Source organism: Schistocerca nitens, chromosome 2, assembly GCF_023898315.1.
Source record: "Schistocerca nitens isolate TAMUIC-IGC-003100 chromosome 2, iqSchNite1.1, whole genome shotgun sequence".
In the NCBI taxonomy this organism is placed as follows: domain Eukaryota; kingdom Metazoa; phylum Arthropoda; class Insecta; order Orthoptera; family Acrididae; genus Schistocerca; species Schistocerca nitens.
This window is the reverse complement of record NC_064615.1, coordinates 417,375,020-417,519,198: the sequence shown is the minus strand read 5'-3', so window position 1 is coordinate 417,519,198 and position 144,179 is coordinate 417,375,020. Positions and strand designations below refer to the sequence as shown.

General features: G+C 40.3%; 1 protein-coding gene across 1 annotated transcript; it reads right to left on the bottom strand.

Moving 5' to 3' along the window:
* Positions 1–37,722: 37,722 nt before the first annotated feature.
* Positions 37,723–110,071, bottom strand: LOC126236291 (uncharacterized). Its single transcript, XM_049945479.1, has 3 exons — positions 103,981–110,071; positions 87,237–87,409; positions 37,723–38,788 (listed from the first exon to the last, which is right to left on the bottom strand). Exons 1-3 carry the CDS (start codon positions 109,388–109,390, stop codon positions 37,976–37,978), a joined length of 6,396 nt encoding a protein of 2,131 aa, XP_049801436.1. The 5' UTR covers positions 109,391–110,071; the 3' UTR covers positions 37,723–37,975.
* Between the last annotated feature and the right edge of the window lie 34,108 nt (positions 110,072–144,179).

Genomic DNA, 144,179 nt, shown 5'->3' with positions numbered 1-144,179 from the left:
TTCACTTGGATGTCATCCACTGATTTTGAATTTCAAATAGTACCTGAAATTTGTGGAACATTGGTGGAAGTCCTGAAGGTTTGTGTAATGGTAACTAAAAGAAAAACATAAATATGCATATTTTCAAATTTTTATTAAGTTGGTATGATTCCACATAAATCATAAAAATTACTTCCTTAAAATGTCTTTATTTTCTGGTTTGCTTGTGAATGTGACGGGAAAATGATCATGGCAGCAATTCTCTACAGTGCACCTATTTTGTGCTGTTTTTTTACTGCTTGCTTCACATGTTCAACTAACAGATCTCAGCCTGATACAGCAATATGTAATAACTCAAGAGTCTTCTGCATTGACCACTCCACTTTCTTTTTCAGAAAAACTCACTACAACAAGTGAAAAAACAACACAGCTCAACTCTGTATACCACACACAATGTGACATATAAAAATGCAATAGTGTCTTGCAGCGGTAAACCAGTGACATGCAATAGCCGCCTGAAAAATTATGGACTGACATTTTTACAGATAATTGTTTGCGTATTTCAAGACATGTTTTGAAACAGTGTCCATAAGCAGAAACCAGATTATATTTTAAAAATGTTTCAAGCTCATTGCATACACAGCTTCAGAACTCATCCCTGTCTACCTCACTTTCATTAATGAGGGATGTAATGGAAAATGAAAACATTTATTTACAAAATCATTACACCCATTTTTATTAAAGTACAAATCTAAAATTTTGCATGTGTAAAGCAAAAGATCTGTGTTTTAATGGAAAAATATAATAAAATATGCAGGATTAATATTTTGCCACGAATTTGAATTTTCAATTTTTTATTGTCTTTTTTGTAAAAAGCCGTAACTCAAATCCTAATCATGCAATTAATCTGAAAATTTTATTGTAGTGTCATGAGAAGGTTATAAGACCATTAAACTAGAGATATTAATTTATGATACAAATTGTGTCATCAACAGAGTTTTTAATTTTGCACATCCAAAATGAACTTTTTTTCTACATGCTATCATCTGAAAATCAGAATGTAATTGCAGGATCTTATATTCTTTATTTCCAGGGAGACAGCAACATGTTGCAAACAGTTCCCGAAAATATCATAGCATTAGTGTATGTACTTTTTGAGAAAAGGCTTCTAATAACATAAAAGAATGTAAAACAGAGAAAATGAGGTTCAAAGATTTTCTTCACATACTTCTACTTGTAATAAACTTACCTCAATTTTAAAATCCTCCATACTGACACTCCTCATCCTCCAGGTTTCTCTTCTCTCCTCTCCTCTTTGATCTGTCTCGCTTGTATTTGCAAGTTAGACACAGATCTGTTAACTTTCTTGACCCTGCTCTCATCGATGGTGTAAAATGCTACTATACTAACTCTCTTCAGCACTTCAATTCAGCCATTATTTCCATTATTGTAACATAAAACTGCATCACATACACCTATTTTGAGTACTTCAAGTCAACAGAATGTCCTTTTTGAGCATCCAAACCAAATTAAATTATTGAGACTTTCATTTGCATTTTGAGTCTTTACATGAAGACACTTCCTCAATAAATCAGGGTTTGCAAGAAACCTGAATGTGGGCTTAATTGCATTCGTAACAGGTTCTGGTAATAAGTGTTTATGTAGATTTCTGTTGTTGAACTTACACCAATCATCTTTTGGACACATATTATGCATTGGTGTTTGGTCACGGGATAGTTGTTGAAAAAAATTGGGAACACAGCATGCCTCATTGCCTTTAAATTATGAGTGTTTTTCCTGAGAGCCGGCTGGGGTGGCCGAGCGGTTCTAGGCGCTACAGTCTGGAACCGCGCGACCACTACGGTCGCAGGTTCGAATCCTGCCTCCGACATGGATGTGTGTGTTTTATTTTTTTTTTTTTCCCCTGATAGCTCTCCCATAAAATAACTAAAGAAAATCAAATCCTTTCAGAGTAAGTCTTCCTTTTCCTCCTAGTGGTTTTCCATCCTCAAGTAATTCACCTTTATTCTCTTTCAGCAAGCAATGAAGCCTATCACCAAGCCTCTTTTGGATGTGGCCAACACATTCCAACTTTTCTATTGTTGTATTGTATGGATTTTTATCTGCTACATCTTTGACTGAAGAGGAGTCCCCATCACCAAGGTATTTAGTATATTTAACACCATGCTGCTCCTCAGATCTGGAGAACATCCTCACAACTGCAGCAGCCACTTGAGCCTTGCCACAGTTTCTCACTGTCTTCATTGTTGGAAATTTTCCTTGTTGCACATTGGTGGCATTATTTAGACATAATTTTTACATATCTACCTTTACCTAGTCAATACCAACAACAGATGCAACTCCATACAAAGGTATGAGACTCCTTTACATCCCATCCCCATCTACAGACACACACAGGTCAATAACATTTGTAAGAGATCCACTGCCCCAATTCCTCCACTGCTTTATTCATAGAAACTTTGGCAGTATCGTTTACAGCATCAGTCATTTCTTTATTTATTTTTTTAAACCATGCACAAATGGAGTCATGTTCAGAAAACCACACAAAAAATTACCTACTTCTCTGCCATGTCCAAAGCATCTCAGAGCATATGCTAACCTAAACTTTCTTTTGTAGGTACCAGTGTCAGTTTTTTTGGAGGAGGAAAATGAAACTAAATAGCCACACGAATTGCAAATTAATTTAAAGTCAAAAGCTATTCACACTCTTCTTTCTTCAACAACAATCATGCATTCCGTATTTTTACAGCTAACACATGAACATGAAGACTTTATAGCCTGGCAAAGAAGCTCTAAATAATAAGTCTTAATCCAGTGGAATCCTTATCAACATCATTCATGCAACTGCACAATTCTCTTGTCCCAAGTTTTGATGCTGAAGCTGAGAGCGTATGATCTTCATGTCGAGCTGCTTCCTCTTTTTTGTTGGTACGCCAATTTCCATGAAACCTCCATTTCCTAAACACAGTTTTTCCACAACCCAATGTGATAAATGTTGCCTTCCACGTAAAGGTTTGAGAATTCAGCCTGTTGTTGTTGTTGTAGTCTTCAGTCCTGAGACTGGTTTGATGCAGCTCTCCGTGCTATTCTATCCTGTGCAAGCTTCTTCATCTCCCAGTACCTACTGCAACTTACATCCTTCTGAATCTGCTTAGTATATTCATCTCTAGGTCTCCCTCTACGATTTTTACCCTCCACGCTGCCCTCCAATACTAAATTGGTGATCCCTTGATGCCTCAGATCATGTCCTACAAACCGATCCCTTCTTCTGGTCAAGTTGTGCCACAAACTTCTCTTCTCCCCAATCCTATGCAATACTTCCTCATTAGTTATGTGATCTACCCATCTAATCTCCAGCATTCTTCTGTAGCACCACATTTCGAAAGCTTCTATTCTCTTCTTTTCCAAACTATTTATCGTCCATGTTTCACTTCCATATATGGCCACACTCCATACAAATACTTTCAGAAATGACTTCCTGACACTTAAATCTATACTCGATGTTAACAAATTTCTCTTGTTCAGAAACGCTTTCCTTGCCATTGCCAGTCTACATTTTATATCCTCTCTACTTCGACCATCATCAGTTATTTTGCTCCCCAAATAGCAAAACTCCTTTACTACTTTAAGTGTCTCATTTCCTAATCTAATTCCCTCAGCATCACTCGACTTAATTCGACTACATTCCATTATCCTCATTTTGCTTTTGTTGATATTCATCTTATATCCTCCTATCAAAACACTATCCATTCCGTTCAACTGCTCTTCCAAGTCCTTTGCTGTCTCTGACAGAATTACAATGTCATCGGCGAACCTTAAAGTTTTTATATCTCCTCCATGGATTTTAATACCTACTCTGAATTTTTCTTTTGTTTCCTTTACTGCTTGCTCAATATACAGATTGAATAATATCTGGGAGAGGCTACAACCCTGTCTCACACCCTTCCCAACCACTGCCTCCCTTTCGTGCCCCTCGACTCTTATAACTGCCATCTGGTTTCTGTACAAATTGTAAATAGCCTTTCGCTCCCTGTATTTTACCCCTGCCATTGTCAAAAGCTTTCTCTAAGTCGACAAATGCTAAAAACATAAATTTGCCCTTCCTTAATCTAGCTTCTAAGATAAGTCGTAGGGTCAGTATTGCTTCACGTGTTCCAACATTTCTACGGAAACCACACTGATCTTCCCCAAGGTCGGCTTCTACTAGTTTTTCGATTCGTCTGTAAAGAATTTGCGTTAGTATTTTGCAGCTGTGACTTATTAAACTGATAGTTCGGTAATTTTCACGTCTGTCAACACCTGCTTTCTTTGGGATTGGAATTATTATATTCTTCTTGAAGTCTGATGGTATTTCGTCTGTTTCATACATCTTGCTCACCAGATGGTAGAGTTTTGTCAGGACTGGCTCTCCCAAGGCCGTCAGTAGTTCCAATGGAATGTTGTCTTACTCCGGTGGCCTTGTTTCGACTCAGGTCTTTCAGTGCTCTGTCAAACTCTTCATGCAGTATCGTATCTCCCATTTCATCTTCATCTACATCCTCTTCCATTTCCACAATATTGTCCTCAAGTACATCGCCCTTGTATAGACCCTCTATATACTCCTTCAATCTTTCTGCTTTCCCTTCTTTACTTAGAACTGGGTTTACATCTGAGTTCTTGATGTTCATACAAGTGGTTCTCTTATCTCCAAAGGTCTCTTTAATTTTCCTCTAGGCAGTATCTATCTTACCCCTAGTGAGATAAGCCTCTACATCCTGTCACTTGTTCTCTAGCCATCCCTGCTTAGCCATTTTGCACTTCCTGTCGATCTCATTTTTGAGACGTTTGTATTCCTTTTTGCCTGCTTCATTTACTGCATTTTTATATTTTCTCCTTTCGTCAATTAAATTCAATATTTCTTATGTTACCCAAGGATTTCTACTAGCCCTCGTCTTTTTACCTACTTGATCCTCTGCTGCCTTCACTACTTCATCCCTCAAAGCTACCCATTCTTCTTCTGCTGTATTTCTTTCCCCCATTCCTGTCAATTGTTCCCTTATGCTCTCCCTGAAACTCTGTGCAACCTCTGGTTTAGTCAGTTTATCCAGGTCCCATCTCCTTAGATTCCCACCTTTTTGCAGTTTCTTCAGTTTTAATCTACACGTCATAACCAACAGATTGTGGTCAGAGTCCACATCTGCCCCTGGAAATGTCTTACAATTTAAAACATGGTTCCTAATTCTCTGTCTTACCATTATATAATCTATCTGAAACCTGTCAGTATCTCCAGGCTCCTTCCATGTATACAACCTTCTTTTATGATTCTTGAACCAAGTGTTAGCTATGATTAAGTTGTGCTCTGTGCAAAATTCTACCAGGTGGCTTCCTCTTTCATTTCTCACCCCCAATCCATATTCACCTACTATGTTTCCTTCTCTCCCTTTTCCTACACTCGAATTCCAGTCACCCATGACTATTCAATTTTCGTCACCCTTCACTATCTGAATAATTTCTTTTATTTCATCATACATTTCTTCAATTTCTTCGTCATCTGCAGAGCTAGTTGGCATATAAATTGTACTACTGCAGTAGGTGTGGGCTTCGTATCTATCTTGGCCACAATAATGTGTTCACTATGCTGTTTGTAGTAGCTTACCCGCATTCCTATTTTCCTATTCATTACTAAACCTACTCCTGCATTACCCCTATTTGATTTTGTGTTTATAACCCTGTAGTCACCTGACCAAAAGTCTTCTTCCTCCTGCCACCGAACTTCACTAATTCCCACTATATCTAACTTTAACCTATCCATTTCCCTTTTTAAATTTTCTAACCTACCTGCCCGATTAAGGGATCTGACATTCCACGCTCCGATCCGTAGAACGCCAGTTTTCTTTCTCCTGATAACGACATACTCTTGAGTAGTCCCCACCCGGAGATCCGAATGGGGGACTATTTTACCTCCGGAATATTTTACCCAAGAGGACGCCATCATCATTTAATCATACAGTAAAGCTGCATGCCCTCGGGAAAAATTACGGCCGTAGTTTCCCCTTGCTTTCAGCCGTTCGCAGTACCAGCACAGCAAAGCCGTTTTGGTTATTGTTACAAGGCCAGATCAGTCAATCATCCAGACTGTTGCCCTTGCAACTACTGAAAAGGCTGCTGCCCCTCTTCAGGAACCACACATTTGTCTGGCCTCTCAACAGATACCCTTCCGTTGTGGTTGCACCTACGGTACAGCTATCTGTATCGCTGAGGCACGCAAGCCTCCCCACCAACAGCAAGGTCCATGGTTCATGGGGGGAGGGAATTCAGCCTATCACCTACTAATGTGTGTTAGTATTGCCAAAATGCAAATAAACCAAATGCAAGAAAGTTTTCAGGCAAAGATTTAGATGTCAGGCAGAGAGATAGATGTCATCAAAAGATATCGAAAGAAAATAGCCTTCACACTGACAAAAATTCCACTGAAGCAAGCAGTTTCCCAAATGTTGGAGAAGGTGGGAGTGGCTGCCAGTGCAGAGTTAATCAGTTTAACAATTTGTGACAAAGCAAGCTGAGATCTCTCTAGTTTTGCCATCTGCCTTCTAAAACTCATTTTTTGACTAATACCATTAACATACATGAGAATAATCTGCATTTTTATAAGAGAGAAAGTTTGGCCCTCAGTCTTAAGAAATGTAGCACCAGATCTAATTCTGTGCTTAGTTTTGTGTATGTAATCAATTTCCTAATTTATTTTGACTATTCCTTGTTAATATCTTCTGTTATATGGTACAATCAATAATAGTTTCATTATTTAAATTCTGTTGTTGACTTATAAACAAATATAAATTGTGTACTAACTATAAACATTTGGAAGAACAACCACTAGGATTCTTAAGGTATTTATTTGGTTCTATCCGAAAATATATTAGCAAACCAGCACTTATTTAATCCCAAAATAATTACTAGATTCAGCAAAAGCATTGTTGGTATAACTATATCTGCTAATTTCATTACTTATACAAATAATTCAGCCTGACCTTTGTGGTAGACGAAACTGTTAAAGAAGGAATTTTTCCAAATATTCATTTAATTGAATGAGTTATTATTTAATTGTAATTTCTGTAAATTAAACATCAAACAATGTACAGTTTCAGTACCTATTATTGTGAGGATATACAAAGGCCCCATTTTTGGTCCTGAGACAGTCAGTCCATGGCCGATTTTCAGAGAAGAAACTTGTATTGGATCAACAACAATGCATCAACTTAATTGTGGAATAAGTGTAACACAAATAGGCTGTCCATTAAAATAATGACAGTGTTTGTTCAATAGTCTCACATATACCGTATTATTCTGCAAGAACAGGGGAGTTAGGTTTTTACTGCTAATAGATGTTCAACAGTAAACTATTGTGACATTTGCCTGCAGACTATTAATGAGGCTTATCAAAAGTTAACCAATAGTTAACTGGCCATATAACAGTGTAATATTGTGGAGTTGTGAACAGTGAAAGTAATGAACTGGGAAAAGCATCTGTGCAACAGTCGGCTACATCATTTACAGTAGCCAGTGTTGAACTTCCACCCCCCCCCCCCCCATTTTTCAAACAATATAAAAACGCAGTACATCGCCACCAACGACTATCAATGAAGAAATAAAGCAGGCGAATGTCACATATGGTGCCTTTTCGGGTGAGGACTATTGTATTTGGGCAGAATAAACTAGGACTCGCAAACTTTGAACAGTGAATTCTAGAACAGTTTACAATACTGTGATTTTAATGAAGGAACTGCAACAGCCAGTCAGCGGATGGGTTTAATGGCCACAATATGACAGCAGCCAATCAGCGAGTGGGTTTCACGGAAGAAGCCACTGAGTACAGGAGTAGCCAAGCAGCACGCAGGTGAACGCTGCCGACCGGGATAAACAACATGCATCAGCGAGAAAATTACAACTTGCAGCAGCAGTGCAGACAACAAATCGATATGACAACCATAGCAGCAGCAGCAGCAGCAGGAGATGAGTGAATAAAAATAAGGTAATTCATAGAAAAAGCCTTTTTATATTAAGTGATACATAATGAGTGCCCTTAACAAACAAGACAGAGTGATAGGGGAAGAATGGACAACCAGGGAGTGGTGTGATTGATCACAAAGCTGTAGAGGTTAAGTTCATAAATGAACAGACTTAAAGGGGACCGATTTGGTAGAATATAGTGGTATTAAATCAGACATGAATGTAACTTTGAATGATGGGAGCGAAAGTCCTACTGTAGATGAAATGATATAAGTGTCAACTACATTGTGTGGTGATTGAGCGAAATGGACGAAAACAGTACTGAAGTGGATGAAATTGTTAAGGCTAAGGGGGAGGAACCTATAGTGAAAGTGAATAATGGCAACAGTTTATGGCAGATGGAAAATTGGAAGTGATGTTAAGGCAAATTATGAGTTTGTTTGAGTAGCATGAGTATGAAAGAAGACATAAGTAGGGTGGAAAGTACTATGAAAGAAGACATTGGTAGGGTGGAGAATAGTATAAAAGAAGACATGACTAGCTGAAAGGATGAACTGAAGAAAGAAATTAAAAAACAAATTAGGGTAGTCAGCTCTAATCTTACAGAATTAAATAAGAAGGTTGAGGCGGTAGTTAAAGATTGTGATGAATAGATAAAGAAGGTAGTACATAATACTAATGGGAAATTAACATTAATGAGTAGTAAATGTGTTGAAGAGAGAAAGAAGCTTTGTGATGACTATGGTAGGAGGGTGGAGGCTTCCGAGAAACAGAGTAAAGATGAAGTCAAAGCAGCCAGGAAATTTTGTGCTGAAAATCGGGTTATACTTGAGAACCAAACTGATCAGATTAAAAATGAAATAGAAATGGCGGTAGAAACCAAGTGTGCAGTAGTGGTAGAGAAAAAACTGGTAAAAGTAAATAAAAATGTAGATTCAAAATTGGCTGAAATGTAGAAAAGATGGAAGAGGTACAAAATCTAAAGCCTAAAGTATGTAGTGTCCCAAACAGTCCTAATTGTCATTTGTAAGAAATTACATAATTTTGGACCATATGGGGAAGTGCATCCACTGGATTTCATTAGGGAATCTAATGATTTGCCTGAAACATGGAATGACAAAGAGAAAATGTCATTTGTGGGAGGTTTTCTGAAAGGGGATGCTTATGGATGGGCAGCTCAGGTAGCTGATAGTTGTGGTTCATGGCATAGCTTTAAGAAGGCATTTTTAGATGAATATTGGTCCAAAGAGAAGCAGCAGAGAATTTTGAGTGAATTTTGGGGAGGAGAGAGATCTGACTCTAGGAAGGATACTGTGAAAGGTTTCTGTCAGCTTTGGATAAACAAAATGAAATATTTGGACAATGAGGTAGGTAGTGAATCAATTATTATGGGTTCAGTAATTAAGTTGCCTCAGAAAGTTAGAGAATTGCTTGTACCTGCCCCTAGGAGTAATAGTAGCAATTTTTTTGAATTATGTTGATAAAGTGGAAAGGGTGAAGCCCTCAATGGAAGATTGTAGGAGGAATTTTGATGATAATAATCAACCATGGACAGAATTTCAGGTAAATTGGATGAACAGGACTAATTAAAGTAGAAATTCAAGGAATGGTTGGGTGAAGGATAGCCAGAATGGGCACAGAAATGGTAGGAGAAATTCAAGTAACAGAATTGGAGGAGATGATTTTAGTTCTAGATCAAACCATTTAAATTAGATAATGCTCCAGTTTTGGCTTGCAGTAGAGCAAGTAGTGATGAAGAGCCACATGTATATAAAAGTGCTGTAATCACAGGTAAGGGTAATGTAAATAATAGTAGTAAGACAAGTGTAAATTCTAATTTTAGTGAAATGTTGAATGATGGTGCATGTAGCAATGTTTATCCTGTATAAAGAATGGAGGAAGTGACTATAATAGAATTAAGTGATGAGACAGTGTGTGTTGCTGTTGCTCAGGTAGTCCAAAGTGGCAAAGTCCAAAGTGGATGGTAAATTTTTAGGAGAACATAAGGAATTCAGGTGTTTTGCTTTGTGTTCTAATACTGGCAACAAGGATTGACTAATTAGCCAAGTATTTTGAGGACAATGAAAGTGACATTGGGTCTGATTCTGACAGCAGTTGTAAGGATGATACCAGTGGCAAATCCAGTAGTGACAACAATGAGATATTTGAATTTATAATTGATAATGATGGCAATGTGTTACAGAAAGAAAGAATAAAGGAGGATAATATTATGCCTAATGAAGAATTGTAGTTTGAGAGTGGTAATGAGGAAGAGGACCATGCTATCTGTCATTTGACTGTGTCTGGTAATTATTTTGGTTAGCAGGATGATAAGTTTTTCCAGGGAAAGGATTAATGAGGATTTGTTGTATGAAGAAGATCACATGGTAAGTAAAAAGGAAGTGTGGCACCCTGTAATAACAGCAAGTGTACAAGGTACACATGTTAAGTGTTTACTGGACCGTGGTAGTGGTTTGAATGGCATTTCACAAGTGTTTTTTGAATCAATTCAGAACACAAAGAGTGTAGTAGTGATGCATGTTTTTGGAATAGAAATTATTGGTGCTACTGGTAAGTTATCAAAGAGTGTGAAATGAGAGGTACTATTTGCCTGTTAAATTGGCACTAAATCTGAACCAAATCTGAATTTGTAAAGAAGGAAATTTCATTTTTTGGTCACAGGATTAATGAGGAAGGTATATAGCCTGATAGAAAGCTTGCTGCTGTTGTGGATTTCCCACCCCCAAAGAACAAGAAGAATGTTAAAGCTATGTTTGGAGTGCTATTTCTTGGTGATTCAAAATCTCACCATTGATGTAATATTTGGGACTAATTTCTTGTGCAAATAGTGTGTAAATATTGATTCTGCTAGTGCTAAGTTTAGTTTTAAGTACAAAGGAAGTAGGTATGAAATATCATTTTTGGAAGATATGGACAAGTGTGAGCAAACAGAGTTAGATTTGCCATTAGGAGTTTTGACCACTGTGCAAGTGACTGAGGAAGAAGAGGAGGAGAGAGTAAAGTTGGAAATAATAAACAGAGTTGAGGTTATTGACAGTATTAGAAATAATCAAAGGGAGGAATTCTCCCGAGCAACTGTAAGGCATTTTCAGACAGGCCAGGTTTGGTAAAAGATTTTGGGTGCAAATTAAAGCTTAAGGATCGTGAACGGTTTTTCAAGAAGCCTTAATCAGTTTTTTAAAAAGGAAGCTGTGGGGAAAGAAATTCAAAAGATGGTCTCATGGGGGATAATTGAAAGGTCGGCCAGCAGGTATAATAACCCACTTTCAAATAAGCTGCAACTGGCGTAGCTGCCAGTGACGCTCTACTGAGCGGCACGAACCCGCGCAAGCCGCTTAACGCTTTCGGGCGCTAAGTGGCAAGAGTTTCGGCTCAACTCCCTGCAACCTCGGTTGCAAACCTCCCCAGCGGGACTCTCCCGTTCTTTGGTAGGGTAAACTCAGTGTCAGGGGCCCGTTCACGTCGGATAACCCCGCGCACTGTAGGCCGCTCTCTTCATCCCACGCTCTCTTGCGCCGCGCATTGCACTCCGCGCAGATAGGACGTAGGGATACCCCTCTTCTGTAGGAACACGATACACAGTGCTTTCGCTAAAAAGCAAATTTTGTCTTCTCATGAAAAGAGCAAATTGTCATGCATCCATCCCTCCCTATCCAAATAAAAACTCCTGTAACAGCAAAGATGTCCGATCTTTCCTGTGCTTCCCCACCACTTACCCGCAGCAAAGCTGCAGCACAAGAGGCGGAAATGCCGGCTACTCCCGCCATCATTTCCGTCCCACTGTCCACCTTCCAAGAGCAGGTAGCCTTGAAGGACAAACAGATCGCGGAACAGCAGGAGCTGATCGCAGAGCTGATGGGCAGTGAAAACACACAAACAGAAACACCCACACCACACACACAGGCACCTGCTGAACAACAGAAGGACATGCCCCCTATTTCACCTCTGGCGGCCCAGGCACCGACGGAACCGGAGCCAGAGCCGACAGAGGACACAACAAACACAGATGAAGACGGGCCGTGGCAGCAGGTCGGCCCAAGGCGCAAACAGCAGCCAAATACGCAAACAAGTGAGCCCACAAACTCACGAGGCAACGGCCGAGCGCTGCTGCCAACACCATCTACATCGAGAACAAACAACAATAACACAGGGACCAACACAAACAACCCTGCGACTGCAGCAACCACAAATATACAAGCAGCTACGCAGAACACTAACAACACCGGGACCGGCTTCCCACCGGTCATCATTCACAATTACGGAGACCTAAGTATCCTAAACAAGGAATTTAACAATCAGCACGCCCCCACAACATACTACTCTAAGCTCACCGGGGAACACGCCGCACTGTACGTGGCGAACAAGGCAGACTACACGAATCTACTGGACTTTCTCAAAGAAAGGAAGGTAGAACACTTCACATACAGGACAGTCCTGGAAAAGACACAGCAGTACGTGATAAAGGGGATAGACTCACGAACCCCAACCGAAACGGTACACAATGAACTCTCTGCTCTCGGGTGGGAGTGCATTCGGGTAAACCGAATGTCAGAGTTCGGCACAGCGAGACCGTCTCACAACTACATGGCGGAGTTGGCCGACACGGCCAAATCCCGCGACCTGCTGAAGATAAAGCTATTTCTTCACATGGTCGTCAATGTGGAGGTGTACAACACGCCGTGCACCCCCCAACAATGCCACAACTGCCAGCGCTATGCACACGCGGGTATCAGATGCGGTCTCGCACCCCGTTGCCGCATTTGCGCTGGCGGTCACACAACCCAACGCTGCAAACTCCCCCATACAGCACCTCGCAAGTGCGCCAACTGTGGTGCTGCCCATCCGGCAAACTACAGAGGGTGCATTGCTTACAAAGCAGCTCTGAGGCGCAAAATTGCGAAACATGCGAAACCTACCGCCATCACAGTCCCAAAACCGCCCCCGCGCCCAGTAAGAAGTGGAATATCCTTCGCTGGAGTGGTCGCTGGCAGCCCCAGCAGCGCGGGACGGTCAGAGGAGCCCCAGAGCTCAGAACACGCTCAGCAAATACCCCCAGCAACAGACACACAACAGACAAGCACAACACCTGACACCACACCCGCACCGGGCACACCACACAAAACAAGCAACAACACCACCCTACCCCCTGAGATCGCGAACTGCAGCCCACCACAGGCTACAGAAAACGCACCTACACAGGGACAACCCCAGCGCCAGAGGAGGAGGAGAAGGAGAAACAGCCACAGCACGAGGAACACGACCGCACCACAACAAGAACATAGGCAACAGAACACCAACACCCACGAATACATCCCGGACACCAACTCAACAACCCACATAACACACCCACTCACCACAGAAAGTACACAGGCGCCTACAACTGCCACACGAACAACCGACTCGCAGGCCAGCCCTCACCAAACGCCAACACTGGAACAAGCGGCCGTTAATACGACCAATAACTCGCAGGCCGACACGACCAACATCACTACAACATTCCAGAGAATAATGGAAACATTATTCCCCGGACGCACGACCACCGAAATAGTCACGAAGATTATGGGGTGTGTCTCACAACTCTTCATGATGTTCATGTCGGGTACACTCAACTGGACTAGCTTCCAAGCCACTATCACACCGCTTTTTACACTACTACATGGCTAATACACCACACCAGCCCAGAAACGCAGACTTGAACACTATCACACAGATCCTGTTTTGGAATGCCAACGGGATCGCAAGCAAAAAAGCCGAGATGGCCGCGTTCATGGAGCGAAAGGGTATCCGAATCGCTCTTGTGAACGAAACACTGCTTACGCCTCGCAAACAACTAAACTTCCCAGGTTATTGCGTCTATCGTACCGACCGAGCGGATGGCAGGAGGGGAGGCGGCACGGCAATCATCATACACAGAGACATCGACCACACGAACATCGAGCTCCCAGCACTTGAAAGACTAGAGGCTACGGCCGTCAGGGTCAAGTTCAACGGAGCCAACACCACACTGGTATCGCTATACAATCCTCCTAAAAACATAGTAACACGCGATATCAGCACAGTACTCAACATAGCACCGCGGGTAATAGCCGCTGGAGACCTCAACGCAAAACACCCTGATTGGAACTCACGAATACGAACCTCCAACGGCAAGAAACTGTATGAACACGCACTAGGCCGAAACTACATTATACTTGGACCGGACGTTCCCACGTTCGTGCCTACACAGGCCCGACATAGGCCAGACGTGTTAGACATAGCCCTCATAAAGGGCATCACATGCACACTCAACCTAACGGTTGAAAACGATCTGGACTCAGACCACATGCCTCTAATACTGCACATGGAAGAGACACTGCAGGACATCGTACCACGCAGGATGCTTAACTACAAGCGTGCGAATTGGAAACTGTTCAAGGAAACGCTTGATAGTCGCATTCCTGACACCCACGAAATTAACAACACACAGCAAATCGATGAGGCTGTGGAGGGCTCTCACAACTGCCGTCCAAGACGCAATGACTGGCGCCATTCCATTTACAACACCAAGACAACACTTGACGGCCCTGCCCCAGGAAATCCTGGGCCTTATCTCAATGAGGAACCGCCTCAGGAGATACTGGCAGCATACCAGGCGCCCGTTCTATAAACTGCACGTCAACAGACTCCAGGGCATAATACGGAATAAAATTCAAACATTCAGAAACGAACAATGGGGACAGAAACTCGCTGGGCTGGATACCACACGTCCTGGCATGTGGCAGCTGGCCAGACACTTCACCAGGGAGAAACATTACATTCCCACGTTACAAGGACCAGACGGCCCAGCCTACTCCGCGACGGAGAAGGCAGAGCTTATGGCCACAACACTTGCAGCGTCTTTCATGCCGAATCTGGTTCCTTCAGACCCAGCATTCACACTTGAAACGGACCAGGAGGTTACACGACTTGTAGCCCAGCCCTCGCACAACGAAATAAGACGTACTAGCACAAATGAAGTCACATGGGCTATCAAGCACACCAACGCTAGAAAAGCCCCTGGGCCTGATGGCATTCAAAACCGTGTCCTCCAGGAGTTCACGGATAAAGCCGTAGAATACCTCGCACACATAACAAATGCCATCCTGACACACCAACACTTCCCTGACTTTTGGAAGGCGGCCAAGGTCCTGATGTTCAGGAAGCCAGGGAAAGACCACTCCCTCCCACAAAATTACCGACCCATCAGTCTGCTGTGCTCGCTCAGCAAGATTGTTGAGAAGGTAATACTAAAATGTATCACTAGGCATTGCATCGCCAACGACACCATAAGACCGGAGCAATTCGGCTTTAGGAATCACCACTCGTCAACACAACAACTCCTCCGCGTAGTCGAACATATAACACACGGCTACAACATGAACAAAGCCACAGGGGCCGTGTTCCTAGACATCGAAAAGGCTTTCGATCGTCTCTGGCACAACGGACCCATACGCAAACTAAGCGAAGCTGGTTTCCCGGACGGACTCGTACGTCTCATACACTCATATCTCACGAACAGATGTTTCAACACTAACGTGCAGGATAAACAATCAACACAACACGGTATCCAAGCTGGAGTACCCCAAGGAAGCATCCTAGGGCCCATCTTGTTTAACCTGTACATTAATGACTTCCCAGCGACACGAAACACGACGTTAGCCGTCTACGCGGATGACACAGCCATCCTCGCGCAAGACTGGAAACCGTCGAACATCAACTCACGAATACAGACAGCACTCAGAACAGCTGAGCCTTGGCTGGAGCGATGGCGTATTAAAGTAAACGTCGACAAGTGCGAAGCAGTTCTGTTCACACGCAGACCGAAACTACTGCGCAAACACCAACACTGTAGACCGATAACACTACATACACGCCCAATACGTTTCCGAGAGAAAGTCAGATACCTTGGTGTCTGGCTGGACCGGAAACTTACATGGGGGGACCACATCGAATACGTTGCCAACCGAGCGCACGCGAGGCTCAAACACCTCTACCCAATGCTCAACAGGGAAAGCACACTGAATAGGAGGGTGTCGAGGTCCTTATACACGACACTGATTAGACCTCTGATGACGTACGCAGCTCCCGTCTGGGGATATGCAGCTCCCACACGACTGCGCCGCCTGCAGATCATACAGAACAAGGTTCTACGAATCATTAGCAATGCTCCACGCTACACACGCACCGTGGATCTTCACCATGAATACCGCCTTGATACCCTCAAGGAAGTATTCAAAAAACACGCCACACGACTATACAGGAACTCGAGACACTCGAACAACCCTTTCATCCTCACTCTGGGAAACTACGATCACAACCACAGGTGGAAACACAAGCGGCCAAAGACACTGCTAGCTAGGGCATAACCACCTATGGTAAACTAACATACGCAAACAGCGACAAACGTCGGTAAGCCCCTGCATATCAGCAACACTGACTGGCAACCACCAGCTGCTATTAGAGCCGACCAACAGGCCACAGCGGGGACACCGACGAGCTCGCCCACAGACGCACGAACAATCTGCCAACACTCCCTCACATTGTGCCTCCGGCATATGACCATCGGACACAAGACCGATAACAAAACTAACTGTTGCAGGTTGCAGGACGCTGAACGAGGACTCTGTACCAGCACCCAGCGCCAGCCGCCGAGCAGCACAAACGCACAACATCAAGGTATCGACATGCATGATACCCACTACTAACAAAGCCTATCCTTGTACAACCTATCGCAGGCAGCAAGACAACCGCTACTGCTCTTGCCGCCCGACCTAACTTTCGCAGAGGTTTTTTTCCCTTGGCTCTTGCCTTGGCACTTTTTTTCCTCTGCCCTTCAAACCGCTACCCTTCGTCAGATTTCGACCAATCTATCTCGAGATGAGCGCGTATTAATGGTTAATCCTAACCAGACGTACGCAAACATCGCAGCACCCACATCCTGCGACACCTCACTTTAGTGAATACTAACCCTTATGCAGAGATGGCAGTAGACCTTTTGTGTTGGCCATCATGCTGGTGTGGGCGTGGAGGGGCTCCACCTCTATTAAAAAAAAAAAAAACTTGCGGTGGTAAAGAAGAAGAACGGTGGTATCAGGTTAGTTCTGGATGCCAGGAAGTTAAATGAAATTGTAGTAGGGGAGAGTGAAATACCAGCTAACATAGATAAAATTTTGCAAAAGTTCCATGGATGTAAATTTCCGACTTCTTTTGATATGACTTGTGGCTATTGGAGTATCAGTTTGGCCAAGGAATCTAGGCCATGTACAGCATTTTTACATGAAGATAAGTGTTACCAATACCGTGTGATGCCATTTGGTCTGAACATTGTCTCTGTGTGTGTTTATCAGCACTATTGACATGGTGCTAGGTGAGATATTAATTAATGAAATCACAGTCTATGTAGATGATATCCTAGTAGCGAGCGCAGAATGGTTCAAGCTCTGTATGAGTCTGAATGATGTACTTAGAGCTATGTATAGAGGAGGTATGAAACTAAAATTAACTAAATCTGAATTTGTAAAGAAGGAAATTTCATTTTTGGGTCACAGGCTTAATGAAGAAGGTATATAGCCTGATAGAAAGCTTGCTGCTGTTGTGGATTTTCCACCCCCAAAGAACAAGATGAATGTTAAAGCTATGTTTGGCTTGTTCTGCTTCTAGTGAAAGTTCGTATCAGATCAGTCATTTAACCGTCCTTGCCTTGGTAATTTGTTGAAAAAGAATGTGGTGTGAAATTGGACAGCAGAGTGATTTAACCGTCCTTGCCTTGGTAATTTGTTGAAAAAGAATGTGGTGTGAAATTGGACAGCAGAGTGTGAAGAGGCATTTCAGAGTTTGAAAAAAGGATTAGTAAATAGTAAGATGTTAGGACATCCAAATTTTTCACTATCTTTCTGTATGAGTACTGATGCAAATTTTTATGGTTTGGGGGTAGAAATTTTCCAATTAGTACCTACTGAGATGGGGGTTACACACAAAGCTATTGATTTTGCTAGTAGAACATTACAGCCACATGAAAAGAACTATTACATTTCAGAATTAGAGGCTTTGGAATTTATTTTTGGATTTCAAAAGTTTTGAGTATTACTTGCTTGGACGTAAAATCATAGTGTATACAGATCATAAGGCTTTGAGTTACCTTCAGAAGTGCAGGCTGAAACACACCAGGTTAACTAGGTGGGATTTTTATTTACAATAATTTGATTTGGAGGTAAGGTATGTAAAAGGGGAAGACAATATTGTAGCTGATGCATTATCTAGGATGCCTGCAGGGAAGAAGGATACTGACAGTAGTGAGAACTGTGAAGAACAAGTAAGGTTGTTTTATTTGTAGGGAGTGAAGGATGAAAAGCTTATTAGGAAAATTTTCAAGCAAATGAGAAGGGAGCAGAATGAGGATCCAAATTTAAGGTTGGTTAAGCAGTCCTAGAATTAAGACATGCCAAAAATAAAGGGTTGTTGTTCAGGAGGAAAAATTTGAATGATCAGGACTGGAAGGGTTGTTGTTCAGGAGGAAAAATTTGAATGATCAGGACTGGAAGTTATGCTTTCCTGACCAACAAGTTGATAAATTTATTGACTACTTGTATGAGAGTTATGGACATTATGGGACCAGTAAAACAGTACCTAAGATACAGGAGACAGTAATATTTAACAACTTGTGGAGAAGGGTTAAGCAGAGACTTCAAAGGTGTGATAAATGTCAGAGACTAAAGACAACTGGTGTGTCATCAAGAGGCTTAATGCATTCTGTTCTCCCTAGGGAACCTAAAGAGCTTAGAGCAGTTAACCTTCTAGGAACATTGCCTGCACCTACAGAAGATTGTAAATATATTTTAGTTGTTTTGGACACATTCTCAAAATATGTAAAACTGTATCCAATTAGGAAGGCAAATACTAATACTATAATTGAGAAGTTGACATCCGATTACTTTTGCAATGTAGGAATACCAAAATCACTTCTGTCTGACAGTGATCCACAATTTGTTTCTGAGAGGTTTGAACACTGTATGGCGATACATTAGAAAAAACACACAAAGATTTCTACCCATTTTCCACAAGGTAACATGAGTGAGGAGATTAATAGACTGTGCAGGCCTTATTGTAGTAAGGAACACACTGCTAGGGCGGGTCATATTCGACATTTTGAAAATATTATCAACAATTTGTGGGATGAATCGACAGGATATGCACCATGTGAGCTTATGTTCAATAAGAGACCCAACAAAATCATCAGAGAAGGAGTGGATTTCCCTCAGGTAAGTGAAATAGCACAGGACAAAAAGATCAGATTGGCTAAAGAGATGATGAAGCAGAAAGCAGCAGGAAGGAAGAGAAGGCATGACAAAGGAGTAAATCCAACTAGTGTCAGAATAGGTGATTTTGTCCTTGTCAAAACCAAAGAAAAATCTAGCAAAGTAAATGATGAGATAAAGAAGTTTTTGCATGTGTACCATGGTCCTTTCAGAGTGGTACGCATTGCCCATGACAACTCTTATGAATTGTCTTACACAAAGACTAACAGGATTTTTGGGTTAAAGAATATTATTTACGTGAAACCCAACGTATCACCAATTAGATGTTTGAATATTAATCCACTACAGTTTAAAACGTTTTGAGCTTGGGCAGTATTGATTTTGTTAGGAGAATGGAGTGTGCATTGAACCAGAAGTATGACCTACAAGCAAGTAGGGGGTTCAACATTCTGTGGTGATAATGCTTACACAGCTGTCTCATTTTTTCTGTTTCCTGAGAAAGTCAAACTCTTCTCCTATCCTATCTGTAGTTTATAAGTGAATCAGAAACATTCTATCTTCGACTTTCATGTGATTTTGTACAGCTGGATACTTAAGTATAGAAATAATTTAGAAAAGGTTTCTCCAGTGCTATCTACATATGTATATTATACTGTGTTAGTGATAAATAATAGAATCATAAGGGGATGGAAGAAAAGGCAATATAAAAAGATAAGCAGTGGTATTTGGTAAAAATCTGTGAGATACTGTGTTTATTCTGGTTTTATGAAAGAAGATGAAAATGAATTTGTGTAATGGTTTCTGTCAAACGAAGAGGTAAGGTAAACAGAAAATGAAAGGTGTCAGCCTATGAGGAGGAGAAGGTGCTGATTATCTGAAAACTATAACATCTGAAGTAATCAGCTCATGGGTACAGTAGCAGAGGCAATATGCAGTAAAAACCATCTTGAGGTCTTAATTGTGGTATAATGGAAGTGTTTGTTTTCAGTGCAATCAGTATATGGAGATGACTATCTACATAAAGAAGTGTCATGGCACTGCCTCTTCTAACATTAACGAAATAAAACTTTAAGCATAGTTGCCTGGAGTAATGTGTATGGAAAGAGTAAGCAAGATTTGTATGTATATCACCCTTCAGGCTAGAATCTCAAGCAAATTGATGGAATACAGTGAAACAATAGTTTTTCTAAATGATAATTTTGTCTGATCAGTAACTAGCTAAGTTTGCCTTAGCATAAGGATCTGTTACTGTGTATTTCACATGTCGCAAGTCACAGGCAGAAGGAGCCCACTGGCCAATCTAAGTGTTATGCGTATGTGACGTGAAGCAGCACTTTAGCAAAACAGAGGCGTACAGCCTAGTACAAATAGGTGCATTTTCTAACGAGATTCATTCAAGTGTGGCAGCTCTCCTGGACGGTGGGGCATGTCACACCACCAGCTACTTGCAGTAGCAGATGGGGCACCAGCATTCCAGTCCACGGTGGGTTGTTGGTTCAACCCCCCTGAGGGCAACGCAGGGTCCGTAGCCAGTCAGCCAGCGGTGGGCCACTCCACACCTTGCTACCATGAGCAGTCATCCTGGCTTCCAACTCACAACAGAGGCATCCCGAGGCAAGGGCCACATATTAGGATGTTTGATCACGGGTGCTTGTCGTCGCCGCGATCTGAGCCACGCCGGTGAGAAGAAGCAGTAGCTGGCCAACTGCGGCTCACACTCAGCAGCGCTGAGTCGGCAGGAATTCACACCGCAGAGCCAATTCCTGGCATCCTGACAATGATGCAACTCCGCTGGCGTACCAGGCCCGCTCAACACAGCATCGCATTACATGGGCCGCTTGAGTGCTTCCTAAGCATTGCGGAGCCCTGTGATGCAGACCAAGAGGAACGAGGGCACTGTAGTTGGAAACAATAAATCACTTGGAAAGTTCTCGCTGAGTTTTAATACGTCACCTCCTGGCATCAGCCACTACAATATCTAACACCATACTGGTCCTCAAATCTGGAGAACATCCTCACAACTGTAGCAGCCTCCATGCCCCTACTAGAGCCACGATAATTTTAGAGCATGCATTTCTTGCCACAGTTTCTCACTGTCTTCATTGTTGGACATTTTCCTTGTTGCACACTGGTGGCAGCATTTAGAAATAATTTCTAAATCTAAAACTTTACCTGAGTCAATACCAATAACAGATGCAACTCGATACAAAGTTGCGTGACCCCTTTTCATCCAGGTCCCATCTACAGATACACACAGGTCAGTAACATTTCTAGGAAATTCCCTGACATAAATATCCACCCCAGGATCTATTTCTTTTTGGTTCATTTCCACCAACTCCTCCACTGTTTTGTTCATAGAAACTTTGGCAGTATCATATACAGCATCAGAAATTTTTTTATTTATTTTTTCAAACCATGCACACAAAAAATCACCTACTTCTCTGCCATGTCCAAGGCATCTCAGAGCATATGCTAACCAAAAATTGCTTTTGTAGGTACCAGTGTCAGTTTTTTTGGAGGAGGTAAATGAAAATTCATAGCCACACAAATTGCAAATTAATTTAAAATCAAAAGCTATTCTCAGTCTTCTTTCTTCAACAACAATCATGCACTCCGTATTTTTACAGCTAACACATGAACATGAAGACTTTATAGCCTGGCAGAGAGGCTCTAAATAATAAGTTTTAATCCTGTGGAATCCATATCAACGTCATTCATGCAACTGCATAATTCTCTTGTCCCAAGTTTCGATGCTGAAGCTGAAAGCTTATGATCTATTCAAGCTGCTTCCTTTTTTGTTGGTACACCAATTTCCATGAAACCTCCATTTCCTAAACACAGTTTTTTCACAACCCATTATGATCAATGTTGCCTTCCATGTAAAGGTTTGAGAATTCAGCCTATCACCTACTAATATGTGTTAGTATTGTCAAAATGTAAATAAACCAAATGCAAGAAAGTTTTCAGGCAAAGATTTAGATGTCAGCCAGAAATATAAATGGCAGCCAAAGATATCGAAAGAAAATAGCCTTCACATTGACAAAAATTCCACTGAAGCAAGCAGTTGCCCATCAGTTAATCAGTTTAAAAATTTGTGACAAAGCAAGCCGGAATCTCTCCACTTCTCTAGTTTCGCCATCTGCCTCCTAAAACTCATTTTTTTTTTTTCATTTTTGACTAATACCATTAACATACATGAGAATAATCTGCATTTTTATAAGAGAGAAAGTTTGGCCCTCAGTCTTAAGAAATATATCACCAGATCCATTTTTGTGCTTAGTATTGTGTATGTAATCAATTTCCTAATTTATTTTGACAATGCCTAGTTAATATCTTCTGTTGTAGGGTGCAATCAGTAATAGTTTCATTATTTAAATTCTGTTGTTGACTTATAAACAAATATAAATTGTGTACTAATTATAAACATTTGGAAGAAGAACCACTAGGATTCTTAAAATATTTATTTGGCTCTATCCGAAAATATATTAGCAAACCAGCACTTATTTAATTCCAAAATAATTACCAGATTCATCAAAAGCATTTTTGGTGTAACTACACTCCTGGAAATGGAAAAAAGAACACATTGACACCGGTGTGTCAGACCCACCATACTTGCTCCGGACACTGCGAGAGGGCTGTACAAGCAATGATCACACGCACGGCACAGCGTACACACCAGGATCCGCGGTGTTGGCCGTCGAATGGCGCTAGCTGCGCAGCATTTGTGCACCGCCGCCGTCAGTGTCAGCCAGTTTGCCGTGGCATACGGAGCTCCATCGCAGTCTTTAACACTGGTAGCATGCCGCGACAGCGTGGACGTGAACTGTATGTGCAGTTGACGGACTTTGAGCGAGGGCGTATAGTGGGCATGCGGGAGGCCGGGTGGACGTACCGCCGAATTGCTCAACACGTGGGGCGTGAGGTCTCCACAGTACATCGATGTTGTCGCCAGTGGTCGGCGGAAGGTGCACGTGCCCGTCGACCTGGGACCGGACCGCAGCGACACACGGATGCACGCCAAGACCGTAGGATCCTACGCAGTGCCGTAGGGGACCGCACCGCCACTTCCCAGCAAATTAGGGACACTGTTGCTCCTGGGGTATCGGCGAGGACCATTCGCAACCGTCTCCATGAAGCTGGGCTACGGTCCCGCACACCGTTAGGCCGTCTTCCGCTCACGCCCCAACATCGTGCAGCCCGCCTCCAGTGGTGTCGCGACAGGCGTGAATGGAGGGACGAATGGAGACGTGTCGTCTTCAGCGATGAGAGTCGCTTCTGCCTTGGTGCCAATGATGGTCGTATGCGTGTTTGGCGCTGTGCAGGTGAGCGCCACAATCAGGACTGCATACGACCGAGGCACACAGGGCCAACACCCGGCATCATGGTGTGGGGAGCGATCTCCTACACTGGCCGTACACCACTAGTGATCGTCGAGGGGACACTGAATAGTGCACGGTACATCCAAACCGTCATCGAACCCATCGTTCTACCATTCCTAGACCGGCAAGGGAACTTGCTGTTCCAACAGGACAATGCACGTCCGCATGTATCCCGTGCCACCCAACGTGCTCTAGAAGGTGTAAGTCAACTACCCTGGCCAGCAAGATCTCCGGATCTGTCCCCCATTGAGCATGTTTGGGACTGGATGAAGCGTCGTCTCACGTGGTCTGCACGTCCAGCACGAACGCTGGTCCAACTGAGGCGCCAGGTGGAAACGGCATGGAAAGCCGTTCCACAGGACTACATCCAGCATCTCTACGATCGTCTCCATGGGAGAATAGCAGCCTGCATCGCTGCGAAAGGTGGATATACACTGTACTAGTGCCGACATTGTGCATGCTCTGTTGCCTGTGTCTATGTGCCTGTGGTTCTGTCAGTGTGATCATGTGATGTATCTGACCCCAGGAATGTGTCAATAAAGTTTCCCCTTCCTGGGACAATGAATTCACGGTGTTCTTATTTCAATTTCCAGGAGTGTATATCTGTTAACTTCATTACTTATAGAAATAATTCGGCCTGACCTTTTTGGTAGAAGAAACTGTTAAAGAAGGAATTTTTCCATACATTCAGTTAATTGAATGAGTTATTTTTTAATTGTAATTTCTGTAAATTAAACATCAAACAATGTACAATTTCAGTACCTATAATTGTGAGGATATATAAAGGATCCATTTTTGGTCCCAAGACAGTCAGTCCATGGCTGATTTTCAGACGAGAAACCTGTATTGGTTAGATCAACAACAATGCATCAATTTAACTGTGAAGTAAGTGTAACACAAATAGGCCGTGCATTAAAATAATGACAGAGTCTGTTCAATAGTCTCACATATACCGTATTATTCTGCAAGAACTGTGTGGTTAGGTTTTTACTGCTCATAGATGTTCAGCAGTAAAATATTGTGACATTTGCCTGCAAACTATTAATGAGGCTTATCAAAAGTTAACCAATAGTTAACTGGCCATATAACTGTGTAACATTGTGGGGTTGTGAACAGTGAAAGTGATGAACTGTGAAAAGTAACTGTGCAACAGTCGGCTACATCATTTACAGTAGTCAAGTGTCGAATTTCCACCTCCCATTTTTCAAACAATATAAAAACGCAGTACATCGACACCCAACAACTATCAACGAAGAAATATAGTAGGCGAGTGTCACAAATTTGAAGTCCTTTCTAAAGCTGCTATCATGATAAATTTAACACACAACATGGATTAAACTGTGAAGATCAAGAAAATAATATTTTTGAAAAATCGATTTTTTGGACTAAAATCCATTACATTCCCTCTTAATGTAGAACAATAATAGAACAATAACAGTCTTTTAACATCAACAACTTACACTTTTCCAAAAACGTAAACATTTAACCATGAGCAGAGAACATTCTAGGGGATACTGAACTAAACACTGAACAAAAAGAAAAGAAAAAATATAAAATAATTTCAAATCAGCATGAATCAGATTTACATACGCGTGTTGAGATATCACATGAATGCGAATCCAGCTAGTTTCGTGTTTATACAGGGTGGTCCACCGATAGTGACTGGGCCAAAAATCTCACGAAATAAGCATCAAACGAAAAAACTACAAAGAACGAAACTCATCTAGCTTGAAGGGGAAAACCAGATGGCGCTGTGGTGGGCCTGCTAGATGGTGCTGCCATAGGTCACATGGATATCAACTGCGTTTTTTAAAATAGAAACCCCTATTTTTTATTACATATTCGTGTAGTATGTAAAGAAATATGAATGTTTTAGTTGGACCACTTTTTTCGCTTTCTGATATATGGCATGTAATAGTCACAAATGTATAAGTATGTGGTAACACGTGACATTCCGCCAGTGCGGACGGTATCTGCTTCGTGACACATTACCCGTATTAAAATGGACCGTTTACCAATCGCGGAAAAGGTCGATATCGTGTTGATGTATGGCTATTGTGATCAAAATGCCCAACGGGCGTGTGCTATGTATGCTGCTCGATATCCTGGACGACATCATCCAAGTGTCTGGACCGTTCGCCAGATAGTTACGTTATTTAAGGAAGCAGGAAGTGTTCAGTCACATGTGAAATGTCAACCACAACCTGCAACAAATGTTGATGCCCAAGTAGGTGTTTTAGCTGCTGTCGCAGCTACTCCGCACATCAGTAGCAGACAAATTGCATGAGAATCAGGTATCTCAAAAACGTCGGTGTTGAGAATCTACATCAACATCGATTGCACCCATACCATATTTCCATGCACCAGGAACTGCATGGTAACGACTTTGAACATCATGTACAGTTCTGCCAACTGGCACAAAGAAATTATGGGATGGTGACAGATTTTTTGCACACGTTCTATTTAGCGACAAAGCGTCATTCACCAACAGCGGTAACGTAAACCGGCATAATATGCACTATTGGGCAATGGAAAATCCACGATGGCTGCGACAAGTGGAACATTAGCGACCTTGGCAAGTTAATGTATGGTGCGGCATTATGGGAGGAAGGATAATCGGTCCCCATTTTATCGATGACAATCTAAATGGTGCAATGTATGCTGATTTCCTATGTAATGTTCTACCGATGTTACTACAAGATGCTTCACTGCATGACAGAATGGCGATGTACTTCCAACATGATGGATGTTCGGCACATAGCTCGCGTGCGGTTGAAGCGGTATTGAATAGCATATTTCATGACTGGTGGATTGGTCATTGAAGAACCATACCATGGCCCGCACGTTCACTGGATCTGATGTCCCCGGATTTCTTTCTGTGGGGAAAGTTGAAGGATATTTGCTATTGTGATCCACCGACAACACCTGACAACATGCGTCAGCGCATTGGCAGTGCATTTGCAAACATTACGGAAGGTGAACTACTCGCTGTTGAGAGAAATGTCATTACACATATTGCCAAATGCATTGAGGATGAAGGACATCATTTTGAGCATTTACTGCATTAATGTGGTATTTACAGGTAATCACGCTGTCACAGTATGCGTTCTCAGAAATGATAAGTTCACAAAGGTACATGTATCACATTGGAACAACCAAAATAGAATGTTCAAACGTACCTATGTTCTGTATTTTAATTTAAAAAACCTACCTGTTACCAACTGTTCATCTAAAATTGTGAGCCATATGTCTGTGACTATTACAGTGCCATCTATCACAAAGCGAAAAAAGTGGTCCAACTAAAACATTCATATTTTTTTACGTACTACATGAATATGTAATAAGAAATGGAGGTTCCTATTTAAAAAACGCAGTTGATATCCGTTTGACCTATGGCAGCACCATTTAGCAGGTTAACCATAGCGTCATCTGATTTCCCCCTTCGAGCTAGACAAGTTTTGTTCTTTGTAGTTTTTTAGTTTGATGCTTATTTCGTGAGATATTTGTCCCGGTCGCGGTCAATGGACCACCCTGTAAACAGTAACATGCTCTATCAATTTTAGTTTATATGAGATGCATAATGCATTTTATGTTGATTTCAGATTACATGTTGAAAACGCATATTTGCTAAAGCTGGCTGTGAAAACACCTTGTAAACACATAATAAATATACTGAAAACAATATTGTTATCTCACCTTTCTTCTACAAATGAAATGCGACAAAAAATTTAATTACTGGAGCATATTAACTTTTAGAAAACCATTATTTATCAATACACTTGTTACACATCAAACAATGTTGCAACACCAAGTTTCTATTCCCTTTGACCACTCATTCATGCCAAGACTGGCCGTAATTTATGGTATGACACCGACACATTCAAGACAACTTTCAGTTTAACTCATATACAGCCAACGTAAACATACATGATGCAAGGATTGTGGCAGGTGCATTTGCAATTCTCAGCATGAATAATTCTAATTTGTCATCGCAAAACAAAAGGAAAGAAAACACATAAAAGAAGTTGGTGGGCTGTAAGACCTCAAATATTTTGAAATCAATATGTTTTAAATAAGGTATAAAATCATATGAAAATATGTCCATAAAAGTATTTCTTACTGGTGAAGTTTCATAAACTCAAAAATTCTGCTATTCCTGAGATGGCAATTTGAAAAATCCTACCTGGACGTACAAGTGACATACAGCTAACCACGGATTTTGAAACGAGAACCAAAACTACATTGGTGACAATGTGTGGTCACCTTATTGATACTGGCTAAAAAGCCCTTTGATGACTGGTTGAAATAACAATAAGAAACAGAGTTGTAGCAAGTAGTATGCTTAGAAATAGGTATTTTAAAATTTGTGGTTCATAAAGATCAATAAAATTAAATCACAATGCTAAGTTAAAAACACAGAATTCCTTCAGATTTTACGAAATTTCCTGAGAAATTTCGGATTTTTCCAGGTAAAATATAATTCCCTGAGAATTCCAGGTTTCCCAGAAGAATCACCACCCTGTTATTTCATTCACCTTTTCAGTGTTACAAGGATTAAATTGGGGCAATTCTCCTGGGATTTGCTTTGTAAAGGAACATTTGAAAATGGAGTTAAGCATTTCAGCTTTTGCTTTGCTACCCTCAATTTCAGTTCCTGTGTCATTAGCTAGGTACTGGACACAACTTTCATGCCATTAAAAGCTTTTACATAGGACCAGAATTTCTTTGGATTCTGTTAAAGACCACTTGACAAATCTATTCTGCAGTAATCTCTGTTTCTTTAGAAGTTCCTTTACAGTGAATGGATACCATGGAGGTTCCCTCATATTATCAATTATTCTACTGGGTACATATCTGTCCAGTGCATGGTCAACTATTCTTTTAAACTTGAGCCAGAACTCCTCTACATGCTCCTGCCCTGTGCTGAAAGTTTCGCATTTCTGACTGAGACATGACAATACTGATATTTTATCTCGTTTACTGAACTTACCAGAGGAGGAAGCCATGTGTTAAAGTGCTATGTCCAATGTGCAGTCTGATAAGTAGAACCATCTTCCAGCAGTAAGGCTGACATGAAGTCCGCCATGCCTTTGTGGTCGATTTGAGTGACCACAGTTTGTTTTCTGTCACCTGCAACTATTCAGTCTCCCACTGATGCATGATGCATCTGTCAGAAAATGGGACGATGGCATACAACAGGATGGAACATTGATAGACAGCACAATCCCAACATGCTTCCTTGGCAGGTTCGTCGGCCATGTCGTTGCCCTGTATCCCGATGTGGCCAGGTACCCAACAAAAGATCACCTGCTTGCCAGTGTTGGAGCTGCTGTAAAGAGTCATGGATGAGCTGGTCTACTGGGTACATTTGGCGAAGTGCTTGCAGTGCACTAAGTGAGTCAGAGCAGACTAGAAACCTGGAATGGTGATGTCTCTGACCCAGAACCATCAGAATGTTGTATAATTCTGCATCATAATTTGTAAATTTTTCCAGAAGACACACTTTAAAAATCCTATCAGGGAACACAGCAGAACAACCGAGGACATTCACGAGATACATCGATATAAACAACAATAAAACTGTGGTACATACTTAAAACGGACAAAAACAAAGTTGTAAAATATAATCTTCAGTACAAATTTTCCTGTACTGTGTAAAGCTTAAAATAACTTAAGGCCTCCGTGGACACCAAGGTGGCAATGTGTTCCATCCCTGCCTGTGTATTTTGATGCCTGATACATCTAGATCCTTGAGACAGTCTGTAGCACACCTCAAATGGCTTGGTCGCATGGGGCCAATTCCTGAACAGCCATTCAAAGGTGGGTTGGACCACGGCACTAAATGCCAATGACCGAGGTGACGCTGAGATTTTCAGTGCATGTTGAGCCAAAAGGATATATTGCCAAATCCAGAGTGGTGGTTCACCAGCCTCTGTACACAGACTCAGAACTGGGCTAGTCCAAAAGGCTCCAGTCGATATCTGACTGCCCTAATGGTGGGCAGCATCTAACGTCCTGAGGTAGGAAGTACAAGCTGATCCGTAGACCACGCTGCCATAATCTAAATGTGATTTAACAAATCCCTTGTAAAACTGAAAGAGGCAGGACCTGTCAGCTCCCCATGTTTTTTCGCTAAGGTATTTCAAAATATTCAATGACTTGAAGCCCTTTGTTCATAGGTCTTGCAGGTGTGGGAGCCAAGTTAGTTTTAAGTCAAATAGTAAACCTAAAAAGTGGACAGTTTCTTGAAAATGTAAAATACTGTCCCCCACTGTGAGCACCGGTTGGTTAAAACTTTGATGAGCACAGTTAAAACTGACACATGTAGTCTTCTCTGGTGAGAACCGAAAACCAGTTGCCCTAGCCCAGGTCTCCAGTCTCCTAATGGTTAGCTGTAGTTGCCTCATCGTCATAGTAAGATCAGAGGAAGAGCAGAAGGCTGCAGAGTCATCCACAAACAAACAGCATTTGACAGGGCTTCCGACTGTGTAGAAAATGCCATTGATAGCAGTGGCAAACAATGTTACACTGAGGACACTGCCTTGGAGGTCCCCCATGCTATTGAACACAGAACTCAGACAAGGCATCGCCATGCAATATCGAAAATGCCAGTCTGCAAGAAAAAATTGGATAATAAGTGACAGGCATCCAAGTAGTCCCCATTCATGAAATTAGCAAAGGATGTTGTATCTCCAAGTAGTGTCATGCTTTTCTGAGGTCAAAAAACAAACAAACCAAATGAAAGCATCAGAAAGATTCCTGTATCACCATCACCAATTGAATTAAGTTGTCAAGGGTGGAATGTTAGTGCCTGAAACCGCACTGGGAGCAGCTCAGGTGACCTCGGGATCTGAGCAGCCAGACGACACGGTGGTTGACCAGGCGTTCAAGAGTCTTACCCACACAACTGGTAAGGGTTACACTCTGGTAACTGTTAGGGGCGCTACGGTCCTCGCCTAGATTCCAGAATGGAATAAATATTGCCTCCTTCCAAGTCGTGGGGTACTGTCAATCGAACCAGGTGCGATTGAAACAGCAGAGGAGCTGTCTTTCTGCTTCAGATCACAGATGACGATGCACGGCATAATGGTTCCCCTCAGGTCCTGGAACAGTGTCTCTGGCTGCAGACAAAACTGATTACAGTTCCCACATGGAGAACCTAAGGTTGTACACTTCCTCATTATGCGAGAATAAACTAAGCTTCCTCATCTCTGTCAGTCCTACGGAACACCTGAAAAGCAGGGACTTGTCTAGATGACATAGTGACAATAAAAAAGTGTTCAACTAAAACCTAAGCCATGTCTTCTGGCATCTCCACCAAGACCCCATTACTTGACAAGGCCATAAGGGGACATGTACTGCTCTTGCCTGATATCAGTTTTATGAAATTCCCAACTTGTGGAAGAGGACCGATTAACGGAAGTTGCGAATTCCTCCCAGGAAGCTCTCTTCCATTCTTTTACCACTCACCTCGCATATGCTCTTGCAGATCTGAAGGCACAAAGGTTTTCTTTAATCGGACAGTGTCTGAAGTTCCGCACAGCTGTTTGTCTGGCCACGATTGCCAATCGACAGTTGTCATTCCACCAAGGTACAGGCCATCATCTGAGGTGATTACTACACTGAGGGATAGACTCTGCGGCAGCCCATTGAATATCACAAGTGATATGGGCCACTGTCTTCTGTGCACAATCCTTCTGTTCAAAAATAGCCTGTTGGCTGTACTGCAACCAATTTGCCCTTTGTATCATCCATCTGCATAGTCTCCTGTCAGCCACAGTCCTAGTCGGCAGACAGATCCACATTGCGAAGTGGTCACTGGAATGTAAATCTGTAGCCACTTCCCACTGAACTGAGTCTGCAATAGCTGGTGAATGAAAACAAGGGTCAATGGCTGAAAAAGACCCTGTTGCTGTGGAAAAGTGTGTCATTTGACCCACGTTCAGAAGGCAGACGGACGAGTTGATCAATCGTCTGACCCCTGGAGCAAGTGGTGGCCAAGGCCCATAGCACATCATTTGCATTGAAAGTCCCCAACAAGGAGGAATGGGTGTGGGAGTTCCCAAAAGAGTTCTGCCAGTGTATCTGCATCCAAAGCATCATTAGGTGGAATACAAAAAGAACACACTGTCATATTAAAGGGTGTGAAAAATTTCATGGCAATTGCCTGTATGGTCATGGTAAGAGGGACAGGAGAGGAGTGGCACCTGTCACCAAAGAAAACAGCCACACCATCTTTAACCCTGTCTCCAGTAATATTGTTCTTCCAGTATGGGTAGTAACCCAATAATGCAGTTGTGTCGGTGACTTTAAGATGCGTTCTTGTAAGCAGATGCAGTACGGTTTCTCCTAGACCAGATGCTGTAATTCTTCAAAATGTGAGAAATATCCATTTAAATTCCACTGCAACACAGAAGTCCCTGTGGAAGCCATTATTTAGCGAAGGTTATTCTTGTTTTTGAAGGTTATTCTTGTTTTTTCCCTCAGAGATGGTGATTTACTGGGTAGGTCAGGGGGACATTAGCCGGTTCCTGGCTCTCCGGTTCCTCCAATTGGAAGTCCATATCCTCAAGAGCACAGTCCCCATCAGAGAGGGAGAGAGCTCGCCAATTTGAAGGTTTCACTACCACATTCTTGGACTTGGAACTACTTTTCAAAGGACGTTTTTCTTTACTTATGGGAGGAGGTGGTTCCTTGTGATGCAAAGATGGCTTATTTGGCTTCTCATGGCAGGTAGTGGTATGTGGCTTAGGTGGTAAGCCTTACCGGTGGCTTCCGAATGATTTCTGTTTCAAGTGGAATGTTTCCCCCACAGGTACACAGACAAGTTTGCTCATTTGCTCATACTTGAATCTGTGGTCTAAGTTTGTGTGGAGGCATCACACTTAGCGAATGGCTGATGTAAAAGAAGTAGCAAAAACCAGAGGTTGCATAACTTTGAAAGCTTTTTTAGCTTCCCCACAGGGTATGTGTCTCTTGACTTTCAACTCCTGAATTTTCCTTTCCTCGTTGTAAACCTCACACTTTCTGCTCCACACTGGGTGATCCCCAGAGCACTTTACACATTTCGAAATAAATGTACAAGTGCCTGATTCGTGAGTTGAGCCTTCACAATTGCCACATGTAGCCCTCCCAGTACATCCCATAGTGGTATGGGCAAATTGTAGCATCACATTGGGTTAGGAACAAACAGGCGAACCTTAAGACGGATATGAATATGGTCAGGTTAACTCCCGAGTACTAAACGTTAGAATAAATGTTACCGATTTTTCCAATTTTCCATTGCTTCTCTTCACATAGTTCTGCACTTACATGATGCCCATTTTTCCATTCTTCACGTAACTCCGCAGGCTCCACCTCCATTATATCATATCAGGTAACCACACCCTTACTAAAGTTAAGGATGTTAATGCAACTCGGCCTCGACTGGGTTGTCACCTAAGGCCTTACATCACAGAAGCTTAGATATTTGGTTTGAATTAGCAGTTTCAACTAGAAGTGTTCTACTATGAAGTTTTTTGACACTTTTGAGAGACCCAGCAATACAGTCCAGTGCCTTGTGAATACAGAAACACGAGGCCTTCTCAAAGGTTCCCCCCGTCTACTTGATTACAATGAAAGTATTATGGCACACTACTGCCATGTTACTATGGTTCTGAGACCTTTTCGGGAGGACTGACCAACAAAGCTCTCTTTGATGAGTGGGTGTAGATACTACCTGATAGTACTCCCATCCCATCATTAGTAGTAGTTTGAGGAAACCATTCCATAGGGATCCCACAAAAAGCTAGGCAAACATCTGTCAACCCAGGCAGAGCCCTGCATGGCTGAGCAAGCCTTATACAACTGGGGGATGGCAGGTGTCCCAGAGGTTGCCTGCTGGACTGTTTTACCTCAACAGCCATTTACCTCATCAGCACGTAGGACACCTTGAGGTTGAGGTTTTTTTTTTTAATAGGAGTGTGTACCTTCCTGACAGTCCAGGCAGTGAAGACAAGACTCCAGTTCCCTGAAACACACAACATTCCATTGCTGTACCTCATAGGGGTCACTGTAGCATGCCCAGAGTATACAGTGAGAGAGGGCCAGCGGCGCTTACCAGTTCCCAGCTCAGCAACCCCAGGTCCGCCAATCCTGTACTCAGCAAACGAATGCTGAACCTCTGAGGGATATTGGCATTTGATCCAAAATATTTCCATCACGAGTGAGTTTCCTTCACAGGATATCTTCATCACATCCACCACTAACAAACCTGTAATTTTTCCAGTTAATTGTTGCTTGATTAGTCTCTCCACCAATGACTGCAATGAACTTATGTACAAGTAAACTGAGGTTTCCTCTAAAATTTTTGAGATGAGTCTGTCGGGCGATGGAAGGATCCAATACCGAGTCTTGCCCAAGTAATTTCACATGCAGCTTCTATTTCTTTCAGGGGATTTGAGTTTCTTGTCTACTGTGACACACCACCTCTATTTCCCATCTGCCTATCCTTTCGACATACACTTCAATTTTTCCCAAAAATCTCAGTGCTATCAATTTTAGGTTTCAATAAGCTTTCTGTATGTAGTATCATGTGAGCTTCACTGCTTTTCATGAGTTCTTAAAACTATGGCACTTTGTGGCGGATGCTTCGGCAGTGTACCTTTAGGATCTTAATACTGTCACCTGTGAGAGGCATTTCTTTTGATCTGACACTGATACTTCTGGGTTTCCAACAGCTATCGGTATCTAGACTGGATGGAGTTGTCTAATATAAAAAAAACCTTGTGTTCACCCCCACACACATTCAGCTACCTGAGTAGCAGCCTCTAACGTGTAGTGCACAATGACCTATTTAGAGGACCCTACAGCTCTCAACCTTATGGCACAAGTCCCAGGAAGTGGCAGCCTAGCTTGTCAGAGAACCTTCGAAGTGTCTGGTTCAGTCCTCCTAACTCGACTCACAACCAAAGGGTCATGATCAGTTCTGGGGACAATGCTGCAAATTGTGACTTTGTTGAAACTCAATACGCAAGACTGGTCTTCTCAACCTTCTCTACGAGTTGCTGTAATGACCCAAGAATGACTTCGGAGTCCAGATGACAGTCACCATTTCTTCCAACATGCCACCACTGTCTGCAGTTGGTTACATGTCCCTCAATGGCTGCTGGAGTAGCCTCTTCAACTTGTTGAATATGGCCCCCAGTCATACAGAGTGCACCTGGTGTCCCTTCCTGTCCCTCGCTGCCATTTTGCTACAGGGTACAATCACTTGCTGTATATTTGAACTGCTGACGATTAATAGAGCCCTACTATTTTGCGTTTGCCGCCTCCTGTCACTGGACAAAACAGGTTTCCCCAAAATGGGTGAAGTGAGACCCACTGGCTGTTTCAGTTTCAGTGAAAGACAGCACTTCAGACTTGTTGGTTGCGGGGATCGGTACAACACCCTGAGTCTTCCCTGATCCCCGTCCACCCTGTACAGGGCCTCAGGCCTCTGTCTACCATTGACTAGTCACTTGCAGTCAACGAGACAAGTAAAGTCAGATCCTGTACTTTCTGCAGAGGAGACAGGATCCACAGGAAAAGATAGTACCTGAGGTACCTCTGGTACAGGTATCACAGCTACATGACTCTTGGGAGCCCTTTCAACACACCGATTCGCAACAGCTGCCTATCATTTGACAGTTGTCAGGGCGAATTCCAGCGACTTACGAGCGTCAATCAATTCATCCTACATTCGAGAGAGGGCATCAGTACTGTTGGTTGCAGTAACATAGTTAAGGAACTATCAATTCCAGTGGTGTGTCATGGGTTTCATTCATTCAATATTTTATTCCAACCATCTCGTTTCAGGTAAAGTAAGTTTTGTATTTGGACCCAATAAAGAAACATGTACTGCCTAATATCAATATGATTTCTTCTTTCAAAAAACTAAGAAACTGAAAAATATTAGCATGTGGAAAGGTAGAACCACCATTGTCCCAAAGTGAAACCATAGTTTGTAACTTGGGACAAGTATGACAGAAGTCTTTATTGGTGATTGGGACTAGTATGCCAAGTCTTTCTTGGTGAGTAATGATGCAATTATTGGAGCTAGCCTAATCTGCTGTTCGTTCAACATTACCTACAATTGCTGCCTGTGATGGGGTAAATTTTCAAATTTCTTATACACAATATATGGTATAAAAAAATAAAAACAATCTTCAGGTACAACCCTTTCACCTAAAGTTTTATTTTGGTGGTTATTCTCTTGTTCACGTTTTATTGCTGCACTATTTTTCTGCAGTGGTGGGCTAAAGCCAAAATTCTTTGTATAAGTTCTTACCAGTCAAAATTAGACTTAATTTTACTGAAAACTAAAATAACGAAAAAATTCTGGAATTAAAAAAAAATCCAAAGTATTTTCCAGAGAAAAAAACTCCCTGGAATGCTATATTTAATAATTTTATCAAAAGTATTGGGCATAGACAGTCAAACATTGACAGATGTTTGTATATGGGACATTTGGAAGACAAGAGAGAGCATCTTCTACTTCTATTATATGCAGGTGATAAAATTCCTGAAAGTTACTCTGACGAGAACAACAAGATTAAAAGAGCTTTGGAAACACAATTTTTTATTCAAGATTTGAAAGAACTTAAATTCTATCTTGGCACCGATTTTAAAAGGTCAAATGATGAAATGATTGTGTCTCATCTTCTATACTGAAGATATCAAACGCAGAGAAAACCAGAGCTGAATAATGATCAAGATTCCTTAGGTAAATCTAAACCAGTTTGCCAATTGATACATTGTTTGGGATCTGCTATGCTTACAATAAGATCAGAGCTGAAGTGTTGCAGCAAATTACTTCAGCAGATATGAAAACAATCCAATGGAATGCTGTTGGAAGGGACTTTAAAAATGAATGCTATGATACATTAAAAGGAACACTGGATTTTGGTTTGCACTACGAAAAAGGAAGTGCAGAGAGGATTCCCTGCTACACAGAAGTAGATTTTGGCAGTGGAGAAGACAGGAAAACTGTAAGTACATGGAAATACTGTTTGTTAGACAACAAAGCATGAAAGCTGTTTTCCTTATCTTCAAACGAAGCTGAATGTGTAGCCCTGGCCAAGAGCAGCAGCTGATCTTATGTGATTAATTCAACTGTTCACTGGCATGGGTCACAAGGTCAACAACAGAGAACTGGTTCTTGAAGACAATCCTTATATCCATTTGCTGAGTATCAAAGAATGAGCACTTTGATAATAAATACAGTTTTGTCTCAGACGATGTGAGCAAGAGAATTGCTGGTGTTTGTTACACAAATGCGAAGGAACAACTGGCTGACTTGTTAACTATGTTATTACAATTTGAGAAATTAACAAATCATTTAAATGTTATCAAAGTGGGTTGAGAGTTATTTGAATTGAGGAGAGTTGAGGGTTGCAGGTTCACATATCTCAATTTCTATTTAGTATATTCCTCTCCTTTTCTGTTGAAATTCTGAGATACATCTTTTTATTCCGTTTGTTGATAAGTGGTTGTAACATGATTCAGTTTCTTGTTGCTTATTCGGAAGTAGCTAAATGTAATCAGGTGTTCATGAATTAAATTGTTATTACTACAAGTTACTTATAATTTTGTGTGCCCAAGGATTGCCCACAGTTCTCTAAATTTATCAAGTATTAATGCTGAATGATTTATAGCTACTGCAGTTGATTAGCTCAGTGAGTGGTGAGCACAGCTGGTGTTCATTTGAACAATTCCTGTCGGTTAAGGGTGATCTCCCTGGTATCTTCATCTCTGGTGAAGTAGAAAAACCATATATTTTGTAATATGTCTTGTACATTTCGACAGTCTGGCAAAGCCATTTGGTGTGTTAGGTAAAACTAATTTCTCAATTTGATTTTTTCATGGCACAACATATAAATTCTGAAATACTTAAACAAGAAGCACTGATTCATATGGAAATATGTTATCAGAGCATGACAAGCTACATTCTGGAAAATAACAGGAAGTTCAAAAAATAAAAAAAATCAGGGGTGTATTTGAATTAATCAAATGTGAAATTTTTTTTTACTAAAATTTACATACATACAACTGTGCAGTGATAAAAAAATAAAATACAAAATGAGACATGCTTCTGAATTCTTCATATATGAAAATTTACAGTTTTCTCTTTATACAAAAAATTACATACAATAGTGCAGTGAAGATAGACTGATTAAAAATTTCTTCCTGCCACAAACTCATATTATCGTGCTAAATGAAGTCCACATGTATCGCTCACATGAATTACAATTACTGTCAGGACCATACAATGAAAGTTACAGAGTGTTATAATAAATGCTAACTATGATTAACTTCATCATTAGCATCTGCATAAATGTTTAGATATATGACTTGACCAGTGGAGGTTGTTTGTGTACCACTTTCTGTTACTACTGGCATGTTCTGGAAGGCGTCGTTAGTTCTCACACGCATTTCACCACTGCTGGACGTGCTATCTGATGCAAGTTCTACATCCTTTTCTCCGTCCAATTCATCATCTGAGAAATGAAAATGGTTTTCTAGTAATACTTGTAGCCTGCTCTTCCACTTATCTGCTACCTCGGTGGTCAATGCTTGTATTTGGTTTGTCTTTACATGCTTATAAGTTTCACTTGCGTCAACTGTAAAGTGCTTTATTGAATTAAAGACTGCAGCTGGTAAAAATTTCTTGAAAAGTTCTTCTTGCACCATATTCTCCAAATCTTCCAAAACAAATGATGAAAACTCTGATGAACCAGCAACTTGGTATGTGCACAATATTTCATACAAAGACATTTCCATTATTCTCCTTACATCTGAATCGAGAACACTTGCATTATTACTGTCGTGTGAAGTTTCAGAATCTTTTCTTCTGCAGGGAAGTATATTATCTTGCTTCTTCAATGTAGAAGCGTATGTTTTGTTGCTATGTGCATCAACTGTATTTTCAGTTTTTGGCACAGTGGACTGCGTGGAAAATAAATCTTTATGTTTTTCAGATTTGCTGCCAATTGCATTTTTCAAAATGTCATCTGTAGAACAGACATCGTCTGAAACATTTTCTTTGATCTGTGATGACTGTTCCACCATATTTCCAGACTCTACCTGTCTGTGTTTACCTAGTTCTTTCATCTGAAACACAAAATGTTGTACACATATAAACTGATTGAGCACTTGTCACAGATAACGACAAGAACATTTTGAGAAAATTAAAATTATAAAACAACTCACAAAAGACAGATCCATTAAATCATCTAAGCAATTAACAGAGACTAATATTGAAAAATCAATGACAAAATTAAGAATAAAATTAAGATGCTATATGTCAGACAAACAAAATTTGAAAAATTCTCTCTAGATCTGAACTACGAGGTATACGACGGATATTGCTGCATGCTGCATAATAAAACCACCTCATCCTCATCCTCATCCTCATCCTCATCCTCATCCTCCTCCTCCTCCTCCTCCTCCTTCTCCAAATAAATATATGTATGTAGCACTGAGATGATTACAGATATCCACATTGAAGTGAGATGGTACTCTTGTAAGGCTGGTGCCACAACTCTTGATGAAAAGTCAAGAGAACATCTGATGAGACATTTTGCATGGCACACAAGTAAAGGAAGCCTTTAAGACACACAAGTGACTGATATGCCAAAATGAGAATGCTGTGCACAGTTCTAACTGATTTTGGTGGTAGTGTCTGTTGTAGCATAAGGTTTTCCATATGGCTATAACTAGCCTTCCTGATGTTAATCAAGCACAGAAAAAAAATATTTAAATTAACATACATGACAAAAATAAAAATTTGTGTGTTGCAGAACATTAATATATATTTGTTTTGCAGCAAACAGAAATTTGTCTTGAAGACCATAATATTACCTTGAGTAATAATCTAACAAAACTGAGTCTGACATTGTTACAATATGCCCATACAACATAAATGTGACACATGGCATCTACATTCACAATGAAAATAGCTCTGATAAAATAGAAGTTAGTTTCAAACTATGTAAGATGCATTAAAGAATAAGACGATGATACAAAGAGCCTGATAATTTACTGTTAGATAGTTAGGACCAACCTGTTGAAAGAACTAAGTTTTCCTACTCTGTGTTAGATTGATCTGAGAGCTCAAATGTAAAAAAAAATGATTGGCATTTCGATACTATAACAAAGACGTGTGAATGTTTCAGAAAGAAATTTGACAATGCACATAGGAAAAGAATATTTTCGTATTTTGGAGAAAGAAATTTTAACATTAATAAATGCTCCCAAACCAAAAAATCCAAATCTAACACAAAGCCAATTGGGAAAAAGTAACTAAGAAAATTAACTGGCGGTGTGTTGTTATACTAATACTGGACACCATGGTGTAAGTGAGTCCATAATGGTTGGAAATAAAAGGGAAACATCATTCTTGAAAAAGAATGTAGGAAAGTCATCGAAAAGGAAGAAAGTTTTGTTGTTGGGCAGTTCTCATGCCAGAGGTGTAGGCCAACTTCTGCAGGAGGAATTAGGACCAGAATACCAAGTCACAAATTTTTTCAAACCAAGTGCTAGTCTGGATCAGGTGACAGAGGATTTAGGTTCACTCTGTAAAGATTTTACCAGGGAAGACACCGTGGTTGTTGTGGGAGGGCCAGGGAACAGTATCGACAGAGATCCTGGGTACAGTATAGAGTGTGACCTGGTAAAGATTGCGTCGGCATCGAGACACACCAATGTTGAATTTATATCTGTCCTGAGACGCCATGACCGGTCTCATTTGAACTCTTCTGTTGGGAGAGTTAATTTGGATTTGGAACGGCTGCTTGGGTCGGCTGCGGGGGTCATATTGGTGTGGTTCCTGTTGATTCTCTCAGTAGGTGGGACTATACCAGGCACGGCCTACATCTCAACAGGAAAGGGAAGGGCAAACTGGCAGGGGTAATAGCAGGAAATTTAAGGGGGGGAGGCACTGCCATGAATGGTAAAATACCAGTGGTTACAGGTGTTGGAGCAGCACCTTTTTTAGGATAGGTAAGACAGTAAGATGTCAAGTTCTACGAGAGGTCAGGATTGAAACAAATCATCAGTTTAGGAAAGAAATTAAACAGCACAATTCTAGCACATTGGATCACCAATCACAGCTGTCAATTATAAATTTTCACCAATCACCAGAAATTTTATCTCCACCAAGTTGTATCTCAGTCCTAGGTAATTGCATTGATGAATTAAAGTCACCCAACCCAGTTGACATAATTTGCCTCTCTGAACACCATGTGACTACTGGTATAGGAACTAGACCTAAGCACTATGAGAAACTCGGAGAGGGGAGTACTGTAAATGTTAGAATAAGGAAAGGTTCTCATAAAAGTATAATTAAAAATAATGTAAGTATATTTCATCAAAATATTGGGAGTTTAAAGAATTAAATAGATGAGCTTCTGGTTTGTTTAGAAGATTTAGAAGCTGAGGATGAAATAGATATACTATGCCTGTCTGAGCATCACATTGTTACTGATATGGATAAGGTAAATGTAAGTGGGATATAAGCTCTCTGCACACGTAATTAGAGAAAATATGGAGAAAGGAGGAGTTGCTACATATCTCAAAAGTTATCATTGTGCAAAAAGTATAGAAACAAAAAAGTTTTGTGTAGAGAAACATATAGAAGCATGTGCCTGTGAGCTTAAATTAAATAAAGTCACATTTATAATTGTAACTGTATATAGGTCCCCATCGGGAAATTTTCATCTATTTCTGAAAAATTTGGAGTCTTTGTTGTGCTATCTGTCAGATAGGGGGAAGCAAATTATTATTTGTGGGGACTTCAATGTAGATTCTCTGAAAGAGGGTAATAGGAAAAATGACCTTGAAGTATTACTTGGTTCTTTCAATTTGACACCCGTTATTGATTTTCCTACTCGGGTGGTAAAGGATAGCAGCTCACTAATAGATAAGTTCTTTATAGACCAAGATAAGTTTAACCAGATAAATGCTCAGCCTGTTGAGAATGGTCTTTCTGATCATGGTGCAGAGCCAGTTACAATATATGACATAGCTCCATTCAGCAGTACTAAACAGTCCTCCAAAGTAGTACGTTCAGTCAACGATTTAACAATTGCAAATTTCAGGGAAAGCCTACAGCAGTTAGACTGGGATGAGGTGTACCGTGAACCTGACGCCAACTTAAAATATAATTTATTTCATGACACTTTTGTAAATGCATTTGAAAACTGCTTCCCCAAGAAAATAGTTAAATATACTCTTAAGAAACCATGTAACAAACAATGGCTTACTAAGGGTATAAAAATATCTTGTAACCGGAAAAGGGAAATGTATCTGACAGCAAGAAAGAGTAGTGACCACGAAACTATCAAACATTATAAAAACTACTCTGCTATATTAAGAAAAGTTATTAAAAAATCCAGAAGTATGCGTATCATGTCTGAAATCAGCAACTCTGATAGTAAAATTAAAACAATTTGGAATATTATTAAAAGAGAAACAGGTCAACCAAGAGCACAGGAAGACAGTATTACCATCAAATTGAATGAAAACTTTATGAACAAAAAGTCAGAAGTTGAAAATATTGTTAATAATCATTTTCTAAATGTTAAGGATATAGTAGGATCCAGGTGTTCATTAGAAGATACTAGGCTGTTAATGGAAGAGGTTATACCTATGCAATTTGATACAATTGAAATCTCACCCACCGCTCCCTCTGAAATTAGGAAAATAATAAACTTGCTTAAAAGCAAAAAATCACATGGAATTGATGGCATTTCCAGCAAACTACTAAAAACTTGTTCTCAACAGATAAGGAAGATTCCCAGCCACCTGTGTAATAGCTCTCTGGAACATGGCATTTTACCTGATAGACTGAAATATGCTATTGTTATACCTTTGCATAAAAAAGGGGATAGATCTGATGTCAACAATTACCGTCCAATCTCCCTTCTAACAGCTTTATCCAAAATTTTTGAGAAAGTAATGTATTCAAGAGCAGCTTCACATGTTGTTGTTGTTGTTGTTGTTGTTGTTGTTGTGGTCTTCAGTCCTGAGACTGGTTTGATGCAGCTCTCCATGCTAATCTATCCTGTGCAAGCTTCTTCATCTCCCAGTACCTACTGCAACCTACATCCTTCTGAATCTGCTTAGCGTATTCATCTCTTGGTCTCCCTCTACGATTTTTACCCTCCACGCTGCCCTCCAATGCTAAATTTGTGATCCCTTGATGCCTCAGGACATGTCCTACCAACCGATCCCTTCTTCTAGTCAACTTGTGCCACAAACTTCTCTTCTCCCCAATCCTATTCAATACCTCCTCATTAGTTACGTGATCTACCCACCTAATCCTCAACATTCTTCTGTAGTACCACATTTCGAAAGCTTCTATTCTCTTCTTGTCCAAACTATTTATTGTCCATGTTTCACTTCCATACATGGCTACACTCCATACAAACACTTTCAGAAACGACTTCATGACACTTAAATCTATACTCGATGTTAACAAATTTCTCTTCTTCAGAAATGCTTTCCTTGCCATTGCCAGTCTACATTTTATATCCTCTCTACTTCGACCATCATCAGTTATTTTGCTCTCCAAATAGCAAAACTCCTTTACTACTTTAAGTGTCTCATTTCCTAATCTAATTCCCTCAGCATCACCCGACTTAATTCGACTACATTCCATTATCCTCGTTTTGCTTTTGTTGATGTTCATCTTATATCCTCCTTTCGAGACACTGTCCATTCCGTTCAACTGCTCTTCCAAGTCCTTTGCTGTCTCTGACAGAATTACGTCATCGGCAAACCTCAACGTTCTTATTTCTTCTCCATGGATTTTAATACCTACTCCAAACTTTTCTTTTGTTTCCTTTACTGCTTGCTCAGTATACAGATTGAATAACATCGGGGAGAGGCTACAACCCTGTCTCACTCCCTTCCCAACCACTGCTTCCCTTTCATGCCCCTCGACTCTTATAACTGCCATCTGGTTTCGGTACAAATTGTAAATAGCCTTTCGCTCCCTGTATTTTACCCCTGCCACCTTTAGAATTTGAAAGAGAGTATGCCAGTCAACATTGTCAAAAGCTTTCTCTAGATCTACAAAGGCTAGAAATGTAGGTTTGCCTTTCCTTAATCTTTTTTCTAAGATAAATCGTAAGCTCAGTATTGCATCATGTGTTCCAACATTTCTACGGAATCCAAACTGATCTTCCCCGAGGTCGGCTTCTACCAGTTTTTCCATTCGTCTGTAAATAATTCGCGTTAGTATTTTGCAGCTGTGACTTATTAAACTGATAGTTCGGTAATTTTCACATCTGTCAACACCTGCTTTCTTTGGGATTGGAATTATTATATTCTTCTTGAAGTCTGAGGGTATTTCGCCTGTCTCGTACATCTTGCTCACCAGATGGTAGAGTTTTGTCAGGACTGGCTCTCCGAAGGCCGTCAGTAGTCCTAATGGAATGTTGTCTACTCCCGGGGCCTTGTTTCGACTCAGGTCTTTCAGTGCTCTGTCAAACTCTTCACGCAGTATCGATCTCCCATTTCATCTTCATCTACATCCTCTTCCATTTCCATAATATTGTCCTCAAGTACATTGCCCTTGTATAGACCCTCTATATACTCCTTCCACCTTTCTATTTTCCCCTCTTTGCTTAGAACTGGGTTTCCATCTGAGCTCTTGATATTCATACAAGTGGCTCTCTTTTCTCCAAAGGTCTCTTTAATTTTCCTGTAGGCAGTATCTATCTTACCCCTAATGAGATAAGCCTCTACATCCTTACATTTGTCCTCTAGCCATCCCTGCTTAGCCATTTTGCACTTCCTGTCTATCTCATTTTTGAGACGTTTGTATTCCTTTTTGCCTGCTTCATTTACTGCATTTTTATATTTTCTCCTTTCATCAATTAAATTCAATATTTCTTCTGATACCCAAGGATTTCCACTAGCCCTCGTCTTTTTACCTACTTGATCCTCTGCTGCCTTCACTACTTCATCCCTCAGAGCTACCCATTCGTCTGAAAATGCCATATATGCTTTCACCAATCAAATTTTGAATGATCTGAATAACCGAACACCACCCATTGGGATTTTTTGTGATCTCTCAAAGGCTTTCTGCTAGACAAGCTCAAGTATTGTGGCATGAGTGGGACAGTGCACAAATGGTTTAATTCGTACCTAACTGGAAGAGTGCAGAAAGTTGAAAGAAGCAGTTCTCATAATATGCAAAGATCAACACATTCCTCAAACTGGGGAACTAACAAGAATGGGGTTCCACATGGGTCTGTCTTGGTTCCTTTGTTGTTCTTAATATATATTAATGACTTGCCATTCTATATTCATGAAGAGGCAAAGTTACTTCTCTTTGCTGATGATACAAGTATAGTAATCATACCTGACAAACAAGAATTAACTGATGAAATTGTCAATAATGTCTTTCAGAAAATTACTAAGTGGTTCCTTGCAAACGGACTCTCACTGAATTTTGATAAGACACAGTACATACAGTTCCGTACAGTAAATGGTATGACGCCATTAATAAATATAGACCTTAATCAGAAGCATATAGCTAAGGTAGAATATTCAAAATTTTTAGGTGTGTCCATTGATGAGAGATTAAATTGGAAGAAACACATTGATGATCTGCTGATACTTTTGAGTTCAGCTACTTATGCAATAAGGGTCATTGCAAATTTTGGTAATAAACATCTTAGTAAATTAGCTTACTACGCCTATTTTCACTCCCATATGCAATATGGGATCATATTTTGGGGCAATTCATCACTGAGGAATAAAGTATTTAGTGCACCAAAGCGTGTAATCAGAATAATAGCTGGAGTCCACCCAAGATCATCCTGCAGACATTTATTTAAGGCTCTAGGGATATTCGCAGTAGCTTCTCAGTATATATACTCTCTTATGAAATTTGTTATTAACAACCAAACCCAATTCAAAAGTAATAGCAGTGTGCATAACTACAATACTAGGAGAAAGGATGATCTTCACTATTCAAGATTAAATCTAACTTTGGCACCGAAAGGGGTGAATTATACTGCCACTAAAGTCTTTGGTCACTTACCAAATAGTATCAAAAGTCTGACAGATAACCAACAAGTATTTAAGAAGAAATTAAAAGAATTTCTGAATGACAACTCCTTCTACTCCATAGAGGAATTTTTAGATATAAATGAAGAAAAAAAAAGAAAAAAAATTGTAAAAAAATTAAAAAAACAAAAAAATAAAAAAGTTGTTATATTAACTTAATTATGTTGTTAAATTAACTTAATTATGTCATGTATTGGAAAATTTGACTCGTTCCACATCATTACGAAATATCGTATTCATGATCCATGGAACTAGTATTAATCTAATCTTAATCTAATTCCAGTCCAAAACAAAAAGGCAAAAGTAAAAGAGAATAACACACACACAGACACGCACGCACGCACGCACGCACACACACACACACACACACACACAGGGTAAACCCTACACTATGCAGACAAGTAGCCAGGTCTTATTGCCAAATATTCTTCAAACAAGTCTAGTGTTCATAGTCCTTGATTTTTGCTTTAAGCTCATATTTTATCAATGCCAACAGGACAAAGATTATATACATGGAATGACAGCTCGTTACAGTGAGGATATTCTCTTATTAATGTTGGTTATAAAACTCATTAACCTCATCAAAAGGAAAACAAATCACTTGATAAGACTAAAATTACAAGAAAGTAAAGGGCAATCAGTACTTACCTACTGGAGAGGAAATTCCAAGTACTACTGGAGATAATCTTACAGAAAGATGTAACCACCATTTGATAATGTCATCTTTGTGTGGTCCACAGTCCAAAAACTGGTTTGATGCAGCTCTCCATGCTTCTCTATCCTGTGCAAGCCTCTTCATCTCCGAGTAACTATTGCTACCTACATCCTTCTGAATCTGCTTAGCGTATTCAACTCTTGGTCTTCCCTATGACTTTTACCTTCCACACTTACCTCAAGTACTAAATTGGTGATCCCTTGACACCTCAGAACGTGTCCTACAAACTGATCCCTTCTTCTAGTCAAGTTGTGCCACAAATTCCTCTTGTCCCCAATTCTATTCAGTACCTCCTCATTAGCTACGTTATCTGCCCAATCTAATCTTCAGCATTCTTCTGTAGCACCACATTTTGAAAGCTTCTATCTCTTCTTGTCTAAACTGTTTATCATCCATGTTTCACTCCCATACATGGCTACACTCCATACAAATACTTTCAGGATAGACTTCCTCACACTTATATCTATACTCAATGTTAACAAATTTCTCTTCTTCAGAAGTGCTTTCCTTGCCATAGCCAGTCTCCATTTCACATCCTCTCTACTTCAACCATCATCAGTTATTTTGCTCCCAAATAGTAAAACTCATTTACTACTAGTGTCTCATTTCCTAATCTAACACCCTCAGTATCACCTTATTTAATTCGACTACATTCCATCATCCTCGTTTTGCTTTTGTTCACGTTCATCTTACATCCTCCTTTCAAGACACTGTCCATTCCGGACAAAATTACAATGTCGTCGGCAAACCTCAAAGTTTTTATTTCTTTTATTTTCATCCGACAATATGATAAGCTTTTTTACATGATTTACATTTAAGCCTTAGACCATTTTCCCCAAGTGTTACAAAAGGAGTAAGTGAATACACTATAGAACTACAAATAGCAAGAAGAACAGGGCAAAAATACAATTTATGTATAGATTACATTATTTGTTTTCTTAATTAAATGTCGAAAAATGTCTGGTTTGCAATATGTAATCTATGGTATGTCAGGGAACCAAGTAGTGGAACTATTTATTTAACAAGCTGGTTACATCACCTTTGTAAAAGGTACAAGATGCTGTTGTGTTTGTATTATATGGCATGGAGAACCAACTTCACTGTGTGCATGTACAGATCGCAACATACACCATCATAATTTAAAACACATGGAAATTCAACCACCTGAGATTGCCAAACATTTGGTACATGGTCCATTTTAAAATTAAATAGCTATAAACATTGACACATGGTTCATAATATTAAATAAATGGTTATAAACATCTTGAAAGGTTACAACCCCATTAACACAAAAACTTTAAAAATTCTTATAAAGAAACCAAGCATTCAATGAGACAATAGAGAAAGAAGGGCAGGGAGGGGGGGGGGGGCAAAACAACATTCTTATTATATTTTATGTGGTACTGTATGACACAAGTTATACAGGGAAACAGCACAAGAGTCTTTCTATGGATGCTAAATAATGCCCATAAACGAATTGTATAAAACAATAAAGGAGACAAAGTGGGTGTGGGGGAGGGGGAGGGGGAGGAGGAAGAGGAAGAGGGAGGGGAGGGTAGATGGAAATCCACAAGAGATACAGGAAGGATATAGCAGGTTGAAGGGAAGTTGAAGCAGTGGGTGGAGAAGAAGGGAATTAGGTTATACGTAAGACTATTAAATGACATTCTTACATTTTCTAATAAACATATGAATAATCACTATCAAATAATCACTATCATGATACCAATCATTACTGTAAATTATTGTAATGTTGTAAGAACATCATATGCACCCATATCCACATCATATATTATGGATCACATATATCACATATCCCCTTGTCTAAGGTGGTTGTAATCCTTAACACTGTATATAACTATTCATTTTAATAACAGAGATGTATCACATATTAAATGATCTCAAAAAGTTGATCTTCTATGTCTCTTATATTACGATGCTTTACACCATGCTGTGAAGTTGGTTCTCCACACCATATAATGTAAACACTGGCATCTTGAACATACTGCAAACATAATGTAACCAGCTTGTTAAATAAGCAGTTTCAGGACCTGGTTCTCTGACATGCCACGGATTACGTGGTGCAGACTGTGATGTCTCTGTCCCAAAATGTTGGTCACTTCTTAGACATAGGGATATGAAGTGTAAGCCTGTGATTTGGTCATCTATTTTATAATACAGCCTTATAATATTAATAAGTCATGCAGGTAGCCAGCAATTAACATATCACAAAAATTTTCTCACTTTTACTTACAAAATGTCAGGTTCATATAACCAAAGACAAATATTTTAATGATCCATCACAAACAACTGCACAACCTACAACAGCTGAAAGAATGCCTCCTCTCCTTCCTGTAAATCCTAGACATCATTTACAATATAATCCTACACATGGGTTTCTATCCTTCTCTTCCTAAAACCTAAGAAACCTGCCTCTGATACCTTCTCCTAACATCCCATCAGCCTTACCTCTGTGTTCTGCACATCCTGATACGAAGTATCCATAAACACCTACTAAAATACTTACCTATGCCTATCCTTCAATGTGGCTTCCATCCCACTTTTTCTTCGAATGACCAACTCCTGCACCTTACTAATGTCCTATCCCATCAAATCCAACAACCACAAATCCACCATTTTTGTCTCCCTAGATATTGAGAAAGTTTATGAGGGTGTATGGCATTCCGGACTCCTCTTTAAGCTCCAGCCATATGCACTTCCCATAAATTATGTCCACCTCATCGCATCCTTTCTCTCTAAACATCCGTCTTACATCACAATCAACAACACCAGCTCCCGTATCTTCCATACCACTGCAGGTGTGCCCCTAGGTTCTGTCTTCTTGCCTCTCCTGTATGTCCTCTACACTGCCAATGTGCCAAAGACCCCTCCTCCTGCATAGATCCTCCAGTATGCTAATGACACCGCTTTCCTCGCCCTCTACTCTACCCTCCAAAAATCCCAATGATCCCTCCCAGTGACACCTCAAAATCAACCCTACCAAAACCCAGGCAATAATTATAGGCCAAACCACCCACAGCTTCTGCACTCACGATTTAACGTTTACAACCATCCTATCCAGTTAACGAACACACTAACATACTTCAGATTAACACTTGATAATTAATGTGGAAGCCCCCATCCACTAACCTTTCAACAGAAAGCCCACAATAGACTAAAATTACTAAAATTATTAATCAACCGAACAGGGGACTGCACCTTCCCAAAATCCTCCATACGTATAAAGCCCCGATTGTACCCATCCATCTTGAACACTTTCGAATATCCTACGTTACCCGTAAACTCAACATTATCCACCCTCTAGTTTCCCCCCTGCTCACTGACCCTGGTAATCTGCCACACCTGTACCACCACATTCCCCCCAACATTACATCTCAGGTCAAACAATAAGTAACAATCCCTCCTCTTTGATACCTGCTATGCCTTCCACATCAAACATTCCCTTTCAAACAGCTTATGCATTGAAGCAAAAGTATCTGCTCCAACAATGAATGCCTCGACACCTACACCAACGATCTCTCCCCAAATATCAAGCAGATCTTGTCCACTAATAAATCTCTCTGGCAGCCTTCTCCTTTTACCCTCTAACAAATACAATGTCTACATCCAAAAATAATCAGAAATACCTCCACTGTCATGCAGCACCAAGCCTCAATGCCTCAATATAATACTCTGCCAGGGCTAAGACTTTCTCAAGCTGTGACCTCAAATGAAATTGTCTCTCATTTATATAATTCCCCTACAAACCGATGTCACTTTAAGTTGTGATCCTGACTTCAATGACATCCTGTCAAACCATATGCTATTACTACAGGATTATACCCCTCCCCTCCCGCTCCAGACTCCTACTCTGGCATTATTCCCATTTTAAAACCTGCCTATGCAACCACTCACTGACATCATCTCCAGCTCGATCACTGGCAAATCCTACCTCAAAGACAGAGCTACATGTGAAACCTTGCATGATGTTTATCAACTAACACCACACAGATTTTTATATAAAAAATGATCACCACTTAACTGGTTGGGTGCATGAATGCACACAGAAAAACAGTCTGCCTTGGGGACACATCCACCCCATTACCGAGTACCGATCTATACGTTTACACGCAATTCAGACGCTACCATCCTGTATTAGCTTTCCTGCATTCCAGAGATGAGTATGTGATCTCCAAAATGCCTTCGCATCCTGCCGCAGTTGTCATTTTTCCATTTAATGCAAGAATATTATAAATACAATATAAATGATAAGTAGATTATCTTTTTTAATATAACATTGGAAACAAATGGAATTCAATAGTATTTCAAGTTACAGCTCTGAACAGAACATGAACGGCATTTCATCAGTCACATATATTTGCAAATTTTCCTCTCTTCTGAGTGATTTTCCAAGCTCTCCATTAACACTCCATTAATACTCGTCTGCTTCTAGAGAGTAAATGGAGAGCTTGGAACCAATCCATTTTGACAAGAGTAAATGGAGGACTGGGAAAACTCAGAGGAGAGGAAAATTCACATGCAACTGTGACTGATACAATGGCCTCATTCAGTCACATCGTACATAGGATGGTTTGTATCTGAATGCTTCCGGTAAGAGGCTACGTGCACAGCTGATGGCCAGAAGCATCCAGTCTGACCAAAGCACTAACTACCCTAATCTTGTGATTTCCATTGTGTTCCATTTGCATTCTTAGGGTAAATTTGTTCAAAAACTGAGGAAGGAAGTGGAGTTGAAACAGCTATTAGGAAAACAAAGTACTGTAGCATGGGAAAAGCCCTGGATAATACAGATTGTATGGAATAATCTTTTAGGGCAGTTCCACACATAGACACAAGGAATTCATTGTACAGAATGCGTTGTAAGTATAATGTTTGGTGCTACCACTCAAATTTAGTTTTCACAGAGGAAATGTATCTTACTTGTAAACTTATGCACTCAACGCCAGAGCAAGTTGTCGCAAATATGATCCACGGAACTAAAACTAACATCAGAAATCTCAATAAAAATTATGAATTCATTGTATTCCTACAGGAAAATGAAAACGGAGTTGGAATGTCAGCAGAGATGCTGTCAACATCAAATAGAAATCACTGAAGTGTACAGATTCACCTTTATAGATACAAGTAATATTGTACTACTATAGAACCAGTAGGAAGAAAGGGTAGTGTGTTTGTATATAAAAACTTAGTAAGTCTCAGGACCTTCACAATAATGAAATTGGGTTGAACAGCTCTTCTAATGTTGTGACACAATACTGAGTAAGGAAACACACAGGCTAGCATTGCTGACTGTTTACAGGTTACAGAAGGAAATAACTTCAGTTACATAAACCAGCTAATATGGTTATGCAGACTCAACTGATAATAACTGCTTGCAGACACTTCCATACCAATTTTCTATCAGCCAGGACTGACTAGGGATGTCTCGAGTTGTTTATGTGCAGTTTTGGATTGTTTTCCTTGGTAAAATTCCTTACAAAGCTGAAAGGACATGGTGCAACACCTGCTGCCAATTTGTCTGTAGACCAAACAACCATCAGTAATTTACATGTAAAACCAATATTCAATAGTTCATTTTATTATGATGTTCAAATGTTAACAATGACATTTACTGACAATAACTAAAAACACAGTACTTAGAATGACACTAGAGAAACAACAATGGGAAAAAAGATATACAGCAAACAGCGTACAAAGAAAATTTAACCCTTTCATAAATAAATTACTGCAGCACTTTTAGTCTTGTTTTTCCCTATAGCAAACAATAGCACTACTGAACTGAAGCATTCATATGGGACGGATAATTCCTGAGATTAGAGTACTTTGTGCTAGGAAGAGAGCTCTCTATGTAATTCAAAACACAAGCTGTAATCAAAAGACGAAACTCCATTGTCACCAGTATCATATAATCCTTCACTGTGTTACTAAAAAATCAAAATATATGTAACAACACAAAAAAATAAAAACCACTAAGAATAAGGCCAGAACAATTTGAAATACCACTATATAAGGAAAGATCAAAAGTTTCCACTGAAATGCCATTCAGGCCAGAATCGGTATGCCAATCAGTCAAAATCACCATGAGCAATGAGCCAATCATCCCGCCGATGCACCGGCTGAGGATACACATTTGGTAAAACACCATGTACTGCTGCATGAAGTGGTCTGTAGCTGCCAACTGCACATCTTCATCACATGTAAACTGTCGACCATTCAAGGCCTTTGCCAAGGGACCAAAGGTGTGATAATCGCTTGGGGAGAAATCAGGACAGTAGAGCAGGTGCTCGGGTGCCTGAGTGCCTCTCCTTAGAGTTGACTAACTTCTGTGTCACATTTGATACATGCGTTATTATAAAGCAGCATCAACCCTTGTTGCATTGCGTTCCACAATGATGGTTTTCAACAGACGTACTGCCCCATACACATTCTTCATTCTCCAGTGGATGTCTACCGGTTTTTGTCCTTCAGCAGTCAAGAAAAGAATAACAGCACATCGGTCCTGAGGTAATAACACTGCCTTAGTTCACATTTCCACATTCACCGCACACATATCAGAAAGACATGAATGCCACACTAATCCCTTGCCTACATGTCAGCACTTAAATACCTTCATTGGAGTCACACTATGTTGCAGCAATGCCTCAAGAGGGAACTTTTTGACCTCCAAAAATTGTTCATCAAATCCAATGAATACTTCCTGACAGTGGCAGCAAAAATTACATCCACTGATAAAACCCAAATAGACATATTTGTATAGACTTTGTGTGCACCACTGACATTCAAGTCACTATGAAGTAATTAATCAGCTAGCTATGGTGATGTTTCTAGCACAATATTGATATCTTATGCTGGATTGATACAACAAGCAGTAAAGTTTTCATGAGTATGACTCAAGGCATATTTCTGGGCAGATTCAAAATTGCTGTAGTAGCTCCCATCTACAATACTGGGCATAAGCAAATCACATCTAATTACAGACTCATTTCACTTTTTCCAGTCATTTCAAAAGCTTTTGGAAAAATGATAGATGACAGAACACTGATGTGTTTACCTGTGCAGAATGTGTTTTACTGCCTCTCTCCTTTAATACTAAATTCTTCATAGGAAAACTGATACAGAACTACTATTGGTGTATTCTACGGCATTTCCAAAGCCTCTGTGTGAATCACAAAATTCTACTTAGAAAACTAAACTAAAGTGTTCCGATATTGAACGTTTGAACGTATTGACAGAATGCATCATAGGCATGAAATTCAGAATTGGGGGGGGGGGGGGGGGGGGGCATATGACAGGTCTCACAAGGGTAATGTGTGAAGTAAATAACCTCACATCCACAAATTTTGCAGAGGTCTCTTTTATTAACTTGGGATTTCTATACTATTCCCTTAACTGTACATTCACAATACAACACACACAATTAATCTTGCATGTTTTCCACAGTTCAGCATGGAGTTAGTTACACTGGTTCACAGGTGTTCAACAAGCTCTCACCTAACATAAAACAAGAAGCTGAGAACCCCAACCAATTGCAAAGAAACATATCTCAGTAACAACTTCTCCTACCATATATATGAACATCTAGATTCAAGGATTGCACATTCCTGTTAATTACAAGGCAAGTAGAAATAATAAAAGAAACTGCATAACAATTAGTCATGTATTGCAAACAAAACTCTGTATTTAAAAATGTAGGTAACTATTTTCTTTGATAAATTCCACTGTAATCAAGTGAATATTATGCTACCAAACAGGAGATGAACAGCAGCATTTTATCATAACTAAAGAAGCAGCAGCTATTTCAAGGAAGCTGCATTATTTATAATTTATTAGGTAACATGTAGCTGCCATATGCACAAATAGCATTAACCTTCACCAAGGCACACACCCTACCTCAGTGTGAGCAGACGTATGACGGTTATTTACTGTATCGCCATTTTTTCATCTTCTTTGCTGGATTATTACCTAAATTAATATTTTCATTTTAAAAACACACTGACATATAAAATAATGTGCCTTAAAGTTGAACAGAATGGATAGTGTCTTGAAGGGAGTATATAAGATGAACATGAACAAAAGCAAAACAAGGATAATGGAATGTAGTCAAATTAAGTCGGGTGATGCTGAGGGAATTAGATTAGGAAATGAGACACTTAAAGTAGTAAAGGAGTTTTGCTATTTGGGGAGCAAAATTAACTGATGATGGTTGAAGTAGAGAGGATATAAAATGAAGACTGGCAATGGCAAGGAAAGCATTTCTGAAGAAGAGAAATTTGTTAACATCGAGTATAGATTTAAGTGTCAGGAAGTCGTTTCTGAAAGTATTTGTATGGAAGTGAAACATGGACGATAAATAGTTGGGACAAGAAAAGAATAGAAGCTTTCGAAATGTGGTACTACAGAACAATGCTGAAGATTAGATGGGTAGATCACGTAACTAATGAGGAAGTATTGAATAGGATTGGGGAGAAGAGAAGTTTGTGGCACAACTTGACTAGAAGAAGGGATCGGTTGGTAGGACATGTTCTGAGGCATCAAGGGATCACCAATTTAGTACTGGAGGGCAGCGTGGAGGGTAAAAAGTAAAAATCGTAGAGGGAGACCAAGAGATGAATACAATAAGCAGATTCAGAAGGATGTAGGTTGCAGTAGGTACTGGAAGATGAAGAAGCTTGCACAGGATAGAGTAGCATGGAGAGCTGCATCACACCAGTCAACAGGACTGAAGACCACAATAAACAAAAGAAAAAAAGAAAACTTGAACAAGAGAATACAATTTACTGTAACTTTAGCAAAATGCACAAAAACTGTGGTATTTCATTGTATAAGTTTATAAATACTATAAAATTTCCTACCACAATAAAGTCTACAAATTAGGTAGATTAGAGCAAAACAGGTAGATAAGGAAGACAAAATTTAAAAATTACAAACAAAAGAAAAAAATAAAACTTTTAACGAAATTATGTTTTCATCTGTGTCATTCACATTATTACGACAATTATCACAAGCAGGAACTGAGTGTTTTTGACAAACACTGTTGTTACAAGAGTTATACCTTAGTCGAGTTACAATTTTTTTTTTCCTTTTCTTTTTTTTTTTTTCCCCTTCTCCTCCTCTTCCTGAAACACAAATGTAGCAAAAGGGTTGTTTGGAGTCACTTCAGGCTGATTTGTTCTACTTTCTTCTTCACAGTAGGCACCAAGAAAAATGCTCATGTCTTTAGGGAGTGATAGGATTTTTGCTCGTTCTCTTAAATTTTCATCCATTAGTTCCACGGGCAGGTTAGAAAAATATTTCTGCCTCACTAAGGATTCCAAGGGCTTGTTCATGTGGTAAATTCACATGGAGTTTATTCTGGCAATATCCAGATATCTGAAGATAATTGTCATTAGCCATCTTTTAGTTATTCTAAGAGTTGAAATCCTTGAATACATAAGGTTAACTGTGTCCACAACCCCTTTAGTGGTATTGTAATCCATAATTTGAATTAGCTTACCAGTTTCATCATCCAGTTCGTATCGGTCATGTAAAGTTGGTAAAACCAGAACAACCTTTTGCTTTTTAGTAGCAAAAAAGACCAAAGTTGAGATTTCATTGCAACCATATAAATGACTGCTGGGAGCAAGTTTTTTTTTTATTTTCTGTCATGAATTCAGCTGGGATTTCAGCCTCATTCTTTCTCAAAGTTCCCAAGGCAGTCATTCCGACATAACAGATTTTCAGCCAATGGACAACTACTGAACCAATTCTCTGTGGTTATGTTTCAATTAGTTTTTATGAGTGGTTCAGTCAGATTTTTGACAATGTCTAATGGTCTGTTGGAAGTGAGGTACGGCCAGGCTTTTGTATCCCACAGTAAATCATCATATTAGATGTGTAAAAAGTTTGTGAATCACACTTAGCATAAACTTTGAGGCCATATTTGGCCGTCTTTTTGGCCATGTATTGGATAAAATTGCAGTGACCACGGAATGCCACAAACATTTCATTAATCGTCACATGTTCCCCAACACTGTTGGCTTTTCGACAATTGGCAAGAAATGTGGAACGAAAATTTCAAATCAGAGCTAACTTATCAGTTACAGAACGCTCTTTGCATGTTGTAACGTCGTCAAATTGTAGAGACCTCAACAACTGAAATCTATGATTGCTAAAATTAGCGCAAAAAATCACGAGTCCTGTTCCGTCGCTCATGAAATACTTGGAAAAATCAGCCCAGTTTCCACGTTTCATAGCAATCAAAAATAAAGCCCCGAACTGGACTTTTATTTCTGCCCTTGAGGTGGGCTTGTAGTCTCTTTCTTGAACTGTATTGTTGGAAGACTCACTTCTTTCATTTTCTGTTTGTGCAATGAAAATATTTGTCCATCTAACAATCTCATTGTAATTTCTAAGGAAATTATTTGATAAAAACATTATAGTTTTGTTTTACAGTTCCTACCCTGTTCTCCGGGGCCAGCAACTGTTTTTACAATATTTTTGGACTTGGTCTTCACTTTTGGTAAAATGGGCTTGTTAGCCCAAAATGTTTCATTGTCTTTTCCCAATAGATGCAGATCTGAAATCTATATCATCTCGATTATCGATTTCCTCTTCCTGGTGGTATCCACCTTGTTGTCTTTCACACTCCAGTTCTTGGAGAATTCTGAGTATATCCTCTGGCTTGTGAAAGTGTTGCCTAATAAATAAGAGAGGATTCTCTAAGAATTGGAAATAAATAAATATTGTAATAAAATAAAAGCTTGGAGAAGGTTCCTCATTGATAATGATAAGAAACTGTATAGGTAAACATCCATGAAACATTAATTATGCCAAATAAAGCTATATACTTTCAAGTTATTTACAAATGATACTTACATTTTGCTCCAATGGAGAGTGAAAAAAAGAAAACTTATATGGGTGCACAAAGGTAATCTACTGACAGCCAGCATTTGTCATGTAGACAATGACTGAGGAGGGAGACTTGTTCGAACATGCACATTGTTCTCTCTCTCTCTGGCACCATGTGGTGTAAACTAGAGAATACTCTCCCTTCTGGCCAACTCAGACCAGCCAAATGAAATTTTCAGGAGGTTTTCTTTAAAAAAAGATGGTAAACTACTGTCTGCGCACCCTGATAAAGGTTAAGCAGTGTAGTTCACTGTTAATACATCATATAGATTAAGTATCTAAGATTTTCATGGGTTTTGTTAACCACTTGGTTCTCTTTCTTGACATACCCCATACATAACATGATGAATGAATGAAAATTACTGAATGAGTGACTGCGATGGCTTTGTAATTGGTCCATGATTAGCTGCAATGCTAGAGGTGGCCAATGACACAAAATTGACAAGGCAAATTTTCCTACAGCAGAATTCCTCATCCATGAACAGCTAAGATTATATGTGCAGCCTTAGTCAAAGTTTATGTAGCATATTTAATATGTATGGCCACTTTGATGATAGGGTTCCAGAACACGGATGCATCTGACAAGACTTTATTTTCCTAAGACGTAATTTTACGTTTGTTTCTGATATGTGTTTGGCAATCACCAATTTTTCTAAATCAATATTTTTATGTACTGTTCATGATGTTGTAAGATGATCAAGAATATTTTACACAAGGGTCATCACGAAAAACTGTTTTCATTCTGCAATTTATGCTGGGACAGAACTCATCTGAAAACAAGGTATTCCCGTTCTGGATATCACTGATTTTGCACATGTGACCATTGTAGCTCAACATAGTAATAGCTCATATGGGAAATGTGTATCACAATATACTAAAATTGCTGATTTTCTGAAAAGAAATGAATTCTAATGCTTTGGCACCTATTCACTGGCGTACATCTACATCTACATTTATACTCCGCAAGCCACCGAACGGTGTGTGGCAGAGGCCACTTTACGCGCCAGTGTCATTACCTCCCTTTCCTGTTCCAGTCGCGTATGGTTCGCGGGAAGAACGACTGCCGGAAAGCCTCCGTGCGCACTCGAATCTCTCTAATTTTACATTCGTGATCTCCTCGGGAGGTACAAGTAGGGGGAAGCAATATATTCGATACCTCATCCAGAAACGCACCCTCTCAAAACCTGGACAGCAAGCTACACCGCGATGCAGAGCGCCTCTCTAGCAGAGACTGCCACTTGAGTTTGCTAAACATCTCCATAACGCTATCATGCTTACCAAATAACCCTGTGACTAAATGCGCCGCTCTTCTTTGGATCTTCTCTATTTCCTCTGTCAACCCGACCTGGCACGGATCCCACACTGATGAGCAATACTCAAGTATAGGTCGAACAAGTGTTTTGTAAGCCACCTCCTTAGTTGATGGACTACATTTTCTAAGGACTCTCCCAATGAATCTCAACCTGGCACCCGCCTTACCAACAATTAATTTTATATTATCATTCCACTTCAAATCGTTCCGCACGCATACTCCCAGATATTTTACAGAAGTAACTGCTACCAGTGTTTGTTCCACTATCATATAATCATACAATAAAGGATACTTCTATCTATGTATTCGCAATACATTACATTTGTCTATGTTAAGGGTCAGTTGCCACACCCTGCACCAAGTGCCTATCCGCTGCAGATCTTCCTGCATTTCGCTACAATTTTCTAATGCTGCAACTTCTCTGTATACTACAGCATCATCCGCAAAAAACCACATGGAACTTCCGACACTATCTACTAGGTCATTTATATATATTGTGAAAAGCAATGGTCCCATAACATTCCTCTGTGGCACGCCAGAGGTTACTTTAACGTCTGTAGACGTCTCTCCATTGAGAACAACATGCTGTGTTCTGTTTGCTAAAACCTCTTCAATCCAGCCACACAGCTGGTCTGATATTCCGTAGACTATTACTTTGTTTATCAGGCGACAGTGCGGAACTGTATCGAACGCCTTCCGGAAGTCAAGGAAAACAGCATCTACCTGGGAGCCTGTATCTAATATTTTCTGGGTTTCATGACCAAATAAAGCGAGTTGGGTCTCACACAATCACTGTTTCCGGAATCCATGTTGATTCCTACAGAGTAGATTCTGGGTTTCCAGAAACAACATGATACGCGAGCAAAAAACATGTTCTAAAATTCTGCAACAGATCGATGTCAGAGATATAGGTCTATTGTTTTGCGTATCTGCTCGACGACCCTTCTTGAAGACTGGGACTACCTGTGCTCTTTTCCAATCATTTGGAAGCTTCCATTCCTCTAGAGACTTGCAGTACATGGCTGTTAGAAGGGGGCAAGTTCTTCTGCGTACTCTGTGTAGAATCGAACTGGTATCCTGTCAGGTCCAGTGGACTTTCCTCTGTTGAGTGATTTCAGTTGCTTTTCTATTCCTTGGACACTTATTTCGATGTCAGCCATTTTTTCGTTTGTGCGAGGATTTAGAGAAGGAACTGCAGTGCAGTCTTCCTCTGTGAAACAGCTTTGGAAAAAGGTGTTTAGTATTTCAGCTTTACGCGTGTCATCCTCTGTTTCAATGCCATCATCATCCCGGAGTGTCTGGATATGCCGTTTCGAGCCACTTACTGATTTACGTAAGACCAGAACTTCCTAGGATTTTCTGTCAAGTTGGTACATAGAATCTTACTTTCAAATTCACTGAACGCTTCACGCATAGCCCTCCTTACGCTAACTTTGACATCGTTTAGCTTCTGTTTGTCTGAGAGGTTTTGGCTGCGTTTAAACATGCAGTGAAGCTCTCTTTGCTTTCGCAGTAGTTTCCTAACTTTGTTGTTGAACCACGGTGGGTTTTTCCCGTCCCTCACAGTTTTACTCGGCACGTACCTGTCTAAAACGCATTTTACGATTGCCTTGAACTTTTTCCATAAACACTCAACATTGTCAGTGTCGGAGCAGAAATTTTTGTTTTGATCTGTTAGGTAGTCTGAAATCTGCCACCTACTACTCTTGCTAAACAGATAAACCTCCCTCCCTTTTTTTATATTCCTATTTACTTCTATATTCAGGTATGCTGCAATGGCCTTATGATCACTGATTCCCTGTTCTGCACTTTCAGAGTCGAAAAGTTCAGGTCTGTTTGTTATCAGTAGGTCCAAGATGTTATCTCCACGAGTCGGTTCTCTGTTTAATTGCTCGAGGTAATTTTCGGATAGTGCACTCAGTATAATGTCACTCGATGCTCTGTCCCTACCACCCGTCCTAAACATCTGAGTGTCCCAGTCTATATCTAGTAAATTGAAATCTCCACCTAAGACTATAGCATGCTGAGGAAATTTATCTGAAATGTATTCCAGATTTTCTCTCAGTTGTTCTGCCACTAATGCTGCTGAGTCGGGAGGTTGGTAAAAGGAGCCAATTATTAACCTAGCTCGGTTGTTGAGTGGAACCTCCACCCATAATAATTCACAGGTACTATCCACTTCTACTTCACTACAGGATAAACTACTACTAACAGCGACAAACACCCCACCACCGGTTGCATGCAATCTATCCTTTCTAAACACCGTCTGTGCCTTTGTAAAAATTTCGGCAGAATTTATCTCTGGCTTCAGCCAGCTTTCCGTACCTATAACAATTTCAGCTTCAGTGCTTTCTATCAGCGCTTGAAGTTCCGGTACTTTACCAACGCAGCTTCGACAGTTTACAATTACAGTACCGATTGCTGCTTGGTCCCCGCATGTCCTGACTTTGTGCCACACCCTTTGAGGCTGTTGCCCTTTCTGTACTTGCCCAAGGCCATCTAACCTAAAAAACCGCCCAGTCCACGCCACACAACCCCTGCTACACGTATAGCCGCCTGCTGTGTGTAGTGGACTCCTGACCTATGCAGCGGAACCCGAAACACCACCACCCTATGGCGCAAGTAGAAGAATCTGCAGCCCACACGGTCGTAGAACCGTCTCAGCCTCTGATTCAGACCCTCCTCTCGGCTCTGTACCAAAGGTCCGCAGTCAGTCCTGTCGACGATGCTGCAGATGGTGAGCTCTGCTTTTATCACGCTAGCAAGACTGGCAGTCTTCACCAAATCAGATGGCCGCCGGAAGCCAGAGAGGATTTCCTCTGATCTATAGCAACACACATCATTGGTGCCAACATGAGCGACCACCTGCAGATGGGTGTACCCTGTACTCCTCATGGCATCCAGAAGAGCCTTTTCGACATCTGGAATGACTCCCCCCCGGTGTGCACACGGAGTGCACATTGGTTTTTTTCCCCTCTCTTGCTGCCATATCCCTAAGGGGCCCCATTACGCGCCTGACGTTGGAGCTCCCAACTACCAGTAAGCCCACCCTCTGCAACCGCCCGGATCTTGCAGACTGAGGGGCAACCTCTGGAACAGGACAAGCAGCCATGTCCGGCCGAAGACCAGTATCAGCCAGAGACAGAGCCTGAAACTGGTTCGTCAGACAAACCGGAGAGGCCTTCCGTTCAGCCCTCCGGAATGTCTTTCGCCCCCTGCCACACCTCGAGACGACCTCCCACTCTACCACGGGTGAGGGGTCAGCCTCAATGTGGGCAGTATTCCGGGCAGCCACAGCCGTAGTCCGATCGGGGGATGCATGGGACGAGCTGGCCGTCCCTGACAAACCCCATCCGGACTCCCACAGTGATGCCCATTGGCAACAGCCTCAAGCTGTGTGACCGATGCCAACACCGCCTGAAGCTGGAAGTGAAGGGATGCCAACTCAGCCCGCATCCGAACACAGCAGTCGCAGTCCCTATCAATGCTAAATACTGTTGTGCAAAGAACGTCTGAACTAATCGACAGAGAGCACAGACAATTCTACACAAAATTTAAACGGTTATAAAAATACAAGATTGCCTAGCAAATGCAGTAATGCTGCTACTTGCGCACTGCTGACACACTGCTCAGTGGCGGAAGGAGACTACACGATTTTACACTATTCAGGTACGAAAACGTGATGCTACAACTCTCAAATACTATAATACGCACGAAATTTATGAATTAAACAATGCAAGTACCCAAAAACACGCAAAGAAATTAAGAATGAAACTACGTAACAAATAAGTGAGCTAAGAGTATACGACTTGCTGCTGCTGGCAGCTGCTTATCCAACGGCGGCAGGGAGCACACTTTGATTTTTATTATTCATGAAACTTCCTGGCATGTTTCAATACAATTGTATTGTTAGTCTCCTGAGCATGATAGACATTTCCAGTTACAGCAAGGTGCTGCAAATCTTGACCACTTCAATCATTCCTGAATTTTCTTTGATTCCAGACAGCAGACATCCTACATGGTGACATGCGGTCATTAACCTACCGTATTTACTCGAATCTAAGCCGCACTCGAATCTAAGCCGCACCTGAAAAATGAGACTCGAAATAAAGGGAAAAAAAAAAATTCCTGAATCTAAGCCGCGCCTGAAATTTGAGACTCAAAATTCAAGGGGAGAGAAAAGTTTTAGGCCGCACCTCCAAATCGAAACAAAGTTGGTCGATTGTAATATGAGACACAATTTAGGTCGAATGAAAGACGATACAGCTACAGTAGTTTGGTTCGAGTCGTAAGCTTAGCAATTAAGCTTTACCAGGTAGCTATTGCTATGTGTCAGGCGCTCAGTCCGTACTTATACGGGTACCCTTCCTTTTTCACGTGCTTCGTCTGGTTTGAATCGATTGCTTATTTTGCTTTGATCTGATAAGTGCCGGTTTCTTTGTTATAGGTGTTTACATCACTCTAAGCTGAAAATGCATTACTGTACTGTGTTATGCATTGTTTGTCGCATTTTGATAGTGCGTGTTTACGGCCTGTCGCCGCTCGCGGCATGACTTGCTTTTGTGCTACCGCCGCTTTAAAAAAAAGAGGAATCGTTTCATTGGCGAAACAATGGCAAGAGACTGCTATTTGTTGTTACTTACACTGCTGCTTTATTTGATAATGATCAACAAGAACCAAATAATAGACTGCGTATGATAGAACATGTTCTGAACGCGAGTTTAGCGAATATTTTTCTCCGTTTGAAAATCTTTGCGGCCGCTTCTTTAGTACATCAAATTCTGCACAGAAATTAGTCATCTTACATTTAAAATCTAGTCAGTTGCCGTGCTTCATTTCTGACTATCACTATTCGGCATAAGAATAATATGAATATAAACATGACACGATACGTATATTCTTCCGCGTTTGCTGTTGTCTCACTCTAGTTTCGTAGTTTATCAGGCAGACAGGATTTAAATGAGATAGCAGCAAACATGAAAGAATAGATGGCAAAATGATTATATTTGTATTATTCCTATGGTGAAGAGAACTGCATGTGATTCACATTTCATCAGGTTCCTATTAGCAACCATCTCTTCTCACAGGTAGGAAAAAACTAGGAACGTAGAGTTGGCCATATTGACAAACATCCCTAACAGTCTTGCCGGTCGGATTTTCGTAGTACATTGAAGTTCTGCTACATTCGAAGATGAACAATACGGAATTTGTATTTACTTCGTTGGATAATGTATGAAAATGCAGTGGTCGAAACTCGGGGCGGAGAAAAAAAAAGCTCGTCTTCTACCTTTTTTTAAAAATTTGTTTACTGATGCAGAGGTTTTGGCGCAAGTATTTATTTTTGTGCCCACAAAGCATGCTTGTGTAGCGCTACATATATTCGACGGCAGAAGTTAGTTGTGGCGGCACCTACCAACATTTTTCAGAACTTCCGCTTGCTTTGCACTCGATTCTAAGCCGCAGGCGGTTTTTTGGATTACAAAAACCGGAAAAAAGTGCGGCTTAGATTCGAGTAAATACGGTACATAATCAATACCCTCAATTTTCCCTGGAACACTTTCTTTCAAATGGTAGACTGCAGAACGCAAATATAAACCACAATGGATTTCTTTCTTCCCATATCATGTGATAGTGATCTTGCGATACAGGCAACCTTGGTTCAGTAAACTAAGGAGCCTAGTGTTAGAGGATGCAACCATAACCATATACAAAAACATATGATGTTTAGACAGCTCATTATCTGTTAACAAGTGCTGAAATCTCTAGTAAGTGGTATATTCTGGATACCATCCACAGTTGTTTACACTAAGCTACTAATTTTGAGTTGCTAAGACTCCCAGTGCTAGATGGAGTTATAACAAATTTAAAGTTGACTTATTATGTGTCACACTTTCTGGATTTCAATATTACTTTGGAGCCACAAATGTAATCCCATTATTAATCACATAAACGAAAGTTACAATAAGCAATTGTTAGAAGGAATTATGTTGACAATTATGTGAATACAAAATGGATGTAAACACAATAAATAATAATGGGAGGAAGTGATAGTTTATGTAACCTATAAATAAAAAGACATATTCCTTTGCACGAGCAAGGTTCTGGTTATGTGTGCAACATTTGTGCACCAAAATCTAAGAGTAATATGCTGGCTTCAATGGATAAGACCAAAAAGTGATAATATTTCAATAATTTAAAAAAATGAAATGATTTTTAACGTTCAGATTTCATTTTTATTCTTCAGTAGACAAACAGAACTACCTTTTTAAGTATAATGTGAATTATAAAGTGATGAATATAATTCTGCATAAAAGGTTTGTGACACTCTTCAGTGTTTCAAAAAAAAAAAAAGTTACTTTCTACTGCAACAGAACAGAGGTCTATATGGTATTGTGAGTATGAAAGGGATGATGATGATGATGATGATGATGATGACAGCAATGAAGAATGAGGAAACATCAAATCATTTCACTTAGATCAGAGAGTAAGCACACAAATACACATGCAGAAACTACGTGCATTTGAAACTATCAGGAATCACGTAAATATGTTACCAAAATTCACCAGTCATTATTTTCTCCACAAGAAGATGTATACAAAATTATTGAATTCTGTATGTAACATTTATTAACTACATCCAAAATAATGAAAAGTGAAAGGCACAATTCCTACACCACAGTACATATAGATTATATTAGACTGGATCTTTACTTGTCCAGATAAACATGTAGTACTCAATTGGTACATTCTGCTATAGTCAGTGCAAAACAAAATGTAATATTTTATGATTTAATTTTCCATTAATTACACTACTTTTACATTAAATGCGCATCAAGTTATAACGCAAAGAGCATATATTGTACAAGTGGAAAGAGAATACGTTATAAAAGCAGAAAGAGTATATACCGTACAGAACGATCCATATTTGTATTACAGTAACATCTACATGACTGATAATTAAGGTACTTATGGGCTAGTAACATTTATATAATACATCACTAAAGTACAGAAACAAATATTTTGTGTACTTCCTAAAGGAGCTCGTGCAGGCTATAGAAGCAGTGGTGAGTCAAATATGCATTAGCATCTGACTTGAACTTTTGTCAGGTCATTTACTGATTTAATTTCTGGGGGAATTTTATTAAAAATAATTTTCCCATGATGGAAGTTCCTTTTTTATTTAAGCTGGTGCTCACTGGCTCTGTGTGAAAGTTTCCTCTTTCCTTGTGTTATAGGAGCATACATTTTCACTTTTTTGGAAGAGTATTTCCCATTGCATTTTTTTTTTTCTCACAAAAACAACTAACTCGTACACACAGATACGTGGAAGTGGGAGGACTTCCAGCTTTTTTAAATAGTGGTCTACAGGTTCTGTTCCATTTCACACTTTCCATTATTCTTATAATCATTTTTGTAGCCTAAAGAACTTTTGCGTGAGAGAAGAGTTACCCCAGAAAGTAATTCCATATTACAGTTGTATTTTAAGACAATCTTTGTTGCAGCATCCTTCTAATATCCTCACTAAAACAATATGCAGTGTTTAATTTCTTATACACTTTTTCAGTGTGTGTCCCCCATTTCAGGTAATTCTGGTGCCATAAATCTAAGAACTTTATGTTGCTACTCTCTGAAGCTCCTTACCAGATATCTGAATCCAAACAATTTGCTCACCTTTTTTACATTATGGAAATTCAGTGCCACTGTCTTACTTGCATTTATTAAAAATTATCTCCATTGTAGACTTATAAAGCATTTCTCTTTCTTTCCCAATATTATCATCAGAAAACTGAATAGTGTTTCTACAGAATTTGTTAAGGTCATTCACGTATGACAGAAACAGAAGAAGTTCCAGAACTGAGACTTGTGGCACTCCATATATAATGGCTTCATACTTTGAATAATGTTGAGATAATATGTTGAAACTTTGGTGTTGCACTTGAACTACTTGCTTTTGTCTGATTCGGTATTATTATATCCAGTTGTTGGATGTTTCTGATCCCCATGTTGTCAAGCTATGGCAATAGTTTAGTGTGACCTATGACGTAAAAGCCTTAGAGAGATCTAAGCATATTCCAATAAGACATTTTTATCATGATCCAGCTTTTGAAATACTTCATTATATGTTCAAAAATTGCTGTATCAGTCGATCAGCCCTTCCTGAAATCTTGTTGCGCTATAAATAATGTTTTGTGCTCTTCTAGGGACTCTGCCGCCCTTCTTTGAAAAAGTTTTTCTATGAACTTTGTAAAGATAATGGACCTGTAGGCACCCATTTGGTCCTTTTTACCTTTTTTGAGTAGTGGTTTGTGCTTGGTACTTTTTACGCACAACAGGAAAATTCCAATTTGAAAGGAACTGTTACAAAGGTGAGCTAATGGTTCAGCATTGAGACCTCCACATTTTATAATAAGACTGTCTGGGATACTTCTATTCCAGAAGAGTGGTTCATTTTTAAAGTTATGTTAACTGCCATGACTTTTCTCTGGGTTTCTGGAAAGAGAAAGAGTGAAGAAGGATGATACAAGGCAGTTTTTAGTGCAAGATTTGATTTCAGTGGCCAGCTGCTCATTTATATTGTTAAAATAAGTATTGAACACATTTGCTATTTCTTCAGGATCAGAATTTCTTTTCTGTTATGGTTCAATTTATACTGGAATTTTGGGGAGAACTATTACCACTTTGCTGTTTCACTATATTCCATACAGATTTCACTTTGTTATTGGAATTATTCATATAGCAGTCATTTGCCATCACTTTGGTTTCTTTTAACACTTTTTTAAGTATCAGTTTATATTTTTTGAAATACGCACTAAATTCATTAGATACTACAGAAGATTTCAGCACATGATTTGCTACACCTGTTGTCAACCAGCAGTTTTATCTATCAAACCAGTAAGATTTGATCCTCTGTTTTTTAATTGGAAAAGATGTATCTTAATTACTTAGCAAGTCTGATGTTCAATATATCATTTTGCACAATAAACTGGAATGAAGCGGAATGAGTCATTTTACATCTACATCACATATTCATTTGTAAATATGGTTACACTCTGAACATTTCTAAGGTCCCCCCTTTCCTCTTACAGAAGAAAAGAAGGAATACAGATGTGAGTTAGTAACACCTATCCATCACCTTTTACATATTTCAAGTGTTAAGGAGAAGCTTCTGGAAATCAAATGGGAATTCCTGGAAGAAAGGCGACATACTTTTCGAGAAACACTATTGAGAAAATGTAGAGAACTGGCATTTGAAGCTGACTGCCAAAACGATCCTACTACCGCCAACACACAATGCGCATAAAGACACAAAGATAAGATATGAGAAATTTGGATTCACACGGAGGTGTACAGACATTTGTTTTTCCCTTGCTCTATTTGCAAGTGGACCAGGAGAGGAAATGACAAGTAGTGGTATAGGATACCCTCTGCCAACACGGAGAATTGATGTAGATAAAGATGTAAATAGAAATTCTTCTGTGGAATAGAAGGAGCTGTCAAGGAAAAACTCTCTCACTTCGTTATCAAATTTTAGTGAATGATCAAAAATTTTTGTTGGACCATGTGCCCCACTTTTTGTGCTAAAGACAACCTTGATGTGGAGTAATGAATTGTCATTTTTTCTTCTGGTCTTGTAGCTGTGTACATCATTATTTCTTTTGAAGTGTAGTGGAGTATTTGAAACAAACTTTACAAGGGAATAAACATACTGTGCAGTAGTCAGAATGACCAATTCCTTAAATAGATATTAACAAGATGATTGTGGCTGAGTACCACATATTATTCTCACAGTGCATTTCTGAGCAAGGAAGACTTTCTTTCTTCAGGGTGAGTTGCTCCAGAACAGTATTACATGTGACATTATTGAATGAATATATGCAAAATTTCTCAAATTACTGATTTATGTCTCCCAAAGATCTGCAATGATTCTACGTGCAAATGTGGCCAAAATAATTTGTTTACAGTGGTTCCAAAATGTGCTTTTTCCAGTTTAAATTTTCTGAGACATTAACACCTAGGAATTTTGAAGTTTCCACCCCATTTATAGTTTCCTCACCATGTGTTACATTTATCATTGGTTTAATGATCCTACATGTCCAGAACCGAATGTGTTCAGTCTTTTTAAAGTCGAAGATGAGAACATTTTCAGAAAACCAGTCAATGATACTTTTAAGAACTACGTTTGCCATTTCTTGTTTCTGTATGTATGCTCGGATCTATTACAGGCTAGTATTACCTGCAAAAAGAACTCATTCTGATTTTTGTACATTAGACAGAAAATCACTCACATGTGTGAGGAACAACAGTATACCTAGGATTAAACCTTGTGAAACCCCTATACACGATTTCTCTCCAATCAGAATTACGTCCCTGAACTATACTGGTTAAATTACGAATCACAACTTTCTGTTCTCTTTTGGTCTATTACAAGCTAGTATTACCTGCAAAACAAACTCATTCTGATTTTTGTATATTAGACAGAAAATCACTCAGAATTATGTCCCTGAACTATACTGGTTAAATTGCGAATTACAACTTTCTGTACTCTTTTGGTTACACATGGTTAGATATGAGCTTTAACCACTGGTTGGCTATACCATCAATCCCATAAAACTGAAATTTATTTAGGAGAATACTGTGATTTATGCAGTCAAATTCCTTACATAGACCACAGAAAATATCCATCGGCGCTATTTTATTATTCAAAGCTTGTAAAATCTGGTGAGTGAACATTAAAAGGCATTTTCAGTACAGCAATCCATCCATAACCCAAACTGTGACTTTCTGGGGATATTATTGTCGCTAAGGTGAGATACTACTCTAGGATACATCACCTTCTCAAAAACTTTGGAAAATGATGTCAGCAGTGAAACAGGTCAGTAGTTAATGACATCTCTCTTATCACGTATCTTAAAGAGGGGTTTAATAACAGCTTATTTCAGTCTCTCCGGAAAATGCTGTGTTGTTGACGCATTGAATATTTCAGATATGATGAGGTATAGTACACGGGAACAAATATTTAGTACACTGTCAAAACCACATGAGCTTTCATTTTTGAGAGAATGCATAATTTTCTTAATTTTGAAAGGAGACATTAGTGATACATTCATATGATTGAATTCCATGAGAGTTACTTACTCAAAATACTACTGTGATTTTTCTCTTGAGCTGTTTATGCCTAGGCTTTCTAATATATTTAAGAAATGACTATTAAATACATTTGCTATCTGTGGCTCAAAATGTACATCTAAGAATTTTGAAGTTTCCACTCTATTTATTATTTCCTCACTGTATGTCACACTTACTATATTAAAAGAATTTGAAATGACAAACACAGATATGTTGAACTTTTCATCTGTGCTTTCACATCTGTACACACAAATCCACGTTTCTTTCCTTAATGCATTCCTAAGGTGTGCTGTATTTTGATGCCTGAAAGTTCTTCCTATTTTCATTGTTTCTGTTTCTATAGTCAGTATTGAAGATATTTCAAGAAGTCATTCTTAGTGGTCACTGAAAGCTGTGTTGATATTTCTAGCTGTCGATTCATGACTTTCCTTGTTTATCAATACCATATCAATAGTGGTGAGGAACACACTTGTTACTTTGGTGGGGGAATTTACAATACGGAAGCGAGTTGCATGTTCCAAATATGACTATAAGATAATTTCTATCTTTTGAAACATGCATGTATATGCTGAACTTTTCATCTGTGCTTTCACATCTGTACACACCAATCCATGTTTCCTTCCTTAATAAATTCCTAAGGTGCTACTAGATTCCTAAGGTGCTCAATGTTCTGATGGCTGATTCAAAGCCACCTTCTTTTCCCAATTTTTCCAAAGATTTTAAGCAGCAATAGTTGATATTGTCTTTCATAAATATACAAATTTCTTCAGGAGCAGACATTTTTCTACAGAAATGAGGTGTCACAACACAACCTGTATATTTGTAAAGTTGCTAACATCTCATCAGTCAGCAATGCTCTCTAAGGACACTTTGACGAAGCAATATACACTGAAGACTTCCACTTGGCATTTTTGATTCATTACTCATCTTTATTTGTGCCTTTCTTTTCATTTTTGTCAGAAGAGCACTTCACGGCTGTACTATGGTGCTGCTGTCTGACAGATTTCTAGGTTTAATATTTAGATTAATGTTTAGAACAGAACAAAAACAGCTTAAGTCTTAAACTTACATTATACCCTTGTTTGTCTGTCTGTATGATGATAATGAGTTTTATTTTCTCATACCATGGTGAGACGCAACTTTCCTTCTCATAATATTGTCGCAGAAGAAGCTGAGTAGCACCGTGGTGTAAAGTCATGTTGTATGTTAACCAAGGACCTAGAAACAACGAAGAGGCTCCGTCCCCACCGCAGCCGCAGTGGTCCACAACCCTACGACGACTACCGCAGTCCACTTCAGCCATCTGCCACCGCACACCGAACCCAGGATTATTGTGCGGTTCGGCCCCTGGTGGACCTCCCCAGGGAACGTCTCACACCAGACGAGTGTAACCCCTACGTTTGCGTGGTAGAGTAATGGTGGTGTACGCGTACGTGGATAACTTGTATGCTCAGCAATCGCCAACATAGTGTAGCTGAGGCAGAATAAGAGGAACCAGCCCGCATTCACAGAGGCAGATGGAAAACCGCCTAAAAACCATCCACAGACTGACCGGCTCACTGGACCTCGACACAAGTGCGCCGGACGGATTCGTGCCGGGGACCAGGCGCGGAGTGGTCTCCAGCTGTATATATACTGTATGTGTTCTGGCCGGAGGCAGTTCGCTCCGCGCTCTTGCATGTGCAAGTGCTGAATAAACCTTCGTTAAGTGAAGTTAGTGTTCGTCATTCATCTAATTATACCTTCTTCTACGTAACATTATTCTGGTGGAGGCACTGGGTATTGGAACTTGTGATAGCGCACATTATCGACGACACAGTGGCTCCCATCAGGCCACGACAGAGCTGCCGTTTACTTGGCGAGAAACCTGAGTTCCATATTCAACAGATCGCAATCTACCGGAGACAGAAGAAGAAGAGGAAGTTATGATGACAGCAACTGTGTGCCACCACATGAGACATCCTTCCGGGTTCCTTGGTGATGATCGCCAAGATCCAAACAAGTGCCTGAAGGTATATGAGCATATAGCAAAATGAAACAATTGGGATGGCACCGTGTGTTTGGCTAACATATTTTACTACTTGGAGGGCACTGCCAAGCAATGGTATGAGAACAACGAGGAGAAGTTCACAATCTGGGAAGTATTCTAGGCGGAACTGCACAAGTATTTCAGCGACACACAACGACAGAAGAGCAAGGCTAAAGATAAATTAAAGTGCAGGGCACAGCGTCAAGGAGAAACTACAGCATCCTATATTCAAGACGTCTTGGTGCTGTGTAAAATAGTGGATCCTAGAATGAAGGAGGAAGATACGATTGCACATCTCATGAAGGGTGTTGCTGAGGACATGTACCAAGCCCTACTCCTTAAAGAGGTTTCGACAACAGAAAACTTCATAAAATTGTGTCAGTATATCGAGACAATGCATCAAAAAATAATTACACGCAAGAAGTTTGAACGGCTTCCAAATGTCGTATCAATGTATGTGATGGAGGAAGCAACTGATTTCACAAGTGTTCTTCGTCAGATATTGAGAGAAGAAGTTCAGAAGGCTCTTGGACTGCACGGCGAGCAAAAAACCAAGACGCTTCAAGAGGCCATAAGGGAGTAAGTGGAACAGACATTAAACCCAATTTCTCGTCTTTCATTTCCCTTTAAAACGGTGAAAAAATCGAGACCGAGGTGGCGTTACATTCCTACAATGCCACATGAGGGACCTGTTTGTGCACCAAGGAAGACTGACATCTGGAGGCCCCAGGATAACCAACCAGTATGTTTCCACAGCAGACGACCAGGAGATGAGGTGCACTATTGTCGAGAAAGGCGGCGGATATTTGATGATGCCCGTGTCAGAAGACAGCAGACCGATCTTAGCCGACGCCAACTCCGGGATGACGAAGATGGGTGCAGGATGACGTAGGCCACCATCGCCGCAAGCTAGCCGCTGGAGAGGACACTCCCAAACATGCCGATCTACATCTGCATCTAAATGGATACTCTGCAAATCACATTTAAGTGCCTGGCAGAGGGTTCATTGAACCACCTTCACAATTCTCTACTATTCCAATCTCATATACAGCGTGGAAAGAATGAACACCTATATCCTTCTGTACAAGCTCTGATTTCCCTTATTTTATCATGGTGATTGTTCCACCCTATATAGGTCAGTGTCAACAAAATATTTTCGCATTCGGAGGAGAAAGTTGGTGATTGGAATTTCGTGATAAGATTCAGTTGCAACGAAAAACTTTTCTTTTAATGATTTCCGGCCCAAATCTTGTATCATTTCTGTGACGCTCTCTCCCATATTTCGCGATAATACAAAACGTGCTGCCTTTCTTTGAACTTTTTCGATGTACTCTGTTAGTCCTACCTGGTAAGGATCCCACAACGTGCAGCAGTATTCTAAAAAGAGGACAGACAAGCGTAGTGTAGGCAGTCTCCTTAGCAGGTCTGTTACATTTTCTAAGTTTCCTGCCAGTCTTTGGTTAGCCTTCCCCACAACATATTCTATGTGTTCTTTCCAATTTAAGTTGTTCGTAATTGTAATACCTAGGTATTTAGTTGAATTTATGGCTTTTAGATAAGACTGATTTATTGTGTAACCGAAGTTTAATGAGTTCCTTTTAGTACTCATGTGGATGGCCTCACACATCTCGCTATTTAGGGTCAACTGCCACTTTTCGCACCATTCAGATATTTTTCTAAATTGTTTTGCAGTTTGTTTTGATCTGATGACTTTATTAGTCAATAAACGACAGCGTCATCTGCAAACAACCGAAGACGGCTGCTCAGATTGTCTCCCAAATTGTTTATATAGATAAGGAACAGCAAAGAGCCTATAACACTACCTTGGGGAACGCCTGAAATCACTTCTGTTTTACTCAATGACTTTCTGTCAATTACTACGAACTGTGACCCCTCTGATAGGAAATCACAAATCCAGTCACATAACAGAGACGATATTCCATAAGCACGGAATTTTACTACGAGCAGCACGGAATTTTACTACAAGCCGCTTGTGTGGTACAGTGTCAAAAGCCTTCAAGAAATCCAGGAATACGGAATCGATCTGAAATCCCTTGTCAATAGCACTCAGCACTTCATGTGAATAAAGAGCTAGTTGTGTTTCACAGGAACGATGTTTTCTAAACCCATGTTGACTGTGTGTCCTGAAATCACTTCTGTTTTACTCAATGACTTTCTGTCAATTACTACGAACTGTGACCTCTCTGATAGGAAATCACAAATCCAGTCACATAACTGAGACGATATTCCATAAGCACGGAATTTTACTACGAGCAGCACGGAATTTTACTACAAGCCGCTTGTGTGGTACAGTGTCAAAAGCCTTCCAGAAATCGAGGAATATGGAATCGATCTGAAATCCCTTGTCAATAGCACTCAGCACTTCATGTGAATAAAGAGCTAGTTGTGTTTCACAGGAACGATGTTTTCTAAACCCATGTTGACTGCGTGTCAATAGACCGTTTCCTTCGAGGTAATTCATAATGTTAGAACCAATATTTGCACTAAAATCTTGCTGCATATCGACATAAACGATATGGGCCTGTAATTTAGTTGATTACTCCTACAACCTTTCTTGAATAGTGGTGTGACCTGTGCAACTTTCCAGTCTTTGGGTACGGATCTTTCGTCGAGCGAACGGTTGTGTATGATTGTTAAGTATGGAGCCAATGCATCAGCATACTCCGAAAGGAATCTAATTGGTATACAGTCTGGACCAGAAGACTTGCTTTTATTAAGTGACTTGAGTTGCTTCACTACTCCGAGGATATTTACTTCTACGTTACTCGTATTGGCAGCTGTTCTCGGTTCGAATTCTGGAATATTTACTTCGTCGTCTTTTGTGAAGGCATTTCGGAAGGCTGTGTTTAGTAAATCTGCTTTGGCAGCACTGTCTCGATAGTATCTCCATTGTTATCACACAGGGAAGGCATTAATTGTTTCTTGCTGCTAACATACTTCACATACGTCTAGAATCTCTTTGGATTTTCTGCCAGGTTTCGAGACAAAGTTTTGTTGTGGCAACTGTTATAGGCGTCTCGCATTGAACTCCGTGCTAAGTTTTGAGCTTCTGTAAAGCACCGCCAATCTTGGGGATTTTGCGTCTGTTTAAATTTGGCATGTTTGTTTCGTTGTTTCTGCAACAGTGTTCAAAACCTGTTTTTTGTACCAAGGAGGATCAGCTCCATCGTTTGTTAGTTTATTTGGTAAAAACCTCTCAATTGGTGCCGATACTATTTCTTTGTATTTAAGCTACATCTGGTCTACACTTATATTATTAATTTGTAATGAGTGGAGATTGTCTCTCAGGAAGCTTCAAGTGAATTTTTATCTGCTTTTTTGAATAGGTATATTTTTTGCTTATTTTTCGAGGATTTGAGGATTACAATATTCAGTCTCGCTATGACAACCCTGTGTTCACTAATCCCTATATCAGTTTTGATGCTGGTTATTAACTCAGGATTATTTGTAGCTAAGAGGTCAAGTGTGTTTTTACAACCGTTAACTATTCGTGTGGGCTCACAAACTAACTGCTCGAAATAATTTTCAGAGCATGCGTTTAGCAGAATTTCAGATGATATTTTATGCATACCTCCAGAATTAAACATGTATTTTCGCCAACATATCAAGGGTAAATTGAAGTCACCACCAACTATTATCGTATGAGTCGGGTATATGTTTAAAATCAAACTCAAGTATGCTTTGAACCTTTCAGCAATTGTTTCACCTGAACTGGGAGGTCAGTAAAGGGATCCAATTATTATTTTATTCCAGTTGCCAACAATGACCTCTGCTCGTACTAACTCACACGAACCGTCTACTTCAATTTCGCGACAAGTTAAACTACTTCTAACAGCAACAAACACACCACCGCCAACCATGTTTAGCCTATCTTTTCGGAACACCGTTAGGTTCTTCGCAAAAATTTCAGCTGAGCTTATATCCGGCTTTAGCCAGCTTTCAGTGCCTATAACAATTTGAGCATCAGAGCTTTAAATTAGCGCTTGGAGCTCTGGTACTTTCCTAACATAGCTACGACAATTTACAACTGTTATACCAATGGTTTCTGTATCTATGTTCTTCCTGTGTTCAGCCTGCACCCTTTGTGACTGAAGCCCATCTTGTGTTTTCCCGAGACCCTCTAACCTAAAAAACTGCCCAGTCCACGCCACACATCCCCTGCTACCCGTGTAGCCGCCTCCTGCGTATTGTGGACACCTGACCTATTCACCGGAACCTGAAACCCAACTACCCTTTGGCGCAAGTCGAGGAATCTGCAGCCTACAGTCGCAGAACCGTCTGAGCCTCTGAGTCAGACCCTCCGCTCGGTCCTGTCGACTATGCTGCAAACGGTCAGCTCTGCTTTCATCTTGCAAGCAAGACTGGCAGCCTTTACCACTTCTGTTAGCTGCTCGAAAACAGAGAGAATCTCTAATGATCCAAAGCGACACACATCACTGGTACCAACGTGAGCAACCACCTGCAGTTGGCTGCACCCTGTGCTCTTCATGGCATCTGGGAGGACCCTTTCCACATCTGGAATGACTCCACCCAGTATGCACATGGAGTGCACATTGGTTTTCTTACTCTCCTTGTCAACCAAGTCCCTAAGGGGCCCCATAACGCGCCTAACGTTGGAGAGCCCAACTACCAATAGTCCCACCCTCTGTGATTGCCCGTATCTTGCAGGCTGAGTGGTTTCCTCTGAAACAGGACAGGCGACAGCATCCGGCTCAGCGACAGTGTCAGCTGCAGACAGCATCTGGAACCTGTTTGTCAGACAATCTGGGGAGACTTTACGTGCGGCCGCCTGGGAAGTCTTCCGCTGCCTGCTTCGCCCCGGGGCGACCTCCCACTCCCCACAGGTGAGGGTCAGCCTCAGTGCGAGCAGTAACTGGGTTGGCCACCGGTGAGGACCGATCAGAGGACTCGTGACGCACTGAACGTCTGTTGGATCCCCACAGCCGGCCCACAACAGTGGTGCCCATCCACTGCAGCCTCAAGCTGTGTAACCGAAGCCATCACAGCCTGAAGCTGAGAGCGAAGTGTCGCCAACTCGGCTCGCATCCGCACACAACAATCGCAGTCCCTGTCCATACCAGAGACCGTGGAAAACTAAACTATGCAGATAAACGGACTATCGGCACGTGCTGCGCAACTCTAATGTAGACCCTGACGAAAACGCACGAACTGTGTCTAGTAATATGCAGATATTAAAGAACCTAACTACCAAAGCACTCAGGTGAAACTAAATAATTTGCCCCCGATAAGGAACTTGTAATGTATCACAAAATCAGTTTACTTTCTGACGCAAACGAAAACACGAGAACTGTGGCTATTAGATTTTAAATTTACACACAGAAACCCTAAAAACTAAACTATTAAAGCACACCGATGATATAATAAAATTCGCTCCTGGTTAGGAACTCGTAAATGTCACAAAAGCAGTTTACTTATCTGTTGCTGCATCTGCCACGGTCAGCTACTACTGCCTGATTCAAGGTCTCCAGTGCCGTTTAGAAGCTCCAGCCCATCACCTAGCTGCCGCAACCTGGAAAACCAAAGTGTGCGACCTTCCTTGGAGGTGAGGCCGCTGAAGAAAAAAATCCTCCGCCGTTGATCACTATAAAAATGATAGGAAACTATGTCAATATGGTAATGGATGGCCGATCAGCCCAAGCTCTTGTGGACTCTGGAGCATCATAATCAGTCATTTTGGAGAAGTACCATCGCCAGTTGCAGAAAACCGTATTTGTTAACAACAAAACATCTCTGCTGAAGGTGCTAATGGAAAATATGTAAAACCTACAGGAAAATGTACCATTCGTGTGGGTATAAGTGAGCATACACAGTCCTTAGAATTCATCATCTTACAAGAGAGTAGTCATGACGTCATTCTCGGATGGGACTTTTTGAAAGCTTCTCAGGCAATTATAGATTGTGGTCACTCAAAGATCATGCTAGACGAGATGAGATATTGTGGACAGGTAGATGCGCATCTGAGTGTGTAGAGACTATGTGTGCTGGATGAAGTGATCATTCCTGCAGTCAGCGCTAGAAAGATAACTGTCACATGTCATGCTATGCATCAACTCATGGATCTTGTAGTGGAATATAAGAGAAGCAAACCATCGAAGAATAACTTGCTCATCCCAGCCTCTGTTGTCTCGTTTAAGAACAGATTCGGTGAATTGTGGGTAGTTAACTGTCACCGAGAACTGCAGATCCTTCCAAGATTCTTATGCGTAGAAAACGCTGAGCCATTAATTGAAGATCAGCTGAGCATCACAGGAACCTCCCATGCCGAGTCTGTGGGTGAAATTAGTGCCACCACTACGAGACAAGATCTTCTAGCTGGACTGTCACCAGATCTCACTATGGAACAACAGAAGATACTACTTGCCATTCTTCAAGAGTTCTCTGAATGCTTCAATCCATAGATGAATAGCAAATTATACAAATCGACAGTGAAGACCAGATTAGCACTGGAGACCATCAACCAATAAGGCAGAGATCATACCGTGTGTCAGCAACGGAACATCGAATAATTCGCGCCGAGGTAGAGAAAATGGTGAAGAATGACATCATTCAGCCTTCACAGAGCCCACGGTCATCACCAGTGGTCCTCGTCAGGAAGGAGGATGGCAGTTGGTGCTTTTGTGTTGATTACATGAAGCTTAATAAGATAACTAAAAAGGACATTTACCCTCTTCCACAAATTGATGATACACTAGATTGTATGAAGGGGGCTAAGTTTTTCTCAATCATGGACATGTACTCAGGCTACTGGCAAATCGAAGTAGATGAGGCTGATCGTGAGATAACTGCATTCATCACCCCTGAAGGCCTGTATGAGTTTAAAGTAATGTGGTTTGGTTTGTGTAATGCACCAGCAACTTTTGAACGGATGATGGATAATCTTCTATGTCACCTGAAATGGACAATGTGTCTTTGTTATTTAGATGACATTATAGTTTTCTCAGAGACATTTGATGAACATTTAAAAAGACTGAGGGCCGTTCTTCAGTGTCTCCAACAAGACGGACTGAAACTTAATCCAAGAAAGTGTCTCTTTGGAGTAAAAGAAATCAAAATACTTGGACACCTTGTGTCAAACGAAGGTGTGCGGCCAGACCCAGGAAAGGTGAGATCTAAGAGTTGTTAAAAGCTGATGCTAAATTTATTTGGGGTGGTGCTCAACAAGATTCTTTCAATGTGCCGCGAAAAGCTCTGATGACTGACCCTGTACTTGGTCTGTATGATGAAAGAGCACCTACAGAACTACACACAGATGCCAGTGGGTATGGGATCAATGCTGTTCTGGTGCAAATTTCGGATGGGAAAGAGAAGGTTATAGACTATGCTTCTAGGACACTTACAACAGCCAAGAGAAACTGCTCAACTACAGAAAGAGAATGTCTTGCTGTGATCTGGGCCATTTGCAAATTTCGACAGTAACTCTATGGAAGGCCATTCGCAGTTGTTACAGACTCATCATTCACTTTGTTGGTTGACAGGTCTTAAGGATCCAACAGGACGACTCGCCAGGTGGGCACTACGTCTTCAAGAGTATGACATTACCATAGTATACAAAAGTGGAAGAAAACACCAAGATTCTGACTGTCTATCAAGAAACCCTGTGGAAGACCATCAAGACTTTGATGAAGATAGTGACTATCCCACTGCACTCCAGGATCTCTCTGCTGAGCAGAAGAAGGACACCAAGATATCTCAAATTATACTTGCCTTAGTCAGAGGATGTGAAAGGACAATTTAAGGTAGTTAATGGATTATTTTACAAGAAAAACTTTAATCCGTTTGGAAAGAGGGGGCTACCAGTGATCCTTTAACACATGCACTTAGATGTTCTACAGAAATTCCAAGACACACCTGAAGCCGGACATTTACGATTTATTAAGACATACAATAGAATCTGCAAGAGATTTTTATGGCCTGGTTTATTTAGGAGTGTCCGTCACTACGTGTCGCACTGTCCAGAGTGCCAGAGGGAAAAGGCAGTTCCTCAGAAAACACTTGGCCGACTCATACCAATTCCACCAGCCACAACGCCTTTCCAGCATGTTGGGATTGAACTCCTCGGACGATTTCCAATGTCTGCTAGTGGCAATAGATGGATTAGTGTTTGCATTGATTATCTGACACGCTATGCCATTACAGAAGACGTGAAAAGAGCCGAAGCATCCGAGGTAGCCAAATTCATCGTGGAAGACACTGTATTAAAGCACGGTGCCCCAAGGTTGATAATTATGGATCAAGGGAAAGTTTTTCAATCGAATCTTGTGACAGAGATAAACCGTCGGTGCAACATTACTCATCACATGACAACTGCCTACCATCCGCAAACTAACGGGCTAACTGAACGCCTTAATAAGACCTTGGCCGACATGCTATCAAAGTTCGTCAATATTGAGCAGAGCAACTGGGATGAAGTGCTACCTTTCGTGCCGTTTGCCTACAACACCGCCAAACAAGACACCATCGGACTTATGCCATTTTTACTGGTGCACGGTCGTGAGGCGACTACAACGATGGACACTGTGTTTCTGTTACATCCTGATGACATGGACAACAACTACATCGGCCAGGTGTTAACCAGAGCTGGGGAAGTTCCGCATTTAGCTCGACTCCACACGCTGCAGGTTCAAGAATACGATCGCCGAAGGTATGACGCGAGCCACTGCCCTGTTGTCTACAAGCCTAGTGACCTAGTCTGGATCTTCACTCCTTTTTGGAAGGTTGGTCTCTCTGATAAGCTCCTCAGGCGCTACTTTGGACCTTATAAGTTTGTGCCATAGTTATCTGATGGTACATATGAAGTTGAAGATTTCAACCCCGACACAAGATGATGAAGGATCAGAGATACGGTCCACATCCTTCGAATGAAGCCCTACAAGGATCCTGCAACCCAGGGTAAATTCGAAGCTACAGCGACAGGCAGCAAGTGGAAAGGTGACGAAGAGCATAGCAGCAAAAGACGTACTAAAAAAAACACCATCAGGGCGAGCATCAGTCATCGGGAGTCGGAGTATGCAGGACTGATGACTCGTTCCCGGACTAGGAGGACGTAACACCGAGACGCTGTTCTCTTAAAGAGGGAGCAATGTCACAGAAGAAGCTGAGTAGCACCATGGTGTAGTGGTTATGATGCTAAACAGCTGCATGGAGGGTTGTGAGTTCAAAAATCACCTGGACTGTTCAATTTTAGTTTCTATATTCGGTTTGAGTACATTCTATAAGTATCCACAGATGTCAAGAATCATTGTACTGGAATGTTCCGTAGCTGTATATATACTGTATGTGTTCTGGGCAGAGGCAGTTCAACCTCCTTCTACATGACAATATTGTTAATTCCATCCTGGATTTTCCATTGTTTGATTAGGTTTTCTTTGACTTTAACACTGATTTTCAAACAGTTTTCTGGAAAAAGTCCATCGTATTATGGCCCAAAGTCAGCCTTGGAACAGAGCAGAAAATACACACAATACACGAAGTTATAGATCATCTTAATGTAGCATTAGTGCAGTAAGCAACATTTTCATTATTGGCATGTTGTGTCAAGGCTGCCTGTATTATAGGTTCACAGTATCTGGAAAGGTGGTAAAGTATGCCAAGTCACTGCCTTAACGATAATCACAATCTGACGATAGTGACTCTAGGAGGAACCTTCCTTCTGCTGACTGTGTTGTATTACAACAGCTTTAATGTAATTTCACAGTCGTTTGAACAAACAAACACCACTTTTGAAGACGGCCACCTCTATAATGGGCTTTCATGAATCGTCATTACTTCCACATGAACTTCCGTACTAGGTGCATAGTATTACGTTGGTACGACCTGATGTTGGATGTAAACACTTCTCCTCAAGATGCTCCATAATTTTATCCTCTTTCTCACCCAGCATGACCCTGAACTGAGTGACCTCCTCATCAGCAACAAGCTGTAGATTTTGTGTCTAGGGTTCTCTGTTTACAAAGACTGCCAACTTCAGTGTTTTAAGCAATATTGTTTTACATGTTTTATCCAAAGTCTCACACTAAAACACAAGTATATTTTTAATGTGGTTTCATGAAAGAATTTTGCTTTTGTGTTTTATGTACACCACTGGGCATGATCAGAATGAAGAGGCAAACCCACATGCACATTTATGTGAGTGTCAGCATTCAAGGCAGTGCCTTTGTAGCTACCATGAAGACCGTGGCCGAGTGTTAACACACATAAAGGCTTGTTTCCTTTTGTTGTGTGTCGTGCCAAGCAGTAGAGAAGCTATGGGAGCCAGTAAAATTTTGAGGCAGTACAATGGTAGTACATCAGATGATGATAATGGGTTTGATGCTTTATATACTATGGAGAGACAAGTAGAGCTCACTGCTGTTATAAAGGAACAAAAACAAATAATTATTTCTGATTTTTTAAACGGGTAAAATTTAAATTGTTTTACTTCCACATTTTGAACAATATAAAGAACAAACAATGGAAACTCCATGTAGGAATATCAACAATGTAGGAAAAGACAGACTGCTACTTACCGTAACGACGACACCTCAAGTTGCAGATAAGCACAATTAAAATACACTTACATAAAGCTTTTGGCCACAGCCTTTGCCAGTAAAAGAGAGACACACACCATTCACATACACAAGCAAGAGCATCTAAGCACACACGACAATACACATGGCCCAAGATATTGGAGTTGCCATGTGTGCATGAGGTGTGTAAGTGTCTTTTAATTGCGCCTGTCTGCAACTTGACATATGTTCTTTATGGTAAGTAGCAATCTGCCTTTACCTACATTGTTAACAATATAAAGAGAATGACAATAAGAGTAATTAATTCATTTTCACCCGTTGTGTTTCCTACACTTTCCCGCATTTTACACTTTTTTGGGTCAGTCTGCTGAAAAACATAAAAAGGGGTTTTACTGTAGATAATAATACACTGATCAGCCAGAATATTATGACCACTGACCTATTATTGATACAAACCCATCCAGGCAACAGCACTGTCACCTGGCAAGGAATGACTGCAAGTCAAACACACGCAAGGTGCATTTAACATCAGTGAGCATGCTGTCCGTGCGTAGAATAGAGAAGGTGCACAATCTATCTGAGTTTGAGTGGAATGGGCACAAGACCATCTGCACTGGACATTTCCACAGTGGCAGAGTGTTGCATGGTCTAATGAATCCCAGTACCTTCTTCATCATGCCAATGTGGAGGTGCGTCGTCTTCCAGGGGAACAGCTCCTTGACACCTGTACTACAGGAAGGAGACAAGTTGGCAATGGCTCCATTATGCTCCAGAGAACGTTCATGTGGGTGTCAATGAATCCACTGGAGTTTGTGCATGGCACCATGACAGCCAAGGAGTATCGTACAGTGGACAGTGGCTGCAGACCGCGTACACCCCTTCGTGACAACGATGTTTCCTGGCAGTAGCGGTATTTTTCAACAATATAATGTGCCATGTAACAAGGCCAGGAATGTGATGAGGTGGTTCGAGGACCACAGTGGTGAGTTTCAATTGATGTGTTGGCCCTCCTCCTTGCCAGATCTGAACCCGATGGAACACTTCTGGGATGTGTTTGAATGTGGCATTGGAACTCATTGCCCCCTCCCTGGAATTTATGGGAACTAAATGACTTGTGTGTGCAGATGTGATCCAAACTCCCTCCAGCTGCCTACCAAGGCCTTATTACTTGCATGCCACAATACGTTGCCGCTGTTACGCGTGCCACAGATGAACATACCGGATATTAAGTAGGTAGTCATAATGTTCTGGCTAACCAGTGTATGTGGTTCCAGATGTCTACAGGTCAAACAATTCCCACAAATTACAGGAAGGTAGTTAACATGCACACAGCTGGCGCCTGGTTGGCGCCTGGTGTGTGTTCCAGCGGGTACAGATCAGGCACATTTTCTGGCCAAGACATTAATGTGAATTCAGTATAATGCCCCTCAAACCACGGTAGCATGATTCTGGCCTCGCAACATGGACAGTTATCCTGCTGAAAGATGTCACCACCACAGGGGGAGACTTCAAGCATGAAGCGATACTGGTGGTCTGCAATACTGTTCACATAGTTCACTTTTGTCATGATGACTTTGATTACCACCATAGATTTCATGGAAGCCAAACTGAATGTACCCCTTCACATAATTCTGCCCTCAACCGACCTGCATCTGTGGTGCGATGCATGTTTTGTGCAGCCATTCACCTGGATGATGGCATGTAAGGACCCAACCATTGAGCTGGTGTAACGAGAAATGCAATTCATTCGACAAGCAACAAGATTCCATTGATCTATGGTGAAAACTCAAGTCATGGTGTATCCATTGCAATCATAACTGATTATGTTGTTGGGTCAATACAGGAATATGTAGGTGTCATGTGATGTGGAGCTCCTTGTTCAACAATGGTCTTTGAGCAGTGTGCTCTGAAACAATTTTGCCTGCACCAGCATTGCTCTCTATTATCATATCTGCCACAGTTTGCTACCTATGCTGTATTACGCTTTGAGGCATCCTCTAACCTCTATGTTTTGTGATGAGACGTGGTCATCCAACATCATATGGCCTCCTTATTATTTCACCATCTTTCAGTCACTTTCAATAGGTGCTCACGACAGTAGTAAGCCTACAAGAAATGAACTTTGCCATTTCAGAGATTCTCATTTCCAGCTGCAGGGCCATAACAACATGCCCCTTGTTAAAACCGCTTATATCAGTGGATTTCCACATTTGCGGCCTGTATCTTCACTACGATGACTGCCTATTCATCTCTCTCCCATTTACATTTCCTTACTGCATCACGAGCCTGCAATGCCACCTCATGTTGGGCAGTGGTCATAATGTTTTGGCTCACCAGTGCTATGTGTTAATTTTTTTTTAATTATGACTGCATACAACTACAAAGGAATTTTTTATATTTGTAGTAAATTAATTTATTCGGCTGACTAGCAAGAACTGTAATGTTATGGTGAACTTACTGATGTTAAGTTTGCAATACTGTTTACATCTCTGAACTACAAAACAAAGAGAGTTTTGGCAGTCACTGATTTTTGGGATCAGATGAGGTGTCTCTCCAGTAAACTGTATTTCTGTGACAAAATGTGCATTAATGTAAGTTATTTGCAGAATATGTAAGGGAACAACACCGTATATAACTTATTACAGCTCCCAAATACAGAAATTAGGAAAAGTCATTAACTGCCACTCCATGCACTAGTTTTAATTACTAGTATAGTAACAGCCTTCAGAGCCTTAAAGATACATTCAGAGTAGTACATTGCTCCAAGTAGATGTTACTAGGTTAAAAGTGATACAGAAAACTACAGTACTGTATAAATAAGAAGACATGTGTTCTGTGCACAGAAGGGTCACAGAATACTTTGCAGCATTACCAGTACGCTCTCTGTCTCAAGCCCATGCCTCATGCTGCAGGCAGTACCTGATCGGATAACTAGCAACACTTGGGTCACTGTCATGTCAGGTTACTGTTTCTGCTTCTGACTCTCTCTAGAAAGACGCATACGCTCAGAAAATTTCTCAAAGTAACATATGTGTTTGATTTCTCGACCATAACGAACACTGTGGTGGCCACGCACCCCCCACCAGAGCTCATCACTGTGCATCATTCCACCATCCATCTTCCTATATGCACATTGTTAATAGTAAATGAGAAAATGCAGTAACATGCTAAAGAACACCAATATGTGGAACATCCTGGACAACCAGTGCCACAGCTGGACCAAAGGGCACGCTGTGGGAGGAGGAACACCTGTTACGCTTAAAGCACTCTCCAACAAGATACATTTGTACACAATCCTCAGGTAATATAGCTACAAAAGTTAGCTAACAGAACAGTGCAACTTTGGCTTCTACAGCTCTTCCGGGGCAGTAAATACTGTGATTAGTGACAACACGACGGCAACCCTGGTGGTATCCAAGAAAACAAAACAAACACATATTCACACAAGCAGGCACACCTCACACACACACACACACACACACACATACTACTTCGTGTGGCTAAGGACAGTCTGAATGACCAGAGAGTATGAGGTGATCCTGCTCGAGTGACATTTTCTTTCCTTTCTGAAGAAGCCTTTGGCCGAAAGCTTAGCATATACCTATCTTTTTGTTGTGCCTCTCTGCAACTCAATATGTCTTCTTAACACTGGCCTGAATGTCAGTTATCATCATCAAAGCATTTACTTTTACGTGAATTTCTGCATTAAGTCTCACCACCTGTGATTGTTTTTCCCAGAAAAGAAATGTCTACATTTTGCATTTCAATCAAATCGTGGCAGGTGTACTCTAAGTATTGTTTTTGTTAAGGGATCAAGGTGCACTGGAAAACCTCCGCACACACTTTTTTCTTCTTCAAGACATTCTGAAGCATGTCTTAAACACTTGAACAATGGAAAGTCCAAGATAAAAACTTGATTAAGAGACGTTGCTCCATTACCATTTCTGACCCAATAAAATTGATACACTACAGTCACTACTTAACACTGCCTGGTCACAACTGACTGGCTAAATGCATATCTATTGTTTACAGTTATTACCTCAAGCTGCCACTGTCATTACTGTGTTGTCATCACATATACACCAGAAACAGAAGCAGTCTATGTCTTTTTGGACAGACTGTGAACAGTGAAAAGAAAACCAAGAACTGCTAATGTAAGAATTCAGAGGAGATTTACTCAAAAAACCTTACCCACAAATAAACAAATGCACACCTGGCACCATGGCAAGGAAAGTGCAGACCTCAAATGTGGACGACACTAAATGTGCTAATTCCCCTAACTGTATATATGACATATGAATTCCCATACAGGATAGTTGTTATATACAGTCACTCCACTACCAATCCATTATTTTCCCCTGGCAAGCAGTTCCAATGAAATGTGAATTTTATGTGAACAGTATGGCATGCTATAGTCCAAAAACATATTCACAAACTTGTGAAGACTACAACAAGATAAATGAAAATGATTACAAAATCTCATGGTGGCTTCAAGAAACAATGATGTGGTGCCAGTGACACAATTATAAAAATTAGCATGGAGAGCTGCATCAAATCAGTCTTTGGGAAAAAAAAATAAAATAAATTTTGATAAGTGCATTAAATATTTAGTATCATCATTATTATTTGTAGTTCATAATTTTCTGATAAGACCTTTATATTGCTGGAATTATCAAAAACACCAATATGACATATGTAACAATTTTTGTTATTACAAATAGGTACACAATTGTACCTACATACTGTGTTATAATAGTTATCTTTGGGTACTATAACCTATAGCATCTTAAGACAAAAATTTCAGATCAAAATTTGTAATCTGTAGAAAATTAGAAAATTACCAATCCCTCAAATACATGTGGCGTCCATCCTCTTGATGAACGATACTGTGCAATTGCACCATATGTTTCAGCGAAACTCAAGATTTCATAGCAACCAATCCATACTTTTGACACGAATACACATTGACCTGCTGTAGAACTGCCTGCAGTAGCAGAAAAGTTAACTGTGACACCTGAAAGGATAAACAAATACATATCAGATAGTCATAGGACTCAGGCCTAAGCTAAATATTCCCTTTTCATTGGTACTGATGTTTGTCATAGGGCTCATTTACGACAGCATCATCAATTCATGCAAAAGTACATAAAATGTGCACAACAATTTAGTGACATACCAATTATTCCCTAGACAAGTTTACAAAATAACTCTCTTAACTATTTACTGTCTACTCTGGCTAGCCTGCAGAAATGACTAATCATTATTTTCAATTAGACTGGAACGTGACACTAAATGAAGTTGTTGCTGTACAAAACTGATAAAATTTTTGTTGAAAGTGACATAATGTACAGCTGCATTACATGAAAGTCATAGGAACATGTCACAGCTTTATAAACTTCTGTAGCAGCATCTTATAAACTGGTTTTGAAGGGGATCTGTTAGAAATAAGTTTCATCAGTTGCCAGAGAACAGGCATCACCACACTTGCACAGCTACAATGATGCAGGTAGCCCGTATGATCGTACGTGTAAAACATTAAAGGATCTTACATTACGTCATAAAAGAAACAAGACATCAGAGGTTACTCCAAGAGCATCGGAATTTCTTGAACCATACTAAAATGCATAATTCGGCTTAAAGTGCACATTTGGATGCAAATTTTCTTGGAGTACCAGTACTATATTATCTCGTGTTTGGTTCTTTATTATGGCATAATGCCAAACATGCCAGAAGATGAAAACGTGCACTTGAAATGCAGAGAAAAGAAGAAAGCAGCCAGTAGTGTAGAATTAAACACTTCTTTTCAAATGAATGGATTGCCTCAGTGGAAAAAGAGTAATAAAAGCCCAATTTCTTTAGCAAACAGGCAAAAGTAACTTCATTGTTCTGCAAGGCGACTAATTCTTGACTGTTAGAAAGGTGGAAATAAAATAAAATCTGAAACTAATAACTTATTTGAGCCTTCTGTAATTATGTGAATGTATTTTAATTCACTTTATAGCTCCCAGCCACAGAAATTCGTTTTGTTTTCATTTGACGTGAGAGCAATCAACGAAGAGGAAACAGCAAAATCACTAAACGTAATCATGGGTCACGTAGAGACTACCCTCCTCCCCACCACAACTCAAGAGTCCTCTGTCACGGATCTACTATATTTCCAAACCGGGCCATACTAGATAGTGGCACCCCTCCTGCTTCACACAGCACTCTTCTATCGCATGTCACTGAATTTCGCTCTGTCAAATTCAAATGTGTAAATTTTGTAATGGATGCCGTCAAACTATATTCAGGACAGTGGAAATTAAAATGTCCTGTGGTGCCTACCCTGCTCCCAGTCAGCCGGTTTGACATTCTGACCCTTTTAAAAAAGGAACCCCTCGCAATTAATGCTAGATGGGATTATTTGTAACCAGGAGAACAAAAACGCTTCAGAAAATTTGCATTCTTTATAGCCTATTAGCTAATAACTTGCTGTTTTGTGTGACATAAAATTAAATATGGGATACATAAAACCAGTAAAGACAAGAGACAAGTAAGACACGGTACATTTCTCCAGTCCTTAAGCTCTAGCTTTTTTTCTCTCTTATCATGCTACGGCTTTACATGGTGCGCTTTCCTTTCTGCGAAATAATCTATTACCTCATCGAAGTTCGTCAAATCTTTTGCTACACGAAAAAACGAAATGTCATTGTCTAATACTGAAAAATCTGTTAATACAAATAGTATCCAAGACTGATGTTGTTTCTGGACCTGATTACGTGTATTTTGTCACTGTCTGCTATATAAAACAAAATAGGCCTGTCTAATATTGCAGCGGTTGTAATACACCTGAAATAAACGAGACTGTTTTTGAGCAAATGGTCATTTTTACAACACGACAGAATATAATTCACGAAGAGCCACTATCAAATGCCTATTAGGCCTACTACAAGCAAAAAGCTTTATGTTAGGAAATAGTTTCACATTTCATTGATAAGCTCCAGCTTCTCATCTTCTCCTTCCTCGTTCTAACAAACAATCTTGTCATCATTAATTCTGTAACTATTCCTGCCTGTGTCAAAATTTATTCTCCGGTTAACTTCACTAACCCAGCTACAATCACCGGTTTGGTTACCCCGCGTTTATTCTCTGGTTAGGCGTTATTACGTGTCGCATAACACATTTTCCACGCTACTCCCAGAACAGAACTTAAGGTCTACTTGCCGGGGACTGTACAACTGGCCCTTACTAGTGTAGCGGTCTGGCCAAAAACTTTCTATCAAAATTTGATTTTCTTGGATACACCAAGAAGATAACAAGTAATCTTTCTTAGCTATTATTCTTGTTAGTTGTTTATTTCCACTCTGGTAGTCCGAATATATGGCTTTCACTAGTAATTTTAGCAACGCTGATCATTTGCAAACCCGGTCAACCACTCAAACAAACATTGGCATTCACCTGTTCAGCTTTATTCTGCTCAGCTGGTATGGTCCCGTCCCCTTTTGTCTGCAGGGAAGTTTACTTCTAGATGAGATGGGGATTCCCCTGGCAGACACATCACATACACTATGCACGCATTCAAAAATCAGCCTATGATTCATTCAGAAATTAACTCAAAATGTGTTCAAAAATGTTCAAAAACCAACTGGAAATCATATGAATAATCGATAGACCAACGTGCGCTGGATGCTAGTCGCTTTGCGAAACAAGGTTTTTCCTCAAGAATATGAATTTAGTGCCCCCCCCCCCCCCCCACCCTGAAATTGCCAGCTGGGGCAGTCACCCTGGTTTGCCATTCCCTCTTCTGCGCTCTAGATCTGGGCCTGTTGCGCGCTTGAGTGAATTTCGCAGCTTGTGCGCGCCAGTAAAATTTTTCCATGTAGCATCTGGCTGGTTGATGCTACTGCTTATACAGCTAACAACCACACTTCCGTAGCCAGAAGCGGGAGAAGGTACTACTCATACGTGACTCACTGCGCATGCGCATGAGCCCGCTCACAACTGCTCAAAGGAATCTAAAGCCTAGTTTACACGACAACACTAGGTTGCATGCAACTGCGCTGCCGGCCACTGTGCATGCGTGCCATGTGTTTGCGCAACTCGTTGGTTATACTAAACACTTTCAGCATGTTCCAACTTTGGTGACACTAGTTCCATCAGTTTTGAGGTTATGTGTGTTCGTAGAGTGTAGATAAATTGAAATATGAAGTGGGGAGCAGAGAATAATGTTCGCTTTTTAGATATCTATGCTTCTATGCTTTGCATAGGTGTTTGTGGGATTTCAGTGATGCTGATTACAAAAATAAGCAACATATTGCTCCCGCTGAGACCGTCATGTGCGATTCTAACATAGATGGTTAGACTGTATCTGAGCTGCACAGCAAAATTTATTGAGTAAGGAGCACATATACAACTGAATTAAGAAAAATACAAACAAGTATAATTCTAGCTGTGGCAATTCTCTTGTCTACAAGACTAAAATCTCATCGTTCAAGTTGGCCAACTCTTTGTTAAGGAATATTATTGACAGGAAGGAATGCTATACAAATTCAAGAGTCTGCATTCTTCATTAGATATTCATCTATTTAAAACATCACTGCAGTGCTCCCCATTCACACAGGTTACAATTTTGAAATATTGACACTGTACAGATCTATCTTCAAGAGAGTAGTTTGCAAACCATCCTCTTCTTAATGCAGCCTGCTTCGAATGATTACTGCTGTTAATGTTAATAATTATTACTCCTGATAATTATTGGTGTTAATGAAAAAGCATCATCACCAACTAAAACCGCATCTTATAGCATGCCGAGTGTTCTCAATTGTAATGCATGCAATGTGATATGTAATCATGCAACGAATGGCGCAAGCACTGCATAGTCTTCCTAAAGCCTTTTGACACATTTTGCTGTTGGCAGACACTTGTATGAGCACTGTGTTTTGTTGTGGCGCATTTCCTTTGTAACATAAGTCCCCCCCCCCCCCCCCTCTCGTTCATCTCTTATTGCTGCAGTATTATTCTGCAGTACCGGCATACAGTAATATCCTGTTAGAATATTGGTTCTTACCAGTCAAAATTACGAAAATCTATCTGAAAACTAAACTAATGAAAAATTCCCGGAATTCTAAAAAATTCCCGGGTTTTTCCCAGTTTTCTCCTGGATGAAAAAATTCCCAGGTTTTTCCCGGATCTATCGGGTCGTATGCACCCTGCAGTTGCCATCACAAAGTTCTCCACCACTATCTGAGCAATGTGTCTATATTTTGTTTGGAGATGGCCAACTGCATTTACTGTAAAATCTCCTAATGCATCTCCATAATTTAAGTAGAGACAGTGATATAGTTGATAAAGCCATGTTTACACTGAGATTAAAAACATGTTTCTGCTGGCAACACTGTTTCTGAGGAATCTGCAACATGCCTACAACTATGTTCATTGTTTGTGTCTCCATAGACACTCTGGTATCGGGTGCCACAGAGGTTGAACGCCCACTAGAGGAGACGGACTTAGATGACCGTCAGTGAGGATCGCAGCTGCGCAGCACTGTGCTTGCGCGATGAGTGAATCACTGTCTCGCATCAGATGAGTGCTGTGGCCATCAGCATTTTATGCTGCCGGTACATAAGTGGCCGTCCAGCACACAACTGACCAAATCAGAGCTCACGTATGATACTGTTGGATGTATCTTCGCTGTATTAGGACCACTTGCTTGTTGCCTGGTTACCCTATATGGTCACATCTTGGATTTGTCTCTCCACTGCTCTGGGCCTTGCTGTCATCATTGTGGCAAAGGCTTAGTTTAGTACTTCATTGTCGTTTAGGGTGTTTGTCCTCATCCTGGTCTGTTGTTCATCTGCAGTCTGCTGTGTTTCACTCACCTACTGTTAGTTTGGGTTATTCTTCTGCAGGTGGCTCTCCCACATGGCAGCTTCCTCCATTTCTGCATTTCTTGAAACTCCCAACATGCGCGGTGATATTCTGCCACCCGCGAATACAGCATTGGCAATGAGGAAAAAGGAAGTTATTTAGAAGCAAGGACACTCAACTAGTTTTCCTGCTGGAGCAACTGGAGTAATACATGCAGCAGCAGCTCCGGTTACACTTGTTACAAAAATCACTTCACATTCAGGCAGACAAACTCAGAGCACATGAACCTCGGTTGCACCAGGCCTCAGTGCCTTCCACTACTGATGCACCCATACATCCTCCATTGTTTGCACCTCTCAATGACACAAAGGAGGACTGAGACACATACTTGCTTCATCTGAAACAGCATTTCACGGCATTTAAATTTACAGATTATTCACTGCAGTGATTATTATTTTTGTCTTGGGCTTCACCAGACACGTTCTTTCTGTTCTGAATGTTGGTCCTCGGTCAGACCCCAGCACACTCTCCTTTCAGTAGTTATGTGTTCTGTTGACTAATTATGACATCCGGGGATACCATGTGGTTGCCTCCAGGCTCCATCAATACTATAAACAGCTGGGACAATCATACCAATCTCGGGTCACTGACTTATAAGGTCTCAGGCACAAATGTGATTTGAGCTGCAGCAATCGAGGTTGCAAGGCTTCATAGGTGGACACCTTGATTCATGATGTGAACGTTCGGATTGCACCAGATCCAGAGATATCACTATGGTACTGACACTCAATAACCCGTTGTTAGAGGGCACTTTGAGCACCAAACAATTGTCTAAAATTACACAGGCAGCTAAGGAATGACTTATGGCAAGGCCACAAGTTGTGGTGGTCAACGCACCTCCACACGCTCCACTCCTGTGCCGCAGGCATAGGACAACCCTCAGGCTGAGCACGCTCATGACTCGTCCTTGTTTACATTTGATTAGATTTACTTTCATTCCAATTGATCCGTAGTGAGGAGGTCCTCCAGGATGTGGAACTTGTCTGACGTCTCTACGCCATCTTAGCCTCCAGTCGCACTGTATCCCAGGTCATGGATGTCACTTCCTTTGTGCCCACAGTATTTCTGCACTCACTCCCAGGCAGACCGTCCAGATCGCTGGCAGTCCTGCACACTTTCTGGCAAACAGGGGTATCTGCAGGTGGCGTTGCAGCTGCACATCCCACTCCTATTCCACCCCACAAGGGCATCAGTACATCGTACATTCACTGTAGTTAGTAATTTTCAAATGAAATCATTCTGCTTTAGACTATTGAAATCTCTATTTTGCATGCTAATTTCTGGGATTGATGTATTTGCTCACTGTGGATACCAACTCAAAGTACCCAACTGTGGCAAGCATGGCCTCCACTACAACCAATGCCACCCTTACTGCTTTGGCCCAGGTTTTAGCCATCAAAGGCTTACCTCACACTTGGTCTCTGATAATGGGCCCCAATTTGTGGTGCCTTCTTCAAACACTTCTGTGGGGCCAATGGTGTAACACATATTTTCCATCCCTCCAACAATGGTGAAGCAGAACATCATGTTCAGACATTTAAGCAGGAAATGAAGAAAGATGTCGATTGCTCTGCCACTACCTCAGCCCTCATGCTGTTTCTGAGCACTTGTCACACCACCTTATGCTGGTGGTAGCCCTGCCAAGCTGCTCCACAGGCGGCAACCATGGACCCTACTCCACCTTTTAACACTGCCCTCTTTGGCAATCCCCTCCCAACCATCCCACTGCTACACACTGGGCACAGCTGTGTGGGCCCACTGCTACAGGGAAATTGCGTCTTGAATGCTGGCAATGGTAGTAGAAACCCATGGAAGGCAAGTTACGTCTATCCAAACACACAACGAGCTTGAGCACCATCACCACAACTAGTTCTGGCCTCGAGCACGGGCATCACACCTGCCACCGCCACATCCCCCTTCCACCTTCTAACGACGATGAGGCCCCAGAGCTGGTACCACTGGCAACTACCCGCAGGTGCACTGACACTATCTTCTGCGTCCACAAGGTTCTGGAAAACACTCCGGTGTCCTCACCTCCAGTGTCACCCCAATGGACACTGCCGAACGTTCTCCCTACCCCCAACCAGCAGCAGTCAGTACCAAATTTTCATTCATACATCCTTTCAGTTTCTCTCAGCATCATCCAGTGCACAACGCTTTTGGGGGAGATCTGGTATCGGGTGCCACAGAGGTTGAATGCCCACTAGAGGAGATGGACTTATGTGACCATTAGGGGCATCACAGCCATGCAGTGCTGTGTGCAGTGCACCCCTGTCTCATGCAACATGGATACAGTGGCCAATAGGGTTTCATGTAACTGGTATGTAGGTGGCCACCCAGCACACAGCTGGCTTGTTCAGTGCTTCTGCTTGATATTGTTGGAGCTATCTTCGCTGTATTATAGGACTGTTATAAGACTGCTTGTCACCAGGTTACTCTCTTCGATTGCATCTTGGATTTCTCTCCACTGCTCTGCGCCTTGTCATTGGCATTGCGGCGAAGGCTTAGCTTAGTGCCTCATTGTCATCTAGACTGTTTGTCCATGGCCTGATCTGTTGTTTGTCTGCAGTCTGTCTGCTACATTCATTGTCTAGTGTTAGTTTGAGCTTCCACAGGCAGCTCTCCCGCCTGGCGGTTCCCTCAGTTTCTCTATTTCTTCCGAAGCTCCTACATGCAAACCAATATCCAGCCACTCATGGATATAGCATACAAGAGTAACAACCACTTCTGTTTGTGTATACACATTGTCTGCTGTGACCCAAGCTGGCGCCAAATATATCACATTGTTTATATTTGTACTGTGTACTGTGCTATGCTATGTTTGGCAAAGAATATGTCGTGATGCAATAATACTCCTTGACAATAAAAGCAGACAAAGACAAAGGTGCAGTTTTGGTGGGTGAAAATATTGTGGGAGACATGACAGGAATGACATACAGCGAAGGTGTAATTTAGAGCATAGGGCTGTTTTTCATAACTTCACAAGAATATCACAGCTCAATTTTGAAATTTTAATCCGTATGATAGAACCGTTTGTTGCAAAGAAAGACACAAATATCAGAAAAGCAATTCTGGTGAAGTAAAAACTTGTTGCTACTCAAAACATTTGGAAACAGAAGATTCATTTTAAAGCATTGTATATTTATTCCATATTTCAAAATCAGCTGTCATCTCAAGCAGTTGCTTCAGTTTGAGAAGCATGGTTGAAGGGCTATGTTGTAATGGTAATACAATTAGGTTAATAAGATTGACAAATATGTTTCACTGCACATTGCAATACTCATAATAGATAAATACATAAAATCAAATCTAATCATCTTCTACAGAAATGTGACGATCGGTACTAATGGATATGACAGGAGGATCTGCAGTTGCAATCTGATATCTGCAATATCCAGATTACTGAAAAATTCCTCTTTTTTCCCACACAAATTCAGTTCCATCTCAAAGAGAATCTGTCTGTACTGTGTTAGCAGAGACTTATTCATTGTGTCACTGCTTCTGGTGTTAAGCACAGCATCAGTCTTCTTGATGAAGACCTGTTTTAAAATGTTATTTTTTATTTTACAGTTCACACATCCCAAAGAAATTCCTCTACCTCATGAAGTGTGATAGTTTCAAAAACCTTTCGTATTGATGAAGGTTTCTCGGGTCTCCAGCCGGGTGGTATATTTATTTTTTATTTTTATTGATTTATTTAACCTGGCAAGATTAGGGCCATCAGGCCCTCTCTTACATCTAACCAGGCATTCTACTTATTTTACATTCATATGTTTTAGTAGGCATGTTAAACTACATCTAGTATAAAAAGTGAAATAAACAATTTGAAAGGTACACCTGGAAAAATACATACATATAGAGTTTATATTCTTAGATCACAAGTACTGTTATAATTAGACATTATTGAAGAGACAGATTTTAGATAGGAGTGCTGGCAGCAGGGAGTATGAGGGAGACTCATGGTGACGGGAGGAGAAGAATAGAGACACATGATGAAACATAATTAAGGAAATACAAAGGAAAAGAAGATTGCGTGGCTAATAGAGATAGATGAAGAGGAAGGCATCTCAGGAGCAAGATAGGAGACACTAGCTTTGCTATTTGACAGATGAGAGGATTGGCCTTGTACATCAGTTTTGTGGAGAACTTTATCAGGATGATAGTAGGAAATGCTTCAGCTTCTTCTTAAAAGCAGCAGGAGATTGAATTTTGCGGAAGGTAAGGGGCAGTTTGTTCCAGACGCGGACAGCGGCAACTGAGAAGGAGTTTGCAAAAGTTTTTGTTTTGTGAGTGGGCACAGTTAGGATACCAAATAAGAGTGACCTCGTGTTTCGATTATGATGGCATGACAGGTTTTTAATCTCTGAAGCAAGGTACTGGGGTGCTTGCGCGACGAGGAGTCAGTGGAGTAGACATAGAGTGTGGTAGTCACGCAATTTGTCCGGCCGCAGCCACCCTAGCTCGGAGTATGAAGCACTAACATGATCACATCGGCGGATGTTGCAGGTGTAACGCACACAGGCATTCATGGTTAGCTCTAGCCGTCTTTTGTTTTCACTACTCATGCCTTGTTGAATCACATCACAATAGTGGAGGTTCGGTAGAACGAGTGCTTGCACGAGCTGGCGTTTCAAGTCCTGTGGAAATATGTTCCGAAACTTTTTGAGAGCATAGAGACAAGCAGACATCTTTCGGCACACTGCGACTGTATTCTCCGCCCAGTTGAGATGCTCATCCAAAGTTACACCCAAGTTCTTCACTGTTTTCTGATATGGTATTGGAGTACCGTCGAGCAGAATAGGAGGTAGCCGTTCGCGGAAATCTGAACTTATTAATTTCTGATGGGCTATTAAGATTACTTGCGTCTTTTTTGCATTTAGTTTAAGCCCCAGGTTTTTCGCCCATGTCAGTACTGAAGACAGATCATCATTCATCTGAGCGATTGCAGTGTTTACATCTTCAGGTCTGACGCTTAGGTAGAGCTGGAGGTCGTCGGCATAGAAATGATATTTACAGGAGGACAGAACCGACGAAATATCGTTGACATATAAAGAAAACAAAAGTGGTCCTAAGACTGATCCTTGGGGCACTCCCGAGGAAACATGTTTCCAGGAAGATTTTTCATTTACGCAGACAACACATTGCTGTCTGTCTTTTAAGTAGCTTTCAAACCATCTCATTGCACTATCAGAGAAATTAAGCTGTTGCATTTTTCTGAGCAATATGTCAAAGCTAACAGTGTCAAAAGCTTTGCTGGAGTCCAGTAGCGTCAAAATTGTTGCCTTTCGATTGTCGATGGCATATTTCAGGTCATCAGTTACTTTAATTAGAGCAGTGTTTGTGCTGTGATGTTTACGGAAACTGGATTGAAATTTGTCATATAGGCTGAATTCATGCAAGTGTTCAGTGATTTGGTCATGAACAATATATTCAAGTGCTTTGGAAACAGCAGGCAGTATGCTAATTGGTCGGTAATCACTAGGCAGTTGCGGGTTTTCGATCTTAGGGATGGGTCGAATTATGCTTCTTTTCCATGCAGTGGGATATATTCCGTTCACGAGGGAAAAATTAAATATGTCAGTTAAGACAGGTACTAAGATATCGGCAACATTCTTAATCATGGTTATACCGATACTGTCGTTGCCTATTGCATCAGAAGAGATTCTCATTATTGCTTTTCTTGCCGTATTTGTTGTTACATGTTTTAGATGGAAGGTATCGTTGTTAGTTATCCTGTTTGGGGATTCTTGTGGACGATAATTATCAGCTGTGCTGGTATTCAGAGGTGCAGAGAAGAATTCATTTAATTCGTTAGCTGACACATGAAAAGTAGTTTCCGATTTTGCCTTTCCGACCCCCAAGCTACGGAGATTCTTCCATAGAGTCGTGGGCGTCAGATCGCTGCATACAAGGGAGCGAGCGTGCCTGATTTTAGCATTGCGAATGCATTGTTTCACTCTGTTCCGTAACTTTCTATATTCTTCGAAACGCTCGGGTTTCGGATCTGCCTTGAAACGCCTGTGGGCAGCATCCCTATTAGTCATCATTTGACGTAATTCAGCAGTATAGTTGATATCTCGCGACGTTTCGGGAAGTGTCATACTACCCATCTTCATCACTTCGCCAGAAGTTGGGTAGTATGACTACCCAAAATGTCGCGAGATATCAACACCGCCACCCGGCTGGAGACCTGAGAAACCTTCATCAGTAGTTTACGCCGGGAAAGCCTACCCTCACATATACCTTTCGTCTTGTCCACTCCATTATTAGGCAACACAATTACTGTGCTCCGCTACAAGAATTATGTTGTAACATAAACACTAGTGCCATGCAATGGCATTTAAAAGCAACAGCAGGCTAGAAACAATGTTTCCTTTTATCTGTGCTGACACAGCACCGCATATTAATTCATCCTCTTTGCTGAATATAGTAGAGCACAGCACACACTACCAACACACAATGTGAAATACAGTATTTGGCACCAACTTATGTCCCCTGGATTGCAGGGCAGCATTTAATGCACCACAAAAGGCTGAGGTACCTTCTAATTAGGCCTAAAAATTTCAGGATGGATAAATCAGTGGTATGATGTATCCAGCTTATGATGCTGGAAGCTGCCTTGGCTTTCAAAAACACCCAACTGACTGGAAATTAGCCAGTTTGGTCTACTGAACAACTCACCTTGGTGGTTTCCTTTTGGACTGTTCTTTCTTGCAACTGGATACAAACAGGGTTGCATTTAGTGGAACATACATAATTAATAACATCCAACTGAGCACAATCTTTTAGGGTTGGATAACGTAATTAGAGGGCGATGTCTGATGACTCATAGCAGTGCTGGACTGCATGTGGCAGAAAGTGTCGAGGATAGACAGCATCAGAGACTTTATGAGGCTCTCTACAATTCAACCCCTCGGGCAGATAAAGTGCAAACCCTTCAGCTCATTTTGTGCATTACAGTCTGCCAGTAGGAAGAACTGTCATGGGAGTTGTTTTGTGAAGTGTGTGAAAACATTTAACGGACAGGGAAAATACTGCTTTCTTCATCTTTCTCCTCATTCCTCAATCGAATTGCATGATCTACAATGGGTGTCGGACAGCATTTAAGAGTGTTGGTGATTGCATCAAACTTTATCATAAACAGCATTTTAAGGCATGCCATTAGATACAATTAAATCCGAGTAGTCTGATGACTTTAAGGTGCATTTCTTAGGTCTTACATGGTGGGGATTTGGCTATTGCACCAACACTAAACATCAATTAAAATAACTTTGTGACTGACAGATGTCACTGGCAGGGAATGAAGATGCTAGCTGATACAGAACACACCGTATATTCATACAATCAAACATTTTAATTTAAAAAAAGTATGTAACAACTGTTGTCACTGTTTTCATTTGTCATGGAGATAACTGAAGCAGCTGTGGGACAGTGATGCATGTAAAATCCCACTCCGCTTCTCCAACCCAGTGCCTCAAGTGAATCACGCCCCCCCCCCCCCCCCCGCCATTGCACACTACTTCGTGACCTTATACCAATATATTTAATTGACATCACTGTGTCAAGCAGCACACTACTAATGCTGTACACAAACATTATAGGAATGTTTTTTCTACTCATCTGCATTAACTTACATTTTTCTACTTTTAGAGTAAACTGCCATTCAACAAATCAGGTAGAAATTTTGTCTAAGTCACCCTGTATCCTTTTACAGTCACTCAATGATGACACCTTCCCATAAAACAGTGTCATCAGCAAACAGACACATATTGCTGCTCACCTCATCTGTCAGATAATATATATAGAGAATATATATAGAGAATAGAGTGGACTTATAACACTTCCCTGAGGAACTTCTGACTATACTTGCGTTTCTAATGAACACTTGCCATTGAAGACAATGTACTGGGTTCCATTACTTAAGACATCTTCAAGCCACTCACATATCTGGGGACCTAACCCATATGCTCGGACTTTCATCAACAGTCTGCAGCAGAGTGCTTTGTCAAACACTTTCCCACAATCTAGGAATACAGGATCTGCCTGTTACCCTTCACCCATGGTTTGCAGGATATCGTGAGAAAATGGTAAGCTGAGTTTCTCATGAGAAACATTTTCTAAATCCATGCTGATTTGTGGTCAGAAGCTTTGCTGTCTCAAGCAAATTTGTTACATTCAGTCTCAGAATGTTCTCAAGAATTCTGCAGCAGACCAATGTTAAGGATATTGGTCTGTAATGATACAGGTCAAGTCTTTTACTTTTCTTATACACAGAGACACCTGCACTTTTTACCAGTCAATTGAGACTCTGAGCTGGGTAAGATGCTCCTGATAAATGCAAGCTAAGTAAGAGGCCAATGCAACAGAATACTCTCCATAAAACCTAATTGGGATTCCATTAGGACCCGGTGACTTACTTGTTTTCAACTCTTTCAGTTGCTTCTCTACGCCAGGGATGCCTATATCTATGTGCTCCACATGTGAGTCCATGCAATGGTCAAAAGACTGTATGTCTGTACAATCCTGCTGTGTGAATGATGTCTTACAACGTGAAATTTGAAACATTAGGTTACCATTTGTGTCTTGCACTGTCACATCGGACTGGTCAATGAGCGACTAGACAGAAGCCTTCAACCTGTTTAGTGATTTTCCACAGGGCCAGAATTTTCTCATGTTCTCTGCAAGATCTTTCATAACTAAGACAGAAGTTTCTGTTTCCTTTGCACATCAATCTTTTTACAGACACACAAATTTCTACTAAATTTTGCCTGTTATCACTTGCATGTTCTGTTTTGAACTGACAGTGCAACGGTCTCTCCTTCCTCAGAATCTTCTGAATTTTGCAATTAAAACACACTGGGACTTTTCTGTCCTTAATCCACTTACTCAACATATACTTCTTCTTGAGAGCACAATTTACAATCAGTTTAAACTTTGCTCATAACCCCTTTATGTCCATCATACTGGAACTAAATTATGTGCATTTACTATGTCGGATATTAACAACTGCTTACCTGCTGTTTCTAACAAAAATATTTTCCTAGCCTTCTTGATGGATTTAATAACTTTAGTAATCACTGTTGTTATGAAATTCCTGTCTCCACACTGACACTATCAACAAGGTCAATCTTTCTTGTAATCACAAGGTCTAAAATAATACCATTGTGTAAAGGACATCAATCTAGCTGCTCAAGAAATTTTTCAGAAAACATGTTCAAAACTGCTTCAAAAGACTTTCTATTTGTACCCCCTGCAAAAAATATGTAGAGATCATAGTCTATACTGTGTGGATTAAAATTGCCTACCACCAAATGCTGCAAGATCTGGGTATTTTTGTGCTGCTAAGTGTAGTCTATCTTGTATTATTCTAAAACTGTCACAGTGGAATAGGGTGGTTGGTTAAAACATTTAATAATTTGTCATTTTTTTATGTGTTTCGTGTTTCGCTAAATATTTGGGAGCTTTCTACTTCAGGTTTCGGCCAGCTCTCAGTTCCAAGAATAATTTTAGCAAGATAACTTTCTCCGACAGCAATAAATTCAGGAACTTTGTCACAAATACTTCTAGAATACACTGTTAAAATTTTGACAGTCCAAGTGTCTTTACTTTGCATGCAGTCTTTTTTCAACTTCTGCGTATTGACTGGCAAGCATTAATCAGAGGCCCTCAAACAACTGCCTAGTCCAAAAACATTCATGTGCGCTTCTCAAGTACTCAGTTATCCGAGTAGCTGCTTTCTTTGTACAGTGCACCCTTACCTACTGAGAGAAGTCCAATAATTCTCCAACTCATCACGTGAATCCATAAAACTGCAGCCGAGACCATCACAAAATCAACAGTCTTTGACTGAGACCCTCCACTCGGCTCTACATCTAAGGATCCCAATCAACTGTGGGAACAATGCTGCAAATTGTGAGTCTTGCTCGCACCACACGAGTGAGACCAGCAGTCTTCACCACTTCCACCAGTTGAACGTACGATCTGAGGATAGCCTCAGAAATCAAGCCACAATGTCACTGGTGTCAACACGAGCCACAACTTGCAGACGATTGTACCCTGCACCCTTGACAGCTGCATGCAGGAGAGGCCGGGTGTCAAGTTTCCACACTGACTTTCCATATCGAGCAGTCACAGCAGTCACTCTCCCTGAGGTGCGGGTGAATCCCTCCACATCAGGTACGTAATCTGTGGGCGACGCAGTGACATCTGATGTGTCCCATGTGACGCACCACATTATCCTCCGCCGCTACATCCAAAGCAGCGATCTGCAGACAGCTGATTGTGGCCAAAAGCGTGTTCAAACGTTCTCATGAACAGCAGCCAGCTCCTCCTACATCCACACATAGCACGCACACGCCCTATCCACCCTAGTACTACTAACTTAAAAATTAAACTATAAAAGCACGCAGAAAGAGCTAAATATGAAACTTGTTACTCTCCTGGCATGTCACCAATGGAAGCTGTATGGAAGCTGGAGGCTGACTGAGCTGTGACCAATAGTCACTGGCGGTTTAAAACAAACAAACAACAACTGCACTACAGACTACGCAAATCTATTCTATACAGTGATGTTGGGCAATCCAATCCACAACATAGGAAGCAGTTGTATAACCTGTATTGCCATGTTTGGTCCCCAAAATTGATGATCACTGCGTCTGTCACACAATGTCACCAGAGCATCTTTTAGTGCACACATCACAAGATCACAGGTGGTTTCATGGACCTATAAGATGCCTTAACTTACAGATGTTAAGAGTATTAATATCATAATGGTACTACGGCTGTGCAAGTTGGCATGATCATTCACTCACTCAAGTGTTGATGTATATGCTCCCTCCTCCCCAGTGTCAGAATACTGAGCTTTGTACAAAACATGGAACTTCTTTGTTTAGGTGTTTCACACTATAATGGATGATGTCTGGCCCATCAGCAGTAAAATACACAATTTTCACGTGATAAAAAAGTGGTTAAGAACTTTATATTGATAAAATTGAGATTAAGGTTTTTCTCTGTCCGTGGCATCATGGTAAGCTTGAAAATAGTAATGCTCAATTCCCTAATGCTGCAAAATTACTACACAAAATTTATATAATTCTTCCGTGTGTATGTCTGCTGCTGTTCTCCAAAAGCAAATTGAATTGGCTACGAAGTTTGTCTCCAGCTAGATGTGTCATACTGCAGTCTTACATCTTACACATATTTACTTATTTTATTAGACTTGTGAAACTTTAATAGAAATCTCATTCATTTTGAAGAGAGAAGCTCAACCAAATGAACGTAAGTTGAAGTCAAAATACAAAGAGGATATAGAACAAGAGATGTTAAATGAAGGCAGATAGGAGAAACAGATAAAAGAGACATAATATTAGATACTGTTTTGTAAGAGACTGGCATAAAAGACGAAAACCTGGAGGAGCCAGGGAAAGAATTATAAGTAAGGATAATGTAAAATATTACAACACATTAATCGGAAATATTAACATGTGCAGTGGAGGATGAACAGAGATTATGACCTATGAATGAAAACAATAGCCAGAGTCCAAACAAGAACTGGAATAAAGACAATGGAAAATTATAAAATGAAAACTAAATATAAGCAATTACACTACTATAATCTTTTGTTTTATGCAAGTGCATATACGATTATCAAAATAAGTGAAACTAAGGCCAGTAACTCACCTATTGACAGAATGTCTGTCAAATCCACATTTTTCAGAGGTACCCCATAAAGATAAACATCCTCCTGTACAAAACTGAGCACTATACCGGCTACAGTTTGCAGTTGGCCTTCTGTTGGTGACAAAGTTATTATTTTTGCTTCCTCTCCAGTCTGAATATTTCTCAATGCCTTCAGGCCTGCAGACGGCACTGGTGTATGATCTGCAGCTTCTTTCCAAGCTTCTATAGCGAACCATTCATGTTCTTCGCCATTTCTTGATCTTTCAACTACAACATATACTACGTCACCTTTGTTTACATGCAATGACACACATTCATTGCGAGACAATTTTCTTGTATCAGAGAATGGATGAAATGAAACATTTGTAACAAAAACTGATGCAACATCATCTTCCATTGCAATTTCAGCAACAAAGGAAAATTTTTTGATTAGTACTACCTTTGCTTGATACATTCCTCCAGATTTTACACTGTTCCTGTCCATGGAAAGGAGTTCTGGAGCATTCTTATAAACAATCTTTTTGGGCTTTTTGTTTTCCCAAACACATTCAACACTCAACCTCGTCATACTGATATTACAAAGTAAGTTAAAATGAACCATTTTACCTGCGGGCCATATGTCACGAAGGTTCCTACCACCTTGTGCAGTTATTAGTACATTAGTAGACTGATCAAATGGGACTTCATAGTCCTCATTTTTGTATCTGAATTCTATGATGCCAGTACCCAATTTGTCGTATTTGATCTTACCCATTAGCCCCTTTAAAATTCTACGATTGTCATCTTCCAGTCCTGATGTAACATTTAATTTACTTACAAGTAAATTAGTGAGGGAGGTAACACCTGACACTTTTGTTCCATTTCCATGCATCTCATTATATGGTCTTATTTCGACATACTGAGCAGTATATTTAACTGTTCCCTGTTCCGAATTTGTTATCCTCTGGATTTTAATACTTAACCGCATATTGATTCTGAGCATGGCCAATGCTGACTTTGGCTCTATTTGACTACCATCATAAAATATTTTTGTATAGGAAAAACTGGCACGTTCATATCTACCACACAATTTGAAAACAGCTAGACCCATTTCTGGCTGCAATTTTTCCACAAAAGCAATAATTTTTCTATTTTTAATGAATGAATCAACTTCATCAGCTACACATGAATCTTCTGTGACACAACTTTCACGTTCTTCAATTCTTATAACATTTGAAGCAAGCCACAGAATAGATTTTGGATTGAAACACTCTGGTTTTACATGAAATGAAACTTCATAATTTTTCTTTGAGGTAACAACTGCTTTCAATTCTTGCCAGTTCATACTTGTTTGATCTTTGAAAAACAGTGCCCTCTTGAGATACCCTCCAGTTTCAAATGTTACTACACCAAATTCGTTGTACACAGCGGTAACCACTCCTCTAAATGTACACGTATCATCCACTAGAGTAAGTGACGACACATTTTCAATGTTGTTGTCCCACACTTTCTTCACACGCCAATGGATGCCAATTTCCTTAAGGGATGCATTTTTTGTACTTTCAATGCTTACAGTTAACACATCTCCTACACTAACATAATCTATTATCCAACTCCCAGATGAATTTCTAAGTGCTATACCTCTACAAGCTGTCAAGGCATTTACGTGTATTAGTACCAGCACTGATACTGAACTACTCACAGCAATCTTCATAAGACCCACATATGGTGGCAACAGGCCCACAATTATTCCAAGATACTGTACATTATCTTGCAAAACTAAAGCATTAGAGTATTCAGTCTTGAATACTGAAAATACTTCATGCACTGCAGGTGGCATTCCTTGCCACAGTAACCAAACAACGAAAGTTTCCTTGAAACGCCCTGTCTCTGGAAGTTTAATGCCTGTACAATATATTTTATCATTTGAGTTTGCATCGATGTTGTACGCATCTATTTCATTGAAAAATGCTTGCACTGGTTCATGTGGCCACATAGCCACTGTTAACACTGCAGTAGTTTCTGAAACTGGTTGTATTGCAGTAACTTCCGCATCTGTAAATCTACAGTGTGATAAGTCATTAGTTGTCTCTGGATTCTTGGCTACAAATTCCTTCCATAGCAAACTACCAACTACCAGCATAGAGCCCAGTGACTCTAAATCAGAGACTAATGTCTGATCTTCCTGTGCAAAGGCATTATACACAGGACGTGCGACAGTTGTCTCTTCTGCAGTATCACTGTCCATGTCATTGAGTTCTGAATTTGTTTTTTCTCTAGACAAATATGACCCCTCCTGAACAATTTTCATATTCTGTGATGCAGCATTATTGCCTTTGGACCTAAAGTCTGCAGAAGAAGTAAAGCTGTCAATAGAAGTTCCTCCAGGAAGTGAAATACCTGCTTTGTTTACAATCATGTCACAACTTTCATCTTTAGTGTGTGTTTGGACCAAGATCTGATTCTCAATAGAACTGCCGAAATTTTGATCTGATGAAATTGTATCCTCCTTTACAGCAGCACACTCAACATTTTTCGCTGTTAATCCATCATTTGTTTTCCAGGCAATACAGACAATTCTAAATCTGCTGTTCTTTATTTTACTTGCAATTTTTACTTTCAGCTTATCACCTATTTTTAAATAGTCATTTATCCAGTCACCCCTGGTACACAGTGTCCTCTCTATGCCGACAGCCAGACTAGAAATAAAAAGTAGTACTGGTATTGAACTTCCAAATGTGTTTATAGTGACAAGAGCAACTGATGGGGGTGCAATATCTTTCACTATGCCAAAGTAAGCAACATTTTCCTTAAGCATGTCCCCATCTGCAGCATCAGTTATGTAAGATTCCATAATAGTACTAACAGTTGGTTTTTGAGAATCCCAAACACATACACAAATATGACTAGTGTGTAAACCATACCACTCTCCTTCTGATACAACTGCAACAAAGTGAAATGCCATTCCTTTACAGATCACATCGCCTAACACTTGACTACTCCCTATTTTTTTCCCCGAAAGAAAAAGTCTTGATTTGTGAAACACTGCTTTGTACATTCCACATTCAAGAAGTCCATCATCATCTCTGAAGTCAATCAATACACCACTTGCTGCATTCAAATGTTTAACAACTGGAAAATCCACCAGTTTATCAATCTTTTTACTACAAATGCTGCATGTATTACACTTTGAGCTTATTTTCCTTTCTAATCCACTCACATAGATGACTGAAATGTAATATATGTTCTCATTAACAAAATAAATTGAATCCTTCTGGAATGTAACAGAAGAATTGTGTGTCAATACAGCAGAGAGTGCCACATTTGAACCAATAGGTTCATTATTAATCATGCCAAAATCCTTTATGAAAAAACCAAACTTGCAGCCTTCATCTGTATCAAATGTAACTACAGCAAAAGACTTACAGAGAAAAGAAACATTGCCTTTGTATGGGTTTCTTTTGCACCTGCTAAGAATCCTTGTATTCTGAGGCTTGATTTCACAAGAACAGCTCTTTCTGGCACTTACTGCAGTCCACTGGTAGCCAAGTTTTGCAACTTTGTTGGATTTCTTTGTTGGTTGAACTGAAACACTCACACAGTCAGCAATACTGATATAATCAATTATCCAATGATTACCCTCAAAATTGAATGGACACACTCTGTCTTGCAGAAAATTGGAAAACACTACAACTGGTACTATACTCCCTCCAATGTACAGCCTAACAAGAGCAGCACGTGGTGGATATATGGCTACAACTTGTCCTTTGTACTGCTTATTTTCCTTTAGTGTTACTGCATCAGATTTTTTGAACGCAAACACACTGAATACATGCTGCACATCTGGCCTTGTTCCTTGCCAAAGGCACCAAGCAAAATGTGTTTCACCATGACAGCCACGGTGTGGCAATTCTGTAGCAGTGCAATGCAACTCTGCACCCACTGGTAAAACTGTGCACTTTTCACCATTCACATACACATCATTTAGGTGAAATAAGATCTTCATTTCCCCAGAAATTAAAATTCCTTCTTCACAAACAGTCCCAGTAATGTCAATGAAACGAACCGTATGTAATTTGAGTGCTGATGATGCTTCTTTGTCAAATTTGTTGCTAATGTATTCTTTCCACAATAAACCGCCAAACACCAAAGCTGTTCCCAAATCATTTAACACAGAGCGGTAATTATTGTTTTCCTGAAGCTCTTCTGACATGTTGCACTTCTTGAAATGAGTCAAACTTTGCATAAATGACTGAGATGCTTGTTTGAAGTTAGCCTCACTTTGTATGAACATGTTAAAATCAGGTGGCTCGTTTGTTGTATTATATGGAACACTGGGCATCTCAACAGTACTGTGAACTCTTTTCTCACATTTCATTTGACAACTGGAAAGTAAATCAATAAAATAATGATAGTGATCTTTAAAAGTATCAAAAGTTACAGAATCGTTTTCTCTATCATTGCAGAGAAGCAAATAAGTTGCTTTGAATCTTATTTCACTTGTTTCAGATGGTATACACAAAAAAGCCACCTTTTCCTTTAACTGCAGAACATCATGTAAATCAGAGGAAGTAAATTTTTCTCTGTTGAAATACAAATTTTCAGTTAAAATAACTGCTTTTTCCTTGTTACCTCTCCTGAAAAATGAGATTGTACCTACATTGTTCGCCAGTTCCACAATTTCTCCAACAAACAAAAACAATTTAATATTAATGTCACAATTGCATGAATTCACATCACATACAGCAGGCATCCCTTTGTAGAGAACTAGATTTAAAGGGCATTCTTTAGGGACATTAAAATCATTAATACACACATTCTCACTAACAAAAATTGCCTTTTGATTACACTCGCCTCCCACTAAGGACAATGTTCCCCATGTATCAAAAACTGATTCAATAGTGGCATGGATGGAAGTAAGTCCTAATGAGTTGTTCATGCCAGCTAGGTATAGGGGAGACATAAAGTAATTCTTCTCCTGCAGCTCCTCTCCCTTCTCTACATCTAATATCACACGAGAGCTAATTAAATTGCCTTGTTTACTTTTTGAATTACTTTTAATATGTAGTGTCACATGTTGACCAGTGACAAGCAGTTCATCAACATTCAATTTCCTTCCTACTTTCCTCCCTCTATATTCAATTTTCCTCTTGGAGATAATGGCTGCATAACTTTTTCCCTTCCACTGAAATGATGCAATGGCTGAGGCTGTATCAACTTTGTCAATAACTCCAATAAATACTCCATCTACTGCATCCATAGAGTAGTCTTTAGCCACAGGCAGTATATCATTTTCATCTCTGTCTGACAGAAATCTATTAGTGCTCAGGGTCTCATCCAATGCATGGTTTTGTGAAGAAACCTCAATAACATCAATCCGTCTGCATAAATTAGCTCCATCCAAACTGTCGGTCATATTTATCCCCTCCATCACGTGCTCTGCAAAAATATGTGCATTGAAGTTACGCAAATTTCCCCACAAATTTTCACAAACAAATGGAAGATATCCAATCAAATTATCTCCCAATAAAACTTCTCTTGGCAGCTTATTAAAAATTGGAAATGCACTATCACAATTTTCAAATGAAGATTGTACATTTCTAATCCTTTCAAGTACTAAACTGTCCTCCCTTGCCTCAAGTGGGCATATAATTTTATCTTTAAAAGCTCTTGCAATACTATAATCTTCATTCAAATCTACAGTTCTACTCTCTCTCGAAGGCAAATGAAATGCACTTGTAGTTTCTTTCAACTGCACTGATTTACGCACTTCCTGTCCTTTGGAATCACACACTTGTTCTTCGTGAATAACAGAATTTGAGTTACAAAGAATTTCGTCTTCCTGTGAACTGCAGTCAGGCAAGTAATATGTATTATTTGCTACTGATTCTTTAGATACCAGAGTGTCAAAATAACTGCACTGTGGAACCTCAGATTCAGTCTTTCTAAAAGAATAACAGTTTGTTTCCTGTAATGTATTGACATCTGCATTACAAATATTAGGGGTAATCTGCCTCTTATTCAGGTTCAAACTGACCTGCGTCAAGGCTTCATTCCTATCACAATTAATCACACTGCTACGTGAGCAACAAAATGAACAACTGCAAGACAGGCTATTTGACCTGTTGTGCTCAGCATGGATGTCTCTACCAGGAAATTCATCTGTTTCTCTTCTGTCTTCTTGTGTCCATGAATTACCCATATTATTTTCATTTATACAACTGCAGCTGCAATGCAGTTTCCATCAAACATCTGGATAATCTGCAAAAGAATAAAGTTTCAATCATGACAAATCTAACCCACATATAAACATTTACATGTTTCATCTTGTCTTTTCTATAGTAAATAGATAAATTTTTATACTTCTCATAGAAGCAGAGATGTGAATACAACCATCCCCCTTCCCACACATGCACACCAAGGAAAATGAAAAACTCTTATTTTTCTTTTACATATGACTGACACTGTTCTGGGTACTGAAACTTCTGCAACACCCTCAATAGTGAGTTATCTCAGTAAACCAATTGCAACAGGGTCAACTGCAATGATAACCACAGTAAAAACATACTGGAGTCATGATTTACTCAACAGCTGATAAAATGTTGAAAAACTACTATGTATAATTTTTGAATTTACTGTATTATAAAGTAAGACATACTGTAGAATCAAGCTACTATCACTGGAAAGCCCACAAGCCCTGTGTGGGTACCTAGCTGTGAAATGGGACTTGCTACGTAGGATGTCTGAGAAGAATTGAACAAGAGACGTTCCTGCATTCTACTGTCTACCTTCATGTATGTTCAAGTAGGTTTCACAATTGGTAGCCTATGAGTATTGACATGTTTTAGTAATCTTTAAAATAATAATTCTGAGAGTATATATTTTACAGAATCTAAACAGGAGTTACTCCAGTAACAAATACTTGATGGAGAGGCATCCTCTTGCACTATGCAAAGAATGTTTCTGTACATGCCTAAAATGCAATTTTTTTTTCCTCTCCCCCCCCCCCCCCCCCCACAATCTGAGGCAAGCAGGTACTGTTATCTTTCACACTGCACTGTGAGAGCACACCTGGCCAAGCCTACATACCATAGATTCAGCTCTATGAAGTAAAATATTATGAACTGTATGAGAGAGGTGTGTTCTCACTCACCTTGCTCCACATCTGAGGTGTGCCATCTAAGGTACTCTGTTCCAGCTCAAGTGCCTGCCTGTGCAAAGGGGTGGGCAAACAGCTGACATCCAGGGAGTCAGGCAGCTGTACTTAGCATACGCAAGTGCACTGCCCTGGCCTTCCACTTATGGGCATGGGTTGCCAAGCGGATTGTGCATGCACATAATGCGTGCAATAATGCTAGTTGGCTGGTAGGCTATACTAGCTGTGCACGCACATGAGCAAACTGATGGGTGCTCCTGAGCACTGGTGCCTGTCGGGTAGCATTGTAGCAGCCTAATCTAAAACATTAACATTACAGACTGCCACGAGGTGAAGAGACATGCAGGAGGTACAAGCCCTGCCTGCCTCTTGCAGCATAGGTGCCTTAACCTGCATCTCATTCTTCTGCGAAAGCAGAAATAATGTGTGGAGATTAAAAGCACTTAAATGTTGTTCGTAACTGAATTTGAAGTCGTTTCCTGTTTAAGAGAGATCCTTACTCCAACAATTGGAAAGGAAACAGGTGGAGACAGAGTGAAGTACAAAACAGTAACACAGCAGACAACAATGGCTTCATCATACACTACTGCCAACTGGATAACATTTGCTGCAGACACAGACAAATGATGACTGGCTGAAGCCTTCCAAATTTTACTATTCAGATCTAGGGATTGATAACACTATGAGCGATCCGCCAACACTGTGTTGTTCTATTTACCCCTTCCAGATGCTCAGTTCAAGAACACATTGAAGATGAACCTTGCTCAGGGAGACCTTCAACATCAAAATCTGATGAAAATGTTGAACGTGTGCATGCTCTTTTGAGATCAGACCTACAAAACAAACTGTCAACCAAGTGTTTGACAAAGACATCCTTGACAGGCTCAGGAAAAGGGTGAACTGAGTGAGACTGGACATTGCAGACAAGTGGACGCTGCATCACGACAATGCCCCTTATCACACGGCCACTTCCATCACAGTCCTGTTGTTCCCCAGGCCACCCATTCACCTGATATTAGTCCTTGTGGCCTTTTCATTTTCCCAATATTGAAAAAATGTCTTAAAGGGGCAGTGCTCTGGGACTCTGCAGAACATTCAAAAGAATGTGACCTACATGTTAAAAGCCCTACCAGCTGAAGCCTTTCAGCACTGATGTCAAGACTGGGAACAGTGCCTCCATTGGTGTTTAACTACCGATGGGAACTACTCTGAAGGGGACAATATTGTTGTTTGAAAAAAATAATATAACTACCGATGGGAACTACTCTGAAGGGGACAATATTGTTGTTTGAAAAAAGTAACAACTTTGGTAGGTAAAAGATCAGTCTCATTACTTTCCCCATACACCCTGCATATGATAGTATGTAATGACAGATTTCTCAAATGAACCCAAATAACATAAAATACTACTGCCATGAACTACAAATGAAAAGCTCAACATTGTGCATGTTATATAGCTTACAAACCAAAAAAGGTTAACAAAAATAAATTAGTACTGCTGAACATACACAATATTGTGATTTTCATGTACAATGTAATTCTTCTACCAAAAACTGAAGGAAGACTCGGTTAAGATGACTATGAACAGTTACAAGCTCACTAAGTTTCATGAAGAGGACTGCTCACCAAGCAGAAAAATTAAAACTTAATGCACTTAGAAAACTGTAGTAACAGTAAGTAGATTGCAACCTACAATATATGTGAACAGCAGCTTACTTTCTTTAATCACTAGGAAGATACCAGTAGGATAAAGTTGTTCATTTAATATTACATTCTTCAACTTATTCTCTGCTTTAAGTACATTTGTAATACTGGTACCTAAACTAACTAATGTCGGAGGGGAGGGAGGAGAGAAAAACCTCAGCTATTGGTCCAATCTTACTTCCAGCTTCCTTCTGCAAGTTTTGGCTGTGCTAATCAAGAATTTTGATTATGTTCCTTAGCTTTAAGCATTTGTCATTTCATGTGTCTCTGACTTATCCCTCTCTTCTACATAAGATTTTACACTTCAATTAGAAAACTTGAAATTCAAGCTTCAAAAATCAAGGTATCTAACCTAACCTAACAAATGGTCTCTTTCAGGCCCTGCTACAAGTGTTTCAGTTTCAGCATCTGGTATCTGATGGTTCCTGCGCTAATTCAAAGCGCATTTTAAATTTTCATTGGGAATTACATCTGAAAACACTTTGATTAATAGCAACAATACCAGAGAAGAATGTTGCTACTCAACATAGAGCGGAGATGCTGAGTCACAAGAGGCACAACAAAAAGATTTACACAATTATAGCTTTCGGCCATTACGGCCTTTGTCAGCAGTAGACACGTAGACGCGCGCGCGCGCACACACACACACACACACACACACACACACACACACACACACACACACACACACACGTGCAAACGCAACTTGCACACATCTTCAGTCTCAGTGAGCTGAAACTACACTGCTACTGTGTCTACTGCTGACAAAGGCCGTAATGGCCAAAAGCTATAATTGTGTGAATCTTTTTGTTGTGCCTATCACGACTCAGCATTTCCACTATATGGTGAGTAGCAACTTTCCTTCTCTTGTATTGTTACATTCCATCCTGGATTTTCCATTATTTGATTTATAGCAAAATACTTACAAACAGTGTCTTGAATGGTTTATCACAAATGATATCATTTGATTATTTAATAATGGCTAAAAATATGGGGACAAAAACATGTCCATCAAGAGCAGATATAATACACTTACTTCAAAATTTAACTCTTTTTTGCTATGATGAAATCTCAGCCAAAGTACTAAAATATTTTGCTGACTATGGGGCACCACCCTTGAGTTACCTTTATAATCAGTCAGTGAGTCAAAGAGCATTTCCTGAAAGGCTAATGTATGTAGTACCAACATCCGTAAACTGAAGTGGAGATAAGCAACCAACCTCTAATTATAGACCAAGCTCACTCCTTTGCTTTTTCTCAAAATAAATTGAGGACATAGCTTACAATGGAATACTGAACCATCTGCCTGAGAATAAATGTGTAACAGCTCAGTTTGGCTTCTGTAAAGGCTTCTCTACTGAGAATGCAATATATGATATCACAAACTCAATTCTGGTATAAATAAAAAACAAAAATTACCCTGTTGTCATTTTCTGCAATCTTGGCTCTGACTGTGTAGATCATAAAATTCAAATTCCACTAGGGAAACTAAAATGATATGGGATTAAAGGTCTTCCCCTTGCTTGAATCGAGACACATCCTAAAAACAGAAAACAAAGGGTCGCATTAGCAAATGATACAACGGGAATAAGATTAAATTTAGAGCAAGGAAACACTGAGAACGTTTTGCCACAAGATTTAGGCTGACTCCTGATCTTGCTCTACATTAATGATATACTGGAAACAACGGAGGACTCCTCAAAAGAGTAATGTTTGATTGTGATAAATACAAGTTTCATACAGATCCAAACCAGGCACAGACACTTATAAAATGTATTATGTATGCAAGCTTTTGGAGCCAGCAGCTCCTTCTTCTACTAGGAGGTTTGAAGGGGAAGGAAGAAGGATGAAGGGAAAGGACTGGTGAAGTTTAGGAAAAGTGGTACAATTTGGAACAATCACCCAGGAACCCCAGGTCAGGGAAGACATACCATACAGTGTGAGAAGGAAAGACGTTGTTGGATGAGACTTGAAAACCTGATAGTTTAAGATGAAAGATATGGTAATATGAAAGACAGAGATTACTACCAAAACATAATGCATGAGTTAATAAGACTGCAACCTAAGACCATTGTATGCAAAAGAGGTGGGATTGGGGGTGGGGAAAAAAAACAGATCAGTAAGTGAAAGATGTAGAAAATCAAAAGGGACTGAAGGAATGAATGGTTACTTGTGAAAAAATGCCGAGACTGAAGAAATTAAAGTAAATTAGAAATTAAAGTAAATTAAGACAAGGTGTGTAGCAAGAACTAAGGACATGTTGTAGCGCCAGTTCCCACTTGCAGAGTTCTGAGAAACTGGCGTCTGGGGGGAAAATCCAAATGGCACACGTGGTGAAACAAGCACCGAAATCAAGACTGTCATGTCGTAGAGTATGCTCTGGAACAAGATATTGTGTGTTGTCACTAAACAGCCTCTGCCTATGCCTAATTCACCATAACTGATAACTTGATGGTAGTCATGCTGAGGTAAAAGGCCAAACAGTGTTTCCATGAGAACTAGTATACAGCATCTGTCATTTCACAGGTGTCTCTCTCCATCTGACAGTGTATGTTTTGCCAGTTACAGGGCTCATATAGGAGGGTAGGAGAGTGCACAAGGAAACTCTTATAATGGGGACAGTCACAGGGGTAGGTGCCATAAGATAGGGAGATGGGAGCAGAAGGAGCATAGGGTCTGCCGTGGAGATTGGGAGTGCGACAAAATATCTATTCTAGGTGTGGTGAGCAAAATGTCAGACAGAATGGACCTCATTTCAGGGCATGATAGAAACTCATCACCTTGTTGAAGGAGCTGATTACTACATTCAAGACCAGGATAATATTGACTGACAACTGGTGTACTCCTAAGCTGTTTTTTGGAGTGATTAGCAGTACCAGGATTGGATGTGATGGCCGAGGAAATCTGCTTTTGAACTAGATTGGTGGGGTAATTATATCCAGTGAAGTCTGAGTTGAGAAAGGTGCTGTATTGCAGTAAAGAATGTGTTCTGTTTTTTGTTAGTAGGCATTTGTGAACAGAAGTGTGTAGCTGACCTTCAGTGACTATGAAATCAAGGTAAGTGGCCTGGGATTCAGAATAGAACCATGCGTAATTTAATTGGGAGAATGTATTTAAAGATTCCAAGAATCTGAACACGTCAACCTCCCAATGAATCCATATGTCAAATATATCATCATGTACCAAAACCACACCACTGGTTGAAAGGTTATGAATCCCTAGGAAAACCACCTGCAAGTGACCCATGAAAAGGTTGGCAGAAGAAGAAGCCACCCTGGTTTCAATGGCTGTGCCCCTGCTCTGTTTGTACACGTTTGTGCCCCTGCTCTGTTTGTATAAGTATAAAGCTGGTTGCAATGAGTGCGAAAGATGCTGTAAGTTTGGAATCAGGTAGGCAGACAGACCATGTACATGGGAGATGTTGATACAGGAAGAGGTAGCATCAATGGTAACAAGCAAGGTGTGTGGTGGCAAGCACACCCTGGTCACTGGTTTGGTTCAGATACATTAACAATATCTTTGTCATATGAACTCATGGCGAGGCTGACCTGCTCGAAGTCTTGATATCTCTAAATACATTCTCCCAATAAAATTTCACATGGTCCCATTCCAAATCCCATGCCACTTTCCTTCATACTGATCTCATCTTCACCTAAGGTCTGCTACACACTTCTGTTTGCATTAAACCTACTAACAAACAACAGTACATACTTACATTTTGACAGTTTCCTTCCTTTCCATGTCAAATCCCTCCGAACAGCCTTGGCAGTTGAGGCAAACATATTCGTTCAGACGCTGATTCTTTACAGCAATACAGCACCATTCTTACCTCAGCCATCACTGGATGTAATTGCCTCACCAGCCTAGTTCAAAAGCAGATATTCCTTGCCATCATATCCAATCTTGGTACTGCTGATCCCTCCGAAAAACAATTTAGGAGTACACCACTCATCACTCTGTATTATTCTGGTCGTGAGCTTATTAATCAGCTACTTTGACAAGGCCATGACTTCCGAAAATCATGCCCTGAGATGAGTTCTGTTCTGTCTTGACATTTTGTTCACCATACCTAGGATAGCTTTTCATCACCCTTCCAATCTCCACAACTTCCTTGTCAGGACCTACGCTCCTTCTGCTCCCATCTCCCTATGCTATGGCTCCTTCCCCTGCGTCCATCCTGTTATAAGACCTGCCAATGCACCATCTTATCACCAACCAAGACAGCCCTGTAAATGGCAAAATATAAAATCAAAAGGAAAACTACCTGTGAAATGACACAGGCCATATACACGGCTGTTCATACCATAAACATTGTGTGGCCTTTTACACCAGCATGACTACAACTAAGTTATCAGTTAGGATGAATGGACATAGGCAGAGGGTGTAAACTGGCAATGCACAACACCATGTTACAAGCATCCTCTACAATGTGACATTCATGACCTCAGTGCTTGATTCACCACACGTCATTTGGATTCATCCCCCAGACATCAGTTTCTCAGAACTCTATTAGTGGGAGCTGGCATTACAACATGTCCTTAGTTCTCACCACCCATCTGGTCTTAATTTTTGTTACTTTCTTTGGACTAAGCATTTCTTTACAAGTAACTATTCCTTTCTTCACTCACTTTTAGTTTTCTACATCTTTCATTTTCTGATCTGTCTATTTTTTGCCCCCCTGCCCCCCCCCCCCCCCTCCTCCTACCTCTACCACATATAAGGCACTTAGGTTTCGGTCTTATTAACTCATGCACAATGTTTTGGCAATAAACTCTGTCTTGCATATTACCCTATTTTCCACATTCAAGTCCTCAGGTTTTCAAATCTCATCCAATGCAATCCCCTACAATGTCTTTCCTTCTCATCCCATCCAGTACGTCTCCCCTGACCTGGGGTGTCTGTGCAATTTTTCCAATCTCTATCCCTTTTCCTAACCTCACTAGTCCTTTTCCTTTACCCCTGTTGTTCCTCCTTCAACTTTCCTCCTAGAAGAAGGAACCACCAGCTCCAAAAGTTTGCATGCTTTAATATCTTTAACATGTGCGTTATCCTCCCACCACCTGGTGAGTAGATTTGTTTTATCTACCCAATTACGTTACATTTTCAAAAATTAATTATTTTCATGATATAAAAACCCATATTATGCAATTCTGAACAAATGAAAATGACTTACAGGTACCAGAAGTAGAGGGCATGGACATGCACTGGCTGAGGCCACATGTGTGAATTTTCTGTGTATACAGATGGATAACAAACAGTGGTAACATCAGCATTTGGATAACTTAACAAAAATCTCAGTACTGTCTGCTCTGCACTCAGACATCTCTCTCATTGTGTTGACCTGCAGACAAAACTGTTAGCATACTTTCACTCAATTCTGTCCTGTAGCATAATGCTCTGGGGCATTGCAGCTAAGGTGAAAAAAGTGGTTTTCCTCATAAGCGTACAGTAAGAATATTCTGTAAAGCTGATAACTGAATATGACCTCTTTCCTGACGAAGCAACCGTTTGTTGCGAAAGCTAGAATTTTGTGTGCATGTTTGTGTTTGTTTGTGTGTCTATCGACCTGCCAGCGCTTTTGTTTGGTAAGTCTCATCACTTTCTTTCTTTTTTGATAACTAAATATGTTACAGATGCCTCAAGGGTCTAGGAATTCTTACACTTACATGCAAATACTAACACTCCCTAATGTTTTGCGGCTGTGCGCAGTTAAAATCAACGAATTTGGGATGGACTCAGAAACTTATAACCACAGTACTAGAAGTACAAATACTTTCCATATAGACTATGCATTCCCCTTTAGGATTCAGAAAGTAGTTCTACATTCTGGTGCAGAAGTCTGTAACAGGTTACCATTGGAGTCGGCAGGAAATAGAAAATCCCCAAATATTTAAACACAAAAAGTAAAAGAATACCTTATTAAGCACCTTTTCAACAAGTAATACAAAAGTAATTGAGTTTGAGTAGATTAGTGGTAATCATAATTTGTTGCCAATATACCCTACAGAAGTAAGAATCAGTGGTCACTTCTGCTTGTTGACGTATAACCTGCCTCATTCCATATCCCTGAAGGCTCTCTTTCTAAATGCAATTGACAGGATACGATGTGCAAATAAGCAAACATTTTGGCAAACTATCTTCCTGACAAAACTCTACCATCTGGTGAGCAAGATGTATGAGACAGGCGAAATACCCTCAGACTTCAAGAAGAATATAATAATTCCAATCCCAAAGAAAGCAGGTGTTGACAGATGTGAAAATTACCGAACTATCAGTTTAATAAGTCACAGCTGCAAAATACTAACGCGAATTCTTTACAGACGAATGGAAAAACTGGTAGAAGCCGACCTCGGGGATGATCAGTTTGGATTCCGTAGAAATGTTGGAACACGCGAGGCAATACTGACCTTACGACTTATCTTGGAAGAAAGATTAAGAAAAGGCAAACCTACGTTTCTAGCATTTGTAGACTTAGAGAAAGCTTTTGACAATGTTGACTGGAATACTCTCTTTCAAATTCTGACGGTGGCAGGGGTAAAATACAGGGAGCGAAAGGCTATTTACAATTTGTACAGAAACCAGATGGCAGTTATAAGAGTCGAGGGGCATGAAAGGGAAGCAGTGGTTGGGAAGGGAGTGAGACAGGGTTGTAGCCTCTCCCCGATGTTATTCAATCTGTATATTGAGCAAGCAGTAAAGGAAACAAAAGAAAAATTCGGAGTAGGTATTAAAATTCATGGAGAAGAAGTAAAAACTTTGAGGTTCGCCGATGACATTGTAATTCTGTCAGAGACAGCAAAGGACTTGGAAGAGCAGTTGAACGGAATGGACGGTGTCTTGAAGGGAGGATATAAGATGAACATCAACAAAAGCAAAACGAGGATAATGGAATGTAGTCAAATTAAGTCGGGTGATGCTGAGGGGGTTAGATTAGGAAATGAGACACTTAAAGTAGTAAAGGAGTTTTGCTATTTAGGGAGTAAAATAACTGATGATGGTCGAAGTAGAGAGGATATAAAATGTAGACTGGCAATGGCAAGGAAAGCGTTTCTCAAGAAGAGAAATTTGTTAACATCGAGTATAGATTTAAGTGTCAGGAAGTCGTTTCTGAAAGTATTTGTATGGAGTGTAGCCATGTATGGAAGTGAAACATGGACGATAACCAGTTTGGACAAGAATCGAATAGAAGCTTTCGAAATGTGGTGCTACAGAAGAATGCTGAAGATAAGGTGGGTAGATCACGTAACTAATGAGGAGGTATTGAATAGGATTGGGGAGAAGAGAAGTTTGTGGCTCAACTTGACTAGAAGAAGGGATCGGTTGGTAGGACATGTTTTGAGGCATCAAGGGATCACAAATTTAGCATTGGAGGGCAGCGTGGAGGGTAAAAATCGTAGAGGGAGACCAAGAGATCAATACACTAAGCAGATTCAGAAGGATGTAGGTTGCAGTAGGTACTGGGAGATGAAGAAGCTTGCACAGGATAGAGTAGCATGGAGAGCTGCATCAAACCAGTCTCAGGACTGAAGACCACAACAACAACAACATCTTCCTTGGAAGTATTTCCACTTCTGATTGTCTTGCCTCAGGGACCAGTTAATTAAAGAGCATACCCACAAAACAGAAAATTAAACAGTTTGATAATGCAATACACAGTCCGTATTGGTTACATGGTGCTTCAAGACAGCAAAACATAGAAACAGAACATCATTTACAAAGGTTGTGATTTATTAAATAAAGGAATCACAAACTGGAAGTTGGATACAAACGTAACTGGGATTTACCATGGTGGTCTATTGAAGATGGCATGCCTTACTATCGTCAGACTTATGAAGCACCTCGCCCAACTTGTAAAGAACACTCTACAATTTGGATCGGGGTCAAAAACCAGTGAAAATTGAGACCATATTGAATTCTACAACCAACCAGAAATAACACCCTGGACTTTAAAATTTGTTAAATTCAACACTTAGCTGAACAACTACCACATTGCCAAAATTATACATATGCAAAGTTGTTGCAGCTCTCAGTCCAAAGATTGGTTTGATGCAGGTCTCCATACAAGTCTGTCTATCTTGTGCAAGCTTCTTCATATCTGTATTGCACCCAACATCCAACTTATCGTACTGTACTCAAAACCTTCGCCTCCCTCTAATTATCCACCCCCTCCCCAACTACCCCCCCCCCCCCAATTACCAAATAAGCAATTCTTTGATGCCTTGGGTATGATATAACAACTGATGCCTTTATTCTGTCAAGTCGTGCAATAAATTTCTGTTTACTGAAACTGAACTGTCTACAGTCACTATTTCACTTCTGTACAAGGCAACAGCCCAATACTTTCAGAAACAAGTTACTAATATTTAAATTTATTAGGTTGGTGTCAAGTTTGTAGCATTTTTCTGTAAATTTAATAAACACAGCAGATACACATAAAACTATTTACAACAGTCTGCCACTGCTGGAGTAATGTTTCGATTCCACAGCTGTAGAAATCACTTGGTTTTGAGGTCAGGAACTTGCCGAGCCGAGCCAAGTCTGGGATGCCTTTTCATCTGGAAAGGAAAGTCCTTAAAGGTTGTTTGATAGAGAGCGGAAAAAGTGAACTTCTGAGGGCCCAGAATCAGGTGAATAAGGTGGGTGCAGAATGACTTCCCAAATCAAATCCTGCATAGTGCTTTTTGTCAGTCTAGCAAAATGTGAGCGTGCATTATCACGGAGTAGCATCCCTTTGCATAGTCTTCCTAGTCACTGATCTTGGAATTTGTCTGCAAGACGTCTCAGTTGTCAACAATAAATGTCAGAAGTAATTTTTGCACATCAGGGAAGCAATTCTGCTCCACCAGATGGATTATCTTTAGTAGAGGAATGCAGATTTTTATATGGGGAGTTGCTACTTTGTCTGGGTTCAATAATTCCTTTCTTTTCCTTATGTTACCATAAAGACAGTATTTCTCGTCACGAGCAGTCAGAGCTGTTCAAGAGCCAATTGATGATGAGCAAGCACAGATGCAATATGGCTACCTGCTGATTTTCGTGATTTTGGCTGAAGAGTATATGCAGTACCCATATAGCCAAATTTTGAACATTCCCCATTGCATGCAAATGCCGCACGATGGTGGAATGATGAGTTCATCACAACTGCCAGTTCTCGAGCACACTGATGTGGATCACTGTGGATTAATGTCCTTAAATGATCTTCATCAAACACTGAAGGTCTTCCTGCATGTGGAGTGTCACTATTGTTAAAACAATCCTCCTTAAAACAAGAAAACCATTTTTTTGCCATGTTCTGTCCTATGGCATTATCCCCGCACACGGCGCAAATGCTTCTGGCTACCTCCGTTGCTGTCACTCCTCTACTAAACTCCAACAGGTGAACATATCGGAAAGGTTCTGGTTTTTCCACTTGCCACTCCATTTTCTAGCATCCACAGCTCCATTCGCTATCTCCAAATGAAAACAATAATATCTGAATTTAAATAGCAACAATTGATAAATAAACCGATAGCAACTGGAATACCAACACACAAAACATAAATTATATGAACTTATGCTCCAAACCTAACATATTCAACAGATTTATCTCTTTCAGAAATGCTTTTCTTGCTATTACCTGACTGCATTCTACATCCTCTCTACTTCAGCCATGGTAAGCTATGCACCTAAGCAAACACCAAAACTCATCTACTGTTTTCAGTACCTAATCTAATTCCATAAGTATTGCCTGATTTTTGTAATTCAACTACATTCAATTATCCTTGTTTCACATATGTTGATGTTCATCTTATAACCTCTTTTCAAGAGGCTATCCATCCCATTCAACTTATCTTCCAAGACTTATCTCATCTTGACAGATTTACAATAATACAAGCAAACCTCAATTTTTTATTTTTTTTTATTTTTATTCCAAATTTCTTCTTAGTTACCTTTATTGCCTGTTTCAAAACAGACTGTACAACACTGCAGATAGGCAACTACCATGTCTCAATCTTTTCACAAACACTGGTTACTTTCATGTCCTTAAACTCATAACCATAATCTGTTTTTTTTGTAAAAGTTATGGATAATAACCTTTCACTCCCTGTATTTTATACCCACTATCTTAAAAATGACAAGGAGAGTACATGAGTCAATACGAATGGGGAGGCTTGCATTCCTCAATGATACAGATAGTGGTACCACAATGGAGAAGTATCTGTGGAGAGGCAAGACTAACACATTGTTCCTGAGGATGGGCATTAGCCCTTTCAGTAGTAACAGAGGCAACAGTCTGGATGACTAGATACAGTGGGAATTAGTGAAGTATTGTGGCAGGAAGAACAAGACTTCTGGTCAGATTAGTACAGAGTTATCAAGACAAAATCACATAGGGGTATCATAAGAGTAGGTCTAATAACGCATAGGAAAATAAGAATGCTGATTAAGATACTATGAAATGTATAGTGAACTCATCATTGTAGTCAAGTAAATGCAAACCCAACACCGTAGAACAAGTTTACATGCCAACTAGCTCCACAGGTGATGAAGAGAGTGAAATAATGTATGGCGAGATACAGGAAAATATTGAGACAGTTGTGGGAGATGAAAAGTTAATTGTGACAGGTGACTGGAATTCAACAGCAGGACAAGGAAGAGAAGGAACAATGAAGAACAACATGGACTGGGGGAAAGGAATGAAAGCAGTAGAATTTTGCACAGAGCATAATTTAATCATTGCTAATGCTTGGTTTAATGGACGTAAAATTTTTCTGGGTATGGTACCGCGTCATAATGTACAAAACTACTGCTGCTGGAGGGAAAAACCAAATGTTTCGGCCATGGTTGCAGTAGACCCTGAAGAGGATCGCTGCAACCGTGGCTGAAATGTTTGGTTTTTTCTCCAGCAGCAGTAGTTTTATACATTATGATGCGATACCAGAAAACTTTTACGTCGACTGACTCTGGCCGCAGAAGCCTACGCAGTTATATTTGGTTTAATGTTTGTGAAAGGAATATGTATATACGGAAGAGATGAGGTACACAAGGATTCCAGATTGATCATATAATAGTAAGATAGAGATTTCAAAGCCAAATTTTAAACTGTATGACATTTGCAGGGTGTGGGGCTCTATAATTTATTGGTAATGAACTGCAGATTAAAACTAAAGGAAATTAAAGACATGGGACCTGGATAAATTGAAGGGACCTGAGTTGTTAAAAGTTTCAGAGGGAAATTTATGCAATGTTGGACTGAAACAGGAGAAAGGAATACAATAGAAGTTGAATTTGTAGGTTTGAGAGATGAAATAGTGAAGGCAGCAGAGTATCACATAAGCAACAAGACTGGGTCTAGCAGAAATCCCTTGGGGAAACACGAGATATTGAAATTAATTGACAAAAGGAGAAAACATAAACTTCTGCACATTTAAAAGTTAAAGAGGGATACAAACACATAAAAAATGAGATTGACAATAAGTGCAAAATGGCTAAACACGAGTGGCTAGAGGACAAAGTACATCTATTGGATTAGATTAGAGATTAGATTCAGTTTTCATTCCATAGACCCAAAAATAAGGCAATTCCCATGGGTGTGGAACATGTCAGAAAGAATAACAGAAAAAAAACACAAAATATTTGAATACAGTACTTACTATCCTGATCATTTGTCTCGAGATCGTTGGGTTGGGTTGTTTGGGGTAAGAGACCAAACTGCGAGGTCATCGGTCTCATCGGATTAGGGAACGATGGGGAAGGAAGTTGGCCATGCCCTTTCAAAGGAACCATCCCAGCATTTGCCTGGAGCGATTTAGGGCATGAGATTGTCAAAATAGGTGAATACATTAAACTAGAACTGCTAATATTTTGCAGAATTAATACACTGTCAGAATTAAATATTGTTATGCACTTTTAATAAATTTACCATATACAAAATACCTAATCTTGACTGTTGTGACCAAGTGCTGTCGAAACTGAAATCTAACAGACATTTTTACTTCAGCTGGTCTACCAATCCCTGGTAAGATATTCATTTAAAGAGTAGAAGAAGCTGCCTATTTATCTGAAACCAAGTTTTTAATAGCTGCTGGCAATTTATTGAAAATGTATGTTCCTGTATACTGGACCCCTATTTTGGAACAAGGTAAGTGATTTCAGCTCTTTATGTAGATTACTCTTATTCCTAGTATTGATGTTGTTTATTGAACTATTGGTTGGAAATAGAGATATATTACTTGCAACACATTTCATCAAGAAATAAATATACTGAGAAGCAGTGGTTAGAATACAAAATTCTTTGAACAGGATTCTACATGATGTTCTTGAATTTACACCACAAATGATTCTTATTACACACCTCTGCATGCTAAAAACTTTTGCTCGGTTTGATGAGTTACCCCAGAATGCGATCCTGCATGACATAATAGAATGAAAGTAAGCAGAATATGCAAGTTTTTTATATTTATGTCTCCTACATCTGACATTATTATCACTGCAAATACACACTTGTTTACGTGCTTCAGAAATTCTGTGGTATACCCTTCCCAACTGAATTTATTATCAAGTTGTAATCCCAGAACACTTGTCAACCTCTTCAATCTGCACGTCTTCATATGTTACACATGTGCTGGAAGGAAATCATTTACGGGTTCTGAGCTGCATATAGTGGGTCTTTACGAAGTTTAATGACAGTGAATTAGCTTTAAACCATTTATTAATGTCAGTGAAAACTTGATTAGCAGCTATTTCTATATTTGTACTTGACTTGCTGATTATTGAAGACTCATTACTTACTGTACAGGTATTTCGCAACGAAACCCTTTGTTTCCTGTTAGTTAGATAAGACTCAAACCATTTCACAACATTACCAGTGACACCATAATATTCTAATTTACTGAAGAGAATGGTGTGGTTTACACAGTCAAAGGCTTTTACAGGTCACAGAAAATGCCAGTTGCCTTTGATTTATTACCTAATGAATGAAGTACATTCACATTGTAAGAGTAAATAGCTTTCTCTATCTATATCAGAAACCTTACAAAACCCAAACTGCAACTTGGACAATATATTATTTACAGTCACATGCATACGCCTGAACACAACCTTTTCAAATATTTTTGAAAAAGCTGGCAAAAGTGAAATTGGTCAATAGTTTGATGGTATCTCTTTAGCCTCCCTCTTGTGAAGAGGCTAACTTCAGCATATTTTTGCTAGTCTGAAAATGTTCTGCTGATAAGAGATTGATTACACAAATAACTTAATATAGAACTCAACTCACATGAGCACCATTTGATTACCTTCATTGATATGTTATCATACCCACTAGAATACTTATATTTTAAGGATTTTATGATGGATGCTACTTCTTTGGAAGAAATGTCATTTCCATTTCACAGAATTTATTTTTAAAGACTGGCTCAGGTACTCCATTGCATTGTTCACCAAACATGATAACCCCATGTTGTCAGTAACAGAAACAAAGACCTTTTTTAAGAAGTTTGCAACACTGTATTTACTTGTTACCAATGTCTCATTTACTTTTAGAGCTATCTTTTCATCTTCTTGCCCCCCCCCCCCCTCGCCACACCTGGTCTCTGTTTTCACTATGTTCCATACAGTTTTTATTTTGTTGGCTGATGTAATTATCTTTTTCTCATAATAAAGCTGCTTTGATCTCTGGTTTACTTGCTTAAATATTTTGCAGTATTCTTTGTAATGCATTACAATGCTAACATCAGAGCTGTTCTTAGATAGTAGATACAGTCTCCTTTTTGTCCCACATATCTTTATTCCTTGTGTAATCCATGGTTTACTTTTAGACTTCTGTTTGATTTGAGTTACCTTTAGAGAAGAACAATTTGCAAAAGAGGAAGTAACTTTATTAATGAATGCTTTGTATTTATCATTTGAGTCAGAAGTACTGTAAACCTTTATCCAGTTCATGTCTTTGAGCAGTCTCCTAAAATTCTCAATTTTTGACTGATTTATTACCCTCCAGATTCAATAGATTTTTAATCCTGGCAAGTTTCAACATTGAACACAAAATGTCATCATCAGATAGTCCATTTACTATTGGTTTTGTGATAAGACTTTTTTTCCTAAATTTGTCTACAAAGATATTACCAATACCAGTCTCGGAACATTTACATATCTTAGTCGCAAAGTTCACAGTAGGAACTAAATTGAATGACAAGTGCTACTGATTGCAGTAATTGCTCACTGACAGAGCTTTTCAATAAATCCACATTAAAATCACCAGAAACCACTATTTCCTTGTTTTTTACTGTGAGATGGGACAACAGAGCTTCCAAGATTTTTTTATGAAGAGGTTACAATTTCCTGAAGGTGCTCTGTGTATACTTCCTATTATACAGGACTTCTTTTGAAATACTACTTCTGTTGATCAAGTTCCTAAGTGCTGTTCTGAGCAAAATTTATTAATAGCGATATTCTTGAAATCAAAACAGTTTCTGACAAATGTGACAACTCCTCCTTTCTCCATATTTTCTCTGCAGAAGAATGAAGCTAAGTTGAATCCTGTAACACTTAACATATCTATACCAGTGGTCACATGATGTTCAGAGAGGCAGATTATATCAACTGGTTTGCTCAACTTTAATTCTTCAACACAAATAAGCAACTCATTAAGCTTACCCCTTAGTCCTCGAATACTCCGATGCAATAAGGATAACTGATTTTGTTCAGTGCCTGAATTACAACAGGATCAACCTAGCTTTTCTGTCAATTTTCGAGTATCTCTAGTTTCAATCAGAGACTGTCTGTATGAATTGTGCACATTAACCTTTCTGGTTGCCTGTTTTACCAATTTGAATGTCATGTTCAACCTGTCTCTGAACATCTTTTGTTTCTGCCCTCCCTCCCCTAAAAAACTGCTGTTCTGTCACTTGTAACCACTGGTACTTTACCATTTACACCCCCTCCCCACCCTTAAGTTATTTTCTATTAGCTCAGACAGTTTTCCCTTTCCTTTCCTGTTGAGGTGAAGGCCATGCCTAGTGTAGTCCGACATGCTAATAGCATCAACAGGAACCACACTGATATGAGACACCATACCAGATCCAAGCAGCCATTCCACCTCTACATCTACAGAAGGTTTTAAATGAGGCCAGTCACGGCATCTCAGAGCAGACACAATCCCAACACCAGTATGTCTCGTTGCTGAAGCTATCTTTACCAAGTCACTCTCAACTAAATAATTAGGGTTCCTGTCCATGCTGTTGCCCACCCCACCCACAGTGTCTTCCTTTGTGGAGTCTTTGCAAAGCATACATCCTCTATTTCCTGACCTAGACTTACACTAGGTTTCAAAAAACTTGTGACCTGGGAATCTGACCCTAATTCATCCTACAACAGTTGTCCAACACCTCTGCCATGTGAACTATCTAACAACAAAACCTTCATCTTCACAACTTTTTCCGACTTCTTACTATTAAACACTTTTTGGAAGTTTGTTGTCTCCTGTCTACTCCTACATCTACTTGTGACAGATCTAACCTGTTTCCCACATTCACAACCACACTGTCTCAGAAAGCATGTTCCTATTTCTTCTGTAACCTGTTGTCACTTCCCTCCTCTCTTTTCCCTTCTCCCCCCTTAATCTTTCCACGTCTTGTGTTGCTTTATCTAGTTCCACCCGAAGGGCAACAACCTTCTCCTCTTGTTCCACTATCTTCCTATCTCTACAGCAAATCCTATACAACCAATGAGCATTGTTTATTTCCCCAATTCCCAAGCCGCTACAGTCACCCATATGAAAGAAACTACAACAACCCTCACACCACACCCTGGAACTAACAATCCTACGGCAAGTCATACACTTTTCATTCGTGACAAACAAATTTTAACTTTAGCCCAAGTTAATCGAGAACAACTTTCTAACTACATAATTAATGCATTAAATTTCTTAGAAAGTTTAGACCTACAGTTCGGATACTAATTCAAAATTTCTGGAAAAACAGATAATTAAACCTGTATTGTTCATGTGACAAAACAAAAGGTAAACAAATAACTAAGCCTACTTTACATCAGCTTTACACTTATTTCAGAACTTTTCACCTCAACTAGTTACTAGAGAATCCAATGGATAGCATGTAAGAATGCACTAACAACACAAATTGTATTTTATTGAAACAACCATTTAACTTATAATATACACTAACATAAACAAATGCTAGTCCAATATTTGCACCTGTGCAATGTTTTCTTTTCCAGAAAATACACAAAAGAAATGTGAGACCCTCAACTGATAGCTTACAATAAGTATTAATTTACCTATTTACAATGTAATATTGGCTTAATTAATTGTTATTATTCAATTTAACACTTATGTTTTATGAGAGCTCTGAATGTACACCACTCATCAACCAAAGAAGCATGTATACCTAGGATAAATACAGATATTACCTACGCCCTTAGAAACAAGAGCCACATCTGTATGAATATCAAGAGCTTAGATGGATAACCGGTACTAAGCAAGGAGCAGAAAGCTGAAAATGGAAGGAATATATAGAGGGGCTACACAAGTGAAATGAACTTGAAGGCGATATTATAGAAGGGGAAGTAGAAGAGGATGCACAGGGAGATATGATACTGCGAGAAGATTTGACACCCCACTGGAAGACCTAAGTGGACTAAGGCCCTGGAATAGATAATATTCCCTCAGAACTGCTGATTTCCTTGTAGAGCCAGCCATGCCTAAGCTGCTGATGTGCACGATGTATGAGACAGGGGAAATATACTCAGGCTTCAAAAAAAATCTAACAATTTCAAAATAAGCAGCTGACAGGTGTGAATATTACCAATCTATTAGCTATTAGTTTAATTATGTCACGATTGCATAATACTGACATGAATTATTTACAGAAGAAAAGAAAGGCTGGTAGAAGCCAACCTTGGGGAAGATCAGTTTGGGTTCCAGAGAAATGTTGGAACACACAAGGCAATACAGACCCTACGACTTATCTTAGAAGATAGGTTAAGGAAAGGAAAATCTATGTTTATAGAATTTTTATATTTGGAGAAATCTTTCCACAATGTTGACTGAAATACATTCTTTCAAATTCTGAAGGCAGCTGGGGTAAAACACAGGGAATGATAGGTTATAATGTAACTTGTACAGAAAATGGAAAAACTTTATAAAGTAGTAATGTTAAGACAACACAGTCACGGTGTCAGGTGGGCACCAGGAAGCAGGCCAAAACTTCATATGAGGTAAGACATTTGACAGCCAGCCGAGAAAGTAGCCATGCTGTAATGGTTAGTGAGAACAATCACCCAAAGCTAGCTTGGAGGTGCCTAGGTGAATGCAACCAGCAGAAGTAATAAATTTAAACCAACAAGATCCTTCTGGAAAAATTTCAGTCCGTAGGAAGACCTTTGGATGACTCAGGAGAAAGCAATGCTATGAGAGAAACTTGCTTGAGCGCTCCAAAGACTCGATATAGGAAGCAGCCAGTGATTCCTTACAAACCACTAGTGTTACTGGTTGTAGAATATTGCTCAGGTTGTGTGGGACCCATACCAGATAGGATTAACAAAGGATACTGAACATATACAGAGACGGGCAGTGTGATTGGTCCAGGTTTGCTTAATCCATGGGAGTGTTATGAAGGATCTGAATTGGGGGACTCTTAGAGATGGACATAAACTATCCTGGGAAAGTCTATTAAGAAAGTTTCAAGAACTAGTTTTAAATGATTACTCTACGAATATACAACAACCCCCTATGTAACGCTCACATAGGGATCGTGAGGATAAGATTAGAATAATCGCTGCATGCACAGAGGCCCTCAAACAATCATTCTTCCCTTGCTCCACATTTGAATGGAACAGGAAGAAACTCCAATGGGATGTACCCCTCTGCTTGGCCACACATGGTGGTTTGCATAGTGTAAATATGTAAAAATTTTGTGGAACTAATGGCTTTACATAAAACTGATCTGAATCATACTTAACAAACAGAATACAATAAGATGTGTTGAATAATTCAGTCTGAAAGGGGACAAAATTTTAGTGGCTAGGGAGAAATCATGAAGTTTCAATTTTGTGTCCATTAATATTCCTTATAATCTCCCCCCCCCTCCCCCCCGACCACCCGGACAGGACAACAGCAGCCATATTGGATCGATACTGGCCTCAGTTACAATGCGCTCCAATTTCAATAGCGGGCATCCCTTTTAAAATGTCCTATGTCAGGGAATTTTACCTCGCACGTAGTTACATCTTGGAGGCGGCTACAGATCGGAATACGTCGGGTCGACGGATCTATGAAGCTCTCCAAGGCTGTCCACCAGTGCACAAAGTGGAAATACGGATGCCAACGGTCGTCTGGAAGCAGGTAGGGGCGGGCTAATATTAACAACCCATTCCTGCCCTAGGACATCAGTTCACTGTAGTACAGAGTTTATTTATTTATTTATTTATTGTTCCGTGGGACCACATTTAGGAGAAGTCTCCATGGTCATGGAACGAGTCAATACATGAAATTATAACACGATTGTAGAAACAGATGAAATGAAATATAAGAAACATATTCAGGCGACAAGTCGTTAGTTTAAATAAAGAAAATCAAGAATGTAACACTGGAATTTGCTTAATTTTTTAGCTCTTCCAGGAGCTCCTCGACAGAATAGAAGGAGTGAGCCATGAGGAAACTCTTCAGTTTAGACTTAAAAGTGTTTGGGCTACTGCTAAGATTTTTGAGTTCTTGTGGTAGCTTATTGAAAATGGATGCAGCAGAATACTGCACTCCTTTCTGCACAAGAGTCAAGGAAGTGCATTCCACATGCAGATTTGATTTCTGCCTAGTATTAACTGAGTGAAAGCTGCTAGCTCTTGGGAATAAGCTAATATTGCTAACAACAAACGACATTAAAGAAAATACATACTGTGAGGGCAATGTCAAAATTCCCAGACTATTGAATAGGGGTCGACAAGAGGTTTTCGAATTTACACCATACATAGCTCGAACAGCCCGTTTTTGAGCCAAAAATACCCTTTTTGAATCAGAATAATTACCCCAAAAAATAATACCATATGACATAAGCGTATGAAAATATGCGAAGTATACTACTTTTCGTGTTGAAATGTCACTTATTTCAGATACTGTTCTAATGGTAAATAAAGCGGCATTTAGTTTCTGAACAAGATCCTGAACATGGGCTTTCCACAACAGCTTACTATTTATCCGTACGCCTAGGAACTTGAACTGTTCCGTCTCGCTTATAACATGCCCATTCTGTCTGATTAAAATGTCTGTTCTTGTTGAATTGTGAGTTAGAAACTGTAAAAACTGAGTCTTACTGTGATTTAGCATCAAATTATTTTCCACAAGCCACGAACTTATATCATGAACTACATTATTTGATAATGTTTCAATATTACACACAAGATCCTTGACTACCAAGGTGGTGTCATCAGCAAACAGAAATATTTTTGAATCACCTGTAATACTAGAAGGCATATCATTTATACAAATAAGAAACAGCAGTGGCCCCAGCACCGACCCTTGGGGAACGCCCCATTTAACAGTGCCCCACTGGGACTGAACATCATTACCACTCTCAATATTGCGGAGGATTACCTTCTGCTTTCTGTTCTTAAAGTAGGGGGCGAACCAATTGTAAGCTACTCCCCTTACTCCATAATGTTCCAACTTCTGCAGTAATATTTTGTGGTCAACACAGTCAAAAGCCTTCGTTAAATCAAAGAAAACACCTAACGTTCGCAACCTTTTATTTAATCCGTCCAAAACCTCACAGAGAAAAGAGACTATAGCATTTTCAGTTGTTAAGCCATTTCTAAAACCAAACTGTACATTTGACAGCAAATTATGTGAATTTAAATGCTGCAGTAACCTTGTATATACAACCCTCTCGATAACTTTAGCAAACACCGATGGCATAGAAATAGGTCTATAATTGTCAACATTATACCTGTCTCCCTTTTTATAAAGTGGCTTCACTACCGAGTACTTTAATCAGTCAGGAAACCGACCACTCCTAAAGGAAAAGTTACAGATATGGCTAAGTACTGAGCTAACATACGTGGAACAATACTTCAGTATTCTGCTAGATACCCCGTCATATCCATGAGAGTTCTTGGTCTTTAGTGATTTAATTATTAACTCAATCTCCCTCTTGTCAGTATCATGGAGGAGCATTTCAGGTAACAGTCTCGGAACACTTTTTTCTAAGAGCGCTATATGATTCCCTGTTGGGACTAGGTTTCTATTTAGTTCACCTGCTATATTCAGAAAGTGATTATTAAGTACTGTACATATATGCGACTTATCAGTAACACGGACATCCCCACTACGCACTGATTCTATATTCTCGACCTGTCTCTGCAGACCAGCCACTTCCTTTACGACTGACCATATGGTTTTAATTTTATCCTGAGACTTAGCTATTCTATCTGCATACCACATACTTTTTGCCTTCCTAATAACTTTTTTAAGCACCTTGCAATACTGTTTGTAATGGGCTGCTGCATTTAGATTGTGACTGTTTCTAACGTTTTGATATAATTGCCACTTTGTTTTACAAGATATTCTTATCCCTTTAGTCAGCCACCCAGGCTGCCTGTTTGTGCTAGTACCCTGTTTTGAACGTTCTAACGGAAAGCAACTTTCAAAGAGCATGAGAAAAGTCTTGAGGAAAGCATTATATTTATCGTCTACTGTATCAGCCCTATAAACATCTTGCCACTCTTGTTCCTTGATAAGGTTTACAAAAGTCTGTACAGCAACTAGATCAGCTTTCCTAAAAAGTTGGTAACTATATTTAACATGTGTTGCAGCACAAAAATCTTTTAGACTTAAAATTTGTGCATCATGATCTGAAAGGCCATTCACATTTTTGCTAACAGAATGCCCTTCTAATAATGACGAATGAACAAAAATATTGTCTATGGTTGTTCTACTGTTCCCTTGCACTCTCGTTGGAAAGAATACGGTTTGCATAAGATTATATGAATTAAGGAGGTCTACCAGCATCCTTTTCCTTGCACAATCACTTATACAATTAATATTGAAGTCACCACATATAACTAACTTTTTGTATTTCCTATAAAGTGAACCAAGAACCTCCTCTAGCTTTAGCAAAAATGTTGTGAAATCGGAGTCTGGGGATCTATAAATAACAACAGTAAGAAGTTTAGCTCCACTAAATTTAACCACACCTGTACAACATTCAAACACCTTTTCAGTGCAGTACTTTGAAACATCAATTGACTCAAATGGGATACCGTTTTTCACATACATGGCTACTCCCCCACACCGCAAAGAGCTCCTAGAAAAGCTGCCAGCCAACCTGTATCCTGGTAAAGGAAACCTCTGAATTATCTCCTTATTTAAGAAGTGTTCAGATATACCAATAATTTCAGAGTCAACATCTATAAGCAGTTCACTAACTTTATCTCTAATACCTTGTATATTTTGATGAAATATACTAATTCCCTCATTAATCGGATACCCAAGCTTTGTAGAAAGTGGTTTCTTTGTTAGAGAGACTTCCCTTAAGCAGGAATACCTATCAGCTGACTTCAATCTAAAAAAGGTACAGCTCTAACACCCACAACTACCGGAATTTTCCCATGAGTGATCCCACCACCCCCACCTATGCTGTCACCTATAAGTTTTGCCAACCTCCCCTTCCCATACGTGTTGAGGTGCAGGCCATGTCTAGTGAAACCCGTCCTGCTGATAGACTCCACCGACACCATTGAAATGTGACTCATGCCTTCTGTCATCAGCGCACCCCCAAGTCTCATGTTATTACGCCTGACAGCTGTATTAAGATGAGGCCGATCGTGACGCTGAAACAGTTCCACGAAATGCACATTCGTGTTGCCAGTCTAAGTGGCTATCTTTTCCAGGTCACCATCTATGTCATACTCCCCATCCCTATCAATACTATTACCAGCCCCACCCACAATCACTACCTGATCCTCTTTAGTAAAATCCCTACATAACCCCCCTATGTTAAAAGTCACCTGAGCCAATCCTGCATTAGGCTTCACAATGCTGGTGACCTGGTACTCACTCCCCAAAACTTCCTGCAACTGCTGGCCTACACCTCTACCATGAGAACTACCTAACAGCAGAACCTTCTTCTTTCTCTTAGACTTTGCAACTGTCCTAGCCACCGTAACTGCTGAGGTCTGCTGCATACTTCCTACATCTATAGCTACTAGAGATTCCTCTCCACTACACTCTGACAGTTGGTCATATCTATTACAAACACCAATAGTAAAACTATCTGAAAATCTCCTTCTCCTAGCAGATCTCTTGCCAACAGCCAGCTCCCATTCCCCAACCCCCTTCTCCCTCCTCATACTATCTAGCTCCTCCTGTGCGTTTTTCAACTGCACCTGAAGGACACAGATCTTACGCTCCTGCTCCTCTATCAACTTACTCTTGCTACATAACCTGCAGTTCCAGGAGAGGATCTCACCAGAATGCCCACTTGCTTCCCCACTGCATTCCCCCCAGTGAAAATACTTCGAACAAGTCTCACACCGCAATCCACTACTCACGAACCTACGGCAAAGCCCACACTTCTCACTCATGGTAAAATTTTACAATTATTGAAACAAGAAAACAACTTTATCTAAGTTCCGCTACTACAATAAGAAGATGTTAAAAACTGACTACAATAATCACAAACTTGCTCTACAAGGGAAGTAACTACTATTATTGACAGTATTAATCTACAACAAATGAGAATATAACAAAATACTAACACAGAAAGAAAATCAAACGTCTAATGACAGTAACGAAACTGAAAGCAGTTCGCAAAAATTTCTTCTGAAGTTATTTCACCGGAAAAACACCAAGGACACCGGTCGAAGACTACTAAAGTTCCTAAATAAACTACTATACACAAACAATTAATTAGTACTTAGCTTTCGATGCGCCGCTACAGCTGCAACTGGTCAGCGCGGAATGTAAACACGGGTAAGAGGTTAAGTTGCTCGATACGAAACACTCACAAATATCAGGCCACAACACAAGAAATGCAGAGGTGAATGAAGAAACCACTAATAAGTCACTTATATAGTAAATATTATCACAAAAACAGTTAAAATATATATCTGAAACCTAAAAATAGATGAAAACTTAGAGAGCGATCTCACACGCAGTCACGCGCTTATGACGTCACACCCTAATGACACCTTTCCGACTAAGCAGCGACTAGCAGACATTCATCTTAATCGAACAAACGAATGCAGCCAGTGTGGAGATGCCAACACGAGAGACCACAGTACAGAGTGTCGCTACGTGTGGAACGTATGAGAGTTATGCCGATTGATGGTGGGGCTCATCAACCAAACTGCACCTTCCAGTGTGACACCAATGTGGATTCTCTTTCCTGACTTTAAACTGCACCCAAGAACGAAGAGCAACGCCGTGGGCTGGCTACTGGGACACACTGCCTACGCTATTTTTGAGTTGCAACAGAGTGATGCCGTGCAGTATATGGCCAACCTGTGGGAAAGTCATCAACGACTGCAGCGTTTACCGAAGTGCAGTGAACATTTTGCCAACATTTTATCAATTGCGTTATTGAATGGTTATCAGAGGATGTTTCAGTTACAGTGAATACCTTCGCTAGAAGTAGTCTTTTTGTTTCCCATTTTTCATTAGTTTTCCATTTTCCTTACTTTATTACATGATACACTTATTTCAATTTGTTTAAATTTCACAACTCATACACATTTCTTTAAGGATTGTTACCAACAGCACTCTGTAAATAATTTATCACACTTTTCAATTGTTTTTGTCTTTAATTCTGGTTTGTCTTTAATTCTGTATAATACTGACCTGCTACTCACAATTACATTTCTGTTCATGTATTGTTGTAAAGATATTATGTTGTAATGATGTAATGTGAAGAAATAAAAAAATTACAAAAAAAAAAGCAGGTCCTTCGGGCGCATAATTTTTGGAAGTCGGGATGGCGTTCGCACTAACCCGACGAACTTAAAATATATATGATGTGACTTACCGAACGAAAGCGCTGGCAGGTCGATAGACACACAAACAAACACAAACACACACACAAAATTCAAGCTTTCGCAACAAACTGTTGCCTCATCAGGAAAGAGGGGAAGGAGAGGGAAAGACGAAAGGATGTGGGTGGGTTTTAAGGGAGAGGGTAAGGAGTCATTCCAATCCCGGGAGCGGAAAGACTTACCTTAGGGGGAAAAAAAGGACAGGTATACACTCGCGCACACACACACATATCCATCCACACATATACAGACCAAGCAGACATATTTAAAGTGAAGAGTTTGGGCAGAGATGTCAGTCGAGGCGGAAGTGAAGAGGCAAAGATGATGTTGAATGACAGGTGAGGTATGAGTGGCGGCAACTTGAAATTAGCGGAGGTTGAGGCCTGGTGGGTAACGGGAAGAGAGGATATATTGAAGAGCAAGTTCCCATCTCCGGAGTTCGGATGGGTTGGTGTTGGTGGGAAGTATCCAGATAACCCGGACAGTGTAACACTGTGCCAAGATGTGCTGGCCGTGCACCAAGACATGTTTAGCCACAGGGTGATCCTCGGTAAGTCCCACGTATATATATATATATATATATATATATATATATATATATATATATATATATATATATAAACTGGCTACAAACTATGCTCCCACATATAATGGTGTGAAGAATGTCACAGAAGCTATTCATTCTGAAGAATAAATGGCCATTCATGCACAAGTGATATGTTTGTAAATAAAAACATTACAAAAAAACACAAGAGAATTTAATGTATAAACCTACACTCCTGGAAATTGAAATAAGAACACCGTGAATTCATCGTCCCAGGAAGGGGAAACTTTATTGACACATTCCTGGGGTCAGATACATCACATGATCACACTGACAGAACCACAGGCACATAGACACAGGCAACAGAGCATGCACAATGTCGGCACTAGTACAGTGTATATCCACCTTTCGCAGCAATGCAGGCTGCTATTCTCCCATGGAGACGATCGTAGAGATGCTGGATGTAGTCCTGTGGAACGGCTTGCCATGCCATTTCCACCTGGCGCCTCAGTTGGACCAGTGTTCGTGCTGGACGTGCAGACCGCGTGAGACGACGCTTCATCCAGTCCCAAACATGCTCAATGGGGGACAGATCCGGAGATCTTGCTGGCCAGGGTAGTTGACTTACACCTTCTAGAGCACGTTGGGTGGCACGGGATACATGCGGACGTGCATTGTCCTGTTGGAACAGCAAGTTCCCTTGCCGGTCTAGGAATGGTAGAACGATGGGTTCGATGACGGTTTGGATGTACCGTGCACTATTCAGTGTCCCCTCAACGATCACCAGTGGTGTACGGCCAGTGTAGGAGATCGCTCCCCACACCATGATGCCGGGTGTTGGCCCTGTGTGCCTCGGTCGTATGCAGTCCTGATTGTGGCGCTCACCTGCACAGCGCCAAACACGCATACGACCATCATTGGCACCAAGGCAGAAGCGACTCTCATCGCTGAAGACGACACGTCTCCATTCGTCCCTCCATTCACGCCTGTCGCGACACCACTGGAGGCGGGCTGCACGATGTTGGGGCGTGAGCGGAAGACGGCCTAACGGTGTGCGGGACCGTAGCCCAGCTTCATGGAGACGGTTGCGAATGGTCCTCGCCGATACCCCAGGAGCAACAGTGTCCCTAATTTGCTGGGAAGTGGCGGTGCGGTCCCCTACGGCACTGCGTAGGATCCTACGGTCTTGGCGTGCATCCGTGCGTCGCTGCGGTCCGGTCCCAGGTCGACGGGCACGTGCACCTTCCGCCAACCACTGGCGACAACATCGATGTACTGTGGAGACCTCACGCCCCACGTGTTGAGCAATTCGGCGGTACGTCCACCCGGCCTCCCGCATGCCCACTATATGCCCTCGCTCAAAGTCCGTCAACTGCACATACGGTTCACGTCCACGCTGTCGCGGCATGCTACCAGTGTTAAAGACTGCAATGGAGCTCCGTATGCCACGGCAAACTGGCTGACACTGACGGCGGCGGTGCACAAATGCTGCGCAGCTAGCGCCATTCGACGGCCAACACCGCGGTTCCTGGTGTGTCCGCTGTGCCGTGCGTGTAATCATTGCTTGTACAGCCCTCTCGCAGTGTCCGGAGCAAGTATGGTGGGTCTGACACACCGGTGTCAATGTGTTCTTTTTTCCATTTCCAGGAGTGTATATGGTCTTTTTCGACCTTGAGAATGTGTGTGTGTGTGTGTGTGTGTGTGTGTGTGTGTGTGTGTGTGTGTGTGTGTGTGTGTTGGGGCTTATGCGCACTCAACATCGAGGTCATCAGCGCCCTTGAGAAGGCTTTTGACCACGATGAGAGCTGTGATAACCTATGGAAGATTATTTGTATGTGGATATCCTTATCGCTTAACAAAGGTAGTGAAAAGTCTTTACAAAAATACATGATTGCAATAAACAAAACTAGCAATCAATCAGAAGAAATAATTATCAACAAAGCTGTTTGACAAGGATATGGACGATCAGCTACCCTTTTTTAATACACTGGTGGAAAAAAATCCTGACACCAAGAAGGAGTTGTGCGAGATAAACCAAAAGTTGGTAGGCATGTTTCTAAATCTGAAAGTTGGCATCTATTCAATATTTCATGCCAGTTGCATAAGGGTTGCACTAGTAGTGCCACTATGAGGATGCGAACCTGGTTTGCTTTAAATACGCACTATAGTATTCATGATCATTAGTTACCTTTGAGATCGGCTATAGTGTGTTGAAGTTAGCAGAGCCAGGAATGCCTTTAAGACATTGAAGACACCGTTATCACCAGCTCACTGAATTAGAACAAGGTCATGTAACAGGGGTGCAAGAACCTACATGTTCCTCCCGCAGAAATGCAGAAATACTTGACAGGAATGTAACCACTGTACATCATTGCTAGCAGCAGTGGTCACTGGAAGGTACAGATGGCCAAGTGGCAGTACTGAGAGGAAAAATCATCATGTTTGGCATATGGTTCATTGTACTGTCTCTGCAGCACCAATATGTGCAGCAGTTGACACCACACTGGCAGAATAAACTGTAACAAATTGGTTATTTCAAGGACAGCTCCGAGCCACACATCCTGTAGTGAACATTCCACTGATCCCAAACCACCATAGTTTCTCTCTTCAGTGGTATCAAGTGAGAGCTCATTGGAGGGTGAAGTGGAGGCCTATTGTCTTTTCTGAAGTAAGCCAGTCTGCCTTGGTGCCAGTGGTGGGTGTATGTTAGTTAGGAGGAGACCAGGTGAGCACCTTCAACCAACCTGTCTGTAGCCTAGACAAACACGGTACCTACACATGGATTTGGGTGTCTGGGGTGTGATTTCATACGACAGCAGGAGCACTCTCATGGTTATTCCATACACCCTGACTGCAAATTTGTATCAGTCTAGCGATTCGACATGTTGCATTGCCATAGACGAACAGCATTCCCGGGGGCATTTTCCAACAGGATAACATTCAACACATACTGCTGTTGTAACCAATAAAGAGTGTCAATGAGTCGCATTGGTCTACTTGATCACCATATCAGTCTCCAATCGAGCACTTATGTTACATCATCAGACAAAAAAATCCAGTGTCATTCACAACAAGCATTATCCGTCTTTTTATTGACGAACCACATGAACAGGCATGGAATTTCACCCCACAAACTGAATCCAGCAACTGTACAAAACAACGCATCCAAATTTTCATGCTTGAATTCAACATTCTGGCCATTACTCCAGTTAGAACTGTGCCAGCGGTTCATATTTGCAGTGGCTTTTCTTGCACTTACATTACCCTGTGATCTTGCAATGTTAATCACTTAAATATGTTATCTAGTCAACTGTATCCCCAAAATTTCATTACTCTACATTAATTATTTCTTGATGCTGGGATTTTTTCCCCTATCAGCATATTTACATTGAATTCATTATTCATAATTGAAAATGTAAAGTAAAAAGTGGAACTAAGATAAGGAAAGAGGAATACCTGAAAGTATTTTATTTGCAGATGATATTGTCATTATTCAAAAGAATGAAGATGATCAAAGATCAGCGTACCAGCTCCATGAAAAATCCAAGAACTATAACTTTAAAATGTCTAGTAATAAAAGCAAAATAATGGCACTCCGAGAAAAATATCCAGTTACATGAAAAGACTGTTTTGGATAATTTTTTAACAAGTCTCTCAAATCTCTTATTTTGGGTATGATATAAGCTTTCATTCTGACTCTGATATTGAAAATAAACCACACAAATTCCAACCTGTCTGTAGTACAATTAACAGAAAACTGGGCCATCTAGTACAAAAAGAGACAGTCATAAAATTCTGTAAAGTGATGCTGATTCCTGCGTTATCCTAAGGAAACGAAATCTGAGCTGCCACCATATAAATACATGCAATTCAAACATTACGCATGTGGTTACTATGGAAGACAAAGGGCTGGACAGGGAGAGACATGATGAGAAATGAAGATATTCGAACAGAATTAAATATTTTCAATAAGAATGGAAAAATTCAAAAAGATAACGAATACTGGAGTCAACATGAAAATTAGAATTACCCAGAAGATCCTGAAAGATAAGCAAATGGGAGAAGAGATATTGGAAGACCTCAAAAAAGATGTGAGTGATTTTGTTTGTGAATTCGGAAGAGTAAGCAGCCTAGTCCTCGAAAGGAAGAAGATGAATATGATGATGATTGTATTCCTTATACACGTGAATGACCTTCCACTTAATATTTAACAAGCAGAATTGATACTTTTTGCAGCCAGTACTACTGTTATAATAAACCTCATCAGAGACAAAGCAACTTAAGAGATTGTTAATGGTTTTGCAAGAATTATTAAATGATTCTCAGAAACTGGACTCTGCCTTAATTTTGAGAAGGCATGCTACACTAATTTCTGTACAACAAATAATGAGTAATGCCAACAATTGATGTAGCACTTGGAGTCAGTGAACAGGATAGAATGCTCCAAATATTTGGGTGTAAATATTCGTAAAAACTGGAAGTGGAAGCATATTATTGAGATGCTCGAACAATTAATTTCAGTTACTTTTGCTCTTCATATAACTGCTAGTCCTGGAAACAAACAACTCAACCTTCTGACATGTTCTGCACATTCCCTTTCAATAATGTCTCTCCCCGATGTTATTCAATCTGTATATTGAGCAAGCAGTGAAGGAAACAAAAGAAAAATTTGGAGTAGGTATTAAAATCCATGGAGAAGAAATAAAAACTTTGAGGTTCGCCGATGACATTGTTATTCTGTCAGAGACAGCAAAGGACTTGGAAGAGCAGTTGAATGGAATGGATAGTGTCTTGACAGGAGGATATAAGATGAACATCAACAAAAGCAAAACGAAGATAATGGAATGTAGTCGAATTAAGTCGGGTGATGCTGAGGGTATTAGATTAGGAAATGAGACACTTAAAGTAGTAAAGGAGTTTTGCTATTTGGAGAGCAAAATAACTGATGATGGTCGAAGTAGAGAGGATATAAAATGTAGACTGGCAATGGCAAGGAAAGCGTTTCTGAAGAAGAGAAATTTGTTAACATCGAGTATAGATTTAAGTGTCAGGAAGTCGTTTCTGAAAGTGTTTGTATGGAGTGTAGCCATGTATGGAAGTGAAACATGGACAATAAATAGTTTGGACAAGAAGAGAATAGAAGTTTTTGAAATGTGGTGCTACAGAAGAATGCTGAAGATTAGATGGGTAGATCACATAACTAATGAGGAGGTGTTGAATAGGATTGGGGAGAAGAGAAGTTTGTGGCACAACTTGACTAGAAGAAGGGATCGCTTGGTAGGACATGTTCTGAGACATCGAGGGATCAGCAATTTAGTATTGGAGGGCAGCGTGGAGGGTAAAAATCATAGAGGGAGACCAAGAGATGAATACACCAAGCAGATTCAGAAGGATGTAGGTTGCAGTAGGTACTGGGAGATGAAGAAGCTTGCACAGGATCAATGTCTTATGGATTAATTTCCTGAGGCAACTCACCACTTGAAAAGAAAGTACTGATTTCACAAACGCAAGCAGTAAGAATAATATGTATTCACCCATGGTTACCATGTAACTCTTCAAGGACTTAGGCATTTTAAGCGCACCATCACAATTCACACATTTGCTAATGAAATAGGTAATTCATCACGGTTTGAGAAGAATAGTGATTCTCATACCTACAACACTACAGAAAAAAATGACCTTTATTACCCTTTATAAAAAGTGCCACCGACTCAGAAGTTCAACATGAAGCAAAAAAAATTTTTGGTCATTTGTCCAATACCATAAAATGTCTTACACATAACAAACCCAGTTTTAAATATAACCTAAAATTATTTCTTCTGGGCAGGAAAAATATGACCTTTATTACCCTTTATTAAAGCTGACACCCACTTAAAACAGAAGATCAACACGAAGCAAAAAAAATTTTTAATCACTTTTGCAATACCATAAAACGTCTGACACACAGCAAAATAAGTTTTAAGTATAACCTAAAATTACTTCTCCTGGACAACTCCTACTCCACTGACACATTTTTATTTAAAAACTGGCAGCCCGTAAAAAATTATATACACTAGATGAATCACCTAGAACTTGCACTGCAAATATTACGGCAATGGGAATGCTATTGATGTGAAGTCCACACAGAATGCATTGGCAGTCAGTGGCCTGTACTGTTAGCCAATCATCAGATTTTAAAAATAGTGAATTTATTGTGCAAACATACATTTTTTAAATGAAACAATGCCTATTGATATCAACAAACTAAAAGTAGGGTCAATTACAATGTCAGAGGTGTTCATTGCAGAATTCTAGTGTGAGCCATTTACGAGCTATTGTATTTTGAAACAACTCCACACCGACAATTGTTTATGCCATTTAACGTGCGTAGTTGCTAGGTACGATTTTGTTATAACAACTCCACACCGACAATTGTTTATGCCATTTAACGTGCGTAGTTCCTAGGTACGATTTTGTTATGTCTGCTTACAGTGTGCTTGTGTGTTCGTTGAGAGCACTGCGACTTGCTAATCAGTTAGCTTGAGATAGTTCAAGCAGTACATCATGAGTGGACAATAGGATTTACCAATCCAGCAAAAGCAGACATGCTCATGGTGTATTTAGTGTGTATGAAGAATCCACTTCAGTTTTGTACAGTGTGTGCAATAAGATATCAAGATGTCAACGATCTCAGCAGTTATTTATCAATGTCTTAAACCAGCTACAAGAAAGTGGTAGTGTAACCGTTAGACAACGTAACAGTAGGAAACAAGTGACAACTGAAGATGGGGAAATTAATGTTCTTGCTGCTTTCTCAGTTGATTT

Excerpts from the sequence above, each read along its gene's own strand:
- LOC126236291 (XM_049945479.1), bottom strand. The coding sequence starts at position 109,390 with ATGGAGGGGATAAATATGACCGACAGTTTGGATGGAGCTAATTTATGC. Across the intron at positions 87,410-103,980 it reads GACAGACATTCTGTCAATAG|GTGTCACAGTTAACTTTTCT; the intron begins GTGAGTTACTGG and ends TTATCCTTTCAG. Across the intron at positions 38,789-87,236 it reads CACATGTATTTGAGGGATTG|ATGAAAGAACTAGGTAAACA; the intron begins GTAATTTTCTAA and ends TTTGTGTTTCAG.